Source organism: Lucilia sericata, unplaced genomic scaffold (assembly GCF_015586225.1).
Source record: "Lucilia sericata isolate MDLA Ls3-8-SP2 unplaced genomic scaffold, ASM1558622v1 Contig000062F_arrow, whole genome shotgun sequence".
Classification (NCBI taxonomy): Eukaryota; Metazoa; Arthropoda; class Insecta; order Diptera; family Calliphoridae; genus Lucilia; species Lucilia sericata.
The window spans coordinates 736095-880273 of NW_023994097.1; the positions used below are offsets into that span (position 1 = coordinate 736095).

A 144179-nucleotide genomic window follows, 5' to 3' on the forward strand; every position below is an offset into this window, starting at 1 on the left:
CATTTCATTTGTTTGTCCATATTTTACGACTTTTGGTTTTATTTTTGAAAACTTTGAATACGATTATGATAATTTTATGGATTGAAATGTGTGTCATTTGTATAATTCATTCAATAAATGCGGTAAAATTGATTAAGTTTTTGTTTTCTGTATTTTTTGCTCTATATGAAGTGAAACCGTGCAACTTGTTTATGAAACACATGCTTTTTATGGAGTTGTTTGGAAGAATTTTCAACATACACATATTAATTTTTTTAGGCAGGGTCTTTTTAATTGCTTTAAATTAAAGAAAATATCATTTCGTAATTATTTATTTATCAAATGAAATGATTAGATAAAAATATTAAATAAAAGATTTTTTAAAAAGGCCTTTGTTCATGAAAACCTTTAAACAAATTTTAACACCAAAAAATAAATTCAAATTTTCTTATGGATTCGGTGTTTATTGCGATAAGCAGTTATTGCTTCAAAATCTTTAATTTGGAAAATAAATTTAATAAACTTTAAGAAAGACAATCTGATCCAATTGTTTTAATATGAACAAAAATGAAGACAAACACTTGTCTTACTAGCTTTTTTAAACCGTTTCAATAATGCTTTCAACAGCATGTCAAATTATCAAAACCGATTTATAAAAACACACAATCCAAACATGCACACAACCGCATACATACACAGAAACATGCATACACATAGTTTTTAATTAAATCCCATATAAAACATAAAAAAACAGCCAATAAAAAAACAACCCCCTTTTTTGGGAGGAAGATGAGTTTGCAACCCTGCATTTTGTGCAGATACAGTGCAACATACGGATAACTGCATGAGTGTGTGTATGATTTAGAGTGAGAGTGTGTATGTGTGTGTGTATTAGTGTACAATATGGCGCATCAGATTAAGTTTTGTTGTTGTTGTTATTGTTTGCTACTTTAAAAAAGTCCTATTGTTGTTGTTTTTGTTAAGGTCATTCTTTAATCAGTATCATGAAAAAGTGCGTTGTCTGCAGATTTACAAAACATTTGTTTTACTCTCAGTTTTTTGGCCAGCAATGTTTTTATACCCTACACCACTTTAGTGGGGAGGGTATATTGGATTTGTGCTGATGTTTGTAACATACAAAAATATTCGTCCTAGACCCACCTTAAAGTATACCAATCGGCTTAGAATCGTTTTCTGAGTCGATTAAGCTATGTCCGTCCGTCCGTCCGTCTGGCAGGCTGGCTGGCTGTCCATGTAAACCTTGTGCGCAAGGTACAGGTTGCAATTTTCAAGATAATTGGATGAAATTTGGCACGCACGTTTTATTTGACCCAAGGACGAAGCCTATTGAAAATGGTTGAAATCGGTCCATTATTTCACCTAGCCCCCATAGAACAGAACCCCCCGAAAAGGGCTTTTGAGCTCATAATTTTGTTAAATTTACAGATATATCGATAAAATGCGGCACAACTAAGTTTTATAGAAGTCTGGATGACCCTGCCAAATTTCATAAAGATCGGGCCCCATTTGACCCTAGCTCCCATACAAAGTCCCCTTCAGAAAATTACTTGAATGTCCCAAATTAACTTATAAACACAAATATCGCGATGAAATTTAGCACAATAAAATATTATGTAAATATAAATATATTCACAAAATTTTATCGGGCTTGGTCCATATTTACCCCTAGCCCCCATATAAAGCCTCTTTCAGAAAATTAGATTTTCATCCATAAATTGCTTAAATGTATCGGAACAAGGGAATATTGAAGATAAATGCTTTATTATGAAAAATAAATCACATTTAATATTCATAACTGGTGTAGGGTATCATATGGTCGGCCACGCCCGACTATACTTTCTTACTTGTTTGAAGTTGTAGCAGTTGTTGTTGTTATTGTTGCACTATCAGCAGCATTGGTGGCTGTTGTTTTCGTTGCTGTTTAAATGAGTTGCCCGAGGCTGGGTGTTGTTTTAATAAAATCAATCACCAACTCTCTGTTAAAATCTAGATGCAATACGATAATGGCGATTTTTGTTGAATATTCGTGTATATGTGTGCTTGTATCTGTGTGTATGTTTGAATGTATTCAGTCCTGCAATGTACTATTTGGTTTTCTTTCTTTTATCACACTGATATTAAAATAATTCCGTTTGCTGTTTTTAAGCGCGCCCTAATATTCGTGGCAAAGGAAAGGACACACACACACACATACAGGACATTCAACTAGACAACTGTTACAATTTTTGACTTTTCATTATTCGGTTCAAAAACTAACGACGAACCGCACCCATTTCCAAAATAACAACTGAACTTTATTTCATATTTGTATTAAACTGCACATTAAATTGTATTAATACACATTAATACTCAAACTACTCGTTGTCGCTGATAAAAACCCATTAATTTGGATTTATTTCCTTTTTGAAAAAAAGAGAAACCCTTAAATTTCTTTTCGTATGTATTTCCCTTCAACAAAGAAAAATACTCAGCAGTTGCCTCGAAAAAAGATTTAATTTCTATACTAATGTTCTAATTTTAGGTAATAGATATTTCTGTTAATATTTAAAGTTAATTTTAGATAGACCTTTTAGTGTAACTAATTTATGGTTGAAACATTTATGTATGTTTTTTAATTTTGTAGGTAGAAATTGTTATGAAAACCTTAATAAAAATTTAACAATTTCCACGTAAATGTTTACGGCGACATAGACAGTCAACAAACGTACATATAATCAAGCATTCGAAGTCATAAATTTGATGTTTGTTATGATTACGTAGAAAATGTTTCGTTTGTCTGCTGTTTAACCCTAAATGGCTGGGCGGCATTTTAAAATGACATCGAAATTATTGGGAATGAAAATTATAACTGTTTTTTTATGAAAATTCTAGGAAAATTCAAATGTTGGTTTAACTGCAGTCATTAAAGGTGGAAAAAATAAAAGTAACATTTATGTTGAATTTTTCCTTAACTCTGATATACATATTTATGTAATTTATTGATAATTTTCAGAAAGAGGCTTTAAGTGGGACCTAGATTCAACTGTGGGCCGACCATTATACAATTTTATGTAGAGATTTCTGTCTATATGACTGTTATTTACGTGGAACTTCGTCGTGATTTTTGCGTGTGTAATCGAATTACTGACGTTCAAGTCATTTCCTGAAAGGGCATTTAAGACCTGAACTCCGAAGTGAAAGGAATACTTAGAACTATCTCATCAAGTTTATAAACATGTACACAGAGGCAAAAATAAATATACACGCCTGGTACCAAATTGACACCAACCTGTTTATAATTTTTCAATACCATCCGTTGTCAAAGTATATACATACATATACATACATACGTACGACAACACTATGTAATGTTGAGAACATCCGTTCAATCAATAGTCAAATAATCCGTTACCAATAGTGAGCTTACCGCGTTTGTTAACATTTAGACAACGGATGAGTATGAAATTTAGATTTCGACAACGAATTGTGCAACATTACATAGTGTTGTCGTACGTATGTATATACTTTGACAACGGATGTTATTGAAAAATTATTAACTCTTTGGTGTCAATTTGGTACCAGGCGTGTATATTTCCCTCTGTGTATATAAGTCAAAAATATATTTGAAATAACAACGCCAAATGATCCCTAAAATTGCTCCGAATAGAAAATGTGTTCATGCTTAAGAATTGTTTAAATAAAAGGTATTATTCCTATAATTAAATAATCCAAATTCCATCAAAAATACGCCGGAATAATTGCCGCCAAAATAGATACAAAATTCTATAAAATTTCAGACTCAACACCGAACCTTAACAGTGACTGGTATTACAAATTCAACCAAACTCTTACCAATAATGTAAATATTTATTAAAAATCAACAAAATGACGATGATTTACCAAAAGTTAATTTTTCGAGATTTATTTTACGAATACCGAATATTAATTAATAGTTCACTCAGATACTATAAACACAAAATAATGGGCCAGAATTACCGCATCGAGTAAATATTGTAGTTTTTCATTTTGAGGTTATGGTATTCGATATCGAAATCCAGTACATTTTAGCTTTTTGTACGAAATAAAAAACGATATATAAAAATGGCGCCATTACAGTAAATATAACAATTAACACATAACTAACTCTAGACTTTCGCTAGGATAAGTTTGTTACAGTGTAGGTTTTATTTGAAATGGACTGTATACTAGTAGTGGATGTACAAAGTACATAATACTTAAATTTGCAAGATTTGGGAAACTTATCATTTTTACACTTCGCTACATTTGGAATAAGGCAAACATATTTTCAAACATGTTCCATTGGCAATTTTTTAGTCACACAATCCCACAATATATCCTATTGTATATTAATTTTGACATTTATTTAATTAAAACATTCTTCATTTTTTTAAGTACAATTTGGTCCAAATAAAAAAAAAACAGTTAAAATGTTTGTTGGCATCCCTGATTACAACACTGTGTGTATGTTGCTGCTTCCGCAAAACGAGTACAGACGACAATGAGACGAGACAGCAATAATAATCAAGAAATAGCTAAATGTAACAACAACTACAGGAACAATACTTAAACCTCCAACGAAAATAAATATGGGGACACCATTATGAATTTCGAAAAAAGGATTTTCCAGATCATGCGCACAAAAACTTAACAGACACATTAAAACATAGACACACACATATGTATGCACAGCACAAAATGTACAAACAAAATTACATGAAAATTGTTTAAAATTAGAAAAATACTAAAAAATAAATTTTTCACAATGAAAACTCACCTTCAATCGGGAAACCAAAACTCGCCATTAAAATCCTTTAAAGATTTTTCCAATTTAAACACACAATTTTGTTTATAAATTTCTATTATACTTTGTGTTTCTTTTTTAAGTTTAAAAATATTATTTAAATCACTTTTTTTAATTGTATTTAATTAAAAATTTCGTTATTTGTTTTCTGTAGCAGCGCCCACTTTAATTATTTAAACTTATTTGTATGAAATAAGGATTTATTCCTTCTTAAAACTTTAACAAAGCTAATTAATTTTAAAAATATCAAGTACTTTTAGCGACGGCAGATAAATGAAAATTGTTCACTGCTTGTTACTGCATTGATTCAACTCCTACTTAAAAGTGGTGGTTTAAATTTGTTTGGGCTGCTACTTTGTAGTACGTGGCTGCTGGGACGGTTTGTTTGCTCTTTCCTGTTCTCCGTGTTCTTAATTTTATTACTTGTTCGCTCAACGACAAATACTAAACTGAATTATTGCAATATGACCAACGTGTGAAAAGACCTTAAATGCTCGCTCAACACTCTTGCGACCTTAAGTTGTCGCAGGCAAAAACACTGTCTAACAGGCAGGCAGACAGGCAAACAGACAGACATAATGGTAACCCTCAAAAGAACCAACTGAAATAGAGCCACTCAGCCAGCCATTTGCCAGCAGCAAACTAAATTTTTAATACAGCTACTAGACCAACAACAAGCGGTCTTTTGCAGACAAACTTTAGTAAAGAATATACAACAACGACAACAACATCAGCTTAAAGTTGCGCTCTCTCTAGGCCATTTCAGGGCGCTCTCTTTGCCTGCAAAAAAAAAAATTAGTTGGTGTGTGGAAACAGAGATGCTGCTATAGCTATTTTTATGAAGCATTATTAAACTGACTTGATTAAAAGTGTTTTTAATATAAATATGTATTCATATTTTGATCAAAAGTAGCAAATTTATAACCACTAGTATTGGTACCAGTCTTAAAAAAACTAAAAAGAAGTAATATTTTTTATATGGAGGTACTAGAAAAGACCTTGAATATCGTTCTTTTGATATACATATCGCTTATTTACTACAAGAGTGTTAAAATCCAAAATTCGGTTTTTTTAACTGAGGCTACAAACATTTCAAATACAGTTTTCGCTTATAGTCCACAATTACAGTTGCACAATTTTTGTGGACTATAAGCGAATTAGGACTATAACCAAATATCCTTTTAAGCCACTTTATGGACAATAACTGAATCCTTATATAATACACATTTTGGACTACATACAAAGTATGTACTTTCATGAATAAAACCACTTTTTTTAAAGCAAAATAAAAGTTTATTTAAAATATCCCAGAAAAAATAAAACGAAGTACTTCCAAAAGAATAACATTTATCACCACTTCAAAAGTAAAATTGTGTACATTTAAGTCATATTTCGAAGGGGGCTTTGAATAGGGGCGAAATGTCTATTATTACCCTGCAAAAATTGAGACTACTCCGCCCACGCGTTCACACTGGATCAAAACTATGGAAAAAAACATACTCCTTTTAACATTGTGATGTCCTATGTGGCGATCACATAATCCATCTATGCATTGCATCAGTGTAATCCCAAAACTACTACCTTTGCTAAAATTATAGAAATACATGATCCGCAACATCCGAAACATATCAACCTCAATATTCAAATCCCCGTATTTGTTAAAAAGTTGTTTACTGCCTGTTTCACAATATCGAAACAACATTTTCTTTCTTATAAATATATTGAAAACAAAAACAAAATTTTAAATTTATTTGTTGTTTTAAATATATATGTAAGAAAGAAAATGTTCTTTCGCATTTAGAGAAACCGGCAGTTAATAATTGGAATTCAAAATTGAAATAGTGTGTAAGATAATCTGGAAACCCTGTTAAACATACATACATACATACATACATACATACATACATACATACATACATACATACATACATACATACATACATACATACATACATACATACATACATACATACATACATACATACATACATACATACATACATACATACATACATACATACATACATACATACATACATACATACATACATACATACATACATACATACATACATACATACATACATACATACATACATACATACATACATACATACATACATACATACATACATACATACATACATACATACATACATACATACATACATACATACATACATACATACATACATACATACATACATACATACATACATACATACATACATACATACATACATACATACATACATACATACATACATACATACATACATACATACATACATACATACATACATACATACATACATACATACATCACTTGTTTTTTTTTGTATTCTGATTGTTTACCTCTATTCTTGACTACAACAAATTTCAGTGCCCTGTTTTCTCAATTTGGTTTCTTCAGTGTTTAGCCGGGTTTATGTTATGGAAATATTTCATTAGTGAGAGTGTAAGACTTGGAATGAGTTGAAAGTAGTAATATACAAGATATGTTCATATCAATCAAATATTTAACAAAATAAGCATGACTACTGAAAAATAAAACAACTTTCGTATACGTACTACACATAAATTAAACAATAATTGTAATTAAATTTTGACTTAATCAGTGTGGAAATTTGGTTTCATAAACATCTAATAAATTTAAAAATTTATTAGGATTTTTTTTATTAGTTTCTAAACAGTCATTTAAAGTGATATAATCATTGGCTTAAATTAGTCAAATACTTGCTTAATCTGAAAGTCGTCATTGTTTAGGAAATGTAAACAGTTGTGTTAAAAATACACATACTACTCTCATCCCTACGCAAGTGTTCTCTCTTTCTTTTGTTCCAGTTTTGTCTGCACAAAGTTTAATGAAATCCTACTTCGTCTCTTTGTTGTGCTACATGAAGCACAAAAAAGAGACGAGGACAATTCAGAACTTTTTTGTTTATATGTGTATTTTATCCTTGCTGTTAAACATTGTGTTTGTGTGTAGATTTTCGCAACGCAGTATTTGTTTGTTGGCTTAATGTGTTGTTGGTGTTTTTAGGTATTTATTTTGTTGTTGTCGAATGCCGTATTTTTTGCTCATTTTAATTCAGCCATTAAACTTTCATTATCATATTTATCTATTCTGTTTTATTATTTTCTATTCCATTTCAGGTTAAGTTTTTTTGTATACACAACGTGATGTCAATGAATCCTTTTCGCTGTTTCATATTGGTGTAAATTCTCTGTACTCATTCATACACTTATACATACAAACATACATCATATTCATTGTAGTTTGTTTTTGTTGTTGTTCATTTAGTTTTATTGTTAGTCCTTTGGCATATTTAAAGAATGAAAATCAAAGTGGCGTAATTTAAAGCCTCATTAATCAAGCCGGTTTAAAAAGTTGTTGACTACGATGTTGAAGTATTTGAATGTTTTTCTTGTTGTTTTTGTTCTGCTCCTATTGTTATTTATTGAGATTGAGAGAGCGAGTGCAAAAGATGGAAATGCATCAAAATATACATATACAGGATAATGCTATACTAAACTTTATATTAAATATTTTAATATGATGTTAACTATTGCTCTATTTGTGGAAGAAAAATTATACAAACTTGCATTTATTTAGTGTTTTTGTATTCATATGCAAATAACATTTTACAAATTAGCCACATTTAAGGGACTTTTAAGGGAGTTCCTGTTTATATAGTTACAGGTCATCAATTTGGTCATTAACTTGTTGTCAAGATGGTATCAAATTTAATGTACACAATGTTTTTATTGTCATAATTATATTAAACTTAATTTAATTCTTTTGCAGTGCTAATGAGCGTTTTTATAATATGTATGTATTATGACACACAAACTTATGCATATATGTTTATTTATAGAAACATGTTAATGCATTAAGAAAATATGCAACTCTATTATAGAAATTACAAGGGATAAATATGTAGAGTGTCATAATGTCCAGTGATATAATGGACATCTTATCCCGAAAAGAACTGCTCCGAAATTTGACGTATGTATGTTGAGACTCCTTTAAAAAAGTTTCCTGGATAGCCGGCCTTCGACCGGGAGCAGGTGTTTTCAACTCTGGCACATTTTGAAAAGCGGCTTCGCTAAATTAGGCTTTTTTTGATAAATGGACTCATTGAAACCTCCATGGACACTATGACTCAATTTAGTGTGTCATAACGTCCATGGACATTATGATACGCCACCGTTAAATACACTCATTTTTATTATTGTTGAGTGCAACATAATACACAAATGTAAACCTTGTATCAGTACAGAATGATAACACTGTAAAGGTGGAAGTACACAACACGCGTTGTACGCGGCAACGTGTTATAGGCTTCTGTCAAAAAAAAGTTGAAACAGTGTATTTTCATTTAACAAGTTACACACTGTAGTTTGTAACGCGGCTGTCGTGAAAACTTCAGGAGCTTTCAACTTTTGACGCATCGGCAGCTGATCATAGTTGTATTTTGTTTTGTGTAAAAATAAGAATGAACTTATTCCAACATTGGAATAAAAATATTAAAAACATATACAAAAACTTAAAAGTTTGAACTGTAATAGTCTTAAAAAACATTAAAAGAAAGATCGAAATGACACTGTGGGTAACTTGCAGATTATAAAGCGCGAAAAGTTTGAAAAGCGTGGAACGCGTTGCCGCCTCAACGCGTGTTGTGTACTTACACTTTAAGTTAACTATGAACTTTTGAAAATAAAATGAAATAAAATAAAATAAAATAGAAGGGAATAGAATAAAGAAATTAGGTCGATATCTCTCACATATTAGCGGTACTTGCGATTTTAATTTTGAGATTTTCGGAGAAACATTTTTGAAAAACAGGCTTCATGCTTTACTGTTATGCATTTTATATAAAAATGGTTAAGGTTACAGCATCACAGTGGTATAGGAAAAAAAAAGAGGGAAATAATTCGGTAACTTCTAAACGGTTAATCCAACCAACCAGGGGCCCGGCGGGGGGTCCTCAAATTAGGACACCTCGGCTATGTTAAATTTTTAAAACGATCCTATTTCTTCATATGAGTTCCGATTTAAGAAGAATCTCCTCATCGAGCACTATAAAAAATAGCAGTAAATTATCTCTTATAGTTTAGGAGATATTCGCATTTGAAAATTAAAATTTTTAAATTTTTACCGTCCTTACTTTAGTTTTTTTGATAATAGCGGGTCCAAAAATTCCATTTTTTTTTTATTCGCTTAACAACAAGTTTATATATCAAGCAGTGAAAGAATTATGTAAAAATCATGACTGAGTCCAAAGTTATAGGCATTTTAATTTAAAAAATAAAAAAAGGCGATTTTTTGTAATTTTTTTGGGAAAAAAGTATCTTTTTCTTTTTAAGTTATCTAAAAAGTTTCTAAGAAAATGTATATAGAATTTATACTTTTTGGAAAGCTGATTTTACATAAAGTACGATAAATGAAACAAAACCTAAAACTTTTTGATACCGAGGAGACCAGGTCCATACAAAAAAACCCTATTTTTTATGGAAAATTCAATTTTGAGCAAAAATTCTCAAATCGCATAGTCGATATCAAATTATAGTGACCTGTTTTATATGACCCAATATGTTCTTAATCATTTTGTAACGGGTTTCGATAACCCCGCCCCTGGTATGGATATAATAGGCAAAAAACCAAAAAATTCCATTTTTGGGATTTTTTAAAACTTTTTTGGGAATTCCGGGATTTCTAATAAGAAAATTCAAAATTTTTATTTAATTTTGGATTTTGAGTAAAAAAATCTACCTAACTGTAAAATTTCATCAAAAAATATTCATAAATAAAATTTTTATTGCAATTTGAAAAATTTGTTTCTTCGCAAAAACTGAATAAAAAACATTTTTTAATTTTTTTTAAAAAAAGTATTCCGCGAATTTTTTAATTTTAAAAAAAAGTTGAAACAGTGTATTTTCATTTAACAAGTTACACACTGTAGTTTGTAACGCGGCTGTCGTGAAAACTTCAGGAGCTTTCAACTTTTGACGCATCGGCAGCTGATCATAGTTGTATTTTGTTTTGTGTAAAAATAAGAATGAACTTATTCCAACATTGGAATAAAAATATTAAAAACATATACAAAAACTTAAAAGTTTGAACTGTAATAGTCTTAAAAAACATTAAAAGAAAGATCGAAATGACACTGTGGGTAACTTGCAGATTATAAAGCGCGAAAAGTTTGAAAAGCGTGGAACGCGTTGCCGCCTCAACGCGTGTTGTGTACTTACACTTTAAGTTAACTATGAACTTTTGAAAATAAAATGAAATAAAATAAAATAAAATAGAAGGGAATAGAATAAAGAAATTAGGTCGATATCTCTCACATATTAGCGGTACTTGCGATTTTAATTTTGAGATTTTCGGAGAAACATTTTTGAAAAACAGGCTTCATGCTTTACTGTTATGCATTTTATATAAAAATGGTTAAGGTTACAGCATCACAGTGGTATAGGAAAAAAAAAGAGGGAAATAATTCGGTAACTTCTAAACGGTTAATCCAACCAACCAGGGGCCCGGCGGGGGGTCCTCAAATTAGGACACCTCGGCTATGTTAAATTTTTAAAACGATCCTATTTCTTCATATGAGTTCCGATTTAAGAAGAATCTCCTCATCGAGCACTATAAAAAATAGCAGTAAATTATCTCTTATAGTTTAGGAGATATTCGCATTTGAAAATTAAAATTTTTAAATTTTTACCGTCCTTACTTTAGTTTTTTTGATAATAGCGGGTCCAAAAATTCCATTTTTTTTTATTCGCTTAACAACAAGTTTATATATCAAGCAGTGAAAGAATTATGTAAAAATCATGACTGAGTCCAAAGTTATAGGCATTTTAATTTAAAAAATAAAAAAAGGCGATTTTTTGTAATTTTTTTGGGAAAAAAGTATCTTTTTCTTTTTAAGTTATCTAAAAAGTTTCTAAGAAAATGTATATAGAATTTATACTTTTTGGAAAGCTGATTTTACATAAAGTACGATAAATGAAACAAAACCTAAAACTTTTTGATACCGAGGAGACCAGGTCCATACAAAAAAACCCTATTTTTTATGGAAAATTCAATTTTGAGCAAAAATTCTCAAATCGCATAGTCGATATCAAATTATAGTGACCTGTTTTATATGACCCAATATGTTCTTAATCATTTTGTAACGGGTTTCGATAACCCCGCCCCTGGTATGGATATAATAGGCAAAAAACCAAAAAATTCCATTTTTGGGATTTTTTAAAACTTTTTTGGGAATTCCGGGATTTCTAATAAGAAAATTCAAAATTTTTATTTAATTTTGGATTTTGAGTAAAAAAATCTACCTAACTGTAAAATTTCATCAAAAAATATTCATAAATAAAATTTTTATTGCAATTTGAAAAATTTGTTTCTTCGCAAAAACTGAATAAAAAACATTTTTTAATTTTTTTTAAAAAAAGTATTCCGCGAATTTTTTAATTTTAAAAAATTATACACAAATACACATACAAATATTATACACATACAAATATTACCTAGCACTATTATTTTCATCCATATATGTAACAAATTTAAGAGTTAACCTTATGGATGAAATTAATAGTGCTATGTAAATTTTCTAAAAGATGTTGAGTTTTCTCTAATTAATTTGTCACTTAAAAAACATTAGGTAGGCATGTTATATATCAATGGAAAGGTAATTTTGTCTATTTTTCAAAACTGTATATAATTTTTGAAAATTAAAAAATTCGCGGAATACTTGTTAAAAAAAAAATTAAAAAATGTTTTTTATTCAGTTTTTTGCGAAGATACAATTTTTTCAAATTGCAATAAAAATTTTATTTATGAATATTTTTTGATGAAATTTTACAGTTAGGTAGATTTTTTTACTCAAAATCCAAAATTAAATAAAAATTTCGAATTTTCTTATTAGCAATCCCGGAATTCTCAAAAAAGTTTTAAAAAATCCGAAAAATGGGATTTTTTGGTTTTTTGCCTATTATATCCATACCAGGGGCAGGGTTATCGAAACCCGTTACAAAATGATTAAGAACATATTGGGTCATATAAAACAGGTCACTATAATTTGATATCGACTATGCGATTTGAGAATTTTTGCTCAAAATTGAATTTTCCATAAAAAATAGGGTTTTTTTGTATGGACCTGGTCCCCTCGGTATCAAAAAGTTTTAGGTTTTGTTTCATTTATCGTACTTTATGTAAAGTCAGCTTTCCAAAAAGTATAAATTCTATATACATCTTCTTAGAAACTTTTTAGATAACTTAAAAAGAAAAAGATACTTTTTTCCCAAAAAAATTACAAAAAATCGCCTTTTTTTATTTTTTAAATTAAAATGCCTATAACTTTGGACTCAGTCATGATTTTTACATAATTCTTTCACTGCTTGATATATAAACTTGTTGTTAAGCGAATAAAAAAAATGGCGAAAATCGGGAATATTTGGACCCGCTATTATCAAAAAAACTAAAGTAAGGATGGTAAAAATTTTAAGATTTTAATTTTCAAATGCGAATATCTCCTAAACTATAAGAGATAATTTACGACGACATTTTTTATAGTGCTCGATGAGGAGATTCTATATACGAAATTTTTTTTAAATCGGAACTCAAATGAAGAAATAGGATCGTTTTAAAAATTTAACATAGCCGAGGTGTCCTAATTTGAGGACCCCCGCCGGGCCCCTGGTTGGCCTATAAGGTCCAAATTCAAAACCTAAACTCGACAACACCTCCTCTTTGTGCATACCAAATTTCATTAAAATCGGATTAACCGTTTAGAAGTTACCGAATTATTTCCCTCTTTTTTTTTCCTATACCACTGTGCAGCAATTAAAAATCAATTATATCAACCAATTTATACCTTTACCAAATTTTTTTTAACGAAGTCGGTAAATATAACAGAATTTATTTTGTAATTTTTACTTCCAAATTACAGAAGTGGTAGTTATAATCGAAAATTTTATTATATTGAATCATTTTAGATAAAAAAATATGTTTCAGTTAAAGCAACCATACCATGTTCCAATAAAGTTGTCCTAGCTCTGTTATAACTTCTCAAAAAGGTTAAAAAATTTCGACTTTTTTTAAACGAGATTTCGAATTCCAGATTCTGATACAAACTATGTATGTACTTATTTCGATGTCAAATTTAAACAAAATTTTTAATTCAGTCTTTTAGGCCATACTTTGGAGATACAGAAAATGTATTTTGTGTTCATCAACATTAAATTACTTTCTAATATAAGTAAAAAGTTTGTATAAAAAAATTAAAATGTAATTCCAAATATATTCCTTTCCTTTATACCTTTTATATTGATGCCGTTTGTTTGGTATTGAAAATGAGCAATATCGGTCCACGATTTCGCCTAGCCCCCATATAAGGTCCTCTTGTGGAAATGACTTTAACGCTCATAACTGCCTAAAAGAAGCATCTATAGCGATGAAATTCGACATGAACATATTTTATAAGAACCTTAATATCATTGTAAAATTTTATAAGGATCGGTCCATAATTGACCCTATCACCCATATAAGATCCCCTTCAGAAAATGACTTTAACCTTAACCTTAGCCTTAAAGAAACATCTATAGCAATGAAATTCGACATGAACATGTTTTATAGGAACCTTAATATTTTGCTTTAATATTGTAAGGATCGATCCATAATTGACCCCAAAATTTCTCTACCAAATTTTAGGAGGATCAGTACATAATTGATCATATCGATATATGTATGACGGTAAAATTTAACATAGATGTAATAAATGAGAAAATAGTTTTGATAATAAAAAAAGCATCGATTCTTAAATATCATATTTGATTTATAAGGAAGCATTCCTTTCCTGCAATGATTTGATGTTTTTAAATTGTTTTAAATTGTTTTTTCAACCTAAACGAAAAAACAAATTAAAAATATTGATTTTGGAAATGAAAGATAAAAGAAAGTACTTTAATAATTAATGTAAAAGACTTGAATGGTTGGTATAACGTCTTAAATATTTACGACCACACATATACGCCTTTAAAAGATGTCTGACCTCTTCCGAGTAAGAAACTTTAAGAAGCTATTAGTCGGAAATATTGTAATTTTATTCCAGTTGTCTATTTTTTGCGATTTTCGGGAAAATTACTTTCTTAAATATTCCAAAATTTTGCAAATATGGTTAAATATTGGAGAATAAAAATTGAATGTTGGATATCAATTTATAACTATAATATTGCTTTATGTAATTAATAACTCAAATGTATGTTTTCAATAAATTTAAATATATGTATTTAGAGGTTTAAAATAATTATTCAATATTTTAATTTCCGTAAAAAAGTTAAATTTCGTAAATATGTTAATTACCATATTTTTAGACACTATACTAAAATTTTTAACAAAATAGATCTCGAATAACAAAAAAAAACTATTTTTTGTCCAAAAAAGTGATCGTCCGAACCATAGTACAACGGTAAAAATCGATTCAGAAAATGATTCTGAGCCGATTGATGTACTTTAAGGTGGGATGAGAGCCAATATTTCTATGTGTTACATACATACTTCAATTCAAACCCAATATACCTTACCCACTAAAGTGATATGGGGTATAATATTTATAAGCTCCAAAGCCAAATTGCCATTGTATGTAGGCTGGGTGAACCCCACTATAGTGGTGTAGGGTTATGTTGTTTTAGATTATAGTTGTTAATAGTTTATAGGAGAATTTTTGGATGGAAAACGATTATAATAAACCCATTGTAAAGCCATTTAAAAGCATTTTTTAACTTTATAAATATTGGAATTAATGAAAAAAATTCCAATTATTTGTTCCAAGAGATTTTATTTTTCATTTTCTTACAGAAACTGATGAAGCTGAATATTAAAAAAAAAATAATTTTTAAGAAACATTTTAAGAATTTCTCAAGGACAAATACTTGTATGTATAAAACTATTTTGTACATATTACATAATATAAATAAAAGGTAAAAAATTTCACCTTGATTTAAGTTGGTACCTGAACTAAAATAGAATTTCCCATCATAATTTTAATGAATTGTTTTTGAACAAAAATTTTACTGTTACAAGACAATATACCAATAATGCTAAATATTTGCCTGAAATGAAAAAACAAACGTGTATCCTGCAGCTAAAATATGAATTATGAAAGCAAAATGGTGTGTTTTATTTCAATAGTACATGTTTTTATTTTATATATTTTTTGTAAATTTTAAATGATGTACAGTTTTCTTGATGGTCAGATTCTTAAAAGTCAGGTAAATTATAGACAAATAAATAGTAACAAAATAAAATGTGTATTTATTCGATATACAGACTATAACTAAAATATTTTATTATTTGGTTTAGTTGATTTTAAAAATTGACTTTTACTATTAACACATTTTTATTGTATGACGATATCGTCGATATTATTTTACAGATACATACAGGCGAACAGTGTATCTCTGTGTATGAATATGAGTGTATGTGCATATGTGTATCTAGTGTTAATATTATCTTTAGATATTCAGTCATTATACCCTACAGCACTTTAATGGGGAGGGTATATTGGGTTTATGCTGATGTTTGTAACGCACAATAATATTGGTCTATACCCACCTTAAAGTATACCAATCGGCTTAGAATCATTTTCTGAGTCGAATTAGCTATGTCCGTCTGTCTGTCTATGTAAACCTTGTAATCAAACTACAGGTGAAGATAATTCAATGAAATTGAAATGAATTGTCCCAGGGACGAAGCCTATTGAAAATGGTTAAGATCGGTCCATTATTTCACCTAGCCCCCGTACAACTGAACCCCTGAATAGGGCTTGTAAACCTTGTAATTAAACTACAGGCCGCAATTTTGATGATAATTCAATAAAATTTGGCACGTGATCTTCTATGGCACCGGAGACAAAGCCTATTGAAAATGGTTAACATCGGTCCATTATTTCACCTAGCCCCCATACAACTAAACCCTGAAGCCCTATTCAGGGCTTGCTAACCTTTTATCAAACTACAGGTCGCAATTTTGATGATAATTCAATAAAATTTGGCACATGATCTTCTATGGCACCGGAGACAAAGCCTATTGATAATTATTAACATTGGTTCATTATTTCACCTAGCCCCCTTACAACTGAACCCGACGAATAGGCTTTTAAGTTCATAATTCTGTTCAATCTACTCGTATCTCGACAAAAAGCTGCAAAACCAATTTCTATACTAGCCTTGATGACCCTCATGAATTTTATAATTATAGGGTCTCATTTGACCATAGCACCTATACAAAGCCCCCTTCAAAATTTAACTTAAATGTGCACAATTTTATTCAACAATAAATAGCTTAAGTATATCTGAGGCAAGGTACAATTCAACTACAATGCTTTATTATGAAAACAAAATCACATTTAATTTTTGTAACAGGTGTAGGGTATTATATGGTCGGCCTCGCCCGACTATAATTTCTTACTTGTTTTTAACTTTACTTTGCTGCTCTTGTTGTCGTTGTTGTTTTTCTTATATTTTGTTTTCATTTAAATTAAAGTAAACAAAAAACTCACACAGCTACACAAATAAAAATCGGTAGAAATTTCATGTACAAGTATAAAATAATTTTTGAACATTTCATAATTAATGCTAATTGATTGCACTGATTTTCCAGTTCAATTGTTGCTACAACTGGGTTTAAATATTTGTCGATATCTGCTACACACGCAACTCATTCGTTTCACATAAACATCTAAGTACATAGAGACAGGCAGACTGAGGGACAGACGAATAGACAAATTGGCGGTAGGACAGACAGACAGACATCCATAAAAGTGAACTCGATATTACTTGAGCTACAGATATTCTCTTCGCGATAGTGCTATAACAATATTGTTATTTTAACAATTTGTATAAACAGTTTATTTTCTTTATTTTTCGGCGTTTGTTGTTTTTCTTCACTTTTAAACTGTGTCAAAATCCTACAGCGTATCGGTATCTAAGAGATGAAATCTATTTAATGTTTTTTGTGATCAAGTTCCTAAAAAGAAACGTAAATACAATTACGAACACAGATAAACACACTAACATTATCACACATTAGTATATTTTAGCATTTCTAATGTACATACATAGCTCCAGACCAGATATATTGTAGTGAAAACATGTCTTCACTCACTCTTTCACCCGACTTGATATTCCATAGTTCGAGGTGTTAATTTCATGAGGGTTCAATTAGACTAATCAATATTTAATTTTTAAGTATTTTTACTATAACGTCAGCTTTTCGTTTACTTTATATTGATCGTATTTTATTATTTGTACATATTTATTTAAGCTAATTTATGTTTAATTAAACAAAATATTAAATGTAGGCTCTAATAAATGGTCTAATAAAAATATATCAAGTTTTTTTATATTTTCTCAAAATTTTCCTCTGGCAACGTAAGCGGAAATAATTTTAAATATAAGTAATATTATATATTTGTTATTATTTTTAGTAGACGTCCATCTAAAGCTTGATAATGAGTTTTAATTATTTGTGTAGTCCTTATAAAATAAATACATACTTTTTAATACATACTAGGCTTCATATTTTTGAAATTGTGATATCATAGCTTTTTCAAAGTTTTCATGTCCAAGTCACTTGTGGCGTACATTGTGTGGTACGAATCAATAGTCCACTTGAAGCACATGTTGTCGGACCTAATAAGCTAAGAATAATTTTAGAAAAATATTTTTTTTACTAATTTCATTAATCTATTTTTTTAAATTTTATGTTAATTAGCAGCTTTTTGCACACATACATACATATTTAAATAAATATTAACATACATACAAACAAATGTATTTTTGTATAAAGTATGTAATTATGAAAGTTAATAAATACAGTGTCTAAGTTGAAAATGATATTGAAATCCATAGCAACACGTTCTTCATTTTTAAATATTAATAATAAGCATACACATTACACGTTCGGTTTAGTTCCATATTATTATTAAGTATATACCAGGATTGGCAAATGGAAGTTTAAAATTTTACAAAACTGCATTAAAAATTGTATTTTTTAAATTCCGATTGTACTAAAATATTTTTAATTACAAATTTATATGAATACTAGCTATACCCAGTGTGATCCGCTACCCTCATCGTAATGGAATAAACTAAATATTATTATTGTAAATGTACCAGAAAGTAACCTTTTTAAATTTTCGTTCAATCAGGATACTGCGTGTTTAATTTTATGTTTATATATGCAATATATATTCAAAAAGTACCAGATGAAATACGAAAAATTACCAAAAGACCTCTTTTATTTAATTTCATGTTTCTAAGTCCAATATTACAGAAAATTCAAAAAGTACCAGTTAAAGAACGAAAAAGTACCAGAAAATACTCCTGTTTAAATTTTCATTCACTAAAGTCCCTGATTGCTTAGTTTTATGTTTTTAGGTTCATTATAATAGAAAATTCAAATAGTACAAGTTGAAGAACGAAAAAGTACCAAAAAGTCCCGTTTTATATGTTCTCACTTACTCCGGGCCCCACATGCTTAATTTCATGTCTATAGGTCCAATATTATAGAAAATTCAAAAAGTACCTTTTGAAGAACGAAAAAGTACCAAAAATATTCCTTTTATATTTTATCACTTACTCTGTTTCTAGGTGCAATAATATAGAAAATTCAATAAGTACCTTTTGAAGAACGCAAAAGTACCAAAAAGTTCCCTTTTATAGCATATTTAGTGTTTCTAAATCTAAATATTTTATATAAATTAAAGCGTTGCGTTTGAATGAAATCAAATTTCCCGTTTTTACCCCTTTTGGTACATCTTTCCTCCCCATTAACGATATAAAAATTATATTCCAAAAAGTTACAACATCGTATTGGGAGCCCGTTATTATGTATTCATATGTATTAGTTAATAAACCAAAAACAATGTTCTATGAAAAAAGTACCAAAAATATTTGTCCATCAAACTAATCAATATTTGAACAGTTAATATTTTAAAATTCATTATTTTTAATATTATATACTACTTTATGTAATAGTATAGTCTGTAGACTAAACCATATACTAGTCTATAGACTAGAGAATACAGTGATATATTAACCAGACAATATACTCCCAGCAAAAAATCTAAAATTTTTGGTAATAGCCAGTAGTTATTTCATACATTACTTAGTAATGAGTGTTCATTATCATCCCCATTATTTCATTTAGCTAAATAGGCTATTACTGGTAAAGAACAAAACAAATTTGGATTTGTTATGGATCAATTGTCTAGGGCGTTCAATTAACAAACATGGGTTTCGTGGTTCGAGCCCTGATACTGTTTATTTTTTCAAAATGACATTCATTTATATTTTTTTGTAAAAAGCCGTTCTCAAAATTACAAAAAGCAACATGTTAATGGAGCATCGAGTAAGCGCCCAGCAAAAATTTTCATTACCTAGTAATCTAGAAAGTAATATTGGAATCACGTGGAAACTAATTACTTTTGGGGTGAATAACTAATTATTTTTGTTCGACGAGGTTCAAATAATATGTACCTACCTTAAACAAATTAATAAATGGTTACTAATTTGATTACAAAAACTTTGAGAAATAACTAGTTACAAATAAACCTACAAATATGTTATGTGGTAGCTAGTTATTTTGGGCCGACTTTGTATGTAGAAAACAAAAAATAAAAAAATTCTCGGCCGGGATTTGAACCCAGGCATTCAGTTGTTCTCTGTGTTTCTCACTCCAGCCGCTTACTCGATGCTCTATTAACATGTTGCTTTTTGTAATTTTGAGAACGGCATTTTACAAAAATATATAAATGAATGTCATTTTGAAAAAAAATAAACTGTGTCCAGCAGGGCTCGAACCACGAACCCCCTGTTTGTTAAATAAATGACCTAGACAATTGAGCCATAACAAATCCAAATTGTCTTGTTCTTTACCAGTAATAACCTATTCAGCTAAATAAAATAATGTGGATGATAATGAACACTCATTACCAAGTAATGAATGAAATAACTACTGGCTATTACCAAAAATTTCAGATTTTTTGCTGGGCGGCTGGAGTGAGAAACATAGAAAACAACTGGGTTTAAATCTCGGCCGAGGATTTTTTTATTTTTTGCTTTCTACATACAAAGTCGGTCCAAAATAACTAGCTACCACATAACATATTTGTAGGTTTATTTGTAACTAGTTATTTCGCAAAGTTTTTGTAATCTAATTAGTAACCCTTTATTAATTTGTTTAAGGTAGGTACATATTATTTGAACCTCGTCGAACAAAAATAATTAGTTATTCACCCCAAAAGTAATAAGTTTCCACGTGATTCCAATATTACTTTCTAGATTACTAGGTAATGAAGATTTTTGCTAGGCTGGTCTATAAAATACACATTAGATTATTGTATTACATAGTATATCAATTAGTTAATAAACTAGATCATAGAAAAATCATTAGACTAGTCCAAAGTACTTTAAAAATTTATTCAAAATTGCACTTAAAAGGCAATGGGTATATATGGGTAAACATACCAGGACAAGACAGTTTATGTGTAAAGCATGTCTAAAGGTGTAATAGAAGAATGTAACAAATCCATTCATTAATAATATAAAATCTTAAATAAAAGTAAGAAATAATATTGATGACAATTTATTTGTTGTATTTTGTTTTTTGTTACAAAAGCAAATTAAAAGTAATATTTGATTCAACCCAGGAAAAATTGTATTAGTTCCACAATTAGTTCTAGAACGTATGATTATAGACTGTAATCGTTCTACTTCTACCTTCGGAACTGGTTCTGTGGAAGTGTTATGGAGTCGACACTCTTTCTACGTAATGTTGCTGTAACCAGTTCTTTCATCAATGATTTTTCTTCGAATTTGTCACCCTCGGAACTATACCATTTCCAATTGTATTTCAAAACTTTCCAATTGATTTTCAGAAATTTTTATGGAAATAGAAAACGCAATCATATGTATTTCTGCAACAGAGTTATAAGGATTTAAAAATATCCCTCATTGAATTGTACCAGGAAAATGGAAAGTTAGCTGCTGGTTTTGTATATCCTGTACAAAAAATAGTTTATATTATACGCGTGGCAGAATTATCATGAATTTTAAGATAATAAGACATTGGTATATTAAGTTTCTTAATAAAATTGGTACAATATTAATAATTCCTTAACAGTTTATCTAAATTGGTGCTTATTCGCTGAACAACGCCAAAGTAGAAACATTTCTGAAACACAAATGGAAATTTTGGAAATATAATTTTATGAATTTTATAGGTTTTTGACTTTTTTTCAACTGATTCTAAGAAGTTGTTTCGGAACTATATGCATTCCATTGAACTAGTCTAGTAGCAATCAGTGTTGCCACTTCATGTGTAATTACACATATTGTGTGTAATTTTTATTTCCATGTGTAGCCCATGTGTAATTGGTTTCAGGTGTAATTTATGTGTAATTTAAAATTTTTTAAATCCTTCTGTAGAAAAGAGTTGGGAGAGTATATTGGGTTTGCGCTGATGTTTGTATCGCACAATAATATTTATGCTACACCCATTCAGCAAAAATAAAACGAAGTACTTCAAAAAAAATAACATTTATCACCACTTCAAAAGTAGCACTGATTGAATTTTTTTTACATTCTGAGGAAATGATGTTAAAAGATTTCAGATGAAGCGAAAATAATTCTATTTTTTCAATGTTGAAGATATATTTTGTGTTTTTATATTTTTATGAGATAAAAAATGTTATATTTGGGCTTTTGTATTAAATGTGTCTATTATTCTAATTAATGTTAATATTATATAAGTCAAATTAGTTGTATTCTATAATACTACAATTTCACTTCCGGAAAACTTAAAAAAAAGAGCATTGAAGTAGTGAATTTGAAATCAAAAAAAGGACATCCCTCCGGTGACAAGCCTGTGTTAAAATCATCACTTCTTCAGGTCTTTGTCAGTACTTCCATGGAGTAAATTCTACTTTTTTCGCTTATTTGGAAGTTCTTTTTTGCTGGGTACCTTAAAGTATACTAATCATAATCATTTTCTGAGTAGATTTAGCTCTGTCCTTCCGTCTGTCCTTGTAATCAATTCTCGATATAAATTTATGAAATATTGCACAAACTTTTCTTTTGGAAATGGTTAAAATCGGTCCATTATTTTATTAAGCCACCCAATAAAGAAATAATAATTATGATAATTTAGTTTAAAGTAGAATTTTTTATGAACTGAAATGAATTATATACATCCGGAAGTTCACCGTTGTTACAGTTATTAGTTCTTAGTTTAATAACGAAAAAAGTGGATCACTCTTTAAGGACGTAATTATGAACCCTATATGAGTTGATATAATGGATTTTAATCATTCGGAATAGACTTCGATCGCACTTGTGCTAAAAGACTTTTATTTTTCAAAATATCTTAAAAATTGCTATCTGTACCGTGCGAACAAGGAGCAAGTGTAATTTTTCTTTAAATGTGTAATTTAGAAGCCGAACAAGTGTAGTTTCTAAATTTGTTGGTGGCAACCCTGGTAGCAATGTATAACTAATTTCAAAGAACTAGTTCATTTAAAACAATTTAGAAGTATTTAAGAATCACAACAATCCGAGGAACAGAGTCCAGAAGTAATGGCGTCACCACTAGTTCCAAGGTTGCTGTTTAAGAATCTGAAGTAGTTGTGTTTGCACTCGTTCTAGAACTACTTGTTTTTAGAACAAATTTTAAAATTTTTCCTAGGAAAAATAGCTGAAAAGAAAACATTAGTTTTTTTTTTTAATCGTAAACAGGAACATATAGGAAATTCTCTTTATACCAAACACCACTTTAGTGGGGAGGGTATATTGGGTCAGAATAATTTTTTGAATCGACTTAGCTATGTCCGTACGTCTGTCCGTCCATATAAACCTTGTAAGCAAACTACAGGTCGAAATACTCACATACGTTTTTTTTCGACCCAAGGACGAAGCCTATTGAAAATGTTTTAAATCGATCATTATTTCACCTAGCCCCCATACAACCGTACCCTCAAATAGCTTCTGAGCCCATAATTATATTAAAAGTTCTATTATCTCTACAAAAATCAGTAAGACGTTGTTTTATATAAGTCTAAATAATGCTGCCGATTTTCGTAATGATCAGACCCCATTTGACCCCAGCCCCCATACAAAGTCCCCTTCAGAAAATTACTTTAAGATCAATAATTCACTTGTAAACACTAGTATGTTAAGTTAGGTGGATAGGCTTGTTGTGCGCTCCTTTTCATAAAAAAAAATGTTCACTGAATGAATTATTTTTCAATGTTCAGAAACTCAGTTTTCTGGACGTGATTCCTAAGAATCTTCCAATCAGTGTTAGTCAGGAATGTTATTTCTGGAATAACATCACTTCCAATATACTTGGATCTAACTTCGACGAATGCTTGACAGTGGCAAATAAAGTGCTCCTGAGTTTCACTGTCCTCTCCACATGCTCTACATTCGTCTGAATCCGTACGTCCAATTTTACATAGATGTGCTCGTAATCCTGTGTGTCCACTAAGAATACGTACCATCATACTAACTTCAGACTTGCTCATTCTTTGAGGAGATTTTTCGTCTTGCTCTCATCAGGGTCACCCCATAGGATCTTCGTGGTTCTACCAACTATTTCATTATTCCAAGAGGCCTTATGGGATTCTCTCACCCATATTTTTAGTTCAGCTTTTGTTGCGTCGAATGATTTTGCGTTTGTCAGGTTAACTGCCTCGAGCACCCTTCCCTTTAATGCTATTACATTCGCCCTTTCGTTGCCGACTACTCCCGAGTGGGCTCGTACCCATATTGATATAAACCTTACCTCTGGGAGAGTATTCAGTTAAAGCTTTCTTACAATCCAATACGGTCTTAGAATTAATTCTATCTCCTGATATCGCCTAATTGCCTTCTGGCTGTCGGTAAATATATTAAGCGCTGTGGGCGCCATATTTATTCTTATCCAATTTACGCATTCCGTTATTGCTCGGACTTCTGCCCAGAAGCTTGTGTTATGATTTGGTACACTAGTATGTATTACGATGAAATGCTGCATAATTAACTGCAAATGAAAAACTGCTTAAATACTTTATTCCCAGCAAAAATAAAACGAAGTATTTTTAAGTAATAACATTTATCACCACTTCAAAAGTAGCATTAAGTGAATTTTTTTACCTTCTGAAGAAGTGATGTTTAAAGACTTCCGAAGAAGCGAAAATAATTCTATTTTTTTCAATGCTGAAGATATATTTGTTGTTCCTACACTTTTATGAGATAAAAAATGTTATTTTTGTGCTTTTGTATTAAATGTGTCAATTACCCTTATTAATGTTAATATTATTTAAGTCAAATTAGATGTATTCTATAATACTAGAATTTCACTTCCAAAAAAGTGCATAGAAACTACTTCTTGAGATAGACTTCAGAAGTAGTGAATTTGGAATCAAATAAAAAGGACATCCCTCCTATGACAAGCCTGTGTTGAAATCATCACTTCTTCAGGTCTTTTTCAGTACTTCCATGGAGTAAATTCTACTTCTTTTTCGCCTCTTTGGAAGTTCAAAATAATCCTAATAGTAAATCATACACACCGGTGTAGGGTATCATATGGTCATGACCGACTATACATTCTCACTTGCTTGTTATTGTTTTATACACTTATTCTCTTTTTTAAAAAAAGGATGGAATTTTATTTGATTTTCTATACGTAAAGTCGTACGAAAAATCTCATTGTGTAAACCCACTTTTAAAAAAATGAAAATATACGACAATAATTGTTCAGCCGTATTTTCTCTCTATGGTTTCATTACATATTGCGTTTAGACAATCGCATCCCTTCTACTTTACACAAAATTTTGACATATCACTTTTAGTATAGTCTAAACTGGCTTTTACTGGTATAGGTGCGAATTCTAATGAAAATCTGCGGGTTTTATAATTTATAGACAAATTAAAATATTTTGAATTAATTATGAGAGAAATAAGTGCTACCAATGTCTTGTTACGCATTGATATCGATGACATTTTCGTTATCCCCAGTTAGTTTTTTTTATTCTTTTTTATTAATTTTAATATGAACTGGTCAAGAAAGCTGTGTATTTCCATCCGTCCGTCCGTCTGTGTGTCCATTAGAGGTGTCCAAAATATATGAATTTTGCTCTGATGGGTGTCATTTTGTTCATTAGCGTCTAAAACTTACTGGTGTAAAATTTTTGCTGAATCGGATAATGGGAACCCGTGCCGAAAATCAATGGAAAAGAGTAAAATTGGTAAATAAAAGGAGTTTTTTGATTTCTTCAAAAATTATGCCATTTAAATTATATTTTCTTAATGATGATAATAACAACACCATTATAGCAAATTCCAAAAAGTAAGTATGAAGTAGAGCAAATGGTAAAAGAGGTGAGTGATAGCATAGCTATAGTTATATGCCTATAACTAAGAAAAGACTTTCTGGAGCACAGAGGAGGAAGTTGAAAAAGATGCTTCAGGAAATCAAAGTTAGGAAAAATCGGACTCTCAAGTCGCCAGAAGATGACACCGGGACAATCTCTGCTATGCAGTTTATGATGCCGGTAATCCGACAGCCTAAAATGGAGTGATGTTGGTGAGGTTGACATCACACCAATGTGTTAACACCCCAATGAACTTGGTGGAAGTATCCCTCCTCCCTTGGATGGTGCTTTTAAAGTCTACTGTCTACATAAAAGGATGGGACAGTAAACTGGCTAATGAACGTATACTGGAAATTCTTGGTGGTCAAAATGCTGAGCTGGCCGTGGAAAGAAGAACCTGAAAGAACTTTATTTGTAATAGGTATCTACCAGAAATCTATGGCTAGTCTTTATAAAATAAAAGTATGGTTTACTTCGCCTCTAAAGCTTTCATATTCAAAATTGGAAAGGTGCCGATCGGAAAGGTGACACTAAAAAACCTAAGACCACAACATCAGTAGCCACTACTGATAACGTTGAGGAGTCAGATCTTAAAAGCTAGAAAGTTACCACTACGTCACCAAAAGAAAGCAAAGCAGCCCTTTCCAAAATTGGAAAAGCGCCGATTGAAAGACTAACTGAGAAAGGATTTAGACCTGTTTGTGAAAGACAAAAATTTCTACGTATACTGAACCTTGCTTCCTGGGCAAGAAGATACCGGTGACAGACAAAGTTAAGTACTTAAGTGTAATCCTTGACCGGAAATTAAAATGGAGACACCACATGGAGAATAGGATCAACAAGGCACATCAGTGCTGGGCAATATGTAGGAGAACTATAGGCATGAAATGGGGTCTTAGTCCTACGATGACAAATTGGCTTTATAAAAGTGTAATTAGACCAATTCTAGCATATGCTTCAATAATCTGGTGGACTGCTTTGGACAAAAAGGGTAATTTTGTAATGGTACGGTGTGGTTGGCTGTGTTGTCTACCGCATTTGCCTTCAAAATGACCCTAACCTTTAGCATGGGTCTAGCTAGCAGGAGGGGGAGGGGGTCTTGTTAGGTCCCCTTGAAACCTCACTACAAAAAAATACAGATGTCCAAAATTGTGCTTTACATCAGATTTTGGGAAATTAGATGTTGTATTTCCTTATGCCTATCCTTATTTAATTTACATACTTATTTATGTAAGTTGCTTTTCATTCATAATCCTATTCTTTCATTTATGCTTTCATAATGTTTATGGAGTACCAAATAAAACAAAAGTTCTCTTTAAGTAAGAGCTGATGGATCAATAAATGAGACAAATAAAGGAATAAAAGTATGAATGAAAGCTAATTCACCACAATGTAATTTTTTTATATTACTCAAAGAAAAATGTTCGTTGTTCACAACGTATTTAATTAAATGAAAATTATTTTATATTTTGAGAACGTTTAATTAATTAAATTACTCATTTGCGACTTTTTATATTATTAATTAAAAATATAGGTTTTTTATATAATTATACTTCTTTTCTTAGTTATAGGTATATTTTTCTTTCTTAGATTATTATTTATTTTATAATTGAATTTTAAATCTTATATGATTAATTAATTAAACTAATTAGAAAATTATCTAACATTAGAGTTTAAATGAATTACATAGTTAAAACGTGGTATTAAATAATTTAGATTTTTCTTTTCAAATATTAAAAAACTGAATCTTCCGCGTGTTATAACGTATTGGGGTGAATATGATGTTATCGGTTATATTCAACTTACGGTTTTTCTTTCATACTCCCGTTCTAGAAAAGTTTCCACAAAGGCACGTTGTCTATTGTCCCAAAAGAAAGGTGAACCACGTTGTATTTTCTCCATAAGTAATATTGGAGTACCAGGAATTCTGAGCAATAGTAATATGGGACCACGAGGTCTTTTGTCCAAAAGATGGTTGTGGAAGGCTCCTCTTGTGTTTGTTATGGACTATACTGAGCTTTATTGACTACTAGCTATACCCAGTGTGCTTTGCTAATGTTAAAGTCCTTCGTCCAAATTTTGAAGATTCGAGCTCTACTATTAAATAAACGATTGTTGTGTTTAATTCATATGGGAGGTACCAAGTCCCCTATTGCTAGTCCGCCAATTTATTACCCAAATATTCACATGGATGCAAAAGATGTTCGTACAAAATTATAGGATTTTAGCTCAAATAGTTTCCCAGTTATACGAATTTTTGCAAATAATTCATATATGAGATGCTAACACTAATAAAAGTCCGTGCACATGTTCCCATGGATGTTAAAGTTCTTCTTGAAAATTTTGAAGATTCTAGCTCTAATTGCTTCTCAGAAAATCTATTTTTTTATTTAATTCATATGGGAGGTGCCCCGCCCCCTATTGCTGTTCCGCCCATTTTCTATCTATTTTCCTATGATTTCAATAAATAATATTTTAGGTTCGTTATAAAAAAAGGAAAATTGTATGAAATTGTACTTAAGGGACTGAAAAAGTAGTTCCTTATATCCGAGGATTCGTTTTAACAGCGTTCGTTATAAGAGATGTTTTTTTTATGAAAATAGTTACCAAAATGTTGGGACTTGCAAAATAGTGTTTATTAACCGAGAATTCGATATAACCGATTTCGTTATAAACGAGTTTGACTGTATTAGCGGTGGTAGTTCATAAATACAAATTTTGAGTTATTCAATAAAATTTTGACATTACCACCCAACAGAAAATTACTACATTGATATTGTGTTGCTTATTTTGTATTGGAAAGTGCTTACAAACTTACACACATTCTGGCTTACTTTACACAGGGTATGGCCGCTTGAAAATGACACACTAACTGATATACTTGGTTTGTGATATTGTGTGTAGATTACACTTTTTTTATAACATACTTGTGTGTGGAAAAGTAGCTATTCCTACATTCTTACCGATATACCTAGTAAGTAAAATTGTATCTACAGCACCTTTCTAGCTGGAACACAAGTGTATCAAAAAGTATCTACAACAACTTTCTAGGTTAAATACATGTGTATTAAGAAGTATCTAAATATGTATACATATTTTTAAAAAAATGCTACCCAAATACATGTATCTACAAATTCATTCATAAGTATAAGGCCATTCCAATTATCGCTAGATCATGATCCTAATTTTAAGCAATAAATTTTGCTTAAAATTCATCTAAACATTGAAAAAATGTTGATCCAAAAAATATTTTTCAATAAATGAAAAATTTTTTGTTGATTAAATTACAGCACACTTGATTTTTTTATATTTTAATTTTCTGTTCTCATATACAATGTCAATCACAAGTGTATTAAGATGTAAAGCAAAAAATTTTATTAAAAATTGAAACTTCATATCCAGATTTTATATACAAGTAAATCAAATTATAAGTAACACAAAGTAAGGCACACAACATTGGTTACAATTCCGAGTACTCTGAAAATTTTCTGTGGGGCAAATAATAAATTCTAAAAAAATATAATTTTACTAAATTAAGAAAAAATATAATAAAAAACGTGTTCGCCCGAGCAGGGACTTGAACCCTGGACCCTTGGATTAAAAGTCCAATGCTCTACCGACTGAGCTACCCGGGCACATGCTAGTTTGTTGACAAAGTATCTATATAACACAAACATCATAATATTGAAATTGGAACACCTAGCGGCGGCTAGTTGAACATACTATTATCTTAAGTTATCTAAGACAACAACCTCAAAAATTAGTGTAAGTCTGTACTTTCATATCATTCGCACAGTTGAAATGAAGCGACAGTACCACCGTATTTTATTCGGCGGTACCGCCCATCCAATTACACATGCTAAAAAATTACCGTGTTCAAATATTACAATGCAAAAAAATTTAAAAAAATAACAATTCATTCAAATTTGAATTATAAAATTTGCATTATCGTTCGCTTTCGCATTTGCATTCGCAAAAAATAAAATGTATTATTCGCTTTCGAATTCGCTAAACTGGTATTCGCAAGAACCCTAGCTATTTTGCCGAAAAGTGTCAATCTAATTTTATGACCAGTATTTTAAGTTCCCGAACCAATAAGAATTTAATTTATCCTCACTTAAATTGACTGTGTATCTGACCGTCAGAACCCACTTATATTTAACAATCAGCAGAACAAAGTATGTATTTCCCTTTGTAATCCCATTTTGATTTGTTTTATTTTTATATTTCAATATCAAATTTTTCAGATAAACTATTTTTCCTCACTATTCAGATTTTAGCCAGAATTCTTGAGGAACATACGAAATATTCTGTAGAAAAAGTTTTATTTATATAGATTTTCTAATAACACAGGCATTTGAATTTTTCTATCAGCTTTTCGTGTCATGTTTGTCTTACCTTTTCTTATATTATTATTCAAAACTTTTTGCGGTTTAGCATTTTAATACATGTTTGCTCATAAATTGAAAAATATACATATTTTTAATAAGGGTTATGTCCGGTGCACAGTGGGGCAGAATGGAAATTTTTTGGAAATAAATCTGGCATTTCTTAACGGCTGATCCGATCGGGATAAAATTTGGCGTGAGCGAAGCCAAGGAGTATTCGAGTTTAAGTTTTGAAGATGAACCCTGCAGATGCCCCAGGGACGGCGCTGTGGCGGCTCAAAGTAGGGTACCTACGACATGTAAAATTTTTAAACTCGTGCCATTTTTTGTTTTTCACCCAAATACAAAGATTTTTATATTTTGTGAAAGCGCTCGACGAGATCTTGAAAAAACATGCTTGGACATACTACTTATCTCTTATAATATCCGAGTTATAGGCATTTAAAAATTTAGTGATACAAAATTTACCATACCTTGATCCGCCTTTTTTTGAATACCGGGCGTAATTTTGGACCAAATGGACTCAATTTTTTCTTGTTAGTTAGACAACAAAATTTCCAATAATATACAAAAAATTTCAGATCAATATCGTTTACAGATCCATAAATATACGTTTTTTAATTTAAAAATTCAAAAAATTTTAGATTTTTGGCGTTTTTTTGCCAAAAATGTGTCTTAACTCTTTTATTAATAAAATAAAATTTTTATTAAGAACATATAACAATTTTATAGTTTTCTAAAAGGTATCTTTACGCAGAACGCTTTGGCGTAAAAAACTTGTCCTATTTTTTGAAAATGTTGCCACTGCGTCCTTCCGAATATGACCTATTTTTTATCAAAACTTCAACTTTGGGCGACATGTTCTAAAATCCCAAAGCTGGGATCAGAAAACTGAAAGCAGTTTTGGAAACCTCAATATGTTTTCTATTTACTCCAAAAGTATTTTCCCAGCCCTGAAAGAAATGTGGACCCTATGGGCAAAAAAGTAAAAAATCCCATTTTTGGGATTTTCATTCCTATTTTTGGGAATTGCGGGATGCCCTTTGACCTTTTCAATTTTTTTTTGCATATTCTTATTTGAAATGACAAATTTAACAAGCGTTGAAAATTTCATTGAGTTTTGTTCATAAATAAAGATTTTGTCATATATTACATATTTGTTTAATTTCTAAAACTATGATTTATATCAAAATTTTAATAGGATCGCAGATAGCTACAACAATTTAGTCCATATTTATCCCTTAATATAATTTTTTAGTTAGATATGGAAATTCTCGACCCTTTACAAAAAATTTCAAGCCAATATCTCAATTACATTCAAAAATATGTTCATTTAAACCTGTGTCCTTTAATTTCATCTTTTTCATATTTTAGTATTAAGTATGACAGCACATATTTAAATCTTATATTTACCTATTTTCTATTTGTTTACTTATCCTTATAATTGAAAGGTCCTATTATGCTTGAATTTTCAAAAATTTATAACCATTTTTTACCTAAATTTTTTCGACAGATCATTTCGTTCTGTTTCGTTTATGATCGTGTAGGTAAAAATATACAGGTAATGATGATTTCGATTCATTCACTAATAAGAAATATCAATGACTGAATTACAGGTTATAGTAATATAGTCCTAAATGTTAATAGGTAGACAATTCGTAATTTTTTACTTTGGAATAGCTGTATCGGAAATGACAAGAATTGGTATATAAGTAAACTTCTCAGATTTTAAGTACCATATTTAATAAATCTACAATGAAGATTACATTAAAGTACGAAGAGTTGTGTTCCGTTTTATGGAGTATATCTTCAAAAGGGCCAGAAAGAATTGAAGACATTTCAAACTTTTTGATGTAAAAAGTAAGTCTGTGGATGGAAATCAAAAGAAATTTCGATTAAAATTTTGTAGTTGGATGGAAACTACTACGGAAATCTCAACTTACAACACATCAACAGGAGCGCCTTGCAAGTCATGCGAAGACTTATGTTCAAGGTAAAAAAAAGAGGGTCACACAAAAACTTTTTTCAATCTCAAATGAGGAAATTGCTGATACATTTAACGAAATGCTGAAAAAGGAAAACCAACATATGGATGTCGTACATATTGCAACTATTCTTCTTAATGCATCACCAAAACGACTTAAGCGAATTGTGGAAAGTATACCAACTCCAACATCATAATCAAATTTTACTGAAGAGGAAGCAATAGCGCTTATGTTGGAACTGGGTCTCAGTCGAAATAAGTACCAAATATTAAGGAAAGCTCTGCATGAAAAAGGACACAATATATTACCATCATACAAGGCGATCCAGGAAAAAAAAACAAACTATCCTACTAAATCAACAAAAAATAATGAAGAATTGAAAGAACTGAGAACGGAAAAAAGCATAATCCAAGAAGAATTTAAAGTTCAGATGGGATTAAACATCGACAAACCACTTTCAAGTTGCGGTGGTACAAATGACGGTAATACGTCGAGAAGGTTTTTTCGTGATTTTGAAATTACTTCAAAAATAACTGGAATCGACAAGGAGTTGCTTCGAAGAGTTAAAACTATTTTAATGGCACTGAATAGTAAACATAAAATTAATGAAAATCGATTTGGGGAATACACATCTGAAATTTCTAAATTACTTGTATCTCTGTATCCATGGAGGGAACTAACACCAACAGTACACAAATATTGTGTCATGGTCAAATAATAATTGAATCGAATATTCTTCCACTTGGAGAGTTAACAGAAGAAGCCCAGGAAGCGAGGAATCGAGATTTTAAGCATGTTCAACTATTCAGCTCAAGAAAATGCTCCAGGCAATCACAGAATGAAGATATTTTTAATAGTTTACTTCTATCTTCTGATCCTGTTCTTTCAACTATGCGAAAAAGATGGATTTGTTATGAAACTCTATCATCTCAAAACAAGGAAGATTTAAAGGACTTATATTACCTTCTGGATATGTATACCGATATGACAGATTATTTTATAGAAAATAAGTAGTGTTAGGAATTAACTATATAAGTAGGTTGTAAGAATTAATTGTATTATGTTTAAGATAAACAGTTCAAATAAAAAAAGCTATTATACTAACTGATGATATTGTATTAAATTGTGTTTTATATTTCGGTGGGCGGGAAAGGTAATTTGTGTGGGGTGATTTAGGTGTTGTTGTGCGTGGCGCATAATAAAATTATAATTTTTTTATTTTATATACAATATTATAATAAAATAATTAACTAAATAATTTTTAAAAATTGTCCAAATATTTTATTCAACACCAAATGTATGTTCTGTCATACTTAATACTAAAATATGAAAAAGATGAAATTAAAGGACACAGGTTTAAATGAACATATTTTTGAATGTAATTGAGATATTGGCTTGAAATTTTTTGTAAAGGGTCGAGAATTTCCATATCTAACTAAAAAATGATATTAAGGGATAAATATGGACTAAATTGATATTTGATTTGATATAAATCATAGTTTTAGAAATTAAACAAATATGTAATATATGACAAAATCTTTATTTATGAACAAAACTCAATGAAATTTTCAACGCTTGTTAAATTTGTCATTTCAAATAAGAATATGCAAAAAAAAAATTGAAAAGGTCAAAGGGCATCCCGCAATTCCCAAAAATAGGAATGAAAATCCCAAAAATGGGATTTTTTACTTTTTTGTCCATAGGGTCCACATTTCTTTCAGGGCTGGGAAAATACTTTTGGAGTAAATAGAAAACATATTGAGGTTTCCAAAACTGCTTTCAGTTTTCTGATCCCAGCTTTGGGATTTTAGAACATGTCGCCCAAAGTTGAAGTTTTGATAAAAAATAGGTCATATTCGGAAGGACGCAGTGGCAACATTTTCAAAAAATAGGACAAGTTTTTTACGCCAAAGCGTTCTGCGTAAAGATACCTTTTAGAAAACTATAAAATTGTTATATGTTCTTAATAAAAATTTTATTTTATTAATAAAAGAGTTAAGACACATTTTTGGCAAAAAAACGCCAAAAATCTAAAATTTTTTGAATTTTTAAATTAAAAAACGTATATTTATGGATCTGTAAACGATATTGATCTGAAATTTTTTGTATATTATTGGAAATTTTGTTGTCTAACTAACAAGAAAAAATTGAGTCCATTTGGTCCAAAATTACGCCCGGTATTCAAAAAAAGGCGGATCAAGGTATGGTAAATTTTGTATCACTAAATTTTTAAATGCCTATAACTCGGATATTATAAGAGATAAGTAGTATGTCCAAGCATGTTTTTTCAAGATCTCGTCGAGCGCTTTCACAAAATATAAAAATCTTTGTATTTGGGTGAAAAATAAAAAAATGGCACGAGTTTAAAAATTTTACATGTCGTAGGTACCCTACTTTGAGCCGCCACAGCGCCGTCCCTGGGGCATCTGCAGGGTTCATCTTCAAAACTTAAACTCGAATACTCCTTGGCTACGCTCACACCAAATTTTATCCCGATCGGATCAGCCGTTTAGAAATGCCAGATTTATTTCCAAAAAATTTCCATTCTGCCCCACTGTGCGGTGGTTCATTACCAAATTTTATTTTTACCAATACGTCAAAATTTTGAGATAAAGAGGTTTTAATTCCGCATTATTCTTCAGTATTGTTGGTAAAATATTAGAAAATGAGTATTGATTTTGAAGTGCTTACACTTTTTTTGGCAACCTAACAAACAATTCAGAAAAAAATAATAATACCAGTTCTTTTTGTTTTTACCAGGTTTTTAGGAATTTTTATATAACCATTTTTAAAAAAATGAAATAAATAAATTTCAAAATAATTATTGACATTTTATTCCAGAATTAAAAATTTATGGATCAAAGTATATCATTCTCATTAATATTTTTCCGACATCATTATATTAAGTTTTATTAAATCCCGATTTAATGAATGGCAATTTTCAAAATCCTGCTCAGTTAATTTGATGAGTGATCCTTTCATGGCGTACGATCTAAATTGTTTTTATCACTCCGATCCCGCTATTATTCAAAAACCATGCCAAACTATGTACACATCATCAAAAAAGATGGGGGTATATTGATTTTATCATTCCATTTGTAACACATCGAAATATTGGTCATAGACCCACAAATGTCCGTCCGTCTGTCTGTTGAAAACACGATAGAGTCCGAACGGAATGAACTAGAAGGTTGACATTTTCCACAAATATTCTCTATAGATAAGGTTTGTTTCGTATTGAAAATGGGCAATATCGGTCCACGTTTTCGAAAGTCCCCATACAAGTGGAAGCCCGAAAACAGCTTTATATGTTTTAAAAGTGTTAGTGTAGTGATGAAATTCTACATAAATAAGTTTCATATGAGTCAAAATCTCCCTACCAAATTTTATAATAGCCATAATTGACCGTACTCCCTATAGAAGATCCCCTTCACAAAATGACTCTAACGCTCATTACTGGTCTTAAAATACGAGTATAGCAATGGAATTTGACATAAGTAAGTCACTTTCAAGCCAAAACCTTTCTATCAATTTTAATGTGGATCGGTCCATAATTGACCCCACCACTCTCAAGCCAACTTGTTGATTTTTTTTGCAATATTAAACCTAGAAATCAAGCAAATGAGCATTTTCGTGTCAAGTGATTTTATGTCTTGTGTGTCTTCTGAACCAAGGTAGTACTATTGGATTGTAGGCCAGACACAAATTTTCTGCTCGATCGGTCAAGAACTGCCGGAGTTAGAGGCGGCCAAAGTTGGACATTTTGGTCATGAGTGTAACTTTCCACCTATTGGTCCTAGCAAAAATTGTCCAAAGGAGTTCAGATAGCTATTTATTCATTGTTTTTTAATTTGTGTCTGGCCTACTATCCAATAGTACTAACCGTGGTGCAAATTTCGAAAGACATCGATTTTAAAAATTGGCTCACCTGACACGAAATTGCCCATGTATGTATATAATAACAACAAGTGTCATTGATTTTCAAATATACCAAGTTATATATGATCTTGTATTGTCTCAGGGACGAAGTCTATGGAAAATGGTTATGATCACCTAACCCACATACAACTGAACAACCGAAAATGGCTTGTAAACCTTGTAATCAAACTAGAGGTCACAATTTTAAAGATAATTCAATGAAATTTTGCCTATAAACTTCTTTTGTACTAGAGACGAATCCTATTGAAAATCGGTAACATCGGTCTAATATATGATCTAGCCCCCGTACAACTGAACACCCCGAATAGGGCTTTTAAGTTTATAATAATGTTTAATGTACTCGTATCTCGACAAAAAACTGCAAAACCAAGTTATGTAATAGCATTGATGACCGTGATGAATTTTTTGATGATAGCCCCTATACAAAGCCCCCTTCGAAATATGACTTAAATGTACACAATTTTATTCAACAAAAAATGGATAAATTATATCTCAGGCAAGTTACAATTCACTTAAATGCTTTATTATGAATACTAAATCACATTCTATTTTTGGAACAGGTGTAGGGTATTATATGCTCGGCCTCGCCCGACTATAATTTCTTACTTGTTTTTAATTACGATAAGGGTAACGAGCACACCGGGTAATGATAGTTTTTGTTTAACATTGAATTTGATAAAAGCTGCGCAATAATTTTCTGTCCCTTTTGCGTTTAAATCTGTTAAACTTGGGTCAAGACATTTTTATAATTTATGTACACATTTTGTTATTTTTTTTTTGTATTTTAAATATATTAAAATATATACATATTTTTATTAAAAAAAGTTGAACTCGCCCGAGCAGGGACTTGAACCCTGGACCCTTGGATTAAAAGTCCAATGCTCTACCGACTGAGCTACCCGGGCATATGTTCTAATTGTTGAAAATATAGATTTTGCCTAATTATGCTATAAATAGAACAACTGGAATGAATGAGAATCAAATATGAAAACTATTAATGATCTGTTGTGGTTTAAGTAAGAAAGGAGGGAAGAGGGACAGCGAAATAAAAACACATGTTCCGTTTTTTATTACATTTTAAAATAATAATTTTTATTGATCTTTTTGTTGTTTTTGTTTGCATTTTAATTTATTTTTTGTATCAACATATTATTTAATTAATTTACTTTGTTTTATTTTATATTATTAAGTATTATAATAAATTGTTGTTGTTTTAACATATTGCGAAACTAAAGTACATTTGTTTTTGTTTTTTTTAATATTATTTACTAATAATTAAATTATTTTTATAGTTTTTTATTTTTAATACATTTACAGTTGATGATAAAAATGTTTTTTGTTGTTGTTGTTTATACTTATTTAACATTTTTTTCTTTTTGTGGTTTTTAAAATTTTACATGGAATGCAGCTTAATTTTGCTATAAAAATTCTGCAATTTTGATAAAGAATTTTATTTATTTTTTTATAAAACATGTGATTGATGTCTTAAAATTTAAGAGCGCGAGTGGGATATGCCCATTTTGTTTAATGAAAAAAAAAACTAAATAATATTAATTTGTATAAATAAAAAAGAAAACAATAAATTTGTGCTAAAATATTTACTAGTTTATGTTGAGTTTTTATTAAAGTAAGAAAGTTATTTTCTTTTGCAATTTTTATTGATAAACTTAAAAATTTAATAAAAATAATTAAAATTTAGTTCCTTTAAAATGATGCACTAACCTTATACAATTATAAATATTTTTTTATTATTAAATTTTATTATTTTTAAATTATAGATTATTAATTTTAATGATAGTGATCATTTTTTGTATTAATTACTAAAGAGGATCGTTCTTATTAAAATTATTTTTGTTTAATTCGTTTATATGTTTGTAGTGTTTTTTTAATATATTAAACTAATGTTAGTTAAATATTTATAATAATTTTTATAATTTTATATTAAAACAACAATTAAACCTGATGTTTTTCTTATTTACTCAATAAAACCCTACTTACTGGCTAATATTTTTTTTTTTTTTAGTTTTTATTTATAAATTATTAACATTTTTACATAGATGATTTTTTACAACTATTAATTCATTTTTGTAATAGTAGACATTTAATTTAAACAAAAACTATTGCAAATTATTTTATAAAATGAATTTAGGTATAATTTAAACAAAATTAATGTATCACTATTAAAACTATAAAAAATAATTAAACAAAGTACTAAATTTTTATCGGCCCTGTGTTCCCGAATTTGTTTTTTTAAATATTTTTATTTATATTATTTATTTTTATAAAAGTTAGTTTAAAATTAAAACATTTTTAAAAACGTAAAGCATTTGTAAGAAATATATAACAAAAACATGAGAGAAATACATTGAAATTTCAATTTGTAAAATTAAATTGTAGAAATTTGGACATTTTTTACAAATTGAACTCATATGATTTAAAAACAAAAAAATTCTTTAAAAGAATTTGTAATTGTATTCAAATTTTTAATAATGTGTCAAAGGAAAATTTTTAAGATTTTAATAATATTAAGTACTAGTAGCATTAAAATTTATAAAAAAATAAAACATTTAACACAATGGTAATAAAATATTAAATAAAATTACTATTGATGTGATAAACGAATACATACATAGCTATTGATTTAATTTATTTAGTTTATTATTCGAAAAAAAAAAATTAAGATAAGTCATTTTGGTAAAGGACACATGCCTGGTACCAAATTGACACTAATTTTTTCAATAACATCCGTTGTCAAATAGATACATACATACAACATTGCAACAATTCATTGTCGCAATCTAAACTTTATTCACATCCGTTGTCTAAAAGTTCACAAACATGGTAAGCTCAAAATGCGTTGTAAATAGTGAGCTTAACACGTTTGTTAACATTTAGACAACGGATGTGCATAAAGTTTAGATTGCGACAACGAATTGTTGCAATGCTGACAAAGTTGCATGGTCTACATTACATGTTGTTGTTGTATGTTTGTATATACTTGACTTGATGTTATTGAAAAATTTTTTGTCAATTTGGTACCAGGCGTGTATATTTTTTTTCATCTGTGTATAAAACCATAACTTTTAATAAACATTTTGAAGTTTTTTTCATTTCGAATTCAAAAATGAATTATTTATAATTAAAATTATCATTTGAAATTCGAAAAAAGAATTATTTAATTAAATATTTTCCATTTCGTAAAGATAATTTTGAAACAATTGAGGTGAATAATGAAATTTAAAACGAACATAACATTTAATAAAATTAACAAAGTTTAAAACAAATTAATTCCGAAATAGTTTAAAAAAGTATTTATGAGTTGTGGGGGGTACAAATATTTAACAAAAGAGCACACATTCAGATTGGAGAAAAATCATCTTAAGCTAAAGAAAAAGAATCAAAAGCGAATTACAATTTTAGAATAATAAAACTATGGTTTGGAAAAATTTCACATTTAAGTTAAGATATTTAATAAGAAATTAGTTATTAGGTAAACTGAATGATTTTAGAAAATCAAGAAATTAATTTACTTTTTAATGATGTATCGAAAAATTTAAATATTGGAGAATGTTGAAAATTGGAACCAATTTTATAGCATTTCATGTATATTTATTTTAAAATTAACATAAATCTTTTTAGAATACAGAATATGAACAATTTATTTACCAAAATTCTAATTCGCTTTCAATTTATATAAATATACTTTATAGACCTAAAACTAACTTATTAAATACATTTTTTCTAAAACTAACTTACAGAACTAAAGGCTCTTTTCGAATACTGCTTAGAGAATTAAAGTAGTTGGTTTATCATACTGGACGGCTTAAGAAATTTTTTTCTTTTTTATAATAAATGAATTTTGTTTTTCTAAATTATAATTTAAACAAATAATAATATAATATAAACCAAAAAAAAATATACAAAAAAATAATAAGTCAAAATAAATTTTTGAACCAGTATTATAAACCAAAAAAACAAACGAACTTTTTGAAGAATAATTGCAGTTAATGTTTCTCAGCAATGGAATACATTCCTTTACACACACTGCTAATCTTTTGCTGTTAAATTTGTACACTTGTAAAAAAAAGTTCGTTTCTTTTTCTTGTAGCTTAGCTCAAATCAGTTGTATTCGGAACTTCAAATAATTTTCTATATATTTTGATATCATTTTGATCACATCTTTGTTTTTTGAGTGTTTTTTATGTTCTTCTTCAACAAACAACAGCGGCTGATGTCATAGTTTTGCGTTATTTTTAGCAGCAGTACAAGTCGTTATCATTACTGATCTCAGTATCATTACGTGTATCGCAGGCAGTGTCATTTAAAAGTGAATTTGTATCAAACTCCTGCTTACAGAGCTGATGATTCTGAGGTAGTAGATGATGATGATGATTATGGGGAGGATGTGGATGATTACTTTGAGAATGATAATTTTCATCATCTTCTACAGCCAGATTATCGGATAATGACAATGCAGATGCCGACGATGATGACATTAGTCTCTGTTGCGGTCCAATGATAACTTGAGATCAGAATTCTTGCGGATATTTAACACAATCGGCATTTGACGTCGTCGACGACGCCACAGCTGCAGCAGAGGCGAACAGTGCATTTGTGCCACCAACGACACCACTCGTTGCACTGTTAACACCTCCACCGCCGCCACCACTGCCGCCTACCAAGTCTTGGGAGTTTTGTGTTTGATAACCGCCGGCTACACTTGCTGCTGCCGCCGCCTGATATGGTTCCTGATACAACTGATTGAGCCTCTAACCAGTACCCGAAAAGTGCCACGCGTCCTATGCGCTCAAATGAGCAAACTGTGACGGATGAATATCGAATTGATGATAGGGGTGACCATAGGGACCCATATGATAGGGCACTATATTCATTGAAGCCATTTTGTGTTCCTTTTTCCATTTCATGCGTCTATTCTGGAACCAAATCTTAATTTGGCGTTCGGTTAAGCACAGAGCATGAGCGATTTCGATGCGTCTTCGGCGGGTCAGGTAACGATTGAAATGGAATTCTTTTTCAAGTTCTAATGTTTGATAGCGGGTATATGAGGTCCGTTGTCGTTTTGTTTCACCATTGGCATTAACAGTACCTAAAAGGGAGAGAGGGATTGAGGTTAAAATTAGTTAGATAAAACTACAAATAGTAAATAATTTTAAATATTAATATTAGATTTTTAGTTTACATATAATTGAATTCTCAATTTGACGCAAGTTGGCATTTGATTCATTAAGACCCCAATGAATTGTGACAAAATGATTCTAATTTAAATTAACTTCCGTTTCCTTAACATGCCATTTGACTTAAAATAAACTCTTTGTGCAACTACTAATGCCTCCTAAATGCAATTTCAAAATAAAACATCATCCAACCTGTCCATTACAACAATTATTGTTTTGTAGGAACATTTCTTCCTTTCCTATCGTTGGCTGACAGGCCGACTGAAATTTTGTACTCCATATAAAAAAGAAAATAAAACATTTCAGGAACCTTAAACACAAACTTGAGTGATGGATGATGGTTGCTTGGTTTGAAGTATGTTTTGTGGCCCAGCATGTATGTTGTTGTTTTAGTTGTTGCTGTTGCAAGATTGTTGGCATTTATTGTTATTTTTGTTGTAGGTTGTAGTCTGGTTACTGTCTACTGTATTATGAGGTGGTCATTAGTTTTAGTTTCTCGTCTTTCATGTCTCTTCTCACTACTTCTTCGACATTTGCTTTGATACTAAAAAAACTCTTTGGATTTCTTCATTCTACTTTCAGATACAATTTTTTTTCATTCGGTTAATTTTATTTTCAAGGATAGAAAACACTAGTACAAACTGATAAATTTGTCTGTAGGTTTGTGTAGTCAGTAGTTGTCGTACATATTGTGGCACATGGTAAAACTAAACAACATCTAAAATAAATTGGCGCGTTTTTTAAATTCAAAAAAAAAAAAAAAGAAAAAACAGAATGCCTTCTTGTTAACTTAAGCGTATAGAGTTTAGTATCTATGAGAGTGTGTAGATATTTTGCTGAGTCTGTAAGTGTGCGTGGTTTGTAGTTTTTATGCTTAAATACACTTTAATTAAATGAGAGATAATTAATTTTAAGTTTAATCGGAAATTCCATTTAGATAGATATTTTCCTTAGTGATTGATGTACTTTTGACAACATTTTTAGTTTAAAGTCTTTTTTGTTTGCGTTTGTATTAGTTTTAGTTTCTATTTTTGGGAAAAAATTAAAATAGCACAGTTTTTTATAGTCAAAATAACGTATCCGTCTAATGAATGAATGTAAAAGTTTTAAATGTAGACATTTGAAAGAATGCATACTTTATGTTGGATATGTATGAATTTAAGTCTTGTATTAGCTAATAAAAATCTTGCAATATCACCGTTACATTGCTGATTAACTATATTTAAAGAATGCATTCCTATAAACTCTGTAATTTTCTCTACTCACATGCAAACTTTCCACACATGAAAACTTTTTTAACATTCGACAATTTCTGTGATGTAGGTCGTGTTTGTTTATATTCGAGTTTGTTTTTTCTTTTTTTAATTTTAAACTATTTTTAAATACATACATATTTTTTAGGCAAAAATTAAATTAAAATTTAAACTTTAATATTACCTAGTAAAAATTACTAAACTGAGACAATAATTTACCCTCCTCAGTAATAGACACAACAAACACCAGGCGTTACTAGGCGTAAACAAGTTTTATTGCAAACAATCAAATAAAAATCTCTCAGTTCTCGGCTAATAAAAGACCAAATTTATGAAAACTGAAAAATTTAATAACGACAACAAGCACTTGAATAAAATACCAAGAAAAAAGTTTTGAAAAATATATAAATTTGCGTTTTAATGGGATTTCTCGCTACGGAGATGTTCACTTTTATAAAAACGAGAAACAACAGATAGACAGACGAATATAACGTGTCAAACCATAATTTAGCCACTTTTCAACTTATTTAGAAAATATATATTTCAAACATTAATGTCTAATAAAATAAGGCAACAGTTGACATTTGAATAACGGTTGATTTGGATCTGTTTTCGATAAATATGTATTTGGAAAAATTAATATAAATTAATAAATCCAATTTAGTACCATTTGGACCTGTAAGAAAGTATAAACACAGACATAAGATACACTACACAAGTTGTAAGTATATTTAAAATTCGATATATTCATCATTTATGTAGCATTGGTTCTGATATATTTAAGCTATTTATCAATAAGTTGTTTTTCTTTAAAGAGCATTTATATGGGGACTAAGGTCAAATGTGGTATCCTCATAAAATGTGGTGGAGGGTTTTATGTTATATATAAGTTATTTATGCTTTTCTTTGTGATACAGTTGTTTTTAAGTGAATTAATTTTCTAAAGGACAATAAAATAGGGGCTGAGGTAATGAGTCTCTTTTTATGAAAATGGGCAGAAAGTGACTGTGAGTCGAAGGTATGTATAATAATTTTTTTAAATGTTTTCAATTATGATTATTAAAAAAGTTAATTCCTAGAACTAAAAAAAAAAATCCCAAATATTTAAATTTTTATACCCAACATCAAAAGAGATGGGGGTATATTGATTTTGACATTCCGTTTGTAACACATCGAAATATAGTCATAAACCTACAAAAATATATATATCTAATTAGGTCGGAGAGTCCGTCCGTCCGTCTGATTGTTGAAAGCACGATAGAGTCCGTACGGAACGAAATAGAGGATTGAATTTTTCACCGTATGGGCAAGGTTTGTTTGGTATTGAAATGGGCAATATCGGTCCACGTTTTCGGATAGCCCCCATACAAGTGAACCCCCGAAAAACAGCTTTAAAAGTACAAGCATAGCGATGAAATTCGACATAAATAAGTTTCATATGATCCAAAATCTCCCTACCAAATTTTATGAGGATCCGCCAATAATTGATCCTACCCCCATATAAGGTCCCCTTCAGAAAATGAATAAAATACGAGTAAAGCGATGAAATTCGACCCAAGTAAGTTCCTTGCGAGCCAAAATCTCTTAACCAAATTTTGTGTGGATTGGTCCATAATTACCCTCCTATAAGATCCCCTTCAGATAATTAAAAATACGAGTAAATCGATGAAATTCGACCCAAGTAAATTCCTTGCGAGCCAAAATCTCTTAACCAAATTTTATGTGGTTTGATCCATAAGTAAGTTTCTTACGAGCCAGAACCTCTCTATTGACTTTTATGAGAATCTGCATATGATTGACCCCCATATAAGTTCCCCTTCAGAAAATGACTTTAAAGCTTATTACTGGCTTAAAAATACCAGAAAAGCGATGAAATTCGACACACATATGTTTTATACGAGTTAAAATCTCTCTACCAAATCCATTGAGGATCGGTCCAAGGGAAAATTACTGTAACGATCATTGCTGACTTAAAAATACGTGTACAGCTATGAAATTTGATATAAGAAACATTTATAGGAACGTAAATCTTCCTACCGAATTTCATGCGGAAAGTGTCGGGAAGTGATATTCGAAGTAAAGATGTTTTATATGAACCAAAATTGGTCTAAAAAATTTATGAAAAACGATCCATAATTAACCATATCTCTCATATAAGGTCCTCTTCAGTCAATTTGATGATATTCGCCCTGATTATTATAGGGGAGCATTCTTTTAAGGCATACAGCTTGATGGTGGTTAACCTTTTACTCTGATTTAATAGAAATATTCAGTAAAATAAATATCGACTATTAAAATATTGATCAATTCTTTTGATAAATGTTAATTTTTAAAGAGAATGTCAAAAAGTATCGATACTTATGCCGAAATCAGGCCGTAAAAATAGTTAGCAATGTATAATCTAAATTGTACGCTTTTTCTTCCTAAAGCTAAATTTTCTTAGTTTTTCCCCTGTATTTCCATTGTCTATCATTATTTTATATACAACCAATATTTATGTTTTTAACCAAAACCAGAAAAAAAAGAAGTTTCAAAAGGAGGACTGGTAGAATAACAAAAACAAATGCCACGAGCCCATTTTATTGTTTAATAATGTGGCAAGCAATAAAAAGAAGTATCTCTATGCTGTAAAAGTATTTGGCAGTAAACAATTTACCGTTAAATTGTGTGTGTGTGTTTTGACTATATGTATGCAAAAAAACGATTTTCAGTTTTCAAATGTCTCTGCAAAGGTTTTAAACTAAATTTAGCCGATATTTTTCACCAGGTTGTGTACGAGTAAATGTTTGCTTGTGTTTAATACAAGGGGCGTCCAAAACGCGTTGACTATAATGAGGGGGCGTTTTATAAGCAAAGTAGCGATATTTAAACATTATTTAAACATTAGTACGAGTACAAGAGTACGAAAAGGAAATTGTAAAATAAAGATGTATTTTGGTTTAAAGCTAATAAACTCTTCCTTTAGTGAAGAGTGTTTCGTTTTTTTTTGGCATTTAAGTCAATAAATTCATACATATTTTTAATAATGCCATAATCAAATATGACAGTTGTTGGGCAAAGCAGCAATAATATTAAGGTAAAAGGATTTTTTTTGGTTAGTTTTTTTCCCTTACATGTATGTTCGATTTTAGTGGCTTTGTTTTGAATTTTTTTTTTATTTAGTTTGTCTGTTCTTGTTGAAGCAGTTTTTCTATGTATGATTTTTATATTTGTTGGGAATTTTGACAAATGTTTTATTCAATCAAAATTTAGTACTTGTTTGAGGGCTTTTATTTGTTAGGGTGCTTGTTTGTTTGTTTCTAATGACTTTTGATAGTTTTAGGTCATGGGGTCGTTTATTTTGTTTATATTTTAAATTCCATACATTTGGCACAATTTCCTGTATTCAGCAACATATTTATTAGATTTTAAAATTTTATAAATTTGAAGCAAATGCAGGCAAACATGATAGAGATCATATATTTTCCTATAAATCGAGAAAGATTTGGCTGAAAAAAGTCTAATAAAAACTTCAATTATTTAGACCGATTTTTTTAGATGACAATGTTATTTGAGATACTCAGAAATTTGTTTTATAAACCTTTGATAATTTATCAACAATAATGCCTTAAGCAATTTCTTGTAAAGATCCATTCCATCACTAATTGCTGCCGATCCGAATACTCTACCAGAGGTAAGCTTCACATCATATGGGTACCAGGCCACTCGGGAGTAGTCGGCAATGAAAGAGCGAATGTAATAGCTTTAAAAGGACGCAACCCATAAGGCCTCTTGGAATAATGAAACCGTGGGTAGAACCGCAAAGATCATATGGGGTGAACCTAACGAGAGCAGGACGAGAAGCCTCCTTAAAATGAACAAGTCTAAGGTTAGTATGATGGTACGTATTCTGAGTGGACACACAGGATAACGGGCACACCTATAGAAAATTGGACATGCGGATTCAGACGAATGTAGAGCATGTAGAGAGGACAGTGAAACTCTAGAGCACTTTCTTTGCCATTGTCAGGCTTTCGCCGAAATTAGATCCAAATATATTGGAAGTGATATTATTCCGGATATAATATCTCTCACGAACACTAATTGGAAAATACTTAGGAATTACGTAAAGGAAACTGAGTTTCTGAACATCGAACGATAATACATTTAGTGAATACTATATAAGGTTTTTGTTTTTACCAACAAACATTTTCCATGAAAAGGAGCGCACAACAGGCCCAATAGTGGCCTAGGTGTATTTCTTCGGATTTGATGTAGATACATCCTCCTATCAAACTAACCCTAACCTAACCTAATTGCTGTCGATATTCTATAATAGATGACTAGATTTTGCTGATGACATTAAATCAATTATCACACCTTCAATATTTAATAAAAAAATTTCCATTTTTTTACGTTATTATTAATAATTTGTTAATAAAAAACAAGCAGAAAAAAATACTATAATTTATAAACATCTCTTTCTTTGTGTCATTTTAATTTGTAATTTTTTTCAGCCATGTTATTCAATTCATTTAAGTTTGCAACTCTACATTTATTATTTAAATGACAGTTTAAAAAACCGCTTCGTTGAGTGAGTGTTATAAATAGGGTTTCTATAACAGAAGTTAGCGGGAAATAATTTTTATTTATAATTTCTGGAGTTTTTAAGCGGAGAGCTCGGGAATACAAAACTACCAAAATTACTACTTTTTATATTTATAAATTTTTTACTAAGATTATTTTATACAAAATTTCTGAAAAGTTCTCTAGTTATAAACTTCTTTGTAATTAATTCTATATTTATAACCAAATAGATAAATTGGCCTATTATTTAGAAGATTTTCGACAAATTATATATGGAACAAATTAAAAGTACTAATGTTTTGCAAAAGTGAAACTAGATTCAGAATTTCAAAAATATCTCGGCAAAACATATAAAAGTCATGATATTGAAAACCCTAGTTATAAGTAAACTATGGGTATTGTAAGTAGTTTTTCCACAGTATTTGTATAATTTTAAGTTATATGATTGTACGTCCGTCCAACTGTCTGTATTTTTTTATACATATGTACATATTCCTTTTTATATATCTTTATAGTTAAATGTTGTATGTTAAAATGTTTGTATAGTTTTTAAGTTTTATTTTATTTTTTTATGTATAATAAATACAAGATATTGTATCACCTTGTTTGACAAATGACAAATACAACATATTGTGACAAGTTACTTGCGTTTCTTTATATAGTTTTTTTTTTTCAAACAAAAAATATTTATATTTTTTGTATTTCATTTACAAAGTAGTTGTTGCTGTTTATTTTTTACACAATTCACACATATTTTTGTGTATTTCGTTTTGTATATAAATTTTATAAATGTTTTTTTTACATTTGCCTTTTATAATGTTTTATTAATAAATTTTCATGTTACTGTAAATTTGTCAAATGTTTAAATAAAAGTAATTTGTTACAAAATTCAGTTGTTGTTTCTGTACAGAAAAATACTGCATGTCCGATAACTTGGCGATGAATCATTTTGAAAAAAAAATACAGATTCATATACATCATCGTCATCATTATTAAGTGTCAAAAAAAGTTTATGATAAAAATCATTTGTTTATTAATATTTTTGTTTCAATGTATCCTCCTTACCTTAAAAAACATATACACACACCCGCCCATAATTGATTAATGTTATATGAAATTTTCAAATCATAATAATTTATATTCTACAAGTAAATTGTTATCACATGTATGCAATGTTGATTTTCAGGCAATGGAAGTGCTGAATTATAAAGTTAATATGTTCACTATATTTTGCTAATATCTTTTTGTATCTAATTTGAATTATTGTTCATTTAACCCTGACCTGTGTTACTTTATTTTGGTTTATGTCTAGAGTCAAACAAATCAAACCGAAAACTGAAATCAGTTTTAAATATTATTCACAAAATATGCAAAGTTAGTTGGTAGGAAAAAAGTTATAAAATAAAGTTTGTGTTCTTTTCTGTTTTACTTTTCTTCTTAACTTTTGTCATGATTGTCTACAAGGTGTATGCTAATATTGTGTCAATCACTGCCCCTGCTATAGTCAATGTCAATATTGAGATCTGTCATGTCAAACAACAGTCCAGCAGCAGTCAGTTTTTGCATATCACAAGAATAAAAACAAATACGTTGAATTTTTTAAAGTACTTTTGTATGTAAAATATGTACATGTAGTCATACTTTACATATTTAACATTTTTTTCGTTTAGTACCAAAAACTACTTGAATTTCATAAGTGAAATATTATGGAGCAGATCAGAACTAACTTCAAAATTTCAACATGTTTTACGACTAAAGATTTTATAAAGAAAACTATGAAGCTAAAGATTTTCGAATGAAAATTTTAATAGATTGAAGTTTTTCTAAAGAATAATTACATAAAGTAATTCTTACATGATCAATTACAATTACTTGTAATGTGTAATTGAGCAATAACCAATTAAAATTAGTTGTAAAAGTAATTTAGGTATTACTAATTCAAATTACATGTATAATTACAAGTAATTGTAATTGGAAATCCTTCAACTACAATTTTAAGTAGTTGTAATTGGCAAAATTTCAATTACAAATAACTGTAATTGGCAAAATTTCAATTACAAATAACTGTAATTGGCAAAATTTCAATTACAATTACAAGTGCATCATATTTATAATTGGTAAAGCTTCAATTACAATTACTTCAAATGCAATTGTAATTGAAAATGTAATAGTTATCCCCTAAACCTGCTAAAATCTTTGTGAATAATACTTTATGTGACTAAAGATTTTCTAATGAACATTTTATTCGACTAAAAATTTTCTGTCGAAAACTTTGTTTTTTAAAGATAACTTTTTTCAGCTAAAGACTTTCTAATGAAAAATGTATTGCCTAAATACTTTCTAAAGAACCAGCTTAAGCTTTTACTATCAATCAATTCGTGAGCAATACGTAACCATTTAAACAAATCAAAATTGTTTACAATCTATGAAATATATGTATTTCAATTGCTTGGGCCTTAGATAGCCCACTGTTAATCTCTTGCATAATCGCAAAAAAGTAAATAAATTTTTTTGAAAGTGTTGTTTTGTTTTTCATTTCAATTTCCATTCATGCCACAAAAAAAAAGACCTGTAACTTTCATTGCACAACTACAAGTTACTTTGATTCAAAACTTTATACGCACACCACAAATATAAAGATTTTTCTGTTGTGTCACTTTATAAATTCTCAGATCTTTTAAGCACATTGATCATCATCCAGTTGGGATGAGGCTAAGATGCTGCTATAACACAAATAGTAATGGACTTAACAACAAATACAAGTAAACAAATAAAAAGTATCTAAAAAAAGAAAGATCTGTGTAATATTTTGCATATGTTGCAAAGAACAAACAACGGACAGCAGACATCAAAAATATACAATTGAAACTGATATGTTAATCTGTTGTCAGTACTTTTTATGTTTGTTTTTCTTTTCGACTCTTTTCTTTTCCATAAAATCTCTTTGAAATGACAGATCATCACAACAATGTCAAACAACATGATCAAAACAATGCATTTTTTTTCTCCACCAACTTTACATACAATTCGTACATGAATATTTTCAATATTTTGTTCTTTGATATGAATTATAATAAAAACAAACTAAGATGTCTTAAGGTCATTTATAGCGTAATAAATATAACTTAATATTTTATTTTGAAAAGATCTTAATTTCTTGTTTTTTATATTTTCCAAAATTTGGGTTAAAGTTGTTGCGGGTGTTGTCTTAAGTTGGCCATTGACACTGTCACTTGGCTGAACAACAAAAGTGTGTGTATGTTTTTTTGAAATATTTGAATGATGGGTTGAGTCAGGTGGCTGGCACATTAGCTCTGTGTCGTAGTGTTCTTTTTTTTAATATTTACGAAATTTTGACTGACAGTTTTATAAACTAAGGAATTTAAGAAAAATAAATAAAAAATTGGACTAAATATAAATAAATTGTAAAACGAATACAACTGCTGGAATAATAAATTATTTGAGATTAAATATTAAGATGTTCTATTTAACAAAAAAAATCTATAAGAAAATGTCAAACGTTGTTGAACTTTTAACTCGTTTTATGACAGATTTACGACTTGCTCCCATAAAATTGCATTTGTTTGCTTTTATAGTTTATAGATTTAGTTTATAGATTTACCAACTTCACAGACTTTATATTAATACAAGGTCGTACTTTACTTATACATTTTTTAGTAAAAGTAAGTTGTTTAAGTTTTTTTTTTAGATTTCTTTAATAATCTTAAAAAAATGTTTATTTCTTGTCTTCTTCGTTTTTTCCTTAAAATTGTTTTCGCTTATTCTATTTGGCCATTGTTGCTGTTGTTTTCTTTTAATAGCCAAAAGTGAAATATTAGTTTTTCAATAATATTTGATAACCTGACTGACACTTTTGTCTAATGCTTTTGTCGTGTTTTGTTCAAACGATAATAAAATAAATGTTTGGAAACATTTTGTGGCCACTTTTGACGTAGTCTTTATTTTGTTTTTTTATTTTTTTGAAAATAAATAAAAATTGTCAAGACAAGATATATATATATATATATATATATATATATATATATATATATATATATATATATATATATATATATATATAAAATAAATTGGAAGATTTGGAAATCAGATGATGCTTTATATCCAAAAGATTATAAAGAGCTCAAAATCGGTTCATATATTGCTTAGATTATCAACTACAAGTATACTTTTTATATATACTATATATGTAGATCGTAAAAGAAAGAAGACCGAAAATGTCCAAATCATTGTTATGGTCCTAATTTGAATGTTTCATCTTTATTCGGAAACATCCCAGATCCAGAGTCCATTAAAAAGAAAAATATTAGCTTAAAACTTTATTATGAAATACTATACACACATATGTGGGCAATTTCGTGACAGGTGACCCAACTCAAAAAATCGCTTTGGATGAACTATTGGATAGTAGGCCAGACACAAATTTTCAGCCCTATCGGTCACGAACTGCCGCACTTAGATGGCGTCAAAGTTGGACATTTTGGTCATACAGGGTTTTTTTGAAATGAGTGCAACTTTTCACCTATTTGTCCTAGCAAAAGTTGTCCAAAGGAGTTCATATAGATATTTCTTGATTGTTGTTTAATTTGTGCCTGGCCTACTTTCCAATAGTAGAAACCGTGGTGCAAATTTCGGAAGACATCGATTTTGAAACTTGGGTCATTTGACACGAAATTGCCCATGTATGTAAATAACAGCTGCCCAGTGTCATTGATTCTCAAATATTTTTTAAACTTATAAAAAGTCTATAACTAAATCACTGTTAATGATTTTAACCTATTTAAACACCTCAATTGATTCAACCATTTATTAATTCATAATAAAATGTCTATATTGGTGGCATCATAAATCATCACACTTTGTTTTATTTCTTGATATTTTTTATTGTTTCTACCCAGATTATATCCACGCGACAAATTGTCCATATAGAAATGTTAAATGTTTAAACATTAAACACACTCTTCTTGATGTTGTTGTTATTGTTGCTGTTCAAGTATTATAATCTCTCATTGTTAAAGAGTAGTGATCATTAGATCTGTCAATATTACACCAACAGATCATCAGTCATATTTTCTTATTGTTTGTTGCTGCTGTTTGCTGTTGGGTGCTGCTGTCAAAGTTATTTGCTTGAGTTTACATTGGACGGACGGACGGACGCACTAACTCTCATCGTACTGATCGGTTGTATTTAGCTGCTCGTTGCAATGCGTGTGGTTTATTATCGATCCTGTAGTGTTTTATGCGAGTCATTTCAATTTGTTGTGTAAACAAACATTTAGTTTTATTTTAATTGTTTAAAAAATGTTTAACAAAAATTTTATTAACACAATCAGATGCAAAACGAAAAAAAAAATTATGAAAAAAGTTTACATTATTAAAACCATTAATAAATCAACAACAATAAATTTATGCGCATAAGTTGTGTTGGAGAAAATAAATCTTGATTCAAGCTGTGCCAGGGAGGGAGTATGGAAATATTAAATAAAATCAAGGGGCTGCTTTACTGAATTTACAACCGAATTCTTGGAGTATATCGTAAGCTCATGAAAAAGATGAATAAAAGCCGCCAGTGTCAGGGAAAGAGTTTAGTCGGAAACTCTGGAATTTTGTACAAATTTTTTTTCTTACTAAAGATCAACAAATTGTGTTGGTATCATTCAGTTTATATACATTAATACTTTGTGGGTTAATTTCTTTCGGAAAAAGTATATTAATCTTGTAGATGTTTGTTGTTGCTCAGTTGTTGTTTGTTTTTGATTGTAAAAGAATTCTTTTGATGATAAATGATGCATAAGAAGTTGTGATGCGTTCATTCATGCCACAAATACATATACGTAAACCCTAGGAACACCACAACCAAACCACTGACTGTCTCACTGAGCGGCCAAACGAATGAGTAACTCTAGAGATGTTGTACTTGTGTCATTGAATAGTGTTTGGATAAATATTGTATTGCTGTCTGTCTGTTGGTGTGTCTATAGTAAAAGATGTGTCATTTGATATGAAAAACATACTGGACTGGACAGTAAACATGTCATACACTAAATGCACTTTTTCCTTTAAAGCGACAAATGATACAAGGTATTTTTTTTGGTTAAAGAAGAAACTGATAATATAACTCAGAAATTGAAGAATATAAATGACTATGGGATTAAAAACAATTTAAGCAAGTAGTGAATGGTCCATTGTAGAGATCTTTTAAGGTAAATTCAGTCTACACTTAACAGGTGGTTTGTGTATGTTTTCTTTTCCTTTGCTTCCTATAAAAAATCCATTAAAATCTTATTAACTGTTAAAACAAATAAACAAACAATTGTAACCAACAATAATATCAAAATTGATTTTTTTTATTTCATTCAACATTGTTACACTGTTTCATTTAACACTTGAACTGTCATTTTTGGTAAAATATCATTTATCACTTTTTCCATGTAACACAAGGTTGTTGTTGTAGTTGCTGCTGAGCAGGAAAGAGGCATGAGGCACGAGTGTTGAAATAAAAATAAATACTTCCGAAGGAGTGACAACTATTGAAAACTTAATAAAAACAAACCCCCTTTTACAAAAACCTAAAAGTAGAAAATGTGTAATTTTTGGATGTAGGTTTTGTTCTATTTTTGAAACGTATCCATACTGACATGTGGAAGTGTTTGGATTTTTGTTTAACATATCCCTTAACCCATTAATAGCTTAATTTTGGGTGGCATTATTTTTATCAACTTTCAAATATTTTTGAAATTATTTCAAGAATTCAATAATGATACTTTAATAAGCTTATTTAAGACATAATTTTATATAACAAAATCTGAAGAAATTGCAGAAAATACTTTCTAGCTGTTTCGACTTGGGTCGTCCCAACAGTCCAAGAGAAAATTGCAATCTGTAATCCTTTCTCACTTCTTTATGCTCAAGTATTTTAAAAAAAAGCTTCGTCCGCACCTACATGGGTTAATGCTTGTATGTTTTTCTTTAGTTATTCTTTTTAAGCCTACAAATAAAAATTTGCATTGTTTTTGCCTTTTTCTGACTTTTGTTGTTTTTTCGTTCTTCAGAGTGAGAGTTTGTGATGAAAAATGGAAATTATGTCAAAAAAAATTTAAATTTTATTGTTGTTTGTAGCTCTACAAAATTGATTATTTCGCTTTAAAGCATTTTTCAATTTATTATTTTATGTTAAAGAAAAATTTCTCAACGATGTTGGTTGGCATGTCAACTGAAGAGAAAAAAAAAAACAGCAAAAACGAATTGTTCTTATTTCTATTCAACAAAAAGTCAAAAAATGTATTTCGCACTTTTGAAATGTTGTGTTTTTTTTTGTTTATGAGAAATTTTCGTTTTATTTTAAATTTTAATACCATTAAATGAGAGATGCAGTCAAGTGAAATGACATCATGTGTGTTTGAGATGAAATTGTTGTTAAAAACATACAGGCAACAGCTGATGTTGTACATTAAACATTTTATTTTTTTTTAGATTTGTATTTATTTAGAAATGTAAGTGAGAGTGTAAACATTATGATGAATTGAGAAAGAATAAAATTAAATAACATTTATTCAACTTTCATTAATATTCTCAGTATTTAAATATACATTTCATATCAAGTGACCCAACTCAAAAAATTTGCCACAAATTTTCCGCGCTATCGGTCCAGAACTGCCGGACTTAGAGGGGGTCAAAGTTGGACATTTTGGTCATACAGGTTTTATTCAAATAAGTGTAACTTTTCACCTATTGATCCTAGCAAAAATTGTCCAAAGCAGTTCAGTTCATCATTTGATTTGAAATTTATATACTATAAAGCAGTGGTTGGCACGGAGGCGTCGGAGGATGAGAATAAGAACCTGTTTCAAATAATCTAAATTATTTCTAAATTGTATCATCTAGAAATTAGAGATTTTAAGTTCTTTATGCAGTGTCCTTCTAATTTAATGCCCTAAATTAATAATATTTTTATTCAGTGTTTGCCTTAAATTTCAAGGCTCTTAATAATAATAAAACGTTATCATTCCTCAATTTAATGACTTTTAAAGTTTTCATTTAATAGACCAGGAGCAAAAAAAAGGAGGCAAAAAATTATAATTAATGAGAAATCAATGAATGCAGTCAATAGCAAAAGATGTGCATTTAAAATTGAAAATAAAAGAAAATTTCCAATGATTGATGACATTTTGATACAGACCACCACAAAACTGACAATGGGTACAATTTTTTTTTCAATCTTCTTCTACTTCTTGTGCACTGGCACGTCCCATTAACTGTAAAAATAATTTTCAATCAAAAAGACCTTTAATTTAAGATTAAAAAAAAAAATAAATACTTGCAACAATTTAATGCATGCTACAACGGAAATTTCACGTTACAAAAGGAGCATAATAAAAGAAAACATGATATGATTTTTGCAAATTCCAATAAATATGGCTGTAGACACTTTTTTCTGTTATGATGGGCTTTTAAGCTGTTTTCTCTCTTTTTTTTTTTTGTTGTGGTCGGAAACGGGTTTGTTTTAAGAAGAAATACAATTAAAATCCTGTAAAACGGAAAAAAACACATAGCTACTATTTTAAATTTGCACTTCATTTTTATATGATTCTTATCACACATGCTCTTTGAAAACAGGTTGTTCCTAAAGCTTTCCATTCCATGCACGAAATGGAGGGAAGTGAATTTCAAATTATTGTTTATTAAACACTCGAAGAATTCGTTAAGTAATATGCAACAACATATAGCTTTTTACAGCTTATTTTGATATTCAGATGTTAGTCTTTTTTATTTGTTACTGAACTTATTAAAGTACGTATATGTATAGTACGTATGTGTATAAATACATGTATTTTAACCAAAATAGTTTATAACAGATCATTGTTTAGTTTATAACAGTTTATAACAGATCATTATTATACAGATTTATCTAAAATACCGAGGTTAGCGACATTATTCTGAATAGTAGGCCACTTTAATCTGGTATACGAAATTTCGTTATCAATTTTTATGTTTAAAAATTTATTGATTACATTGCACTAACCCAAGTTTTTGAGTGTTACTTTTTATACACACATATACACTTGAGGCTGTATGTGAGCAAGTTATATAAAAGTATACAATGTTAGTAACAAAATTTTATTAAAAGAATTATTTATAAAAACAAAAACATATATCCCCCTACTAACTCTTATAGAATGTAATTATCCTTTGTTACAGAATTATAAAAAACTCTTGCAGCAGCAATTTTTAAAATTTTTTCTTCAACAGCTTCCTGGTAAAACCAGGGACTTGTGTAAATGTAAAATAAGTAAATGCTTACATACATCAAGCTCCCTAACCAGAAGCCCCATAATTAACTAAGGTGGTCATTTAACAGAATAAAAAAAATAACAACGTATAAAATTGTAACTTGGAAAAAAGGAATAAAAATTCTACAACTGGATCTGCTGCACGAGGAATATGATCAACATACATATAAAGTCAACGCCTGGACAAGTTCAACCGCAACCATACAAAATGTATACGAAAGTTAACATTTTGACGTGCTCTTTAAATCAAAGATAAACGATAATTATCTGGCGAAAATGCGCGCATAAATAAATTTAATTTAAGTTTTTTTTTTTCATTTAAAATAAGAGGTTGTTAAATGCAATACGTATATAAAAAGCAAGAAAAAAAAGATGAGAATATTTAAAAAAAGTATTAAGAAGACATTACGTACTTTGTAATTAAAACATTTGAGGTGGTTGAGTGGAACATGAAAAGAAAAGAATTTATTTTTTGCATAAATTTTAAAGTTTCATTTTAAATATTGTTTTATGTGTATAAATAGGGGAATTCGTTTTGTAGATATGAATTCCAATTAACATTTTATATAAATAAGCAAGTAGTTATTTGTTTGTTTTCTAATAAGTTTGCAATTTAATTAAAATATTAAGGCGTTTAATTATAGTTTATACTTTCAAACGAAGTTTAAGTCAACAAAAAATAACTGCATACTTGTTAAAAACAGTATTATCATATATAATGTTGCCTACATTTAGGATGAGATATAAACTTCTCACTAAAAATCACTAAAAAATCACTTTTATAACTAAGGAAGATAATCCGTCTTTTTAACAGGACAATATCCTTGAAGGGGGCGCATGAACTAATTTTAATCTGCTTGTTTCGATTTTGTATATTAAAATCCTCGTGACAAATTTAAACAGGTTAAAATAGAATTCATTTAAAACAACTGGTAAAAATATTCCGCCGGGCAATAATACACAAAAACTTCTTATTTATATTACATAAACGGAATTAAATTTCCAAAAGTTAGTCGCTTTAATTGCATTTCTTCTTATTCGTTTTGCAAAAATTCAACTGTTTGTACTGCTGACTGACTGCCTTTAAATTATAAAACTCTCCACAGAAGAATCATTAAGAATTAAAAGCTCATTAATTACACAGATAATTCATTTGTTATATTTTCAACAAACTGAAATTCTCGTTATTTCAACCAAAAACACAGAACCAGAACACAACAACAACTACAACAAAAAGAAAAGAAACACCAGACTCATGTCCGTGTTTTGAACTGTTATTGTTGTATTTTAATGTCATGTGAACCAAAAAGGAAGCTGCTGCTGTTATTGTTCAACAAAATAATTTGTAACTTTGAAATTATTGTTGTTATAGTAGGATTTTACACATCCCCCCTCAGAAAAAAAAGAAAAGAAAAAAGCTAAAAAAGTAGGGTGGGTTTAGAGTTTAAATTTGATGTTAATCAGGTTGGCATTTCAATAAGTTGGCAAAGAATTGTCAAAAACTTGAACTTTCTTTTAAAATAACAATTTGGGGTTGAATTTTTCCCTTTGGCTACACCATACAAATATTCCCTGAAGGACCATTATCATTTTAAAACCACTTCGTTATGTAGCAGTTTGTTAAAAATAGAGTATTAATAATTTTATCACATAAAAGGTGTTAATTAATTGCCAGATATTTAAAATAAAAAAATTTAAATAAAAATAGAAATCTAATTTAATATTCCATATGAAATTTTAGTGTTAATAACAGGAAATTGTGATTTTTTATTTTTCTATTCCTTTTATAAACAAATATGCAAATTTTTAAATTATAATTCATTAACTACTGTTTCGTTTTATTTAATATAAATTTTATTATTAAATTGCCATGACACCACATGAAGATTGACTTGACTGACTGCCTGCCAGCCTACAACTTAAACTTTAAGTGGTTCATTAAACTTTTTTTCTTGTTGGTTTTAAATTTATTTATTCATTTGTATATTTGTTTATGTTAAATGTAGTTGTAGATGGTGGAGCACAAAGCCTGAGTAAAAGAAGAAAAAAAAACAAAGAATACAGCCCAGAAATCACAACTTAAGATGGTAGTTATATTCACATAAAAATGATGATGACGATGATGTTTTGATTGCCTGTTAAAGATAAATTAGTTTAACACAAAACCGAACTGAAAATAAACTTTAAAATACACCACACTCCATATCCATACTACACATATTCATAAACGTCTGACTTAGTAAGTCAGTCAACAACCAGCCTCAGACAAACAATCAGTTAGTTGTTTTCAGAGTGTATCTGAAAAATACTCAAAAAAAAACTTTCAAAAACATTCAATATGGCGGCCAACATGTCAAAAAATTAAGAGAGAGCAAACAATAATAAAAACCTACCAAAAGATCTTTTTAAAAAATATATTATTGACTTTTAAGCTTAAAGAAAACCAGTTTAAAAAGAACTTGATTTGTTTTTTTATAAACAATCTTTTTTCCGTTTTATAGTATTTTAACAATAAAAACAAGATACAAAAAAATAAACGAAGAATCTTTTAATTTTTGTTACTTGTTTATTAGGTGAACTCTCCTCATTCACATGCTCCTCCAAGCAAAAAGTTAAAAAAAAACAAACTCACATATGAACAATAGAGAAAGAAATAATAGCACTACAATTTTACAAAAAACTGCAAACTTAAAGATTTTATGTAAAAGCTTAGCTTATGTAATCTAGGTTTAACTATAAGCTATACAGAACAGCGAAGTAAATGTGTTTCATTTTGTACTTTGAAAAATTATTAATCTTCTACTATTATGCTCTCAACTGTTAGGTGCATGTGTAAATTTGTTGTTGTCATATGAGATGATTTTGCACAAAAGCTTTAAGATCGCAAAAGGATCTTGAAACCAAAAAAGACCAACCGCGCATCCGCCCGTCTTTTTAATGAAGCGCAAAGTGAAACGAAATCATTAAAAAATAATTCAAAATAAAAAAAATATACACATGTATGTATGTGTATATGAATTTATATTACAAAAGCATGGTGCTCATCACAGATAAAATGTATAATTTTTGTGGATTTTAAATTAAAAAAATTATATGAAAGTAAATGAAAATCATATTTCTATACCATTTGGAATCAAAACTTCATCTCGAATACAAATCTAAAGTTTTTAAAAGTAATTTTTTAAATCATGTGGAAAATCAAGTTTAAAATAGAGATAGCTTTTACAAGAGCTTTTCATTTGAAATTCAAGGGTTTTTGCTAAATTTTAAACTAGACTTAATTCATATAACATAAATCTTTCTGATAGATCTGAAAGCTGGAAAAGGTCATGTTTCCAGGTTTTATTGCAGGAAACTACAGGCAGTTCGGGAGACAGAACAGAACTAGCTACTAAAGTGACGATTGACTCAAGCTTCTCATTACTTGGGGTCATTAAAGTGACAATTGTCTTCTCTCTGCATTACAAAGACTACATTAGTTCCATGGACCCAATATACATACATATGTATACAAATAATAGGCGACTGAATGGGGTTATACATTTCTGGAAATTGCTGCCATTTTCTCTTTGTCAAAATGCTGGGAAACTTTTAATACCAGCAGTAATATTGCTGATAAAAAATTTAAATATAACAAACGAAAAAATTTGGTTACTTCATATTTAACTTTTCTATTCTACCGACTTTTGTCCCACTGTTATCTGTGTTTAGTTTTTTTTAGGATTTTTCTTTCAAAAGTCTATATTATTTATTTACCACCATCTTACGCCGGCGGGAGTGTGCAAACAAATTGCAATTGTTGCTTGTCATTGTACCAGACCTCTAAAGTAATTTGCCGTACGTGTGTGGAGTACAATAGTTTTTTTTTTCTTTCTATATTTTGTGTTTTTTTTACCCATTTTCCTATTCGATTGTTATTATTTTTACTTGAGGTTGTACGAAAGTATTAAGTTGGATGAAGATGAAGCAAAAAAGCGTTGGACGTTTTGTAGATCTTATGATTTTTTAATGGTTTATATTTTTAGAGGTGTCTTGTTTTATTACGTTTTTAGTTATGTTCGTTTTGTTATAATTTAGTAATGAAAATTGTAGTTAAGAAAAAATAATCTATGATTAAAATAGAAGTTACAAAAGTTATAAAAGAGGAAAAACTAGTTTATGTATAAAGTTAAAAATTTCAGTTTTGTCACGCCTACTTTAGGAATACTATAGTTTAAGTCTTTTGATTTAGGAAATTCACTATTACTAGAAAATATTGGCAAAAAGGTAGGCCCATCTATATTGTAAATAAAGATTTTTTTAATCTTTTAGATAATTTTTAAACATATTTGAAAATTCTAAGATTTTTTTAAAGAAATAAATTTATTTATTATTTTCACTTCTCTAATGCAAAGTTTTTAGTGTTTCAGACACTTGATGCATTAGAATAAAGATAAACAAAACTTTTTCTTATAGATTTCCAATGTAAATTTCAACAACCTGTTTAAATAATAACAAAAACTGTTTACTTCTGCGTTTTTATTCGTATTTAAAAATTATTGAAAATTATTCAAGTGTTTTTAACACAAAGTGTTGATTGTTGAATTGAAATTGCAGCCGAGAGGAGAATATGAAAATCCAAACAATAAAAATTCGAAAATAAATTAATATGAATGAAATAACTCAAACATTTTTTAAATATCACTCAAAAAATATCACACACAAGTTAATAAAGTGGAAAAAAGCGACTGCAAGAAAAAAAAAAACTTTTAATCGTAAAAGTTTATAGAGAAATTAACAATAACAAATAACAAACAATGGCGCCACTTGTGACTGATGATGAATAAACGCTGATTGAGATGAAACTGAATGATACGGAGTGCAACAAAAAGAACGCTTGTCATGGGCAGTATCTGCGATCAGATAAAGTTAATGTGCATGTTATATTATGTTTATACTTGCACTTATAAATTTATTAGAAAACTTACTTGTTTGTGTTTTTTTCTTTATTTTTTAATAAAATGTTAATTAAAGATTTCTTTCTTTTTTTTAGTTGAAAAAAAAACAAGATTTATCTTTTAAACACTCATTTTGTTAAGACTTTTGCCAGGCGTTTTATCTACCGTCCAGTAAATGAGAAATTAAAGTTTTTGCAAACCGTTGAAACATGCTGTGCGTAGTAAACTTAATTCCTTAAACAATTCGTGATCGTATTTATTTTTATTTATCAAAAAATATCTTTAAAATTTTTTTTCTGCAATTCTATAAAGTAATTGCATTTCGCTTGTTTTTTTGTTGTGTTGGGTATTGTCAAGATACATAAGTACACTGAGAGAAAGATGTTTATGTGAGAAAAACAAAAAAAAAATTAACTGAAAGAAATATATTGTGGTCATAAATTTATCTAAATGTCAAGTTAACCACTGTATGGGAATTTATCAAAATGTTGTGCTGAAAATGTGTTGCGTTGTTCAGCGTGTGCAACACTTCCCCTCGTGCTTTATATATGTGTAAATGAAAATAAGGATAAAATATACACCAAATAATAATAATAAAAAGTAAAATAAGTAAATTTTTGACTTTAAGCGTGTTTCTTGCAATTCCTTCTTTTTTTGCCTTTATCTCCAAAGAGTTAGAGAGATACGCATGCACACGGTGACTGATACGCATGGGGAGAATATTAATCTCTTTTAAGCATTAACGAAAATTAAATGACGAAACTATGTACACATGTGAACATAAAAATAGGTGTTTGATTTTACTTTTTCTTTATAACACTGTACGTAAAATTTCAACTTTCAAAAAGACACAGAAAAAACGCCGAAACATGTGAACTTAACGCAATATCTCTCGATTTTGACCCAACTTTTCAAAACGGAGTATGCCACTAGATTCTATGACCCAAAATTAAGTTGAGGTGTCTCGGCGTTTCTATGTGTCTTTTTGGCATACTTACTGTGTAATTAATAGAAATAGTAAATATTTACTTTATGGAACATTGCACATTGTTTTTAATTTAGAAAACTTCTTTGTTATAAATAAAAAAAAATGAAATAAAAATACACAATTGCACTATGTGTCAGACAAATTTAGAATTTTTTCTGTGAACTTAGTAGATCGAACATTTTATAGAAATAAAAACTAAGAAAATATCTTTAAAATTTTTATTTACCCATAGTGTTACGAAACAATTTTTTAGTGCAAACTACTCTTTTAAAGCTTTGACAAAGTAAAGCACTACAAATACGAATAAAAGAAGCTATGAAAACCATTACAAATTGTATACAATCCAAGATGAAATTGTAAATAATTAATGCCAACTAAACTTTGTATAGATACAAATACAACTATGTATGTATAATGTATATAGAAGTATGCGGTAAAAAGGAAACTACCAACACGTTGCTAGTGGAAAACGTGCATGGAAACACACTCACATGCAAACAGACCTTTTCTTCTTTGGTACACATGCATAAAAAAATGTAGAGCAAGATACATTTACTAGATTAAAAACCTTAAACAATTTCTATCAAAGAGTATAAATAAATCAAAATACACATGTATAGAAAATGTGTACGAGAGTACATCCTACTAAATACAATTCCACTATGATTACACTCACATGTTTAAAATGCATTAGTTCCTCTTTCACCTTTAAGCCAATTCAATTTAAATATCTGGTAATAGGATACACTTCGCAAACACTTACACATATTAAGTATTAGCCACTTGTTTGTTTTTTATGTGTTAGTGGCTTCTCGTATCTATTTATGTATGGATGTATGTATGTGAGGAGTGTGATAACTTTCCCAACCATTTGAATTAATAATTCGTTTGCATATTAAATTAGATAAAATATTTCATAGTTTCCACTTGGACATTTATATAATTTTTCATGCGTAAGTTTATTCGTTTGTATCTATATGAGTGTGTGTGTATTTTTTTTTTTTCAAAAATTGTTATTTTTTATTGGGTGCTAAGCACTTTGAAAATTAACACCTTTAAACTTAAATTTTTGGTATTTGATTTGTATCCGTACGTGCAATTATAGACATACATTTATGTATCTTTTATGTAGGAAGTATTTTACTTGCAACTACACCAAATTAATACGGCTTAATGGAATTGGTTAATAATTTAAACGGCTTAAGAATAACTGATAAAAGAAACACAAACTTATAAAGTAAAAGTTAAGAAGGAAAACTTGTTAGATAACACTGGCCAACAACATTTAATAAAAGTCTAAAACCAATGCACCAAAATTATACTTTTTTTAACTGTTTCAGTTAAGGTCGATACGAATTTCTCCATCTCTTTAGGTTATCGACGCAACAAGGAACAAGTTATGACAAAGGTTATGTTGAAATCAATAGGAAGGTCATGCGATTTAACAAATTTTATAAATAAGTGTTACAATGTTGGCTGAGATATCTCGATAACCGTATGTGCTAGTTTGAGATCAGATTCGGATTAAGCGCAGATAATACTTATAGATTAAAATACTCCGATTAAAAACTTGTTCTACTGTGTAATTTAAGATTTTAAGAAAATGAACATCATACAATGATAGATGTTTAAACATTGTTAGCCTCTAAGTCCATACAGCTTTATCGGTACACTAACAACAATTAGGAAAACTTTAATATCAGATTAAAAAATGTCTACTTTGATGTAGTTTTCAATAAGAGTTTATGCTCGAACAACTCGACAAGCATCTTTCGATGTTTGTTAAAAGTCTTCTGTGTGGATTCACCGACACTTCCGACGTTTTAGAGAAACATGAAACATTCAGCAGAAATCTGCATCAGTGCAAAAGCTATTTTGGATTCGGTTTAGGCAATATTGCAAATAAACAACTAAAGTTCGCTGTTATGTTTAACACGGTCATGTAGTACGTAGGATGCAATAAACATGAACTTTAATAATAAAAGATTAAATTATTTATATTTACTCTGTTATTACCATTCTAATATCCAATGTAACCTATTACATAAAAAAACTATTCACAAACTTCAGCAGAAAAAAATATTGTTGCAAATATAATAATAACAATAATAAAAAACTAAACAAATATTGAATGTCATTTTAAAGTTTTACTCGTTTATTTGAATTTACATTAAAAACATACAACCTATTTTTTGTTCGAATTTAAATAAATCTTAAAAGTGACTAAGAGGGGGAGTAGAAACATGCAAACAAATGAACGAACGAAAAATACACACAAATAACCGGGGAAGAGGGGAAAACCTTAGTTCAAATGTTTGTCTTAGTATTTTAAAAAAGTCAATTTCTTAAAAAATGAATAGTAAAAAATAATAACAATACGAATACAACCAGAAAAAACAACTCTACCTACTACCTTAACGTCAAATTGTGATGTTGATTAATGTACAATTCGCATTTTTTTAGTACAACAAAAAAATAAAATTTTAAAAAATAAACCAAGACTAAAACCAAACACATACACACATAAACCACTTACTCATACACATACACTCACACCAGAAAAATAAATAAATTTCGAAAAAATATATAATAATTTAACTTTGCGGGGGTTTAGACGAAATAAAAATAAAAAATATGCAAAACCATAACAAAATACATGAATTAATTAAGTAAAAAATTAATGTTTTTTAAACAATTTGAAAAACAAGTATAAAAAAAAATTAAATATAACCAGAAATACCAATATTTAATAAATTACTAACTGAAAAATTAAAAAAAAAAACAACAAAATCATGATTCTAGTGTTAAATTGATAATTTCGAAACCAAATTATTCAAATTAATTCTCAAAGTAAATAAAACAACTTAATTTTCCAGCCAGCAACTAAAACAAGAACAAAAATAATAATAATGATTTGTTGATTTATGTAAACAAATTAGAGCACCTAAAGGTTAATAAAAAACAATAATAACAAATAGCAACAACAACAATAATTGTAGTAAAAACAATAAGAACAACTACAACAATAAATTTCATTGTGATCATATATCACCAGTATAATTGTTCAATTAAGATCTGTTAAACAAATTGCGGAAAAAATGAAATATTAAGGTCATATATTTGTTTTTTTTTTTGTGTCTGTTTCATAGAAATGTACCTGATACAAGTCTTTATAATTAACAGTTTTATTATTGAAATTTATTTTAACATTTACAAAAATTATAGTAATAGATTTTTAATGAGAAAACTTTGAATCGTTTATCTTATTTGTTGCTAAAGGGGTTAATTTACTCTTTAACGCTGAGAATTTTATTCTCAGAGATTATAATTTTGCATCTATTAAATGAGTTGTTAAATGAATGATTTAGTAACATTAATAAATATTTTATGGTTGTGTTAAATGAATTAAAAGAAAGAAGTTTAGTTTTCACCGAATATTCGTGGCGCTGTTATCCTCAGTATTTGGTGGGAATGAAAGGGTCAGTCATATTTATTATGAGTCGCTTTAAACGAAGCCATTTCCAGTAAAGTGAAAGGAATATACTACCAGACATAAAGCAGTGGTATTTAATCATAACTACAACAGTTAAAAACTATTTATTTTGCATTATAGTCCAGACCTCTACTTGTTTCAATCGATGCAGATCTTCGTCTTATTAGAATATTCATCACTTTTATTCTCTTAACTATGTTTCTCAATGTAAACTAAAATTTTTTCAAAAATTTAGTTTTTTGACTTGCACTTACTCAACAACTTACTTTTAAATGACTACTACATACCGTCTGTATTACGTAGAAGGATTATAGTAGTGACTTACAAATAATATATTATGTAAGTACTTACTTTTTAGTCTTGACATATAGTTTTTGAATTTTTATACTCTACACCACTTTAGTGGGGAGGGTATATTGGGTTCGTGCTGATGTTTGTAACGCACAATAATATTGGTCCTATACCACCTTAAAGTATACCAATCGTCTTAGAATCATTTTGTGTGTCGATTTAGCTACGTCAGTCCGTCCGTCCATGTAAACCTTGTAATCAAACTACAGGTCGCAATTTTGAAGATAATTCAATGAAATATGGTATGGTGATCTTCTACTGTCCCAGGGGCGAAACCTATTGAAAATGGTTAAGATCGGTCCATTATTTCACTAGACCAATATTATTGTGCGTTACAAATGTCAGCACAAGCCCAATATAAAAATATATTTTTTTTGTGGAAAACTAATAATAAACGCAGTTTACGTATCCACGTAGGCAATTTTTTTCTCAGAAACAAAACTACTTACTGAACTCCCTTTTGCAGACGATCATAGTAAGTACATACCTAACTCTCTGTTTGTAAACGAGCGTGGTAAGTACTAGACTCCAATGTCATTCCCGTGTTGAATAATGACATAAAATGCTGTTGTGTAAGTAAATTTTAGCATTTTAACTCCTTATTTTATGCTGGTACACCCTAATTGAAGATATCAATAACAAAAGATTTCAGACCATAATTGACTTCAACATAAGAATCATAGGAGACCTTTTTTGGAAAATTCCTCTAACTACTTTCATTAATGTTTTAGAGAAGGTCCTATTTCTTAATAATCGGACAATTAGCTATAATATTAGACCGCATTTATATAGGGAAGCCTCTGATGACGAAATATGCTTCTATTGCTTTTTTGCCTTTATTTATTCTTTCTTCGCAATATTTATAAAATTATTAAAGAAAATTATGAAAATATTAAAATTTATACAATGTGCCACAAAAAGATATTTCATTGGTAGTGCCAAGATATTTGTGTGCATTATTTAACGCAAGTCAACTTTCACTAATAGTTTCTATAGATCATGCGTTCTAAATAAAAAAGACAAATTATGAATTTCATTTCATTAAGCTCCATTACTGTGAAATGAAAAACATACAAAAATATTACACATAACAAATGTAGCGTCTTTAATTATAAAACTTTTAGTCGTTTTCTATTAAGAAAAAAGCTTCAAAATCTGTGCAATGGACAAACAAGTATTTATTTATTTCGTATGTGTGTGTTTGATTCGTTGCATTTATAATTTATTGAAAATTGATCAAATAACACTTTCCGCCCCAACACTCTTATGCTTCATTATGGGGACTAACTGACTACTCTGTGTGTTTGCTAAATTATTGACCCTTGACTTTGAATTTATTAGAAATGCTTGATCGGTTGCTTTGGAGTAGTTACACGAGTAGTTAAAAGTTGCATGATGGTGGAGAAAAATGGTTGGCTGTTTAAATTAAACAGCCACTGCTGGTTTTTCTATTTTCCCTCTATCCACCATGATATGGTTAAAGAAAAATAACAAATTTCTATCAGCACTTGAAGGTTTTTTGATTTTTTATTATTATTTTATAAATTGTAAGACAATCTTGTTTATTTATTTTTGTTTTCTTTTCTTTATTGGCCCCAAAAACAAATTACAATCCTACAAGTGTAAAACAACAGCAAAATGTTGTAGGGAGTACAAATGCAGTTTGACCATTGAAGAAAACAGGAAAAAAACAACTAAACTGCAACGTAATCATAATCATTATGATTAAATGTTGGCTGTACGCGAAATCGTGTACCAAGTTAATGAAAATGTAATTGAGTAACGAATGCTCACCATACCTTGGCCAGACAGTTTTGGGGGAAATGTAATAAAAAAAAAACTCCATACATACACCGAAATGAAATGCAATCCAGTGTATTGTAATGAAATGGAATACTTGAATGGTTTTTTAAGGATGCTGATTGAGGGTTTTTTACATACATATACCTATATACATATTTCTCTCAAGAAATCTAAAAATGGGAGTTAAAAGAATTCAGTTTTAAGTTTTTGACCACAACATTAAAAACGAAAAAACCTTAAAGGTGCTGGCTGTATGTATGTTTGGCGTTTTTGTTATATTTCTTGGTTTGTTATTATTACTTGCAACAAAAAAATCAAAAACTTAAAAAACTGTATTTTTTGGTTTATCTTCTTTTGCTTGCAGGTTCAAATCAAGTCCGCCACACAAAAAAATATTTTACTTTAAACTTGTTTGAAAGTCATATTTAGTGTTGTTTTCTTTTATAAAAATAATTTGAGCAAAAACTACAACAAGGCTATTAAAATTTTTTTTCCTAGATACTTTTTTAATTTTTATTATTTGAGCACCATTATCCGATATTGCTGTTATCTCTAAAACTGAGCAGTAACGCTAAAGCTCCTTCAACAAAGTGTAAAAAATGTTTAAATTATTATAAAACAAGTAAAAATTTATAGTAGGGCATGGCCGACCATATGATACCCTACACCAGTGATTATGCTACAAGTTTTGATTATTTTTTTAATAATAAAGTACTTAATTATATGTTTACTTAAATTCAGAAATATTTTAACAATTTGTTGACAAAAAAGAGATTTTCTCAAAAGTGGGGTTATATGGAGGCAGCGGGGTAATATGATCCTATCCTTATAAATTTTGGTAGAAGGATTTACGTCTACATCGGATAGGTATGCAGAATATTATGGTGATGTTAGTGTTTATAAGTGAATTTTGACCATCAAGTCATTTTCTGAAGGAGATTTTGTGTGGAAAAAAGGGTCACATGAGGCCCGATCATTACGAAAATCAGCAGTATCATTAAGACTTATATAAAACTAAGTTTTGCCAATTTTTGAAGTGATACAAGAATATTTAACATATTTATGAGCTAAAAAGCCCCATTCGGGGGTACGGTTGTATGGAGGCTATACGAAATAATGGACCGATTTTTCCTTGGGTCAAAAGCATACTCTTCTTTGCCAAATTTCATCAAATTATCTTGAAAATTGCGACCTGTAGGAAAAGTAAAATTTTGATCGTCCTTTGGTAAGTGACTTTAGGTCCATTTCTATTATCAGCTTCAATTACTACATAACCAAGAGCTTTTGATTATTAACAGTAACTACTTTTAATAAATTAAGTTTTAAATAAGTTTTATTTAAGTAATTTATAATTCATGTTTTGTTAATTACTTTTAAAACTAATTGCTTACTTAATTTATTCTCTAGAAAAGTGGAGGCATTAATGAACAAAAAAATATAGACTAAAAGGAACAAAATTATTTAAAAAACACTTTGTACTTCAACTATAAGAGAGAGAAAATGTATAAAACATGCAATTAATTGCACAAGTTACATTATGTTTTTAATCACAACTACACCATTGTCAGACATTATTTTAAAAGAATTAATAAGTTTTATCAAATATTAATGTATGTATTCCAAAACCAAAAATTTAAATTTTTCATAATTCAGAAAAAATCATCTTTGTATCAATATTTTAAGTGTCTTCATCTTTTACAACAGATTCTTAGAATTTATAAATTTATTTTAATGTTGCAAATGGTGTAATCATACGTATGTAGCATTTTATTTGTATTCATATTCAAGTGAATGTATATGATGACGTCTGCAAGTATGTGTTCCCTAGTATATGTATGTAGCTGGGGATCAAAGTAATTTCTGTCTTAGAATATATATTTTGTTCTTAAGCATTTTTTGTTTTGTATATTTTTGCAATTATTAAACTGATTATTATTATTATTATTTCATTTTCCACTTGATGCAATTCTCAGGGATGGGAGTGCATGTCAAAATGTGTAAGTAGAATAAGATTCTTGAGATAATAAATGTTTATACAAGATCATGTAAGCCAATATATAGACCATTATGGGGATGTAAAGGGAAGTGGAGTATATTAATCCATTTTTAGGAAGAGTTTTGAAAAAAACGTGTTTTTTATTTTTGGGTTAGAGGGTTCAATTTTTAGCTAAAGCTTTGTTTTGTTTTAATAGACTTGGCAGCTGTGCTGAGAAAATAATGTTAAAATTATTATAAACCTTTCTGCTTTCTCCTTTATTAACCTAATTGTCCAAAAAGCTGATATCTTTCGAAAATGATAATAAGTAACTCAAATTTAATGATTGGGCTCCACAAGGGTTAATAATGATCACCATTTTAGACAAATGTGTGTGTTGAAAATACGAATGCGTGTTTGTGTATTTTTATGAATTTTAATATTGATAGACATTTTGCAACATTTTTTTTTTTTTGTAACAAAAAATCTTGTGTGTGAGGAAGAAAAATATAAAAAAAACTAAAACATTGAAGCGTTGTTGTTATTCGTATTTTGCAATATGTCGTCGAGTACTTAAAAAATATAGCAACAACAACGACAACCCATATAAATGTCTCAAACATAAAGAATGTTTCTTTTAATTTTTCTTTAAATGCTGTTGATTGTTTTTCAGTCATTTTTCTGTTGTTGCTGCCACATCTATACTACCACCCTGCCTGCCTGCCACTCTACTTGCTACTTGTGCTGTCTCATGTCTGTGTCGTTATTTTCAAAGTTCTATCAACAGCTGCTATAATATTGTATGTTGTTCACATTTTTGTACTAGTATTATGAAATCAAATCACAAAAAAATATTGTATGCAAATGAAATGTAAAAAACAAATCAACTTACAGCAACATCAAGAACAGACTACATAAAGTTTATTGAATTTTGTTTAGAATTAGAATTTAAAATTTTAAGTTTTAGTTTATTTTCCTTAATAGTTTATTTTATTCATATTTTTTATTAAAAATATATTATTTGCATACTCCATCCATGTTTTTGCTGGATGGCTGGCTGACTGACTGGCTGCCATAACAATCTAATGTTTTTATAATTATGGGGGTTGCAACTTCTAGTTGTTGCTGCAGTTGCTGGCGTGATTGTTGCTGTTCTTGTTGTTATTAGGTGCAGCAATTAAAAATGTCTACACCTTTTGTTATGTTAGATTATTTTAAGATTTTTCTACTTTCTTTTGTTTTAACATTTATGTTGCTGATAATGTTTTAATTGTTGCCACATACATGCAACAGCAGCCACAACATTAAAAATTGCTTATTAAAGTTTTGTTTGTTAGAAATGAAAATGACTTTATTTTCTTAAAGTTTTTCATAAAATTTCTTAGTTAATTGTGGTGGCAATTCATGATTATTCTAATATCCGTTACAAGTTAATCAACATTTTGTAGATACATATGTACGTACTTATATGGGTTTAAGACCTTTTGGAAGCCAATAAAGTTAAAACTAATGAAGAAATTAAAAACTTTAGATTCAGTTATTTTTATTGTATTTACAATTAAATAAATTTCTTAAATTTGGTATAACTAAGAATAATTATACTTTTAAAAACTTTTGAATTTAATTGGGAAATAACTTTCATTTTGTTTCTCCAACTGCCTCCTAAAATGGTTAAAAGTAAACATCGATAAATTGGAGAAAAATTAACTAATACCGTTTTCACCTTTCTTGAATTAAACAATATAGTTGCTATAACTGATTTGAAAAATGCGAATTTATAATATAATCATTTCGTAGATTTAAATTCAAAAGTAAGCAACAAAACTTGAGAAAATTTATAAAGTTTTTATAAAAATTAATCCTTTTAGTCTTTAAACAATGTACCGATAAATCATTTGAACTTTCCCAGTAATCCCTATAATTAAACAAAGTATTTATTTTTCTTATGCAATTTTTATTAAATCAACAACAGAAATTAAAATTAATTAAATCTTAATGATTGTTGGTTATAAAAAAAAAAACTTTAACAAAATGAAGGCAGCATTCTAAACTTTTAAACAATTTTGTACGCTTACATACAAGTACAAGAAATGTTTATTTTTTAATAAATATTTTAATTTAAAAAACACCTTGTCGTGTTTTTACCCAAAAAAAGAATAACTTTTTTTCTTCAGTCGATCACACTACCATGGGCCACATCTAATGTGTTGTATTTAACGATCCTTTGCAGTATAGATAATGGCAAAATAAAGTTCATAATAAATTGTTTAATAAAAGCAACTTGTTGATTCAGTAATTATCATAATAATGATGATGATGGTTGGTCAATGGTGAAGATGATGATAAAAAAAAACGAAAATGTTGGTTTTTCGCATTAAAATACTATAAACTGCCACTTGTCTTTCGAGAAGGGAAACATAATTATTTCAAAACTTCATTAAATGGTTTCATATTTATAAGGTTTAACACTTAACTTTGTTTTTTCTGTTTTATAAACTTGTTCCGATAATTATATCTAACAGGCAGTTGTATCCAAGAAAATAACTTGCTTTTTCTCGTTGTTCATATATTAAATTGAAAATTGTTATTTTAATTTTGTATACTGAACGTAATATGCTTTTGATTAACAATTAATATAATTACTTTATGTTGTTGAATACTAAAGGTTCATCAAGTTTGTTTTATTTAACTTTTAGAAAGAGTTATATCAACTTCATCATTTTCTCCAACAGATCAAAGAGAAAGCAATCTACAAATATTTAGAATTTTATGAAATTGACACATTTGACAGTTCTCAAAAACAATGAAACATATCTAAACATATAAATCTAGAACAGATATTTATAAAATTAAGAATGAGTAAATTTTTTGATGTTATAAAGTGTTTGGTTTGCTGATCACTACATTTTAATAAAGAAAGAACTTTATAACTTGTCATAAACTAGCGAAAACTATTCAATAAATTTCAATAATTTGATTTTGAAAAAATTATTACATTTAGATTATAAATCTATTTTGAATGAAAAAATTTTCAATTTAAATTTTAAGAAAATTATTTCGACCTCTTACAAGGGTTAAATTAGTATTGCTTGTTCTTTTTTTCATATATTAAACATGGCCAACATGTTTGGGGCACAAGTTCGACGACAAAAAGGTTTTGTCAGAATGTCTGTAGCAAAAAAAAAAAAGGGAGAAGAGCAACAAGCAACATGATGTTAAACAATTATGCTAATTGCAATTGGTAGCAGTTTCAAAAAAGCTCATGTTAGCTTCATGTTCTAACTTGTGTCAGAAAAAGGTACAAAAACACAGCCAAGACAAGGTATTTGTTGCAGCCATTTATGTTGAAGTTAAAAGAAGCAAGTAAACAGTCTGGCCTTAAAACAAAAACAACGAGAAAAACACGAAGAAAACATGCATAAAATGCTCTATTTATTGCATATAATCACGTCAAGTTTACAAAACCATTTTCATCTCATAATCATAATTTAAAAGACGAAGCCCAAGATGATGGGTAAAGTACTCTTCTGGTACTTTATAAAAAATTTTGGTGTCTTATATGTATGTATAACTTCTTTAGCTTTTTGTTAAACAAAAACGCCATTGTTGTATGAAGAAAAAAGAGTTAAAATTGATGATAATGGTGGTGGTTGCTTTCCGAAAGTGTTTGTTCAGTATGATCACCTTAAATAATTATGGTTTAAACTTTAGTTTTATTGTAGTTACTTGGGTTGTTTTAGTCATGTTGTCTAAAATATCAGAACTTGTTCAACCTGTGTATGGCTGGCACAAAAAAAAATATCACAAATTTGTGTTTATAAAATTCTTAGTAAATAATTTGCATTTCATTTAATTTCTTAAACATAAAACAACCAAATATATTTTGAATTTTCATTCTGTTAATAAATGAATATTTAATTAAAATAAATTTCAATTTAATGAATTCTTTGTGTTGATTTTATTTATAATTTATGTAATTATATTTGGCTTCTCTCCAAAATTATATGAATTTTTTTATTTTTATATATCACCCACTAGTTGTGGTTGTATATGCAAATTTTTTTATTTTCTTAATTATTTTTTTTTTCTAATATCTAAGTAAAAATGTCAAACGCTTATTAAACTTGTCCACTGGCCACAAAAACACATCATTTTAATGAATGAAGTAACATTTCTTTTGCTCTCTAGATCAGGTGAATTTTTGAAAATTACACTGAAAATAATCTTTGGTTAAATTTATATCCACTGAATTTTTGCATTTTTTAAATGACATATTATTTGCTTTTTTATTAAAATATAGTTAAAATATTTTAAATTTTTAATAAAAACGAAATATTGTATTTATAAATTATAAACCTTTCTTTATATTGCAAAATTTCTCAGTTTAAAATTTAATTCAAAACTTGTTTCGCTTTAGTAATTTGTTTAAAAAAAATGTTGGAATCCATGAAATATTCATACATATTACACTAGCCTAAGGGCATCACAATTAACTAAAGTTCGATAACTTTAAAAATAAATTTTAAATTATAATTTATACATATGAATAATAAATAAAACGTCTTTGGGGCAACTTTATTTTTAATTGATTGTACTTTGTTTGAGCTTGAGCAAGTGGTGATAAATTGGCGATAACTGCTTATCGATTATTTGTCACTTAGTAGCTAGTGTTTGCACTGAAACAGGTTTCATTTTGTTTGTACAAAAATGTATTATTGTAAAGTTCTTTTTTACGTTGCAAAATAATTATAATAATTAAAATCATATTAAAGTCAAATAGTTGTACGAAATTAATTAGATTTTAACAATTTTTATATGTAGTATACGTATGATTAATGTCTGTTTTGCTAGTAAAATACTAGCAAAATAGTGAGAGAGACACCAAAAAAAAAATCAAGTTAATGCATCAACAAGATTTAATTACATTCTATCATAATTCGTTGAGCACAATAAAACATGTTTGTTTGTTTGATTTTTTCTAGCAGAGGTTGAAAAGTAAGAATTCGTATGGGAAAACAAAGGCTATAAAGGGCTATGAAGAAGTACTCAAACTATTCAACTTTTAAGGAGCAATGTCTCCTCAAAAAATCACCAAAAATAAACATATTTTTTAAATAACTACACTCTTTTAAAGCTCTCTCCCTCGACAGCGTTAATGATAATGATGATGATCATCGTCTGCCAACGTCAAACAAAATAAATGAAAATAAAATGCAACAATGAAATTTTATGTAGTGAGAGCAAATTACCACAACAAGAAACTACTGTCTATTACTTAGTAGAAGACAGAGAAATGACGACAATAACAACAAAATCAAAATAAAATTCCCAAACAAAAAAAGTCTAAAAAGCCATTTAGTTTTAAACACAACAGCTGTATGGATCTAGTCAAAAGTTTTCGTACATGTTGCATGATGAGGTTTAGTTGATTTGGCTGCTGCGGGCCTGCCACAAGTTGGTAATAAAATATTTTCTTTTTTTCGACTTCTGCTGCTGCTGTTGTTGTTGTTATTTTATTATACGTAACGTTTTGCACGTAAATTTGCAGTTTATTTAGTTGAGGTGACTGTAAAACAACAACAACAAATAATATTAATATTATTGTTGTTGTTGTTTATAATAATTATTTTCCCATTAGTGCAACAGCAGCAGCAACAATAACAAATAAACAATCAAATGTACATACAATAATAATAAAAACAAGCAGCAGCAACATGTAATGAATGCAGTTTTTTGTTGTTGTTGTTTTAATATTTCAGATCTATTAATATCTGATTTAAAAAATCACGTAAATCATTTTTAGTACAACTGCTTTGTTTTGTAAAAGTACAAAATTGTTTACATGTTTTGTTTTACTTTTTTTTAGCAAAAAAAAGAAATAAAACTTGAAATAATTTTTCAGGTTAATTTTATTTTAATTTGTTGAGATTGTTAGAGAAACCAGAAGTGCTCAAAAAAATTAAAAAAAAATAAATAAAATTAAACATAAATCGTGAGTTTGTCTGTCAATAGGTCATAAGTTCTCGCCTTTATCAATTTTCAGTTTTTGGCGTTTAATTTAAAGACCCAAAGCAGAGAACAATTTTATTTTCTGCCTTCTTTTTCACGTTCTTGAATTTGTTGTTATTCTTGTGCACCCCAAAACTTTGACACCCAAGAAAAATTGTTAGTCATTATTTATATTTTACGATTCATGCAGGTTTTTCCCATACATTACTTTTTTCCCAATTTCTCTAAAACGTAGACTCACAGCTACAAAATATATTCAAAGCAAAGAAAGATCATTTTTTTATTATTTATATTAAAAATATTCTATATTTGGAATCCCTATAGGTATGTGCGTGTGAGAGAAAGTGTATGATCATCATCGTCAGACTAGTTGGTGGGAGTTCGTACAGCAAGTGAGTAAATACGTACCAGAAGAGTAATTTTGTTATTCGCACCGATCATTTTCACGCAGCATGAACTCTTTGAAGAAAATTCATTCATTGTGGTATAGATATCATCGGATGGAATAGATGGAACATTTTTGGAATTGTTTATTTGTTTTGACAAGTTACTGTGTTGAAATAAGTACTCCTTTAATATATAAGTAAATAAACTCCCATACACTCACCCTTTAATCATAAACCATTTTTTTATTATTTGTTTAAAAAGGTGTAAAAATTTGGGCAATTTGAATCGCAGACAATCTGGTATCAGTAGTGATATGAACATTTTTAGTTATGGTAATGAAAAATGGGTTGTTTTGTTTATTTTCTAAATGTAAACTCATTTGAAATGTTGTCAATGCAAACAATATTTAGTAGTTAGGAAAATCTTCGCTAAACCCTTTTGCCAAGATTGTGTTCTAGTGTTTTACTCCTACATAATCTTAAACTTAATAATAATCTTATTATTAATTTAGTTTACTTACTTTGACCAAGATGTACTCTCTTCATCCAGGGATATATTTGTGGAGGATTTTTCTTGCCACCACTGTTTTGACTACTGCCCGCCTCATTGCCACTATCACTTTCCGAATCGGAATCACCCTCACCGGGACTGTGCATCGGTACATTCACACTATTCGCATGATTATTATTGAGATTCACACCCAACACGCCCTTGTTCAGTGATCGGGCCACACTTTCCACCACCGATGAAGGCGATAGTTTGGGGGAAATATCACGTGTCGATAGATCTTGGGGACTGGCCAATGATTGATTGTTATTGTTATTGCTGGTGGTATTGTTGTTGCCGGTGGGTGTTGAGGGATCATTGGCGTATTTACAACTAATATTTGATTGCTGCTGTTGCGGGTGTTGTTGTCCTAACTGCTGTTGTTGTTGCTGCTGTTGACTAACTGCATGCTGGGCCGCCGCTGACGCATGGGCATTGTGTTGCTGCTGCTGTTGTTGTTGCATGAGGAGACGTTGTGGCTGTAGCTGAGTGTAGTCCACCATTTCTGGAGGATTTGTTTGGGCACCAGTACCACCGCCACCTCCCGCGCCTAAACTGTAAGCAGCCTGATTAGCGTAATGAGCCTGAGGTGTGTTTGGATACAAGTTGGGAGCATAAGCAGCGGCAGCAGGAAAATAATCATTGCCGGGAGTGGCAGCACCAGAATTGGCACTACCCGTACTACCCGCTCCTGGTCCACCATTACTGTTGGGTGTATTAGCGGCACCACTGGGATTGCCCGGATGATTTTGTTGTGCATTCATTTGTTGGGGATAGCATGATGCCAGCGAGTTGACAAATTGATATGAGGACATGGCGAAACAATCAGGATCCATGATGGCCGGTATTTTGATAAGGATTAATTGGGCTAAAAGTTTAGCCTCAAGGTTTCTACACAAAAGCTGGTTTTAAAAACACCAGCCCTTATAAAATCTAAAAAAAAGAAAGCAAAAAAATTAAAAATATCATGTTATATGCTGGTTACTGTGCTATAAACGTTTTAAGTTTTAAAAATAAAAAGAACATAAAATATCTGATAAACTTAAAAAAAAAATACCTTAAGTAAAGTGGTTGAATATGATTATAACGTTTTTGCAATTTGAGCAATTTCAATAATGTTCATGTTTACACAATAATTTTCATGCCGAATTATTTTTGGTTTTGATCAAATCATATGGAAATTCCATTTTATATAAAAAGAAAATAAATTCTCTTAGTAATAAGAAAACAATGGTCAATTGTGCAAAGTGGAAAAGAAAAAAATCAGCGTTTCTTTTTTTTTCCTCTAAAGAGCCCTCAAGTGTTTTAAATTGAACTGATAATATGGTCGACAAAAAAGGAGTACAAGTCAAACATAATTTTTATGTTAATAGCAGGGTAAATTGTAAACTTCCCTTTGTACATTTTAAGCTTTTAGTGAAAGCAGCTAATTAAAGGTATGCAGTCTACAAAAATAAAACTTTCGAGAGACTGAATTTCAAGTAATAAAAACAAAATAACCTCTGGATTTTAAGATTTGATTCTTTATAACTTCTGTTTATATCTGACTATTTGTGTTACAAAAGAGAACCGGTAAAGGACATAATTATATTTAGTCTTCAGAAAAAGTTTAGCATGTAATATAGAAAAGTGGGTAGTACTTGCACTAAAATTATATAAAAAAAAAACATTTCTTTACATTGATGGTTGAACATGCTCATGCTACGTTTATATTCATATCTACGTATGTATATGTACACACATACATAATATGTACAATGTATATTAGGGAGATGAATATTAGAGAGAATTTAGATGTTTGATATATTTTCTAAGGAATATTTTAAATTCCATCACCTTATGTTTATGATACATTTTAAAATTTGTAGGGAAATGATTATTTTACTTTAATTTTTTTTTTGAGATCCCCTCTTACTCTGAATATTAGGTTTTTTTTAATTGAAATCTCATAATTATGGGTATTAAGTAATTCTTAAGTATAGACCATGAAAGTTTAAGTTTCAGAAAATTTGTTGTTGGTATTGAATATGGACAAAATCGATCCACATTTGAACATAGCCCCATGTATGGTGAGCTTTAGAAAATGACGTGTTTTAAAAATACAAGTAGAGTTATGAAATTATACATAAATATTTTTTTATGAACCAAAATTTCAGAAGAATCGGCCCTTAATAGACCTTGCCCACTTACCCTATTACAGAAAATAAAAAATCAATATATTAAGAAAAATTTAACAAAATGGTTTGTTATAGGAAATTTATCACCCTCTTGATTTCAGAAGAGTTTAGTATAGAATTGACCCAATTCTACATTAAAGACACTCTTCCAAAAATCAACATGATGTTCATATTCGGGACATAAATGCATGTTTTATAACAAAAAGTTCAGGTTCACCGAACTCTGAAAACCGAAAAAAGTTTTGATAACAAAATGTAATAAACGGAACCATTGTGCAAAGTTTGAATAGAATAAAAAACCATTTGTATTTCACAAATAAGTATGTAATAATTAAAGAATAAAATATTCTATAAATTGAAAATGTTTAGTATAAAAATATACATTAGGTTGTTAATTTCTAAACTGTTATAATAAATCTTATAATAAAATTGTTTTAAATCTATTATTTCCTATACAAAACTTTATAAATATCTACAACATTGTTTAGTCAGTATATATTTAAATGTAAATGTGTAGATACATACATAAATATAAATGTTTGTTGGCCAACTCGTGCTACCAACAGCAGACACCCAACTCTTGCAATTTAGACGATCTACGATGAAACCTTGCAGTAACGTTTCTTTGAAGCAGTCAGCACAAGTACAACATGAAAACTTATTAACTTGAAGGCATGTAAAAAATGTTCGACATTGTAAAAGTTAAAATAAAGCAAAAGCAAAAAAATATGTAACAAAAAAATATACGAGTAAATAAAGAAAACAACAGTAACAGCAACAAAAAAAAACAAATTGTTTCGTATTTCTTTAACTGAAATGCCTTCAAGTTCATTTAGATCGACTACTCTACTTGAAGCACAAATTCGAGCATACTAAAGGTTGGGGTTCTTTTATGGATACAATATCAACAATTTTAGCTTGTTATTTGCGCACGTGAAATCCATAATTTTGAACCAGTGAGACAGTTGGACCCTTAAGCATAAATCTTACGTAGTTTTATAGTTTGCTAACTGAAAAAATTTCTTCACATTATAACATCCCATCTTTTTGACAAAATCTTTAATTTCCGCTTTTTATATGTACGTTTTTTGTTCCTTATTATTTGAAATATCTCTTCTCAATCTCTTAATAATAACTAATAAAAAGCCCCCAAATATGAAAATTTACTTCTGTTATGATCGAAAGGATTACGTATATTTGTAGTTTGTTATTAAACCGCGTAAAGCTCAGTTTACACTATCACACAAGTAACATGAACTGTCAAAATTTTTTGTTTTAGAGTATGGATGGAATAGTCTTAAACTAATAATAGTAATGAAACTACCAGACATTAAGTAAAAAAAAAACAGGTCTCATTAGAGCAAGGAAAGGGAGCTCTCTTCATTTTGCTTTGTTATTGTTTTGTACCAATAGTGTAAACGCAAAAATATAATAATCATATTCATAATTTTATTCTCATTTTTGACATACTAATAGATTTTTTTTATTTTTCATACGAAAAATCTTACGTAAAATCCTACAGTGTAAAGCCAGCTTAAGCAAACTTGCTGCAAATATTGTTCAAAGGAGTAACTCTTTTTGTTAAGAAGTAAAATTGGCTCATAAAAAATCAATAACAAACACGCTATAGAAAACATGGCAAAGAAAATAACACAACATATTGCTGCTTTTCTACACGATTGGTCGAGTATAAAAGACGTTTAAAGAGAAGAACACGTTAGTTTTGTTATTGTACTGATATTATGGAAAGGGTTTCTTGACCTGGCCATATTTGCACTATACACTACAATTACATAACAGCAATGGGCATGAAAATGTGTGTGAATTTAAAAATATTCTTAAATTTTTGTTAGCCACATTTTTTTCAGTTCATTGTTTTAAGGTCATAAACGCTGGAATTGGCTGTTATGTATAACTACATAATACATACTATTTAAAGGTTGTTTTAAAGTTGAAAATTATCTTTTAAATTTGATTTTTAAATTAAATTATATACAATGATTTCTTGCCTTATAAGTTAAATTAAAAGCGTTTTAATTTTAAAAGAAAACAGGGTAATTTTTGGAGAATTTCTCCATAGTCACGTGCTAGTAATTTTTAGTTTTAAGGAATTTTTTGTTTTAAAGAATTATTACGAAAAATTGAAGAACAATTTCAAAAAGTCAAAGATCTAAAAGTAAAGGATTTTAAATAATCTCCTATTTTAACCAATAATATTTTGATCTTAAACTTATCGGTCTTAAAATTTGAATTTTCATATAATTTTTCACAGATTCCTTTGAGATTTTGAGTTCGCTAACCTTTGATTTATAAAGAAAATCTTTAATTTATAAAGAAAATCTTCATCTTTTTTATTTGCTAGTTCATCCACTTAAAAGGTTCTATTAAATTTCTTTTCAAACATGCATTTCCTTCATCTTTAATATACATATATTTAGTTCTTCCTTTAATTTATCCTATTAACTTAACCCATTTCAAATGTCGATTTTATTTGATTTATATCTTTAAGATGACACACAACTCAATTGTATGGAATATTATTTTAAAACAATTAAATTCCCATAAACTCAAAATAAACAAAAGTTATGATCAAATATACCTGACCTTACTTTACATTCAATTAAAGGCCTAAAATTATTTATACAAACTATTTAAAAATTTTAAAAGAAATTAAAGGGGAGAAAAAAAAACTAAAAAATTCGCTTTGCGGTTTAATTATCAACGGAGTCAAAGTCAACATTTTGAAGAAAAAAATAACAAAAACAAAAACTGAGCATACAATTGAAATTTTAACAAATAAACCCTCTACAAAAAATTGACAACAACAATAGGTTTCTTATTTAATAGAAATAAAATTTTTTGAATTTTTGTTTTTATTGTTGTTGGCAAACAATTTAAAGAAACAAACAAATACGCCAGCCCAACAAACTCTCTCTTCTTTACAGTCAAACAGACACACACTTGGCGCGTTAGTTGTGCCTAAATGTCACATTGTCGAGCACAGAAAAATGTCTATAATTTATGGCCTTTCTTTAGAAGACACCACATCTTAGCATTCAGCATCATCGCCAGCGACGTCATCATCTTCACCATCAACAGCATATTCTTTAACATTTAAACGCCAGACAGTGAAAATTTTCTAACACACGATCATGACAACTGCCAAACTAGTCAAAATTTTAAAGCAAAAAATAAAATAAGCGATCGAGCATAGAATTTCTTCTAGTTACTGCTGCTGCTGCTGCCGCCGAGATGTTGCTTCTCAAATAATGAAATGCTTCAATGATTTTTCTACTCTTTTGCTTTTATTCTTGTTTATTTACTTTGTTACGAATAGTATTTTTTGGGGGGTTTGTTTCAAATTTTTGTGGATTTAATTAACACCAATTGAACTGCATGTCATTTGTATATTGTGTATTTAAAATAATTTAGCAGTTTTTTTGATATTTTAAAACTTTTCTCTTGTTATTGTATTTTTATAATTTATGGCAGTTTATTGAAAATTTAAATGCTAAGAAAAATTTATGATTTTAGTTTGTCGATCATTCGTGAGTATTTTGTGTGTGGTTCACCACCAATAACGAATGATAATTTGAAAAGCTTTACATTATTGTTTAGATTTTCTGATAATTTGACTAAATATAATTTATAGATAGGTTTTCAGAGACACATTAATTGATTGCGGTCTAAATCGTTGGCATTGAAATTCGAAAGTAATGGGACAAAGAAAAAATATTGATCATGGTCCGATTTATACCCTGCAAAAAATAACATTGAAATGTAATGAATCAAAAAGCTATAAAACAATATTTTTGAACTCATTATTTCAACACGGTGATGACATTAATGACAATTACTTACCACATAAGTCATTATTAGAGTACTTAAAAGTAATGCGGACGGTATGTAGTTATAGAAATGTAAGTTGCTGTATAAGTTCAAGACATTAGTAAGTTTTTGATGGGTAATTAAGTTTCAAACATTAACCCATTAGAAATCTTCACTTTGCACATATTTATAGAAATATTTTTGATAAGAATATATTTATAGAGATATTCCTTCAGTAAATAGGGAATTTAATTAAATCAATTTTTGTGCTCTACACCACTTTAGATGGAAGGTTAAAAAAATATATTGGTTCTACACCAACCTTAAAGTATACCAATCGGATCAGAATCACTTTCTGAGTCGATTTAGCTATGTCCGTCTGTCTGTCCATCCTTGTGTCCATGTAAAACTTGTGCACACTCTACATGTCGCAATTTTCAAGTTAATTGAATGAAATTTGATGCATACTCTTCTTTTAGTATAGCCCCCATACAAGCGTAGCCCCCGAATAGGGCTTTTGAGCTCATAAACATGTTAAATGTTCTTATATCGCTTCAAAAATCGGCAAAACTTAGTATTATATAAGTCTTAATGATACTGCCGATTTTCGCCTCATTTGACCCTATCCCCTATATAAAGTCCCATCGGCCATGCCCGATTTTTATTTGTTTCATTTAAAAATTTCCAATTTAAGGGTTTTCAAAAATACCTCAACTTCATTTTGAAAATATTCGGCCATTAATATATATTTTTCATATTTCTATTTCTAGCCTGTCATAATCTCATAATCCACCCTTAAAAAAATTTCAAAACAACAAAATATTAAACCTACATAAATCATAATTTTTCCAATATTTATTGTCAACAAGGGCGTTTACAAACCAAGAAACGAAACCTAAATCATACGCAGTCAAAAAAAAAATATGAAAACCTCATGGAAAACAATAAACACATTAAGAAACTAGTATGACAAAATTATGAATTTTTAAGATATTTGCGCACGCGCAACTGCAATCAACTAAAATTATACAAATCACTTCTATTTTTGTCTCTCTCCCTACACCAAAGCAAACGGCGTATATGTAAGAGAGTGTGTGAATTGTAAACCCCATTAAAAACTCATAAAAATGATGTTGTTGTTATTGTAAGCACCTCATAAAAATAGTCATAAATATAAAAGACAACAAAAAAGATTGTATTTAATTGTTTGATGTTATTGTATGTATTTGTAGTTGTTAGTCTTCATTCTTTTGTAGCTCTTCAATATGTCATCATAATTTTGTAAAACGAAATGGTTCTCATAATTTTCGTTTTTTTTCTGTCCTGTTATTATTGTTGTTGTACGGTTTTCATTGTTTTTGGCCCATTTTTCTCCTTTTGCATGATATTTATGACTGTTTTGTACATGTTCTGTCCTTTTTTCATATTTTTTGTTTGTTTTTTCTAAGTGGGCTTGTTATGTAATAATTAGTTATGAAAATAATAATTACTATTGGTAGTTTTAGTTGTATTGCTTTTGTTTGTTTGTTTTGTTCAATTTCTTGTGTAATTTTGCGGTTTTACTTTATACTTTTTTTCCGTTTTGTTTATTTATTTTGAAGACGAGGTCACTCATGCTGCTTTTAGGAGAGTTTCTTCCATTCATATACATGATGATTTATGACATTTAATATTTTTGTATTTGTTTTCCCTGTTTTTTACCCAAAAACTATTGGAAATATCAACTTTGGATTTAAAGAGAGTGTTAATTGTGTAAGTAGAACTGTGATGATTTTCGGAAGAGCTACTGTTATTTTGATTTAAAGAAAGATTGAAGTGATTTATGAGTGTATTAACGTTAGCATTATTAAAAAAGGAACTTTAGCTGCTTCGGAAAATGCATTCCATTCTGCTCTATGTCTTAAAATAATTTCCTCTGTATTTCAAATTGTAAAAAGGTTTACTAAGTATTCCTATATTAAACCATCAATATCATTATTAAGTCTTTGTGAATACGGGGGTCAATTGGTAAACATTGCCTTAATTGTAAGTTTGTAAATCTTTATTCCCATTAACATATATGTAACTACTCAGCTCAAGTTTTTGGCCCACCTAAAACGTGCCACTACTTACTTAAACTTATATTTAAGCACGTATTTATCAACATTTTAATCAACTGAAAATAAAAGAAACATTTAAATAAACATAAATTAGTGAAATGAAAGAAACCACCTCCCAATTTAATAAAACAATCGAAATAATATAATAATAAAATATAAAAAAAAATTGCGTGTCTCTTATCAAATGGAAAGAATTTTCACTTCATTAAAATAAATGCAACCATGTTTTTTATTTTGTTTCGTTAAACCCCCTTTCATTTGTTGGCATTTTTTGTGTGTATTGTTAATTCTTTGCATTGTTTATAATTAAAGATCCATAGAATTTATATTCAGAAATCAAATTAATAATAAAGAACAAAACGTCAGAGAAAGAGAAACAGAACAAAAAAAAAAACAGAATATTTTTATTAAACAAAGAAAATATTGAAAATAATATGAGACAAAAGCCAAGAAACTAGAATAACTTGATTTTAATTTAGTAAAAAAAACCAAATCAATTCCTAAACAGAAATGTTAAAAAATAAAAAAAAAAAATCTAAAAGAAAACGTGGTATGGCGTTGATTTGTATTCGTATTGCCAGACTAAAACTAGTGGGACGTACTATAATTTATTTGTTTTTTTTTTTCGTTTTTTATGGTTGTAACAATTGACCAACAATAACAGAATTAAGAAAACAGTGTTGTCAACTTATGTATATGCTGTAAAAAACGCAAAATTGTTTAATTACTAAAAGATAATAAAAATTTCCAAGTTTATTTAAATATATTTTTTCTATAAACATAAAAATGTAATAGGGTATTGACTTTAAAAGTTGACCAACCCAAAAACACCAACTTTTTCTCATAAAAAGCTAAGTAGACATTACTTCTCCTCAAACCAATTATTATAACTATTGGCGTGTTTAACACTTTACATTCTTTGGTTCTTAAAAGCTATACAAAGATTACGTTTTCTTTCCCTTTTCGTACTATGTATACGCTGTTGTAAATAAATACAAAATTTATTTAGTCGATTCTTTTCAGGAACTCATGCTGTTTTTAGCCTCTGGTAAAAATAAAATTCAACAAATTTTTTTAAATGAATTAAAAACGTAATTTAGGTTTCAATAAAACAACAATAAAAACAATCTACTGTTTTTCTTTTAATATGTAGATTTCAAGCGATCTACTAAAACTAATTTTAAATACGCCAGTTCTACGTCACTGCAAGAGCTCAAAGAATTGGTTCATGAAATGTTTAGGTAGCCAATATGAACTCAGACGACCAGTTGGAATCTTCCAAAGGGAGTTGTTCAACAATGAAAATTTGAATAAAATTTGTTGAAAACTCCCTAAAACGGTAAAAACAAAAACACATGTGTGCGTAACTAACTGACGAACTGACTAACTAAACTAAGTAAATTAACTAAATATGGTTGGTTTAACTCGCTGCGTACATGATGTGTGTTTGGGTAAATAGCTTATACATATTACGTCAAGACCTTTAAGGGATTTTAAAATGGGTTTTTAGTTGCTGCTTTTTCTTTAGTTTTTGTTCAAAACTAAAAAAAGGGATTAAAAAACACTTGATAAAGGTTGAGTTAGGCCTGCGAACTTTAAGTGGATTGTCAGTTTTCACTTTCTTTATAAAAATAAAATATAGAACTAAAAACAACAAAAGGAAGAAGGACTAAATATCTGTGAGTATGTATGTGTAAGACTGTCAAAACTATTGCATAATGTAGGTACAACAAATGTTAAACTGGGTCTGCATGAAAGCGGTATCCTTTTCATAAAAGTCAATATGGTCGGTTATTTTAGTTTTGTATTTTTGTTTCCTAATTTAATGCCTGGGGTGATAATTGTCCCACAATTGTTAAAGAAGGATATTTTTCAGGAATATGTAAATATTCCTTAACAATATAAGTGAAATAATGTTATATTTACTTCTAAGGCAATAAGGATTTTCTTTATAAAGGCTTAAATTAAAAAATAATAATACTAATGATAATAAACAACTAAATTTAGTTTATTTTAGTTTGAAAAGAATTTTTTCATTTCAAATTCTGAGTTCGATATTCTTTCTTTATCATTTTCACATATGCCTAAAAGTATGCAACACTTACATGTTTAGTATCAAATTACAATAAAATTCTCAGAATATTCTCGAAAATTGCCGAATGTTACTACAAAATTGTGATTTTATTATCTTTTTTAAATTATTGTTGGCTAGAATAATAATTAATTTTGTCGAATACCTGATTACAAATAAATTATTTATTAGACATACATATGTATGTATCTTTGTAAAATTATAAGTACCTTTCTGTCATAAAAGCATCAAATATTTCATGTTCTTAGTATAGGCTTTCAACTAAATTGTTAAAATTTATAATTTTAATATTTGTTACAAAAATGAAACACTTACGAATAGTATTTAATGAAATGTTTGAAAATGGTTTCATGATTTCAAATTTATAAACTTTATAAATCAAATGAAACAAAAAAAAAAAAACTTCTATTTACTGCAGGGTCTCATTCTTTTCACATTTTTGTTGAAGTGGAACAGCGAAATCAAGGGAAAATGACACGCAAACATTTCATTTACTAGCATTTTTTGGCTTTTTGAACCTTGTTGTTTTTTTTTCGTTTAAAATGGCGTTTTAATACATTCATTTCATTTATTCATTCATATTTCATATTTTGTAACTAGAGAGTGTGTGTAAATGTGTCTTTTAAGTCAGTTTTCTTAACGACACAACAAAATACAAGAAAAAAACTCATTCATTCATGTTGTACAATAAGTGCCGGCCTACATTTATTTTAACTGTCAAAAATATATATTTTGTCTGTTTACAACTAAAAATATTTATGAAAAAAAGCCCTCAAAACGTATAAAAGAAACAAAACTTGTGCTTTGTAGACATGTCATCATTATTTCTATTTCATTCTTTTTGTTTTTTTTTTTTTTTTTGTTAAATTTGTTAAATTAGTTTTAGTAACAAATGCATAAGTTTCCTTTTCAAACAAAAATAACCGAAATTATTGTTATTATTTTTTTTTTTGCATTTCAATATCAGTATTTAAAATTGTTGTCTTTGGACGATCATTCCTTTTAATTTAAATGAAAAACTCATCAAGAGAACTAACTCTTTGTGAAAATAAGAATGTTGCAAATTTATTAAGTTACATATTTATTATTTATTAAAAAATTTTAATAATAAATATTTTTCTACTTATGAAACAATTTTAATTTCTTTTAGAACGGGTTCAGACAGGGCCATTTAAGATTATTAAACATAAACCATTTACTACTACCAAAAGGTTTATGTTCAATTACTTCTGGAATTCGTTCTGTGGATTATTGTAGCGATTTTAAATACTTCCAAAAAATTTTAAAGAATCGTTCTTTGGCACTACCCAGGAAAAACTTACATTGAAAAGTAATTAGGTAAAAAGCTAATAAAACCTATCTTCACTACTTCTTCGTTAGCATTTTTGGAGGCAAATACTTCCACGCTCGCTTACAAATAGGGAATTAAAGAAGTAGTTGCAATTTCTCTTACAAAGAAGTTGTTTTGTTTTTTAATAATAAAAAGAGCCAGCGAGAATACGAACCAGGGACTTCGGTTTGTTAGTCAAATGTTCTACTCACTGCGGCACTGCTTAGCTATTTTATTGCGCGTCAAATAATGGTTTTCACATTCAAATTTAATTTTGTTTTCTTTTTTGTAAAATACAATTCTTAACACGCAATTAAATTAAATGTAAAAACAAAATGACAAAGGCGAAAATAAATCATATTAAAAGAAAGTCATTACTAGAGTACTTCTAAGTAATGCAGTTGGTAAGTAAGTGGTTATGTAAATCTTCTTTAGAACTATTTCAGAGGGCAATAAAATTCTAACCAAAATCATTCATATAACTGGTTATAAAACCGTTTCATAGAACGAGTGTCGATTCCGTAACGCTTACAGAGAACGTCTTTGTAGAAGGAAGAAGGAGTACATGGTAGTGGAACTAGTAAGCATTTTCTAGGTATTTGTCGTAAATTTTAGCTTATACAGAAAAATATTTAAAAATTAGTATGACATTTGGTTTGATCCATTTCAGCATTTTTTAGATTATTATGAACCTTATAATGCACTAAAAGTGGTTTTGCGGACCAGAAATACTCTATAAAAAAATTAATTATTTTTCTCGCTGTAAGCTCAAAATTACGGAATTTTTGAGACCTATTTCGAAAAGATTGGAGAAATTTTATTTAACATATTGTACTAAGATCAAGATTTTTAATGAAACAAAAATGTTTCATGTTTTTCTCGTATTTAGTACATTAATAGTCATGGTTGGAGAGGTATTCGTAAAAGAAGTTCCTAGAAATTAGGAAACTGAATCAAATTTGTCTGCTTTGTTGTAATTTTAATATTTACAACAACACATTTCTTCGTAACGCAAATCTTAAAATTGCCAGGGACTTTAATGTATATAATTAGATTAAAATTAATTTATAAGTTTATTCAAACTTTAAACTGAATGCTAAAATTTAACTTACCAAAATTTATTAATTCCGTTGTTTAAAATAATCCAAAGGAAACTTTCTCAAAAGTCAAATTTGTCAATAGTTTTTTTTTATTAAAGTAATGTTAACTTATTTATTTTTTTTCACTTTATGTTTTTTTTAATTTTTTTACAATATTAAACTGTATATTTTAAACACTGTATTTTTAAAATTGTATATTTTTAAACGCTCTTTTATTTAGTCTTTTTAATAACAAGTCTGAGAGTCATAAATCAAATTGTGAAAATACCACAAGAGAAACATAATAATAATTCAACCAACACATAATGTTTTAACGACGGCAGCAGGTTGTAATTTTTCCGATAAACATTTTGATATCAAATTTTCTATTTTTCGTTTAACTGCTACCAATTTAAATGTGAGTTTTTAAAAGCCGGTGTTGTGGAGGGAAAACAACGTACGAATGAAATGATGAAATAAATTCGTTTGGAAAAACCGATGATCAGTAGATAAAAATTGCCGTCGTTGTGTGTAAGAGAAAGAATGTTGTGTTGTGATGATCATGCAGACACACCAACTAGAACAAGAACAGATGATGTTTGCTGCAATTCAATTCAATGCTTTTTCAACGATCATGCAGGATGTTTTTCCTCTGCTAGAGATCTTGTTCTTGGTCTCTTTGTATTTGTATTTGAAATAATTGTTGTATTTAACACTGTGTATCATAGAGTTAAAAAGAGTTTTTAATTTAAGGTTTTATTTGATCATTCGTTGTGTGTGTTTGTTGAAGGTTTAGTAGATTTCATTTATGTTAACAATTGTTGTTGTTTAGTTGTACGGTAGAGAGAATGAGAGTATGTTTAAAAGTGTTGTAGCGAAAAAGTCAAAAAAGGCCATAAATTTTGTCAAATAATAACAATGTTGACAAGTTTTACACTTTTTGTTATAATTACTATGGTTGTTGTTGTTGCTGGTAAAGGTGTTTTGTTGTAGAGATTTAAATTCAAACTCTCACACACACTCTAACTAACTAACATGTGTTATTGTTAATAACAATTTGAAATAATAATGATAATAATTTTTAAAAATGATCCCTTTTTGTGTACAACTTATTTTGCACTTGATTTGCTGTGTTAATCCTTGACTTTTAGGGCATCTATATATTGTTCTTCCGGTTCATGTATTTTGGCAAATTTTAATCCGTTTTACCTGTTTGTGTTAAAGATAAATTATTCTGTTAAACGCCAAATTTTCATTTATATTGCACTTGTTTCTTTTTGTTGTATTTATGTTAAAATTTATTTATGATTATTTTTTCATTTTGTTTATTTGACACACAATTAAAAGGAATACAATTTATTAACACTTTCAGTTGTTATTATAATTGTTGTTGTTTGAAATTTTTAATTTTCTGTTAAACTTTTTTATTTTGTTTTTTTTTTTTTCTTTTATTTTAATAATAAATCATCGACATAAATTTCATGCTAAATTTGCGATCATTCATCAGCGAGAAAATTCATTTTAATCGCCATCAATAAACCACTAAAACACTTTGCAAACCATACATCAACATGATTTTATTTTTATAAAAAGACTGACTGACTGAATGGCTGGCTGGTGAATTCATATATTCAGTATAAATAATACAAATATTGCACTCACTTTTTGTTTAATTATATATTTTTTTAGTTTGTCAACAAACTAAATTTAAATAAATGTTTTGTTATTGTTGACGCTTTTTTATCAAAATCCAAATTTTATTTAATAATTAATAACTTTAGTTTGTTGTACTTGTTGTTTTTTCTCTTTTAAATATAATAAATTATTGTTTTTGTTAAATTAATGTATTTTCTTTATTTTTGTAACTTTCTTTTACCCGCGTATACGTGCTCAAAGCGCCAATGTTTCACTTTGACTACTTGGTTATAATTCAAATCAAAAATATCAGAGCATCAATAATAAAAAAACTAAACAAACAACAACAACACCAACCAAGTAAACACACACACACAATCATATTGTGAGAAAAAAGAGCTCCCTATTAAATGTACATTAAGCTTTTTTTATAATTTTCCCCTTGTTGTTGTTTTTGTAAGACTTCTTTATTGGCAAGAGAGAATAAACATTAGTCTTCTTTTTAGCCAGCAAGCGTAAAAAACAATACATTGAATATGAAACAAACAAAGACAGCTAAAAACCAATAAGACCATCACTCACCCTATTGCTGTCTCATTCGCTCTAACAGCAATAAAGGGGTGGCCATTTATATTGTTTACTTTTGTTTTTCTTTTTGTTTCTTCCGTTTCTTGAATTTCGAATATGGGAGCTATTTCCCGTTTAAGTGAGTGAACGTATGTGTGTATATGCGTACATGTGAGTTTGTTTTTAAAATGAGAAAAACTTGTTTGTGATATTCGAATTTGTTAGGTGTTCTCTTGTAAATGAAGAGTTTATTCGAAAAAAGAGAGACAATTTTCGAATATTGTCACACGTACACTGTCTGTGTGTTTTCTATTTTGTGATCTTATTATCAATGAACATTGTTTTTCGCATTTTCGAAATTAATTTACTCTCTTGTTTTCAATGTTAGATATTTCGATTTCTAATAAATTTGTCAAACATGTTTAAAGTAAAAATAACATCTTATTTTCGACTGTAGGCTGCTGCTCTATTAGAAAAACCAAAAATTATGCCAAGTCCTTGTTTATTAGAGAAATATTTACTTTGTTTACCGTTTAAGTGCTTCAAAGAAGTTGTGAAAATGATCTATGACATTTTATTATACAAACGATAAAATATTTCAAACTATTTTTCACTTACAAGAAAATGTACTTAAGTTAAAAATATTTTTCAATAAGTGGTATTTGTATGTCAAAATTTTTAAAAGTTTAATATAGTACATGGGGATTTTTTATATCTCAATTTTCTTTATGCACAGAATTTGAAATGATGCAATATTGGCGTTTTTAAGCGCTATAACTATTTTAATAGTTTTGATCATAGATTGGTCACTTGCCAAGCAAGCGTTCATAAATATAGTTGCAAAACTGAGTGTTTAGTCATTATTATTTTGTAAATTTAGCTGTTTAATAAAACAAATTTCACAAAACTTTATTATGACTCGTATCCATTTCAAAACAACTTATGTGTATTTCCTATAGCTATAAAAACATATTTGCGGCACAGGGAACAGATATAAAATTCTCCAACAAATAAAATGACATTAAAATAGGACTTGTGCTCTTTTGCGAAATGACTGGTTTAATTCTGTTAGAACATTTTAACATTTATTATGCTAATAAGACGCAATAGACGGAAACATACACACATATGTATGTATAATTTAACTAATCTGTACACAGTGGATTCAAGTCTGGACTCTAGAGTGTTAAAAAATATTAATATTTTGCGACTTTGCAATATAATTTCTTTAAAAATATCAAAAAATCCTGGATATAAAATCTTAATTTTTATAGGTTTTTTTTTTAATTAAAAAATCAAGAATAAAAATATATTCACTTATTTTAAAATTTTAACTTTGAGTGGTTTGTTTTTAAATCATTTTGGTAAAAAAAAAAACTAGCTAAGTCTGGCAACATTAACTTTATATTTGTTTTCTAAATTATTCGATTTTGAATTCATTTAAACTATCCAAAAATCATTATTTTTAAAGCTTAATAATGTAGCAAATTTTCATTGTACACATAAATTAATGGAACTAGTTTTTATAACTTTTCATAAAATATACATATTTTATAAAAGGTTTATAAATCAAATTTTGTAAAGAAATTTTGTGTTATAAAACTTTTACTGAATATGGGGGTAAATATAAAATATTTCAGTTTTAATAATTTTATGATTGCGACGATAAACACCGAATATAATGGAATTGGCAAAATTTAATTTGTCACACTTTTGCCACAAATGAGCGTTATGTTTTATGTAGAAATATATTCGAATACAGCGTGTTAACATCTACACAAATATTATTATTTTTAAAATAACACAAGTCAACAAAATCGAACTTTTTGCGTACCTTTTAAATAAAAATAGCTAATTCCTAAGTATTTCCACCCGCTCAGTTCAAAAATCGACATTAAAATTTTAGGTTAGCACTATTTTTTGAGATACAGTGCGGGCTCGATTTGCACAACTACCTATTATTGCAACTGACCGATTTGAGCAACAGCCTATTTTTAAACATTACTGTCTTTATAATAGCAACTTTTTACAAAAAATGCTCGCGATAAGTGCAACTTCAACTTTTTTATTGCAAAAGAAACATTTAGAAGTATGTTTTTGATTTATTCTATTTTCATTAACTTTGTTTTTCAGTCAGTGTAATTTAAAATGATTTGATCAGTCATAGGCACCTAAAAAACAGAATTGTATATCATGGCCAAATTTATGATAGAAAATAGAAAATTATTTTAATAAGAAATATATTACTTTACAGTTATTTTTTCTTTTATTGATTAATAAATGAATTGATTACTTAAACATCAATTAATTGCTTGTTTTTGTTAAAGAATTATATGAAATTGTATGGGATTTTAGTGGTCGATCATTGCAACATTTCGCAAATTGCAACAACTCCGATTTCTTTTCGGTTGAGCAAATCGAGTTCGTACTGTATTACGATTTTTGTACAAACATTATTTACGACACTCTTAGGAACTGAATCTAAACAGACTTATCTTTCTAAAGAGTATAATCATGATGGCAGTTATTGCAATATAATTAGAGTGTCCTGCAAGGAAGTTGAAAAATGAGCTAGTTTTGTTTTATCCTTATGACAATAATTTGGGCTGAATTCTACCAACACAAACTAATAATAGCATTTTTCAATTCAAATTGGAGAGACGTTTAAAACGCAGTGAAATATTTCGGATTCAATTTAACTTTTCTTTGTTATTTTTACATACTCATGAATCCGAAATATTAAACAATTCACGATCGGCGCGTAACGTTGTATAGTTGTATGTCGTAAGTTTTCATTATTCTTTTAATTTTTTGGGACAAAATTGTTGTCTAAAATTATAAGGATGAAAAATTTTACAATTTTCAACTTCGATGCAGGACATCAAGGTATCCTAAAATAACTGTCATCTTGATTATATTCTAATGTATATAATTTTGTGTCGATTACCATCTTGTTAAACAACTTAATAAATATTGGTACGGTTCTGAGAAATTAAGTAAAAATACTAAATAATGTCTTAAATAACTTTTCTACAAAAACCACAATATATCGGAAACTAGAGCTAACATAACAATTTTTAAACTAAGCGGGTGGAAACACATAGGAATCAGATATTTTTATTTAAAGGGCACTTTCAGTGTTGTTTAGTGTAATTTTTAAACAAATCGAGGGATCTGTTAAATTAAACCAGATTCAGATTGTAGAGATTAATATGTTTCTCGGTGGGTAGAACCACAAAGATTCTATGGGGGACTCTAACGAAAGCAGAAGGAGAAACCTCCTCAAAATGAGCAACTCTAAGGTTAGTATGATGGTACGTGCGGATTCAGTTGGATGTAGAGCATGAACAGTGAAACTGTGGAGCACTTTGTTTGCCATTGCCAGATTTTTGCCGAACTTAAATCCAAATATCTTAGGAGAATTATATCCAGAGAACTGAGTTTCTGACCATCGGAAGATAATACATTCAGTGAATACTTTGTACGGTTTTTGTTTTACCATCAAACATTTGCCATGAAAAGGAGCGCAGAACGGGCCCGATATTCGATATTAAACATAATATATTTATGTATTACCGACATAAAATGTATTTAAGACTTATACCCCATTTACACTACAGCGAAATCTAGGACTTATGAGATTTTGAGCAAATCCAGTGGATTTTTACTAGATTTCCCATACAAAACAAACTCTATTTCATTAGTAGATTTCGGCAAAATCTACTCAAAATCTATTAAAAATAGAAATGCAACTCTGTTGTTTGCCAAATAGTACTAAAAAATACGACGCTTCAATGACAATTGAAGCAAAAAATGGAAATAAACTAATTTTACAAGAAAATTTCCTACAAATCGAAAAACATGAATGTTTTGCAGGTAAAATATAACGTGATATTTAAATGCCGAATTATGTACAATAAGTAAAATACTAATAAATATTTTATATTTTTCACTATTTTTAAAATTAAATCTAGCCAATATCAAAAAAGTGAAGTGTAAACGATCTAAATTTTGAGCAAAATTTTTAATCTAATCTACAAGATTTCGCTGTAGTGTAAATGCGATATTAGCAAAAATATTCCTTATGTTCCGCAAAATGAAATGTGACCAAAATAAATCTATTTTTTGTAGAACACATTTTGAAACTTGATAAAAGTGGAATGCATTTTTAAGAATTCCAAAAAAAACAAAAAAAAAAATGTTTTAAGATATTTGAAACTGTTTGCAATACGTTATTAAAAAATAAATTTCATTTCTAGAAAATTTAAAGATATCTTATTTTCCTTTACTGCATGACGGCGCAGGAAAAATTAGAATTACATTACGGAATATAAAACACGAACTTTTAAGTATATTTGCTCTTAGTAATCCATAGTTCGTTTGGAAAAATTTGTAATGACAAGATTACAATTCGAAAACCTCCATAAATTATATTTAGTACCATAAAGATAAAGAAATCCTTCGAAATTTTTGTCAATTATTAAAAAATGGCATTTGGCTTAAATTGTTTAGTAGAAAAGCTACAGGAACACAAACTTAAAATATGCGATTACCTCAACAAAATTTATTTAATTTTTTATATTTTTTATTTCAAAGTCTGTAGATTTAAAATTTTTTCACAGGTTTTTAGTTATTTCTGATAATATTTATAATTATTTAATTTATTAATAGAAACATATTTTCACTTTAATATTCTTTTAATTTATGTATTTTATTTCCTTCTTATTTTAAGTACTAATTTTTACGGTACATTTAATTGATTATCCGTTTTATTAATAGTATTAAAAGTGACCGTATAATAAAAATCGCTACATTTGCACACGCTAAAATGTTTACCGTCGTTAAGCGTATTCGCACACGTTTATTCCAAAGATTTACTTTCGAAAAAAATTTCAACGCTTATTTTTACTAAACGAACAAAAGCCGGTTTAACTTAAAGCAATGAAAAAAGTTGAGCATTAAACTTAGCGGCACTTGTTTTGTCCCCCCCAAAAATAATAAAAGAGAGTGCAAATAATGAGAATCTCAAATTCGAAAACTGTAAATCATTTTGCCGGTTATGTTGACGAGTAAATGAAATGAAACTATTCGAATATAATGCTGGCTCTTTTGCTCCTTCTACTCTGCTTCATGCAGAAAGACTCCGCCTCCAGTGGTAGTATGAATGAAAGATTGATGTTTTGGGGTGTTAAAGTGTAATGTATCTCTACTCTATTGTTGGCAAAAAAGGAGCAAATGAATCGCAACGATATACCGTTTATTTTACTCGCTGTAGTTGTAAATAAAAAATATATATGATTTTTTTTATTTTCCATGATTTACATTCAGAAGAAATGAGGAAAAAAGGAATCTACGTAAACAGGTAGTTGTTGTTTCAGCCAGTGTCACTGCAAATGTGTGCTTTTATATGTTTTGATGTCTGTTTGTGGCTGTGATATGTTGTCCCTTTAAATCTTGCAATGCTGCTGCTGATGTTGGGTTCCGTTTTGTAGGGAAACCAATTTCGTGATTTTCATTTTCTCTTGTCGTTCTATACAACACATCCGTTTTATTAAAATGCTGTTTTCTAATGCCACCATATTCTGTTTACAGCATCCTTAAGTTTTTTCTTTAAGGAGAGCAGGAAAAAACTTTGCCATTTTTTGGTCCAAATGGCAGATTAGTGGCCTGACATTGTAACAATTTCTGATTGTGATTTGTATTCAATAGTGATGTTGTTGCGTTAAATCATCATTGTTACAGTCTTCCTACCATCACCCATCAGCCGTTCATATCATCAACATCATCATTATTATTTTATAAACGTATCCATTTTAATTTTTATTGGCTTTTTGTATTTTTTGAGCTTTTTCAATGTTTTTTTAGTTTGTTTTTCTCAGCGAGATTGGAAATGCGTTGTTGTGGTTTAACTTTGGTATTACAGTACAAAAGAAAAAATGAAATTTTATACGTGTTTTCATTTTTATGATGATTTTGTACATGTTTGGAAAATAGATTTTCGAAAAATTGCACTAAAATACCAAATGTGGTTTTAAATCTTCGCAGGATGCTTTAAATGAATTTAAAGATGTTATTGTAAAATTAAATTGTTAGCATATAAATATGATTTGCTAATGATCGGAAGGTTCCAAATATTCTTTATGCCACTATGTTGCTGGGAAACTTAGCTCTATAAGATTCTAGCCTGGAATCTAGTGCAACTCTCAAAATCTAAGAAGCCTCGAAATATCTTTAACTAGAAAGTATTGATGATAATTAACAACACAATTCATCAAGCTTTAATAAAAAACGCTTTAAGTTCAGCTTTGATTTTTCCCGGCCATTAGTACCGGGTCCAATCTCACCATTTGTGTATTTTCCCTTCGGTCAGACTATTAATTAACATTTGCAAGTTCTATAATTTAGCTAAATTAAGAGCTTTCGACTTACGGCTGCGATATTGACAAGGAAGGAAAATTTTGAAAAAAGTTAGATTACGAAATCTATCAGCTTTGATTTTTTCCGGCCATTAGTACCGGTTCCAATCTCACCATTTGTGTATTTTCCTCTCGGTCGGACTATTAATTAACATTTGCAAGTTCTATAATTTAGCTAAATTAAGAGCTTTCGACTCACAGCTGCGATATTGATAAGGAATGAAGATTTTGAAAAAAGTTAGATTACGAAATCTATCCTCCCCAATCTAGATCCAAAATTTCGTTTATTACAACAAACTACGTTTATGTAATTCTTTGTGTTTATTCGAATTTTTGATGAACTACATCGAAAGTAGTAGATCTGAGGTCATCACAAAAAATTTTAACAAATTAATTTAAAAGTACATCATTGCCACGTTCGATGATCGTCATTAGATATGTATGTATGTATATTCCAACAAAAACAATCCAAACTTGTTATTGGCATTAACAGAGGCTCCAAGCATGTCGCGCATGCGCAACATGAAATCCAAGAGAAAAAAATCTTTAACCGAACTATGGCACTAAAAACATCTACTCTATGCCTTCAAGTACGAAAGAATTTAAAATAAATAAGAAAATAAAAAAAAGATGTTGAAGGGGGAAAATACATTTTTTCAATTAAACAAATAAATTAAGAACATGCGGCAATCAAAAGGGAACGTATGTCGGCCGATTCTCGAAACAAAAAAACATGCAATCCGAACATCATCCAACCAATTTCAACTGTTTATTTTTTTTTCTATATAAATGAGCAGAAATTGAGCCGACATTCGTAGACGTCAGCATCAACAACATTACAGCCGCAACAGCAGCAGTTGCTTATAAAAATAAAATGAACTACTCCTTACTTAACAACACACCAACTAAACGAACAACCAGCCATATTAACTTTAAAGAAAGGATAGTCATCATCTTATTTTTCAGTAATTTCTGAATTGTTGTTGCTGTATTTTCCTCTTTAAGTTAATTCTGCATCATTTTCATCTTGTTTTATTTCGAGCATGGGATGATGATGCTGTTACAATCAACCGCCATGCTCAAGAGATACAAGAGAACATATGGAGTTGTATCCATGGAGGCCTCAGCGGTAGTTCAAATTTTAAAATGTATGAAAACATCATTGGGATTAACATACACAACCGACAATAATACTGCAGATTTAAATCAGAGTTTTTGTTATTTTTTTTCTGTAATGCAGATAAACCTTCATCCATACGTAATAGATACATACAACGAAATAAACATATTGACATATGTAATTGATATTCTTCTTCAAAAGAGATACATTCATAGAGATACATTACACAATATATGGAAATTTTATATATGTATGTACTTTTAATTTAGTATACGTACACTTACTGTTACACATTTGACACTTTGTTTATGGCTCAAGAAGTCTTTCTATCCTTAAGCTTCTCTGTTGGAATTGCAACATCACATGTTGCATAAGAGATTTTCCTTTTCAGTTTTCATTCAATTAAAAAAATAGTTATTTTATCATCCATATATATAAAGTAGAAAAATAGTCGATCCTTAAAAGAAGAGTGTCAATAGAATAGATTTAATACGTACAATTTCCAAACACTTAGATTTATGGTTCATTGACACTTGGAAGTAAATAGAAAGAAATTTCAATTAAACTGAAATGGCAGAAGGCACTCAGCGGAAAAGTTAAAATTTTTATCGGCAATGTCGAAACTGGTAGCATGAAAATAGCCATATAAAATTATGTTAATAGGATCGATATTATCAACCAAAATCACAACATAATTGTAATAAAATATTAAACTGCCACGAAAACTCTTAGTGACGGTAATATTAGATTTTTATTTATTTATTTTATTTATGTTAGTTGACGTTGTCGTAGAAACCTATAACTATGTTTCCAAAACATTGAAATTGTGCTGTATTCCGACAAAAATGTTGAAGGTAATGTATTTCGAAATCTAAAATTGTACTTTGTTTCAGTGGTGAACCAGATTTATCTACCTTGATATCATAGAATTCGAATACTTTGGCGAAATCTTACGCTCTAAGCCCTCATGGAAACGTAATTCTCATATTAAGTATGTAATGGGTAAGAAAGAAATTGGTCTTACATTGTGCACAAATATAGAGGATATAAGACCTTTTATGCCCCATAGCCTACCATGGACACTAAATCATATTTATTCATTTTCATTTAAGAAATCTGCAGGAAATGTAACCGTTCTTTATCAAATTTCTAATCATATCTACTCTTTTGTCGATGACATCAATATCTGCCATTCATATTCGTTCAATTACTGATCAAGCGCTTTGAAGATTGGGGTAATGAGGCATAACTTGAATGTATCGCTCAACCATGACTTAGCAACAATCTTTGAATAGGGTCGAGCTAATAGAGTCGATTTCAACGCCTGTAAGACTCAATGTTGTTTCTTGACTCACAAACGCATGGTAGATGATGTTGTTCCATCCATATCTATGAGTAGTGTAAATATGTATTAGGAAATCAGAAACACTTTTCTGGGCATGAGAATACAGTGCAATGTCCGCTGGACTAAATATACTTTTTACTCATCTCCTCATTACTTATATCACTTATGTCCATCAGAAAATGGAATACAACTCTCATATATGGACCGGAGCAATAAAATATATTTTGGAGCTACTCGACCGCGTACAGCAGACACCGAAGGTACTCATTGGTGACTGTAGGATATTCAACTCTATTGATTCATTAGAGGTGTACTTTACTATTATATTGATATTATAATGGAATGTGTTCCTCTGATATTAGGGAACTTATTTCCGATACCCGTATATTTTTTTTGCGCAACATACGTCTTTTATCACCCATTTGTGGTCGATTGGCCCGTGAATCGCACAACACATTAAAGGCAAAATTCATTCTTCACCCGAACCATCCGTATGTGGAATAGACTTCCCGCAGAGGTATTCCCCGCCACTTTCGATGTTAAAAGATTTAAATCAAATGTCCACAAACAATACTTCCTCAATTCTCCCTCCCAAAATCAATTTTACTAGTTCAAACACAATATTCAGAATACCAACAATTGAAGACTGAGCCACAAACACTGTTCTTTAAAATGATGCTGTCTCAGACTATGGTGACGTTTCCAAAACTGTTACGAGTACCAACTCGATCTTAATTATATTAATCAATGACTGCACTGTTAAGAGGAATCGATTCACATTAGAGTGTCCCGAGAAACAGTCAATATGTTTATTATGGAAAAATATTGGCCAATTCTTATGTTATTTTTTGGAAGGATAACATTTATATTGAAGTTACTTATGCCGAATTTCTTTAAATACTTTCAAGCCATTTTGTAAAGGGGGACTGTGTCAAATGCCCTAGTTGTGTACATTTTTTGTAAATTTACTAGTATAGTTAACATAATTAAATTATTCAAATTATAATTATAATTCGGAAAGTAATTCTGAGCTAATTGGTATACTTTAGGGAGGACACAAACCCATTATACCCTCCTCAATATGGAGGGGTAGGATATAAAAATCTGAAAAATTGTGCAAAAAGCTCTTAATTGACAGCAGTGACTAAATTCTTCAAAAGTTAAATTAAAGAATATCAATGTCAAACAGAAAGCATCATTTGCAATTCAGCTCAGGGTGGATAATTACTGTCCCGTGTCATTGCGATTTAAGTAATCAGGACGCCCTTCTTTCTCTGACTTCGAGTTTTGCGTTTCACTACCGCATTTGTTTAAAGCATAGCGCCTTCTACTCGACAGTTCCTTGATCACAAGTAGATAATTATGTGTAGGTAGTTAGGATACGTGGATTGTTCGCTAGCAAGCGAGTTCACTCGGAGGCCTTGTGGCCCATTGTGATACCCTTAGAATTACCATTCCCTAATATTGAGAGAATGGTTTCCTTCCCTAATTTCGTTGACTACTTGGTTCGTTCGGTCTCCGTGTAAACCAGGTGGTGCTTTTAATAAAACCGATCATGTTTATTGGTGACGCATCTCTGAGACAGTCTAGATCATGGAAAAGAGCAGTCTCGATATTCTACAAGTGGTGATATTTGACTACCTGAGTTCCGTCTCACTCAAAGCCCATTCATCAATCAATTTTGATAGGGTCGTTAGGGGAGTGTGAATATCCTTTTGCGCAAGGGTTAAGTCTAGGGACGACCCTTTGGTTACACATTCATCAGATATTTCCCCGGATGCCCTCATGTCCTGGAACCCATATGTATAGTCGAATTTTCGAGATTTAGTTTCCGGATTCTTCTCGCGGTTGTATAGATGGCATATATCTGAAGGACCGTGCAGGTGTGAAGTACTCGAAGAGACAGTAGAAGATTTAGTTTTTCGGAAAAGATTCCCGATCCCGTGCCCCTTTCTGTCTTTGAGCCATCAGTATGGATTGTGATCACGGTATTGTGGTCTTGAATGACCTATTAAAATGCAGTGTAGATAGAATGTAGTCTGCCTATCTTTTGTAGGATGGTGTCATGACCATTGCGGTCGTGATTCAATCCGTTCGACTGTTTAAGTCGTAGAGCAGATTTGGCAGAAATGCATTTGATGTATATATCAAGGGGAGTTATGTTTAGCATCGTCTCTAGTCTAGCCTGAGGGGTGGAGCTCAAACACCCAGTGATTGCAAGACATGCTAATCTTTATACCTTGTTTAGAATAGAGAGATAAGTCTTGGTATCCACTGCTCTCCACCAAACAAGAGCTCCGTAGGTCAGAATAGGTATTATAACCGCGGTGTACATCCAGTGCACAATGTATGGTTTAAGACCCCATCTTTTCCCAAAGGTTTTCTTACATATATAGAAGGCACATAATGCCTTCTTCATTCGACTCTCAGCATTACGTTTCCATGTCAGCGTAGAGTCTAAAATTACGCCAAGATATTTGGCTTCGCTTGAGGTATTCAGAATGGTACCATCCAAACACGGAGGTCTGAATTCTGGAATTTTGTGTCTCCTGGTGAATAGAACCAGTTCAGTTTTGGCCGGGTTGACATCCAGACCGTTTTCCTTGGCCCATGATAGTAGAACTGAGGACTGATTCCATGAGTTCACTTATTGTGGCAAGAAATTTCCCTTGAATAAGAAGCACAACGTCGTCAGCATATGCGACTACTTTGAAGCCCATCCTACTGAGTCTGAAAAGGATTTTATTTACGACAAGATTCCACAGGAGTGGAGATATGACACCACCTAGTGGTGTGCCCCTTGTCATTCTCAATGTCTAAGAAAGATGCTATAACATATTCTTTTATGTCAAGTGCCTTCTCTATATTTTCGACAACGTCATGTAAGGCTGTCTCCGCCGACCTCCTTTTCAGGTATGCGTATTGTACCCTACAAAAATGATCAGTAGTGATGATATTCCTGACATGGATGTCGACCAATCTTTTCCCACATACTGAATAGATTATTTCAATCACTTTAGTTAGATTAATACGAATTCATTTTCGATTGCGTGACAACGTTTAAAATTTGTCCATTAAATAAAGTGTGTAGATATTGCGTACCACAACCTCAGTAGAGATCTCACATGGTACATATACATATAAGTGAATATCATTTTTAGATTAATTTTCATGAAACTAAAATAATTTAAAGGGAATAAGGAAGCATTTTATAAAATAACAGCTCCTCCCGTGTTCACTTAAGAAAAGCGAGTTAGTTGGACTTCTGTACACGAAAACTTTATTTCATTGATGAATACACACAACGAACTGTAGACATTTTAAAATAAATTATCCTCAGGATGGACCACGAAAAAAAAACTAAAAATGAGCTGAGATAGGATGTTGTATGTAGACGCTGAACATGTGTGCCGCTATACATATATTGATGCACATATCTTCTTCCAAAGTTTGTCTGTATGAACCTTAAATGTGATACTTTTTTGTAAAACGATTTCTGAGGACTATGGACGCCGTGGCAATTTTGTTAATATTTTTCAATTTGAAATGTTCACGCAGTCATTTCGAATGCAGTGTTGAGTTTAAAAGCAAGCAAATTCTAAATGTATCTTAAGAGAAAAAAACTAAAAAATCAAATAAAAACAAAATCAGCGAAATTGAAAAATTTCTTTTAATTTAGTATGAAACCATAAAAGGAGTTGTTCAAAAAATAAATTGTTGAGATCTCTAATGTTTCTTTTTTGTTGTTCCTTAATGGAAAATAACAACATTTTGGAGGCTGCAGATTGGAAAATTAAGAACTTCCAGTATACCCACTCAAATGTATATTTAAATGCACGTATGTAGTAAGATTGTTGCATGAAAGGTTAATATTAAATTGTGAGTAGCGCTATGTAAAAAGGGCCCTTAGGTTCTGGTGCATTTTTTTTGTGATAAAATCATGATAACAAAATATACTATGTGTGAAATATTGAACTGCATACTGGAAGGCTAACCATCAGATGAAATAAAATTTGAAAAAAATTAACCATGTTTGTGTTGATTTCGATTTATTGGATGAGGTCCTGCTGAAATGAAAGGTCTCACAACTTTCTCAAATCTTCGGATGTGGCCATCACAGAAGTAGGATGGTCAACCCTTTGTACTTTTGAAAAAGTTCCTACACTTGTCGAGACATCTCGGCGTTTAATGCGAAAATGAATTGTTTCTTTAGAAAATAAGTTTATATTATTTAAATATTTCCAAGGGGCCCTTAAATATGTATACAGTAGGCTATGTATTTAAATGTCGTACTTTGACAACAACTCTGGACATTTTTAAGACAAACGTCGTATGCAGACATTTAACATGTTTTCAACTTTAAAGGAAAAGTAACGAACATGCAGTGGCGGTTGTATTAAAACAAACATCAACCAACATCAATGGCATCAACAGCAGCAGCAACTACAAAAACTAAGGCAACAGCAACATAAAAATAAATCTACAAAGGCAGCAGCTTTAACAATAATAAGAACAACAACAAAATCTTAAGTCATATGAAAAATTAATTTACATTAAAAGACAATTTAAAATAATTTACTGAAATCGAGTTGTTAGCTACTAGTATTTCTTTTTATTCTTGTATTTTTTCAATTCTTTTTTTTAATACTCGACTCTTGTATTTGGTTTCGTATTTTGTATTTAAATGCATTTTAAAGATTTTGTTAATTTATTCTTTTCGAGAGTGTGTTAAGTAATTTTTCTTAACTTTTTGTTGGGTTTAAAGTTTTTTTGTTATAATTTGAAAACATGCAACAAAAATGCAGTTTTTAATTAATTATTTTTTATTTGTAAATATAAATAACAAAAAAAAAAATAAAGAAACAAAATTAAAACATTGTTGTTAAAAATCTTATCGACACAATTTTTATTTATTTCTGTTGTTTTTCGTTAACGAATAACATTTGTATGGGTATAAAATGTTTTAATAATGATGGTACTATGAAATATACAGATACAACCAACATGGTTGTATCTAGGTACTACTACATACAATATAGAAACACGCAATTTCTATAATAAGTATATTCAACTGTCTTTTTTTTGTTGACTTGGGTTGTTGTTGTTGTTTTGCATTTTTATTTCTTAATCTTCATCTCGATTTGATGATGATAAACGCTTGTCAGCTGTCATGCAGCAAAAAGATCCATTCACATCCATATATACACACAACTACAAGTACATACATATGCCCAGCAAAAACTTACAATGAAAAGTAATGATTTAAAAAGCTGATAAAACTACTTTTCCCTATTTAGTCATTGACATTTTAGCTAATTATTTTAAAAAGCTAATGACAATGGAGGCAAGTACTTACCAAGCTCGTCCTCAAAAAGGTAGTTAAGTAAGTAGTTTTGTTTTTAAACATGAAAAAGTTCCAGTGAGAATACTAACCTGGGACTTCGTGATGGTTAGTCAAACGTTGGGTAGAACTACAAAGATCTTATGGCGTGACCATAATGAGAGCAAGAGTATAAATGAGCAAGTCTGAGGTTAGTATGATGGTACGTATTCTGAGTGGACACACAGCATTACGGGCACAGCTATACAAAATTTGACGAGCTTTCGCCAAAATTAGATCCAAATGCCTTGGGAGTGATACTATTCCGGATATAAAATTTCTCACGAACACTGATTGGAAAATTTTAAGGAATTACGTAGAGAAAACTGAGTTTCTGAACATTAAAATATAAGCCCTAGTGGTCTAGGTGTATTTCTTTAGATTTGATGTAATATACGTCCTCCTATCAACATAACCTAAGTTTTTGCTGGGTAGATTATACATACATATATACATTTTCAAGTATATACACAGATACTACTTAAATACATAGACACAAATAAATGTATATAGAAGACTCTACACGAGACGAACATTAAATTATTTTAAAGTACATTATAACAAATATCTACATTTCGTTTTTTTTTGTATCGAAATATGTTTGCAACTGTTTACCGCAGTAGACTACTATCTACTTGTATTTGTATAAAGTTAAATGCCTGTCCGTCCTTCAGTCTACATAGCAGCTTTATTCATACTATGAGGTTTTGTATCTATTTTCATATTCGCATTTTTTAAATTACAATAAAAAAATATGAAATAAAATTTGTAAAACTAAACCGAACTAATGACATTAAACATTTACAACACTTGCTACAACGTACTACTACGAGTACTTCCTTGACTTTAGTTGTGTTTGCATGACAAACAACAGCTGAGTTAGATTTAGCCAAAAATAAATATGAATTCTAAAGACTTATAGGTTTTAATATTTACATTTTGTGTTTGAAATATTTAAATAAGCCAGCGATTTAGTTTTAATAAAAGTTAGAACACCATTTTACGTTCGAAATATGTGTTTAACAGCCGTTACTGCATAATTACAAAAATCTACTTTAATCATTAGAAAATTGAATTAAAGTCTTATATTTGCATATTTAAGTATTCGAGGTAAAAGTACTATGTGCTGTGGAAAATGTGTATTTCGAAGCAATATACAGCAAGTACACTGTGAAAAAAATGTATTAGTTTTAATGCTTAATTACTTTGGAATGAAGATTATTTATTTAATTTTGTTTTGTTATGAAAACTTTAAAATGCTTATATAGTTTTTCCATAACTACTAGAATATTCAAATGATTAACCGTCGATCGGTTATACACAAATTCATTGGATTGCATGAATTTTGGAACTAGTTGAAAAAATCTCAAAAACATAAAATTAATTAACTTAATTTCTTTGTATAGAAAAGGATTTTACACGAGAACAAATAATTTAATATTTAAAAAATTAAAAAATTTACTTAGAATTGAATTCAAAGAAGTTAAAAATAATAATTTTGTTTGTTATAGGAAGAAAAGTTTCGGGTTTCCCATTGTAACCAGTTTTTTTAACCTCGCCGAACAAAAATAATTAGTTATTCACCCCAAAAGTAAGTACTTCTACTTTCCTGGTTACAAGGTAAGCAAAGTTTTTCCTGGGTAAGAACTAGATTTGTCATTCGAATACAAATTTTTGGATTAATCGAAGAAAAAAAAAAATAGTTTTTTTTTCAAACGAAGAAAAAATTTCCAATTTAGAATAAAGAATAATTCGAACAATTTTTGTCGATTATATTCGAATAATATTTGAATGTTACTTTTTACGAATATATTATTAAACATAGCATTGAAAATATGTTAATATTTTGTATAACAAATCTAAACATAAATATATGTTACAATTGATACAAAACTTTTACTCCTATTTGCAGTTTATAAAAATTGTAGTTTTTAAATGTTAAAAATAAAATGGTTCTAGTTTTAAAAGTGATTTTTTTATTTTTTAAAACGTTTGCAATAAGTGAAACAGATAAATATTAATTAATTTGGTTCTTTAAGTATCTGTCAAGAAACCCTGAACCCTGTTTCCTGGGCAAGAATATACCGTGATATACAGAGTGTAACGATTCACCGAAAGTGGTGCCATAAGCACAACGTCAAGCAAGGCACTAGGAACGTTGCTAGATATTCCACCCATTGCTACATATTTAAGATATGAGGTGGCACTTACAACCGAACGGCTCATAACTTCCGATGGACTGGCCAAAATTGCTTATAGGACACATAATCAATGTATACTGGATACATAAGAAGGCTATAAACAATCATCGAACGTGCCTGATCTCATAGCAGACACGGAATATGTCGGAAACTTTGAAACACTGACCCCAGATAGAATGTGTTGGACAAGCGGAACATTTCTCATGAACTCTGATTGGGAAATTCTTAGGAATTACGGCCAGAAAACTGAGTTTCAGAACATTGAAAGATAATATATTCAGTGGACACTTTCTTGTTTTTTTTAACCTTTTTCTTCCATGAAAAGTAGCGCACAACAGGCCCGATAGTGGCCAGTTTCCAATACATTAATAAACAGTACGATTTTCTTTTATGAAACAGTTCGTAAAAACGCCTCAGCTTTCATTCAGAAATTTAAAATAGGTTGAGACTCAGCTATGTAAGTTAATGTTTTACAAGTGTATTAAAGTACAAAAACCGTTTTTTACCCGTATCTTAAGATTTTGAAGGCGTTTGGCAAATTTTTATTTCGTTATTCGTTTGAATAATCGAATAATTTTTAAATTTTATTCGACTACTTAATTCCACAATGGGAGATATGGGAACAATATTGTAGTACATTTCACAAAGCAGAAATCATGAATATTTCTAAATATTTAATACTTATACTGTTAGAAATGGTGCATTGAACGTAACAGTTTTTTTAACTGTTATTCTAATAATGATTCGATTTCCAAAACTGTCTATTCGAGGATTCAGATGCCATGACAATTGAAAAAGAGTATGATTTTGGCACCAAAGACTTTTGCTGAGAATCTTGTCGGTTAATACTAAACGTAATAAATTTTGCCTATGTCGGTTTTTACTTACTAAATAGAGATAAACGTTATAATCTTCTCCCGAGAAACAGAGTTCTTTTACGAAACTTTAACTTTTTTAATAGTTATATACCTGGTTTAGATCTGTCGATCTGTTCAAAAGTTGTAAAGAAAAATGTACATAAAATTTGAGAGCTTAAAGCTCAAAACTAAATTTTTCGACTTCGAATTTTTTTCTTGGAGGTATTGAAATGTAGGGAAAATCATATATTTAATAAATATAGATTTTTGAATAATTTAATTATTATTTCTTATTTTAGTAAATCCATAGCAAAGTTTGCAATCTTCTCTAGGTGTATAAGTTTCATTTAAAGCTTTTCACACTAAATGCTTTTAATAAAAGCTCAAGTAAATACATACAATATTTATGTAGCATATGCAGTATTTTCGGTTCGAAAAGCACTTCAAACCCCTATATAGTCTTCTCATTTTAACAAATGGTCCATTATCCAAAAACAACGACATCCTGTCTTTTCGAAGTGATGCGCATGTCACACGTGTATAGTATTTTATATAATGATTGATGTACTTAAGGGTGGGTGGCGGTGGAGTGGATGCTCCTAACTGTGGGTTGATAAAACAACTCACCCCCAAGATTTCTGGAATACAAATAGTAGTTTGTATATGATGAACAGCAGCAGTAACAATAACCAACAATGATAATACTGAATCCCTTTTATATACATATGTATGTTTTTTCAGTTTTATTTTTTGTTTTAAATATAGTAGTACAAATTTTAGTGAATATACATATGTATGTGTAAGTATTTGTGTTAAAATATATGAGTTTTATAAGTATAACAGAGGTACCCTAACTCCATCCTATGGGGAATTTCCCTCTGTTCGTTTTTTTTATTCTACATAATGGAAAACATTAAAGACAAAGAACTTAACAAGATATAGTAAAACTAAAAATTTTAAATGTTGTTTAACAAAAATCCTTTAGCTAATTTTGTTGACTATGAGTTTTCTTCATTTCTAAAAAAATAGTTTAAAACAAATTGTTGCTTTTTACATTGCATGTGTTTAAGTTTGTTTTTATGTATTAAAGTATTTATACATTTTAATTTTTCCCACAAAAAGTACTGTTTCCCTTATTTTAAAAGACTAAATAAAAAATACACAAAGAAGATTTTTTCGGTTTTGGCTTACATTTGATACATTTTTTGTTGTTACTTGGGTTGTTTTTTTAGAGAATTTGATAAATTTTCACCTTGACATTTGTTGACTTGACTGACAGATCTGTCTAAAAACTTGGTGTATGTACTATGTATGTGATGAATAGAGAGTGTGCCTCCTTGAATGCATTCGTGTGGATATACATACATATACATATTTATGTACCTATGAATGTACATACATTATTTGTATATACATATGTATGTTTATATTTTTTAGGTTTTTGTTCTGTGTTAAATTTTAAATAATTTTCAGCATCTGTGTAACAGTTTTCCAGTAATTAATTAAATTTTTGCAGTAAAAACAGGCAGCTGTTTAAACATCACATTGAAAAAAAAAAAACTAAATAAATAAATTTAATTTCTACAAGGTCCTTCTTTCATAGTTTTTTAGATGAATTTCATTTCTAACAAACATTCCGAACAAGTAAACAAATAACTCTTTGTTTGCTTTAAGCTTTCAAGGTTAAATTCTTTATATGTAAAACAATTTATTACTTTAAATTTAAATATTTGCAAAAAATGTCTTCGTTTCTTGATTTTTGTTCTAAACATTTGCAAAATCCTTTAATTTAATCTCCTGCTTTAACGCCTATAATTACACATCCTTTCTTGGGTGACTATCAAATGTCACTTTGCCTACCTGCTGCTTAAGATTTTTCATTATCATTATGTACTCGTATGCTGATCTACTTGTCTTTTATAAAATTTTTGCAAATTTCCATGAAACTCCCTCTGAAGCAACATGCAAAACTAAATAAGAAATTTAAAAGACAGAGTCCATTTTAATTTCATGTCATTATTGATCTTGCTGTGTGTCCATGGCGAATCCTTTCCCAACTTTATGCGTGTAAACAATGTGGAAATCACTTGTACGCCTTTTGTTTGGTCACATTGAATACTAATGACTTTAACTTGTTTTATTCCCTTTAACTGGAACATTGACTGGCATGGTAACTGGGTTAATTTTCCATTGTCATATTGTCACTTGCACATCGATATATGATGGTTGACTTACTTTAATTGGTTGTAGATAATGACTTTTTACATGAGTTTTTTCTTATCTTTTGTGTGGTGTCTTGTCTTTTAATTTTTTTCTTTTTTGGGAAAATTGCCACAGCAAGTCGTTTTAGTTAATTTTTACATAATCAAGGTCACTTCGTTTTGAACAATAGTAAAAGTTGTCGCAGACATTCGATTTTTTTGTGTATTTAAGTAAATGGTTAATTTACAAAAATAAGTAAATATAAATTCGCAAAATATCTTATTATGGGATATTATATGGAAGATTTAGTTTTAAAGAAAATAATCGATATGACTAACCCACAAAAACTTAAATTGAAAAGTAAGGAGCTAAAATTTACTTACATTATTATTAAGAGCTTTGTGGGATGCGAGTAGGATATTTATCAAAAAAAATATTTTTGAGTTAAAAAACTTTTTTTCATTCTACTAAGCGACTATGTAGCCCTTAAAGGAAATTGTATTTTATTTTGAAAAAAATTAATTTTTTTGGAAACAGTGAAGAAATAGATATATATACTACTTTGGACAATTTTTCCTAGGACCAATAGGTGAAAAGTTACACACATTTGAGAAAACCCTGTATGACCAAAATAACCAACTTTGACCCCCTCTAACTCCGGCAGTTCTTGACAGATAGTGCTGAAAATTTGTGTCTGACCTACTATCTAATCTTGGTTCAAATTTCATCGATTTTTTGAATTGGGACACTTGCCACGAAATTGCATTTTTTAAAAAATTGACAAAAATATATGTAATGCACATCACAACAAAATATTTTTATATTTTGCATAAAAAGCTTCAAATAATCGACTTATGCACTTTTAAAACTTTTTTAACTGGGAGAACGATTTCAAAAATGCTTAACAAATGCACTATCTTAAAGTTTTTAATATAAAAATTATATAAGAATGAAAGAACTCATCCATAGTAATAGATTGGGTTCTAAATCATAAAGAACATATGTACATATGTTGATAATATTAATGAAATTGGAAGACATGAGGTCTATAATTGTCACTTTTACTGTGTTCTTTCCAGGAATTCATGATATTGTTCTTATATTTCAATTTTCAATAATAATATTATTAAATAATTGAAGTATCAACAGTGTCTGTCCAAAAGAAATATAAGGACGGACACGGGAAGTGAATTGCGGGAGTGGTTTTGTATGGAGCTAGAGCCAAATATGGTCGACCCTTATAAAAATTTCCAATATGGATTTGTGTTCATGTATAACTTATTTATGTGGAATTTCATAGCTATACTAATATTCATTAGTGAATTATGTTCATAAGTAAAAGTCACCTGCAGAAAGGAACATTGTTAAGGAGCTTATAGACCGATTTAATTAATTTTTGTAAAGTTTGTTTTCTTTTCATCAATAATAATTAGACTTTGAGATAGCATATTAAAATAATTGACGTGTAACGCGCATTTTTTGGTATCGAATTTATACCACACATACGATTTACTTCAATTTGACCCAAATTTGAGTTGACACTTTTTGAATAACTCTTGTCGGACAAAACGAGAAAAAATCGTAAGACACGAACCGGATGATATACGTCTGAAACTATATATTTAATGGAGAAAAACTGCTTTTTGGGTTTTTAATTTCGTGATCCTGTGCCCTTTTTAAAGGACTTCAAACTTTTAAAGGGTACATTTTTAAAAAAGATAAACAAATTTTAACACGTTTTCCATATGAAATGAAAATTAATTACAATAACGTGTTGTTCTGCTCTGTAAAACAGTGATATTTATAAATTTATTAGCAGTAATTTTCTAGAAGTTTTTTTTCAAATTTTTGGTCGTTTGTTAAATAATCCGAGCAACTGGCTTTCAATTGTAATTACTTACCTAACAACATACTTTTCAATGACTGCTACATATATTACATAGAAGTAGTCTAATAAGGTCTTACTAATAATGTGTTATATAAATACCTTCTAATTCATTAGTCATCTTGCCAGTGAAGATATAGAATGCGATTTACAATGACTACTTTTTCTAATTACTTGTAATCGTTTGTGGTAAGTACTTGCCTCCAATGACATCACTGTGCTAAAATAATGACTTAAAATGCTATTGTGTAAGTATATTTTGACATTTTAACCCCTTAGATGGTAATTAAAGTTTTTACTGGGATGTTAATCGCATGATCGACGCAAACAATAAGCAGATATATTTTGCAAAATTTGGTTTACCAATCAAATTCATTCTATCGTTTTCATCGTCCGATATTCTTGTCATCACTGTTAACAAGTATAAAGAAATTTGTTCAGTTGTTAACGTTTATATGGAAGAAAAATAAAGTGTCAATGTTCCCAACTAAAATTAAAGTTTAATTGATTCTAAGATAACATTTCTAATGATACCAATATTTCATACCTTTCCTTTGGAAGAAATATGATAAAAATCATAAAAACCTTTAAAAAGACCTTTTTATCGCTTGATGCAGCTCACCTAATTTGATATCGGGACAAAATTTTTGAGAAATGGTATCTTTGAATGAACTAAATTTACATTTTCGGTGGGAACATCAGTAACTTCCATTTCGGGGCCACCCCAATTTACATAATATGTATATCGATAAACAGATCCATTCACCGTATCCTGCATTTCTAGCCGAAATGTAATTCTAAGCAAGACAAATTTATTTATATTGATACATAACAGTTACGATGGAAAAAAATAATATTGACTTAAGTCTTTTAAATTCGTTAAATCAATATAATGAAATATGTTATGTTCCTTAAAGTATTCCTTTAATTCCCACGCTTAATTCCTCTTTTTTCCTTACAATTGTATGTTATATACATACATACATACGCATTTACGTATGTAACAAATCGACTTATTTATATGCAACATGTTGCACTTCAAGATTTAATTCATCTTATCAACATTTAGGAAATTACGTACTCACACACACAAGTCCTGCAACAATGCAGTTCTGTAAAACTGAACGAAGCACTGCATTATCGACCCACCCTCTTCAGATTCATAGGGGTGGATTTTGTCCGCGTTAAAATATTTGCCTAAAACACTTTCACAAAACATCCGCTTACACATCTGAACTAGAAACAAATGCATTAGTTTTGCACGCATTTTTATTGCACTGATTTAGTCTGATTAGATTTTTCCAACTGGAAAATTTCAACTGTAATGGTTGTGCAGTTGACATAAAGATGGCGCATTATGCAATGTTAAATAAATTGCAAATTTAATTCTTTTCTGTTAGTATAGTCTCTTAAATTTAATGTTAAAATATACTTTAATTTTATCTTACATTTTCGTTGTTGAATTCATGTAAATTTTACGCCAACAAATCAATATTTTACATTGTGTTTAAACGTAATTGAACTTGTAAACGTCAATTTTGACAACGACCTTGATCATTAATTTAACGGAAATATTCCATTCATGCTACACTTGACTCGAAAATTCTATAATACAAAGCATGTGCTTTGTTTGTTACAAAAATCGATACTTTTACATACATATAATACTCTATTTACGCAAAAGACAAAAAATGAATCTAAATATTTTGCACAAATATGAACATGTTTACACACTAGACCGGTCCCAGACCCAGCTTATCGATTTAGACCTATCCGTGTGAATGTTCATGTGAAGAATATATGCAATTTTCGAGATAATTTAATGAAATTTGACACATACGTCTTTTTTGGCTCAAGTACAAAGCCAATTGGATATTGTTGAAATTGTTCCATTATTTCATAATTATGTAAGATACTAGTATCGCTATAAAGACCGGCAGAACTTAGTTGTATAAAAGCCTATAAATCATTGCCGTTTTTCGTAACACAAAGTCCGCTTCAGAAAATAACTTGGAATTGACAAAAATAACTTAATTATATAAACATAAATACTTCTTATGGGTCCATATTTGACCCTAGCCAATAAAGCCTATTTCTTCTTAAAGATGAAAAATCTAGTTTTCATCAAAAATTTACTTAAAGATTTCGTCATTAAATATTAAAATTCAACATAAATACTTGTTTACTATTAAAAGCAATTAGTAATTAAAATTATTTTAAATTAAAGTCGAGTAGAACGAATTAAACCAAAACTACATAATTAGTAGGAGTGAAATTTTCTAGTTGTCGTATATTATATATTATATAATAATATATTATATATATTATTTTATATATTTTCTTAAATTATTCGTAACACAAGTATAAGGTGTATATGTTCTACGATTGTTACAAAAAAGTAAAATAAAAACAATAATAAATTACAAATGTAAATTCCTTTACGCCGAGTATAATAAGGTTAGAAAAGAAAATTTTGTTTGTCGCCTCGTCTGGGTGGGGAAATGGCTGCATGTAAAGCACAACTAATTTGAATATTTTTGACGAAAACATGCCACAACTTTAAACAAACAAATATACAATAACAAAACACGAATTTCCTTGTGTCTGTCTGTTTTTCAACTCTGACACATATTTTTGTAGAAACTTTGAAAATTAATGACTTCAAACACATGCGTCCTAGTCCTACGAAAGGCACACTCATTTTTGAATATTATCAGAATAATATTCATTCTATACGTTCCAAAAATATTACGTGAAAGTTGAGTTTATTTGAAAAATGTGCACAAAGCGAATAGAAAAAGAATTCATTATTTGTATTCTGTTAATAAATACTACTACATGCTTAAAAGAATGTGTAATACTAAAAAGGATAACATTAATTTCCATACATGTGTTTTGAACATTTTGTTAGTATATGGCACAATTGTTGTTACCATGTGCAACCCTTTTTAACTGTAATTCGTAATTGATTTTTTCTCCTATTCAGATTTTTTAAACAAACTCAATTAAGTGTTATATTTTAAAGGTCAATTGCGGAACAATAATTTCGAATGAGTTAAAAATCGATGATTTAATGGTTTCACAAAAATGTAAAGGAAAACATTGTAGAAACATGGGTGGGCGTTTATCTTAACCAGTTTCTCCATGCAAACATTTAAAGATTTCAATCATTGATAATAAACAAAGGATTCTTAGAAAATTTGTTTGAGATTTATGTAAAGAAAATTATTTTTATGCTGTCTTGAATTACTTTATGAAAGGATTGTAACATTAGCAAATATATTCATTGCTCAAAAATATTTTGCTGATGACTTTAAGAATATTTGGCTGGAAATATCAAACCTTTGCTATACAAAACTCAGAAAAAGTACAACTACATGCTTTTAGAGAATTTAAAATTATTGTTTTTATTAATAACTAGTTATACCCAGTATGCTTTGCTACCCTAAAAGCAATATAAATAAAAAATCCACAAAACTATTTTGAAGATTCTAACTACAATAGTTTTCCAGATATACAATTTGTTACATATGGGAGATGCCACGCAGATGAAAGTCCGCCCTTTTTTCTCCAAAATGTTCAGATTCATCCGACACACTCATTGAGGAAAACATCCGGCAAAAACACTCATCCATCCGTAACATATACACTTAACACCAACTCATTTCCAACTTTTAGTCCCACAGTTACTCCTCTGCGGATCATCTGTTGTCTCGGCAATAGCACTGAACTTATCCAGAATTATTGACTTCACCATGTATCAGTCTATTAACCAACATTCTCTTCCCGCGAGCTTGCGTTTAAACCACAGCCACCACGTGCACCCTGAACGTGGTGCACAGCCTCTAATAACGGGAATAAGACAAAGTCCGAAACTCTACCATGTGGGCTACCTGTTCCCGTGGTGTCAGATAATAAGGCTCCATAGATCGATCCCTGGTCAAATCATTCCAAGGAGAAGTCGAGGCTACATTTGACTCCACTAGTTTATAGTCCCGGACGATTAGAAGTATTGGTAACACCTCTTTTCCTCATCTTTAATTCTAATCATAATTACGACCTGTTAGGGTTGTTTTAAAAAATCGATGTCGGATTTTTTCGGGGGCATCCAACTAAAATGTTTTTTTTTAGTTTGGGTCGTTGGAGCACTCCCATTTTCTTCTACTTGGTTTGTTGTTGTGGGTCTAAAATATTTACATGGAATAAGAGTCCAAATTACAAAATCAATAATACAAATAACGTATCTTCGCTCTCAGGGGTACCTAGTCACGTTTTTAGGGCCATTAGCTCTATTTTTTCGGTTTTAGTACTAGTTGCGGATTTATTGCGTAGAATATAAAATATTATACTCAGTATGGCATTAAAATTTTATGTATGACACGGTCATATAGCTTTAGCAGTTCCAGAGATATGGGTCGCCGAAGTCGCCAAACTGCCAAAAAATCGAGATTTTCAAAACTTTGAGGCCCCAGTGATACGGGTTAACATCTTCCAATTGTGCTCAAACTTTGAAAATCCTAAAATCTTGGAGGGCGTCCCCAAAAAAATTCTGACATTCTGATCTATATTAAGATTTGAAAATATTAATGCAATGGAAAAAATAATGCACTATAGCTCGAAAACAATTAATGATATGCACACAAATATTCCTCAACCAAAATGTAGGAAATTCAATTCTCAAATTATAATAACATTAAAATGCGTACGACGCATATTAAGCAAAATATTATCCAAAAACAGACTTTTATAACCTTTGACCACCAATATCCCACTTAGCCTACACGATGTTTTCTGTGACTTTTATCTGACTACCAAATAAATATTTATTTCTTAAAAAATTGGGAAGGTGTCGATTAAAAAGACTGCTATTCCTATGCCTGATAAGGGCACCGTAGTACCATCAATAGTACCCACTGCATCGATAGCCACTTCAGGCTAACAGGAGGAGTCAAATCCAAAGATCGAGGAGGTGATCACCATCTCGCTGGAAGACAGATTATCCAAATAAACTTCCATCGGAGCGCGGCAGCTACCAATGCTCTGATGGCTAAAATTAACACAGGTAAGATACATATAGTTTTAATCCAGGAACCTTCGAGGATTCGCAACAAGGTTTCTGGATTAAATCACTTAAATTTCAGACTGTTCTACGCTGATACAGGGTCTCGACCGAGAACATGTATCTTATGTCACAAGAACTTATGTTTTCTCCTCTCAATAGGATTATCCACATCGGATGCAACGGTGCTGAAGCAAGGTCGTGGCAACATATACCATGCATCTGTTTACCTGCCTTTAGATTCTCCGACACTACCACCAACGTCGGATCTGATGAAATTGGTTGAAGAGGCACAAAGGAAAAATAAGAAAATTGTAGTAGGTTGTGATGCCAACTCCCACCAAACTTGGGGTAGTACAAACATCAATTGCAGAGGACAAGCACTCATGGTTTTTCTTAATCACATTGAACTTCGGTAATAAAGCTACCTTCGTCAATAGAATCAGAAAAAAGTATTAGAAAGTGGGACTTGTTTTCGTACATTTGTCACAGATATTCACTGCATGCTTGAAATTGACATATACCCCCATTAAATGGCAGGATGCAAAGGTAATATTTATACCCAAACCAGGGAAACCTAGTTATGCGACACATAAGTCCTATCGACCTTCCTACTTAAATCCATTGTCTGGTATTAAAATTTATTAAACTTAAGCAGCTTGCTTATGTAAAGGGACAATCGGTGGAAACCGCTTTAAACGAAGTTGTCCACTACATAGGTGAATCCTTTGATAGCAAACTGTATACACTGGCGGTAAGCATTAACGTGCACACCGGGTGCTCCGTAACTGGATCAACTACATGCTAAGGAACTGATGGATAAGCTGCGAGATGTACGATATAACTATCAGGAAAGAAGTATTTCGGGGATTTTTGTCAATTTCACTCTGGTTTACCACGGTTAATAGCCTCCTAAGGACCCTAACTGAGAAAGGACTTAGACCTGTCTGCTATGCAGACGATGTCATAATACTTTTAAAGGGAAAGGATCCAAATTACTTGTGTAGAAGAGCTGAGGAGGCTCTGAATACGGCCTTGAACTGGGCTCAACCGAGAGGTCTCAATGTTAACCCGGCGAAGACGGAAATCTGTCTTTTCACAAGAAAGACAAAAATTTCTACGTATACTGAACCTTGCTTCCTGGGCAAGAAGATACCGGTGACAAACAAAGTTAAGTACTTAGGTGTAATCCTCGACCGGAAATTAAAATAGAGACACCACATAGAGGATTGGATCAACAAGGCGCATCGGTGCTCGGCGATATGGAAGAGAACTATAGGCGTGAAATAGGGTCTTATTCCTACTATGACAAATTGGCTTTATAAAGGTGTAATTAGACCAATTCTACCTTATGCGTCAATAATCTGGTGGACTGCTTTGGACAAAAAGTGTAATGTCAAACTAGTACAGGGAGTTCAGTGTACACGCTGCTTGGGTATAAGTGTTGCCATGTGTACTACTTCAACCAGAGCTCGGGAAACTTTATGAGGCGGCGCTTATAGCCGAACGGCTCTTTACTTTAGGCCAACTGACCAAAAGCAGTTATAGGACACGTCATCAATAAATACTGGTTTTACTGGAAGGTTATACACAATCATCGGACGTGGCTGATCGCATACTGATCCCAGATAGAATGTCTTGGTCAAGCGGAAAACTAGAGCAAATACCAGCAGGAATCCGTTATTACACGGATGGCTCTAAATTGGGGGATAAAGAAGGCCTGGGATTTTAAGTATATTGAAGACCCAGAAACAGAAATATACCATCGTTTACCTAATCATAACACATGTTTCCAGTCAGAAGTCGGAGCAATAAAGGAATGTGTTAATATATTTACCGATAGCCAGAAGGCAATTAGAGCTATATCAGGAGAGAATTAAATCTAAGACCGTATTGGATTGTATGAAAGCTTTAACTGATTATTTTCCCAGAGGTAAGGTTTACATCATATGCGTACCAGACCACTCGGGAGTAGTCGGCAACGAACGACGTAGTTAACCTGACGAACGCAAAAGCTTTCGACGCAACAAATGCTGAATTAAAACAAGTAAAAGTGCTATATTCGGCTGTGCCGAATCTTATATATTTCAATTTCAAGTGAATTTCGGAAAATGGATCTACCTATACTGTATAAATCGTTGTTTTTGCTTATTTTATCATATTTAATAATTTTTTTAATGATTTGATTTCCTGTAAATTTACTTATGGTTAATTTTGGACCGATCCTCCGAAGATTTTACAAAGATTTTGGTTTCGTTAAACTTGTTTTGGCGAATATTAATGATTTCTAATAATGCTCATAATATTTTACAGAAAGATTTTAGATCCTATAAATCTAGTTCATGACGAATTTTATCGATATACTGGTATTTTTTAAGCTAGTTATGGTCGTTAATGTCATGCTATGAGAAAGGCCGTTTATAGATGATAAGGTCAATCATGGACCGATCCTTAAAAAACAGTTAGAACAATGTTCCTATAAAATTTGTTTATGTCGAATTTCGTTGATATACTGGAATTTTAAAGCAAATTATGAACTTTACAGTAATTTTCTGAAAGGAACCTTATATGGGGGGGTAAGGTTAATTATGGGCCGATCTCCATAAAATTAGGCAGAGAGGTTTTAATTCTCCGAAAGCTTGTTTAAGTCGAATTTCGTTGCTTTAATATAATTTTGAAGCAAGTTATAAGAGTTAAAGTCATTTTCTGAAGGGGAGTTTATATAGGGGGTAAGGTCAATTAGGACCGATTTCCAAAAAATTTAGCAGACATATTTAGGTTTCCATAAAACTTGTATACGTCGAAATTCGTTGCATTGCTATCATTTTGAAGCAAGCTATGACCGTTATAGTCGCTTTCTGATTGATTCAATTATGGACCGATTCTCGTAAAATTTGGTAGGAAGATTTTGGATCATATAAAACTTGTTTATGTAGAATTTTATTGACATACTAATGTTTTTAAACAATCTATGACTGTTTACACCGTTTTACGGCGCGTCACTTGTATGGGGGTTATGCGAAAACATGGACCGATATTTCAGCTCCTTAGCTTAGACAGAAGGACGGACATAAGGCCCCTTGGAATAATGAAACGGAAAAATGGAAACACAAAGATCCTATGGGGTGACCCTGATGAAAGCAAGACGAGAAATCTCCTCAAAATGACCAAGTCTCAGGTTAGTATGATGCTACATATTTTGAGTGGATTCAGACGAGTAAAGCATGTAGAGAGGACAGATAAACTCTGCACAGTGGTATAGGAAAAAAAAAGAGGGAAATAATTCGGTAACTTCTAAACGGTTAATCCGATTTTAATAAAATTTGGTATGCACAAAGAGGAGGTGTTGTCGAGTTTAGGTTTTGAATTTGGACCTTATAGGCCAACCAGGGGCCCGGCGGGGGGTCCTCAAATTAGGACACCTCGGCTATGTTAAATTTTTAAAACGATCCTATTTCTTCATTTGAGTTCCGATTTAAAAAAAATTTCGTATATAGAATCTCCTCATCGAGCAGTAAATTATCTCTTATAGTTTAGGAGATATTCGCATTTGAATATTAAAATTTTAAAATTTTTACCGTCCTTACTTTAGTTTTTTTGATAATAGCAGGTCCAAATATTTCCGATTTTCGCCATTTTTTTTTATTTGCTTAACAACAAGTTTATATACCAAGCAGTGAAAGAATTATGTAAAAATCATGACTGAGTCCAAAGTTATAGGCATTTAAATTTAAAAAATTAAAAAAAGGCGATTTTTTGTCATTTTTTTGGGAAAAAAGTATCTTTTTCTTTTTAAGTTATCTAAAAAGTTTCTAAGAAGATGTATATAGAATTTATACTTTTTGGAAAGCTGACTTTACATAAAATACGATAAATGAAACAAAACCTAAAAATTTTTGATACCGAGGGGACCAGGTCCATCCAAAAAAACCCTATTTTTTATGGAAAATTAAATTTTGAGCAAAAATTCTCAAATTGCATAGTCGATATCAAATTATAGTGACCTGTTTTATATGACCCAATAAGTTCTTAATCATTTTGTAACGGGTTTCGATAACCCCGCCCCTGGTATGGATATAATAGGCAAAAAACCAAAAAATCCCATTTTTGGGATTTTTTAAAACTTTTTTGGGAATTCCGGGATTTCTAATAAGAAAATTCGAAATTTTTATTTAATTTTGGATTTTGAGTAAAAAAATCTACCTAACTGTAAAATTTCATCAAAAAATATTCATAAATAAAATTTTTATTGCAATTTGAAAAATTTGTATCTTCGCAAAAACTGAATAAAAAACATTTTTTAATTTTTTTTAAAAAAAGTATTCCGCGAATTTTTTAATTTTCAAAAATTATATACAGTTTTGAAAAATAGACAAAATTACCTTTCCATTGATATATAACATGCCTACCTAATGTTTTTTAAGTGACAAATTAATTAGGGAAAACTCAACATCTTTTAGAAAATTTACCTAGCACTATTATTTTCATCCATATATGTAACAAATTTAAGAGTTAACCTTATGGATGAAAATAATAGTGCTAGGCAAATTTTCTAAAAGATGTTGAGTTTTCCCTAATTAATTTGTCACTTAAAAAACATTAGGTAGGCATGTTATATATCAATGGAAAGGTAATTTTGTCTATTTTTCAAAACTGTATATAATTTTTGAAAATTAAAAAATTCGCGGAATACTTTTTTTAAAAAAAATTAAAAAATGTTTTTTATTCAGTTTTTGCGAAGATACAAATTTTTCAAATTGCAATAAAAATTTTATTTATGAATATTTTTTGATGAAATTTTACAGTTAGGTAGATTTTTTTACTCAAAATCCAAAATTAAATAAAAATTTCGAATTTTCTTATTAGAAATCCCGGAATTCCCAAAAAAGTTTTAAAAAATCCCAAAAATGGGATTTTTTGGTTTTTTGCCTATTATATCCATACCAGGGGCGGGGTTATCGAAACCCGTTACAAAATGATTAAGAACTTATTGGGTCATATAAAACAGGTCACTATAATTTGATATCGACTATGCAATTTGAGAATTTTTGCTCAAAATTTAATTTTCCATAAAAAATAGGGTTTTTTTGGATGGACCTGGTCCCCTCGGTATCAAAAATTTTTAGGTTTTGTTTCATTTATCGTATTTTATGTAAAGTCAGCTTTCCAAAAAGTATAAATTCTATATACATCTTCTTAGAAACTTTTTAGATAACTTAAAAAGAAAAAGATACTTTTTTCCCAAAAAAATGACAAAAAATCGCCTTTTTTTAATTTTTTAAATTTAAATGCCTATAACTTTGGACTCAGTCATGATTTTTACATAATTCTTTCACTGCTTGGTATATAAACTTGTTGTTAAGCAAATAAAAAAAAATGGCGAAAATCGGAAATATTTGGACCTGCTATTATCAAAAAAACTAAAGTAAGGACGGTAAAAATTTTAAAATTTTAATATTCAAATGCGAATATCTCCTAAACTATAAGAGATAATTTACTGCTACGACGACATTTTTTATAGTGCTCGATGAGGAGATTCTAAATACGAAATTTTTTTAAAATCGGAACTCAAATGAAGAAATAGGATCGTTTTAAAAATTTAACATAGCCGAGGTGTCCTAATTTGAGGACCCCCCGCCGGGCCCCTGGTTGGCCTATAAGGTCCAAATTCAAAACCTAAACTCGACAACACCTCCTCTTTGTGCATACCAAATTTCATTAAAATCGGATTAACCGTTTAGAAGTTACCGAATTATTTCCCTCTTTTTTTTTTCCTATACCACTGTGCTTTGGAGCATTTTCTTTGCCACTGTCAGCCATTCACAGTAACAGTGACAGTAATATGAACATGGGGTAGTTTAATGTGTTAAAACAAATCCATTTTTTCCGAATTGTATCATAATACTAAAGTTTGTGAATGATTTATTGAGAATGAACTAATTTTCTGTAAATTTGACGAAGAGGTTTAAGTTACTATTTTTATGTCGCATTCCAGTATTTTAGGCTAGTAATAGCTTTAAATTAAACTAAATTAAGAAGAAGAGGAAGCTATGAAGCTATAAAGTCATTTTTGAAAGGGGATCTTATATAAATGGCATAGGTAGCGTTTATCTCCCTAGAATATATAGGTATGTCGGGTTATTTGCATATATTAAAAATATTTTGAAGCTTTAAACTCAAAACTTAATTTTTCGACTTGAGTGTTTTAGTTTGAAGACTTCGAAATATTCAGAATTTGAACTTATTTTTCCAAAAAGAATAAAATCAAAACAAATATAAACACATAAATCTATTTTTGTAGTTAAAATCTTAAATATCATCATCAGCATCATTTTAACCAGAATTAAATTGAATTCCCATATAAATTTATTTAAAATAAATTATTTTTCTTATTTATAACTATACACATGCCTATACATACATATGTATCCATATGAATATAATCATACAAACATATAAAATTATACATAAATTAGTCAAAGGGACACATCATAAAGCATTTTGTGATATCATAAATCTTCGAGCGCTGGCGGTTGGCATGCGCATTACCATATTAATGTGTCTCTTTAGTGATTACCACCACCGCCAAGCGATGCGGCGCGTTTAACAGACAATCATGTGTTTTTGTATGTGTGTTATTCTTTCATGTATGATTATTTGGAGCATGATCTGTTACCAACAAAATACGATTATTGTCTAGAAATGGGTAACGATGTCATGATTTTGGCTTCTTAGGTTGTTTAATAATTTGTATAAAGGTGTATATGCCCACAAATACATATATACTACACCTTTGGACTACTACCACCACTCCATTTCAAATTAACGGGGATGGAAAATTCAGTAAAACTATTAACATATCTTTAGATTACATCAATATACCAAAATATAATTTCTGTGTCCAATTTTACTATGAACAGCAATGTATATATATTAGTGTGGATCGAAAATAAGTTTTTCTCTCGGATCAACATCTAATACTGAGATTATGTTGTATTTTAACGTCAAATGGAAGACTGTAAAATATTATTCAATTATTTTGAGGGTAAGAACTCGCCCATTGTATACATTACGATTTTTGACAACCATTCCAATTTTGTCCCGTAATTATTTCAAAATATGGGACATGATCTATGACTGACTAAAGTCATTACATTTATGTTTTTCATTTAAACACCTTGCCAAATTTAAACAAAGAAATACAAATCGATACAATTGATCGATAATTCCATTCATTTCCAAATTTTGCATTTTAAAATCTCAATTTTCCACCTCTGTATAAGCAAGGTTTTCCCTTGATTTGATATGAGTAAAATTCAGGTGATGGTATGTATTTATTTTTTTATTTTTGGCGGCACTGATATCATCAAAATCGTAGAAATTCCAGTGAAACAGTAAGCTGAGTAACCAGCTTGTAAGTTTGAAAATTTATGCGCAAAAGTAACATTTGTAGCAATATTTAAGTTTAGCAGTCCCATAATTCATTCCACTTCTGTTTGTTTTTATTTTCGATGTTCTTCTTTTTTCCACTTATTTTATTTTAGTGGTTTGTTGTTGTTGTTTGATATAATTATCATCAGCGTTGTTAAAAGTGGTCGGGACAGACGAAAGAACGAATAAATGCATACATACATACTTAGATGAATGGTTGGTGGTTTAATTTAGTCTGGTACGTTGTTGGCTTTGGAACATTATCTGGCCCATTACACCGACTATGCCGCTTACAATCAAACGCACAAACAGACAGACTAACAAACAAACGATTTGTTGTAGTTTTTTTTTGGTTAAAATAAATAAAAATTAATTGCTTTTTTCAAATGTAATAAATAATCCCAGTAAAAGTGATAATCAAAACAAAAGTTTCAAATTGAAAATACGAAAATAGCAGCAGCAACAACTAAAAATTAATATTAAATATTAATTTTGTAAAAGTTTTTAATTTCGAAGGGTTAAATATACGATAACTATCAACTACATGGTTGGTGAATAGATTTAAATCATTATTTATTCGTGTCTTACTCAAATATGCACTAACAGCTTGGAAACTTTTTTTAAATCACAAAACAATAAGTATTTTTTAACATTTCTACATCCTACAGGTGTAACGACTGATTAAGCACGGTTTTATGGCAAGACTATGTCTGATTAACGTGACCTTATAAAAGTTTATATGTCTAAGAGACCAACATTTTTGCAATTTAAAATTACTCTCATAAATACACATATTACAGATTTAAACAAGTTTGATTTTTAAAATAAAAAAGGATACGTATTGTACAATATCCATCTGGTTACATTATATAAACTGCAACGATATATTAGCAATTTATGCAGAGTAATTTCAACTTTGTTCTAGATTTATTAATTTTTGTTTATTTAATTTTGACGTGTTGGTTGGTGTTGATGATGTTTGTGTTTTTGTTTAACTAAAGAATTTTTAATTGAATTTCGTGTTGTGGTTTGAAACATGCAAACCTTTTTCGTCACTCGTAATGACGACAAGTAAAATAATTCATTTAAAGCATGAAAAAAGTAATTAAAACTGAAATAATGAATTCATTCAATTTGTTTGTCTTATACGTCTTTGGCTTTGTTTAATTACCAAATCAAAATCACTTGATGCCTGTTTGTCTGTCTTGCTGTCCGTCCATCTTTATCTCATGGCAGAAATCTGCCACTGATTGTTCTTTCTCAGTTTTATTATTATATTTAAAATTGGCGGTTAAATGTACATACAACTTTTAAATAGTTATTCATTATATTCGTACATATATTAAATAAACCAATTCTCTTTTTTACTTGTTTGCCTCCTTTTAAAATTCAACTGAGGAGATGTGGTTGTTTGATAAGTGTGAAGGAAAGAAATTTTAATTATGACAACATTTGTCGGCAATCAAAAAAAAAAAAAAATGTTGAGTAAAAAACCATTTAGATTTAATGAACTTTCTTATTTCTTTTAGCTTTTTTGTTTGTAGTTTTTTTTGTGCTGTTTCTGCGATTAAAAACTTTAGTTGCATTAATTAAAGGCGAAATTGGACAATAAGCTTTGTAAAACAGTTAAATTGTTTACATTTTCGAAGTTTTTCCAACAGTTAGACAAAGATTCAATGCATACTAAAGGACAGTCATTCCCGCTAAGGTCTCACTACAAAATTGATCCTATTTTGTATGTTTTTAGTCACTCATAATCAAAAGTGAAGACTGTTGTAACTTTAGTGACTTTATTGTAAGCGAGAGCGGAGACCGTTGTCACTTTGCTGTTCTTAAAGCCCCCTTCACACGAGCACATAACTAATATGATCTGTCAAAATTTTGTAAGAAGAGAACGGATGGCGAAATCATCACACATTGAGAGAAAATATGGATGGAACATTTGTTTCCACCTTACTTTGTTACTGTTTTATACCAATCGTGTAAATACAAAGAATATAAATCATACGACTTTTATTCTCTTTTTTGTCATACGTATGGAATTTAATTTTACTTTTCCATTAGACTTGTCGTACGTAAAGTGTGATCGTCTGAAGGGCCCTTAAGTAATATAAAGAATAGACGATAGATAAAAATCTTTAGCGAAGAAGCTGAGTTTTGTCTGAGTGCAAAAATAATTGACAAAGACAGAGTTACTTTTGAAAAAAATCGTTAATTGATTTTTATGTTAGTTGAATTTAAGAAATTGTTCAAGTAATTTCTTCTACACCCATATAAGGTCCCGTTTCAGAAAATGATGGGTTCAGATTTGACCTAACATAAGTATATTGATGAAATTCGCTACAAAAGAGTTTTATAGAATTCAAAAATTAACTACTAGAAAAAGCACAGAGCAAAATTTATTTAAAAATTTTATCTTTTAAAGCTTTGTATAGTTTTTTAAGATTTCTATTTTGTGGTTTACCGAATTTTTGCAACAAGACTTTCAAATATTTATGTACTTGTTGGAAGATTATTACAACCCAGCAGTTCGAAGCGACAGATTTTCAAAATCGTTTAAGCCGTATCCGTCCGTCTGGTTGGCTGTCCATGTAAAATTTGTTCGCAAAGTACAGGTGGCAATTTAAAAAATAATTTGATCCGCCTTTTCTGGTCCAAAGACGAAGCCTATTGATAAGGGTCAAAATCGATACATTATTTTATGTAGACCCAAACAACAAAACATACAACTAGGGCTTTTGAACTCATAATTGTAATAAATATAATAGTATCCTTATAAAAATTTGAACAACTAAGTTTTATACAATCCTTGATAGTCCTTGAATTTCTTAATGATCGGGTCTTATTTTACTCAAGCCTTCATACCAAGCCTTGATAAGGTTCATATTTGTCCCTAGTCCCCACATAAACGTCCATTTAAAAAAAGAGGAAAATTAATTGTCAAACATTGAAAAAATCTGATTCTTAAGTTAAAAAATATTTTGTTTTTAATAGATATCCTACTTGCATCTCATTAAGCGACTATAAAGCACTTAAAGGAAATTGTATAAGCTTTCTTCTGAGCAAAAAAAAAGGCCCATTTAAAAAAAAATATTTTAAAAAAATTAAAATCGAAATATGGAAACAGTGATTAAATAGCTATCTGAGCTCCTTTGGACAATTTTTGCTAGAAGCAATAGATGAAAAGTTACACTCATTTGAATAAAACCCTCTGTGACCAATATGTCCAACTTTGAGCCCCTCTAAGTCCGGCAGTTCTTGACATATAGAGCTGAAAATTTATCACGAAAATTGACACGAAATTTTATGTATATGTATAGGAACCAAGAAAAAATTTAACATAAATTATTATGAAAAATAAATTTCATGTTATACTCATAGCTGGTGAAAGGAACCACATGGTCGATCATGCCCGACTGCCTTACTTATTTTCCATATACATTTACGAATGAAAATTGTTTAACGTGGAAATAATTTAAAATGAAATAATTTATCGAATACTAATCTCTAATTAAGTGTTAAAGCTACGTTAAGGCAATTTAGGCAAGGAACTTTAACTAACGATTTCAATTTTTCTGATCATGTTGAACGATTTCAATTTAATTTAAATTTCAATAATCCTATGAAAAAGTATAGTGTTTACAAAACTTAAATACACCCATCTTCATAATTATTTTTTTTAATCTCACAAATACCTACAAATTTGTTTATACTAATTTGTCCGACTTAGTAACTCCCACATTTTATACAAACTTTCTAAGTAAGTACACATACTCGTAATTTAAAAGTCAATTTCGAAATTCACCTAAAGGAGATGAAATTGACTTTTGACTGTTTACTTTTAATATAAGGCTTATATCAAATAATCCTTTCCAGTTAAAAGGATTAAATCGATAGACCGGAAAATGAAAGTCTTCAAATATTTTGACAATTGTTAAATGTCAACAAATCTCATCGAAATTTCGTTTTCGTCACAGTATTTGTGTATGTTTTTGTGAATAATTTAAGAAATTCTCAATGTAGGCGGTTAGTATTAGTAAACACTGCTCGGATCAGAGTGCAAATCCGAGCTCAAAGGATATTTAATCATACACACAAATTGTAAGTGAATATGAGTGAGTGTATGTGTGAGTGTGGATTGGTGAATTTTCTTTGCGAAAGGGATTTGCAAATTCAAAACAAAGAGGTGTTTTATTGTTATGACTTTGTAACTCCTTCACTCTAGACAGTGTTTAAGACTAAGATGTGTTGTTTCTGTGAATGTTAGTTGTTCAGTTCAGTGCCAGACTTTGGTAGTTGATCCTTGCGAAAACCTTTTGTCAGGTAATTTAAGCAGTTCTTCATTATTATTCCATGCCTTCCTCGTTCGTCCTTTACTCTTTGCTAGTGTTCTCGAGACAAAACGAAGGAGTTGCAATGCTTTAACAATTGTTTTGACAAAGGCGTGTTTAATTTTGGGTATTTAAAAGGATTACGGTAAAGGATTGACTTTTTGTCCTTGACGTTTACAACGATTCGCTAAGTGTGTGCATAGAAATAGTATTTGCAATCTGGGTATGTGTGTGTGTTTTCGTACTTCCTTCTACTACTAATATATGTATATGTATGTGAATTTGGTAGTGCGAATTAGCGTTATGTTTGCAAGAATTTCCGCGAAACAACCAACACTTACTATGTATGTGTATTTATCTGCACACAAGGTCTTCTTTTTTGCATAAATGAGTTCGCGAAAAGCAACGAAAAAGGATTTATGAACTCAACCCTTAGGTCGTTTTGCTCATTAACCGGAAAAGAGTTTCGAAACAGAATACTTGCAGAACACACTTTAAAAGAGTTTATGATGCAGTTGTTGTAGTTTTTTTTCGTTTTTTGTTTTTTTTTTTACCAAGAATCGATTGTTGTTTATTGCAAAAGAGTTACATGAATATTTTTTAAAGACATACATAATTTCGATTCCCTGAATTCGCTATTGTAACTTAACGTAACTCTTTCGTCATTTGTACGTAAATGTTGTATTTTTTAATTTTTATTTTTATTGCTTTATGATTTTGCCTTTGGAAGAGTTATTTGAAATGAAAAGTATTATTTTGGTGTTTTCGTTTTACCTTGAAGGGTTATTTAATGTTAAATGTATTATTTTTTACAGTATTTTGAATTTTTTAGAATATCGTTAAAAAATATTTTTTTAATTCTTAGAAATAATGTTTTTAGCAGTATAAAAAATTGTGTCGTTTTATTATGGGTAAATTCTTAAGTTGTACATTTAGTAGAAGGGTTTTTGTAAATCTTGGATATTTTGATGTCATAGAAAATAAAATATCCTATATGTGCAATTCCATATGACATCTTCCACGTGACATTTATACAACTACAGAGTGGTATAGATTTTGCAAAAATTGTTTCGATTTTGTCATTCCATTTGTAACCCATCGAAATGATGGAACGATTTCAATTAACCTCCATACAAGTGTCCACCCAGAATACAGTTTTACAATCAAAGTAGCTTAAAAATACTAGTATAGTTGTAAACAACAAATTTTGTAGGAACCAAAATTGCTCTACCAAATTTTATGATAATCGTTCTATAATTGATCCAATCGCAATATAAAGTTTTCTTCTTAACGATGCGTCCATAATTGACCCAATATTGGGTGCGTTTATTGTTAAAAGTATTACCTCTTAGTAAATATAACCATCTCTACCAATGTAATTGTGTGAGCAAACAACATTAAAAATCGAAAACAGAAATTTGAATTAATGATTTGATATTTGATTTTTTGAACTTACATTGTATATACAGTGAATCAACTAAGTTTTTTGCCTACCTTTTTTTAAGAGAATTTTGTTTTTTGTAAAACTTTTGGTGCATTTGTTGTTGCATTTTATTATTTTTCATCAGAATTTGCACGTCAATAAAGTATTTTGCATATTGAAATTTCCAGTTAATTTCATTGGGTTTTTCAAATTATTTTTTAATTGCTTTTTGGAATTTATTGTTTTATTGTTAAAAGGACACGTGTATTTTTCAATTGTAATTTTCAAAAATCATATTCTTATTGTGTGAAACTGTGTAGTTATTTGCGTCAAAAATGTTTAAAGGGAAATAATGAGGCAATTCCAATATAAAAAATTAGTTTAGATTTTTAGAACAAGTATAAATCAATGAAATTCAATTATGAGATGTTTAATCAATCATTAAAAAATATCAAATATAGAAATTGATGAAATAACACAAAGAATTATTAAAAAACGCACTGAGTTGTCTTTCAAAATCTTTAACTGCCAAAGGAGAGCGACTTGTATCCAAGCAAAAACCATTGAAGTCCTCATTTTTCTTCTCCAAAGTCCATATACGAACTTAAAAGAACACTATGTTTAAATTTAGACCTCTAAACAGACCTTAGGTTGCTTGGAAACAATATAAAGTGAACTATCGTGTGGTACGGGAAAAATACTTAATTTAGTTATTTACAAATAGAGGCGGTTCTCACCTAAGATCCACAAAAGCAATATTTTTCAGCTAATACATACACTTATATATAGTTAGAACCCAAATCAAGAATAACTATGCAAATCCAACTACACCTACTGTATTTTATTCATAAAATAATGCATTCAAAATATGAGGTAGAATATCAAGATTCTAACACGTAATAGTTCTATAGTGGTATACGGTGATATCCCCATACTTAGAGTGGCTTTATTGAATAAGAATCAATATTATACAATTCTAAATGAAATTCACACAGTACTCCCCAAATAGATGGGGTTTCCGTAATGTAGTTTTTGTTTATCAATACAAAATAACCAAAACCCCAGATTATTTTTGTTATAATCTATAGATTTAAACCCCACTAAAATTTTTTTCTAGGTCCAAATCCATTGATTTCCTGATATATCATGTATCCAATTCAAAATTACTTATTATTTTCGAAATTAAATAAAAGAAACGATAGATTTCATGTTAAGTCAAATATTGAAAAATTCTTATAGGTATATAGGATAATAAATCGGTTAAGAAATGTCCAAACTTAGTCGTTCCACTACTAAAATATCTAAAAAATGTTATTCTAATACATAGGAGTAATAAAAATATTAAATTTTATAAAATAATGCAGCAATATTAAAAAAGTGAACAAAAAACCTAAAAAAGCAAAATACTTTATTGACCTTAAAAATTAACAATACGTTCACATTTTATCAAAAATCTCGTTATTTAATATCACGATTTCACTTTTTATGGTAGAAAATTAAAATATAATATATTCTTTAAAAAGGTACAACAAACAAATTGCTTTATTTTGCTAAAAATAATTGTTCAGATAAAGTTTTTTCTTAAAATTTATAAAATTATACATAGGCAAATTACTTAATTGATTCACTGTATGTATATTGTATATTTCTTAAAAAAAGAACAAAGTTTTCTTATTTTTACACAAATCTAAAATTTTAATAGGGGAAGTTAAATACGTTCTCAAAACTGAGCTTTTTGATAAAAGTGCCATCTGTGGCGTAATTTTCCGTGTGGTGTTTAAAAACGTTAGGGTAATTTTAAAAAATTTCGAACAAAAAATAGGATTTTATGAACATGACCCTCTCCGATTTCGATGAAATTTGGTACACATTCTTCGTGTAAATACGAAATTTAAAGTTCTCCAAAATTTATAAATTCGTTACGGTTTACATTGATTTCATCGAAGTTCTAAGTTCATTTTTTTAGATTTTTTTTTTCAACAAGCACTAAATTTGACATCGTATATTTTCGAAATTATCTATCCGATTTTAATCGTTTTATTACCTAATTAAAGCCTATGTCTTGTAGTCTAACAATACTTTTGTTAAAATATTATAGTTTAAAAATAAGGATAATGATATTAAAAAATGTCCTTGAGTCAAAGATATGTTAAAAAAGGTACCTTTTTCTTTATTCCATCACATAATCTCAAGGATCTCAAGTAAATCAACTTTTAGTGAAATAATTTACATCATTTCCATACAAATTTTAATAATCTTAAATTTTTATTAATGAACAATAGCCCAATTCACAATCTACTGTAAATGGTCTTGTATCATTGCATTTGGAAATGGTTTAATATATTTTTACAATACAATAACAAAATATACATACATACTCATGCTACGGTTTATAAAATATAGACTTAAATACGTAGTTTTTATTTACTCAACATTTTGCAATACAAACTGACAGCTCAAAAGATAAAAAAAATATATAAAAACAATTTAAACAAGTAAGAGTGCTATATTCGGCTATGCCGAATCTAATATACCCACCATCAAACCGTATGCCGTAAAAGTATCAAATTTACTGATAGAGAACCTTATATAAAATGTTTCATAATTTTTTTAGATCGATTTTGGTTCATATAAAACATGTTTTCATCAAATATCAGTTCCCGACACTTTCTTAGCTTTAAGCTCGCAAAAAATTTCATCTCTACTCTCGTATTTGTAAGCCAGTAATGAGCGTTAAAGTATTTATCTGGAGGAGACCTAATATGGGGGTAGGGTCAATTATGGACCGATCCACATAAAATTTGCTAGAGATAATTTTGCTCTTAAGAGACTTACTTATGTCAAATGTCATTGCTTCACTCGTATTTTTAAGAAATTAAAGAGCGTTAAGGTCGTTTTTTGAAGGGAACCTTATATGGGGGGTAGGTTCAATTATGGATATATCCACATAAAATTTGATAGAGAGATTTTGGCTCGCATGGAACTTATGTGTGTAGACTTTCATTGCTATACTCGTATTTTTAAGAAAGTAATTAGCGTTAAAGTAATTTTCTGAAGGGTATCTTATATGGGGGGTAGGGTCACACATAGAATTTGGTAGAGTGATTTTGACTCGCATGAAATTTATGTGTGTCCAATTTAATCGCTATATTCGTATTTTTAAGCCAGTAATAAGCGTTAAAGCCATTTTCTGAAGGAGACCTTTTATGGGGGATAGGGTCAATTATAGACCGGTCCACATAAAATGTAGTAGAAAGGTTTTGGCTCGTCAGGGATTTAATTATGTCAAATTTCATTGCTATACTCGTATTTATAAGACAGTAATGAGCGTTAAAGTCATTTTTTGTAGGGGACCTTATATGGGGGGTAGGGTCAATTATGGACCGATCCGTATAAAATTTTATAGACAGATTTTGACTTGCATGAAACTGAATTGTGTCGAATTTCATCGCTATATTATTATTTTTAAGCCAGTAATGAGCGTTATAGTGATTTTCCGAAGGGGACCTTATATAGGGGGTAGAGTCAATTATGGACCGATCCTCATAAAATTTGGTAGGAAGATTTTGGATCATATGAAACTTATTTATGTCGAATTTCATCGATATACTCGAACTTTTAAAACAGGTATGCCCGTTAAAGCAATATTGCCCATTTTCAATACCAAACAAACCTTATCTATAGAGAACATTTGTGGAAAATTTCAACCCTCTAGCTCATTCCGTTCGGACTCTATCGTGCTTTCAACAGACAGACGGAGAATACGTACCATCATACTAACTTCAGACTTGCTCATTTTGAGGAGATTTTTCGTCTTGCTCTCATCAGGATCACGCCATAGGATCATCATGGTTATACCCACTGTTTCATTATTCCAAGATGCCTTATGGGATTCTCTCACCCATATTTTTAGTTCAGCTTTTGTTGCGTCGAATGGTTTTGCGTTTGTCAGGTTAACTGCCTCGAGCTCCCTTCCGTTTAAGACAATATTCATTTAAAGCTTTCTTACAATCCAATACGGTCTTAGATTTAGTTCTATCGCCTGATATCGCCCTAATTGCCTTCTGGCTGTCGGTAAATATATTAAGCGCCATATTTATTCTAATCCAGTTTACGCATTCCGTTATTGCTCGTACTTCTGCCTGGAAGCTTGTGTTATGATTTGGTAAACGGTGGTATATTTCTGTTTCTGGGTCTTTAATATAGAAACCCAGCCTAGCATTGTCCCCCAATTTAGAGCCATCCGTGTAACAACGGATTCCTAATGGTATTTGCTCTAATGTTCCGCTTGACCAAGACATTCTATCTGGGATCAGCGTTTCAAAGTTTCCGACATATTCTGTGTCTGGTATACGATCATGCACGTCCGATGATTGTGTATAACCTTCCAATGTGTCCAGTATACATTGATGACGTGACCTATAACCGCTTTTGGCCAGTTCGCCTAAAGTAAAGAGCATTTCGGCTGTAAGCGCCGCCTCATATCTTAAATATGTTTCAATAGGTGGAATATCTAGCAACGTTTCCAGAGCCTTGGTTGAAGTAGTACACATGGCACCACTTATACCCAAGCAGCATGTACGCTGAACTCCCTGTAGCAGTTTGATATTGCACTTTTTGTCTAAAGCAGTCCACCAGATTATTGAAGTATAAGCTAGAATTGGTCTAATTACACTTTTATAAAGCCAATTTGTCATAGTAGGACCGGCACCGATGTGCCTTGTTGATCCTATCCTCTATGTGGTGTCTCCATTTTAATTTCCGGTCGAGGATTACACCTAAATACTTAACTTTGTCTGTCACCGGTATCTTCTTGCCCAGGAAGCAAGGTTCAGTGTACGTATAAATTTTTGTCTTTCTTGTGAAAAGATAGATTTCCGTTTTTGCCGGGTTAATATTGAGGCCTCTCAGTTGTGCCCAGCTCAAGGCCGTATTCAGAGCCTCCTCAGCTCTTTTACACAAGTAATTTGGATCCTTTCCCTTTAAAAGTATTACGACATCGTCTGCATAGCAGACAGGTATAAGTCCTTTCTCAGTTAGGGTCCTTAGGAGGCCATTAATAGTGGTAACCCAGAGTAAAGGTGACAAAATGCCACCCTGTGATATACCGCGAAATACCTTTTTCCTGGTAGTTATATCGTACATCTCGCAGCTTATCCATCTGTTCCTTAGCATGTGGTTGATCCAGTTACGGAGCACCCGGTCAACATAAAACTGGTCTAGGGATTGGATAAGAGTATCAGTGTGCACGTTATTGAAGGCGCCTTCCGGATCTCCCAGGGTTTCTCATGGGCAGATCTCCGCTCTCGCAGATGGCAGCTATTCTCGAACGATTCAACCAAGGCACTTGTGAGCATTTCTACTTTAGCATCTATATCCTCTTTATTTTGACATTGAAAAGTGTTCTGACATAAACGGTTCTTTAGTAAGGAACCGAACATTGTCCAATTAGTTTTAGACTTATTCCGAAACTTTATCGGCTTTGGTGGTGGCCGTAGTATTTTGAATCTTATGTACCGATGGTCAGAAAAGGAGTGCTCGTCCGAAACTCTCCAATCCTGAATTTCGTTTATAAGCTCTTCTGAACATATAGTTATATCTAATACTTCTTCCCTGATTATATTGACGAAGGTAGCTTTATTACCTAAGTTCGATGTGATCAAGTCTTTAGTATTAAGGAAATCCATAAGGGCTTGTCCCCTGCGATTGGTGTTTGTACTACCCCAAGCTACATTGTGGGAGTTGGCATCACAACCTATTACAATTTTCTTATTTTGCCTTTGTGCCTCTTCGACCAGTTTCATCTGCTCCGACGTTGGTGGTAGTGTCGGAGAATCGAAAGGCAGGTAAACAGATGCAAGGTATATGTTGCCACGACCTTGTTTCAGTACCGTTGCATCCGATGTGGATAATCCTGTTGAGAGGAGAAAACATAAATTCTTGTGACATAAGATACATGTTCCTGGTCGAGACCCTGTATCAGCGTAGAAAAGTTGGAAATATACGTGATTTAATCCAGAAACCTGTTGCGAATCGTCCAAGGTTCCTGGATTAAAGCTATATGTATCTTACCTGTGTTAATTTTAGCCATCAGAGCGTTGATAGCCATCTCGCTCCGATGGAGGTCTATTTGGATAACCTCAATCATTGTCATCCATTTAAACTATCTTCCAGCGAGCTAGTGATCACATCCCCGCTCGTTGGATTTGACTCCTCCGGGTAACCTGAAGTGGCTATTGATACAGTGGGTACCATTGATGGCACTGCGGTGTCCTTATCAGGCATAGGAAGAGCAGTCTTTTTAATCGACACTTTCCCAATTTTGGACAGCACTGCTGTTCTGTCTTCTGGCGATTTGACTCCTCAAAATTACCAGTACTTGCTAATAATGCTTTGGGCACCGTCTTAGGTGTTTTAGTGTCCTTATCGGGGCCGGTTTTGACAACCCTTTCAATCGGCACCTCTCCAATTTTGGAAAGGGCAGCTGCACCTTCTTTTGGCTTAACTCCTTAACGTTATCAGTAGTTGCTACTGATGCTGTGGTCTTAGGTATTTTAGTGTCCTTTTCGAGGCTTGTTGTAACAGCCCTTCCAATCGGCACCTTCCCAATTTTGAATATGACAGCTTTAGAGGCGAAGTAAGCCCTACCTTTATTCTTGGCAAGACTAGCCATAGATTTCTGGTCGATACCTATTACAAATAAAGTTCCTTCAGGTTCTTCTTTCCTGTAAAAGACGTCCCATTTTTCCACGGCCAGCTCAGCATTTTGACCACCAAGAATTTCCAGTATACGTTCATTAGCCAGTTTACTGTCCCATCCTTTTATGTAGACAGTGGACTTTAAGAGCACCGGAAGCTCGCTCTTCTTTGCCAGTCCCAGCTTAGCGCCGTCCCAGGGAGGAGGGATACTTTCCACCAAGTTCTTTAGGGTGCTCACACAATGGTGAGATGCCAACCTCAACCACATCACGCCCATTCGGAACTCGCAGCTCACGCTCTCTATTGGTTGTTCGCCCTTTGATGCGATTGCGTGATCCACTATCTTATTGTTCACCAGATCATCTACTTTACTCTGTTGGTCTATTGGAATTTTGCCTGTCGGATTACCGGCATCGTAAACTGCATAACAGAGATCGTCCCGGTGTCTTCTTTTGGCAACTTTGGCGTAAGATGGCGGCTCTTTTCCTTTTCCACTGGCTAGCCTATCTTTCCTTACTTTTCGGCGCTTCTTTTGAGATACCCTTACCTTCGAGGTTGATTTCGCCGACGTGGTCGTCTTCGGGATATCTATCTTGGCGTTGTCACCCTTACTCTCAGGATTCTGTCTTGAGGTTCCTTTGAGTGAATTATAGCTTGGCTTTGACTGTGTATTAGAAGACGGGGAGCTCTTTTTCTTCTTAGGTTTATTCTCAGTTGTCAACTCTTCGGGAGACCTGATCCTCTTTGCCTCAGATCTTGTGAGAGAGTCCGATTTTTCCTTTGGAGTGTCGTTGGATTGACTAACTATGATTTCCTGAAGCATCTTTTTCAACTTCCTCCTCTGTGCTCCAGATAGTCTTTTCTTAGTAATGGGTAGTTTAGCTATGCTATCACTCACCTGCTTCACCATTTGCCCTACTTCATCCTTTTTTGGATTTGTTATAATGGTGTTTTTATTATCTTCTGAGGATTCAGAGTCGGAACCCTCACCTATATTTAAAGGCTGAGGTAGCTTAGAGCTTTCTCCGAGTACATCCTTCTCTTTCACCCCTATGTTTTTGCTAATGCATGCTGTACACTTGACGCATTGTCCGCCACGGAAGCCAAGGTACCCACCTCCGTAGTAGTAATTTGCTCACGATTGCAGGATGACGACGACACGTGACTCGCGAGTGGATCAACACTTGCCGCCGGTACTGGGTTATTTAGGCCCTGCACCGTAACTTTCATCTTTTTATTTTTAATGTTGTTTTTTTCCAGTATTTGGTTCGCGGGAAATATAATATTCCCAGGTGGTGGATAATCTGCCTTCCCTCAGCTTGATTCAAACTAAAACTGGGGGAGGACAGATGGTCCATCACCACCCCCTATCCGCCACCCGGGGATGCGCTCGGTAGGAAAAACGGGAAAACTCCCCCGAGTAGAATTTAATAAGGACCCAGAATATATATATATATATATATATATATATATATATATATATATATATATATATATATATATATATATATATATATATATATATATATATATATTAGGGTGATCGATTATTCGACATTTTCCAAAAACCGGTTTTCGAATAGTTCGAATAGTTGACATTTGAAAAAAACCGGTTGACATTTTTCAAATCCAGAAAAAAACGGTTAACCGGTTTTTCATTATAAATAACAAAATCTATTTTAATTTGAAAAAAAATAGACGTTTATGTTTAAATTCAATTAATAAAACAGGACTTAACTGTTTTTTAACAGTTTAAAAGATTATAACTTTAGATCTAGTTGTCTGATTTATTTTATTTCTTTAATGTAAAAAATGGAAAAAAGTGGAACACTTCTGTTGAACATAAGGAACTATGTAATTCTAGCTTATTCTAAAATCCCTATTTAGACAATTTTCATAGTCATTCCAACACTTCCATAATATTTTAGCCGCAAATTTATTATTGTAATTGAAATATAATCTTAAGATTGATAAAATTTTATCAAACTGTTATTCCAATAAACTTTACAAATAAAAATTGTTAATTAATTAGGAAAATCAAAAAAGTTTAACCAAAGGTGCATTAGAAAAATATACTCTAGTTCCTGGACTCCAATATTTTTATTATATAGACGGGCTGTATTTTTATTTACTTCAAAATTTAACTTAAGTAATCTTTGAATACAAAGCAAATTAAAAGTATTCGAAACCGGTTTTTAAAAAGTAGAAAAACCGTGTTGTTCGATATTCGAAAAATCAACATTTAGAAAAAACCGACACTGGTATAACAGAAAAAACCGGTTTTAAAACCGGTTGAAAATCCGAGTCGATCACCCTAATATATATATATATATATATATATATATATATATATATATATATATATATATATATATATATATATTTATGGGTCTATGACCAATATTTCGATCTGTTACAAACGGAATGACAAAATCAATATACCATCTTTTTTAATGGTGGGTATAAAAACAAACGAAAAAAGTAAAAAAGCAATAAAAAAATAAGAAATTTAACAAAAATGTATTTTTTGTTTCAAATTTTTCAATTTATTTTTGTGTTTATCAAAAAATAAAACTATAAATTTTGAAATTTGCGTTGAAATGATACGGTTTATTTTATTAAAAGTTGATTTACTTGAGATCCCCTCATTGTCCCATTCTGAAATTTGTATATTATGTTGAGAACATAAGATACCTTTATTGAGATATCTTTGACTAAAGGTCGTTTTTTGATATCATTATCCTTATGTTAAAACTATAACATTTTAAATAAAAGGTGATCAAACTAAAACACATACACTTTAATTACGGACTAAAACGATTGAAATCGAATAAATTGTTTAGAAAATGTGCGATGTCAAATTTAATGCTTGTTAAAAATATGTGAAATTTTAACCTCGATAAAATCTAAAAAATTTGAAAATTTTTGAGAGCTTTAAATTTTGAATATATACAAAGAATGTGTGTTCCAAGTTTCATCAAAATCTGAAAGCGTAATGTACAAAACCTGTTCGTAAATTTTTGAAATTCCCTTTCAAAAACCATAAAGGGCTTTAAATTGTAAAGTTTGTTGGAGTTCTTAGAATTTGTTAATGAAAACAATTTCTTTCTCAAAGTATACTCTTAAATGAGTCTGTTTTATTTTACAGATCTAAGAGGTGTAGTTTGATATATACGATTTTTTAAACACGTACGACTATTTTGCAATTTATCTGTTATCCTTCTACTATAAAAATTTGTTGTAACTAATACAAACTCTAATGGAATAAGCAGTTCTTGAATTGTTTGTTTATAGTTTTAAGCTTTTTGATTCCCAAAATTAAAGTCCGTCAGATTAAAGTCCGCTCCCCAGCTCTACAGATTAAAGTGCGTCCTTTTTCTTTCAAAATGATCAGATGAATATTAAAGTAATTTGTGCAAAATTTCAAGAATCTAGTTCTATTAGTTTCTCAGTTACACGAAATTTTGTATTTAATTCATATGGGAGGTACCAAGTCCACCATTGAACGTCCGCCCGTTATACTCTAAATGTTCAGATGAATGTCAAAGTTCTTCAAGTAAAATTTAAAGACTTTAGTCTAATAGTTTCTCAGATAAACGAATTTTTCTATTTTATTCATCCTTAAAAATGTTCAGATGAATAATAAAGTTCTTCGTGCAAATTTTTAAGAATTTAGTTCTATTAGTTTCCCAGATTAACGAATTTTTGTATTTTATTAATATCGGAGGTGCATGGGTAGTCCACCAATTTATTACTTAAAATTTTTGCATGGATTTTAAAGGTATTCGTGCAAAATTTTAAGATTCTAACTGACATATTCTCCAAGATAAACGAATTTTTGTATTTAATTTATATGGGAGATGCCATATATATATATAGTTTTATTCTATTTATTGTTTAAAATTTACGATTAGACAACAAATTTTGGCTTAAAACTAAACATAGTTTTATTCTATATATATGTTTATTTCTATATATATAGTTTTATTCTATATATATATATATATATATAGAATAAAACTATATATATAGAAATAAACATATATATATAGAATAAAACTATGTTTAGTTTTAAGCCAAAATTTGTTGTCTAATCGTAAATTTTAAACAAAATTATCTATACATTCACACCTGTCAAATATTTGAAAAAGACTTTTTTATTTTTATTGTTAATATTACATTATTTTTGTAATGACAAATAATGTCGAAACAAATAATAAGTGATAACTTCAAAGATAGACCTCTTTTTCATAAACAACATTTTATTTTATAAAAAGTTTATAAAACACAATTTCCATAAACCATTTATAAAATAAAAATGAGTTTATGAATAAATACTTTATTCTGTTTGTATGAATAAATATATATTTCATAAATTACATAAATATTTTATAAGTGTGGATGAACCTTAACTGATATTGAATTCGGTTTTAGTATTCCGATTCTGTATCCTTCGCATAATACATATTATAACAAAAGTATTTGTTCCCTCTGAAAAAATAAAGAAAGAATAACAATAAATGTCAGACAATCGAATGAAAAATGACCAATCAATGAATTAAGGTATAGATAGATGGATACAGCTACTTGTGTACAGATGTTGGCGTTACCAGCAGATTCAAAGCCAATTTTGTGACAATTTTTACCCTAAAATTGTGTGTTTGCATGTGCGAAATTCTTAGGAAAAATTCGGTAAATAATATTTTAGGGGAGGTTTTGCAAAATAGTGCAGCTGTTCATATTCAATCTGATTGCAAAAGTTCGATTAAATAAAAGATGAAAAATTTTAGTTTTGATTTCCTTATAAATTATATAAAATTATTTTATTAACATAAATTAAAATTTGTTATAAAGTAATAATTTAATAATGATAAGCTTAAATACTAAAATTAAATACAAATTTAATAAAAAAAAATTATAAAATGACAAAAAATAATAAGACAAAAATGCTGATGCTACGCTTGATTGTGTTCTTGAAATTGTTGCAAGAGGATGCCCAACAAAGTGGTAAAAGTCAAAGTGAGTGTGATGAGGGTGTCCTTTATAGTAGTAGTTGTTACATGTGATTATTAACCACCCCAGGCTGCAACCCAGGTCCTGCCGTGGGTGAACTAACGTTTAGTTTTCTATTGTGTGAACTCTTCTACTTTACTCCCCGTAAACAGTGCCGCTTGCAAAACTCATAATTTATTGGTTTTTTGCTGTGTGCACAGCGAGTGCTGGGTGTACGTGGTAGAGAGTGTGGCTCACATTTTCCTTTTATTTCCTTCTTTGGTTATTTCCTTCCTGCTTTTCTCAATACTGTTGTTTTTGTGATTGTATGCCTGTCTGCATAGTATTCCTTGTTTCTACTTTCGTTCGCTTGTTTGTGTGTAAATATTGCACATTTGCGCCTGCGCTCATAATTTTAGCTCTGTTAGTGGCAATTTTGTGTGTGTGTTCGTATCGGTTCGGTCAAGCCAAAACCGAAGACACCATAGGGAGTGATGTGTGTGTCACTCATACTTGCTTTGCCATGGAGAATTCGAATTTGAAACCATACGAAAGTTGAGTCGTCTTCGTTGACCATTTGTTTTGTACACATTCAAATGGTTGAAAATCATACGGCTTTCGTGGTCTAAGCCAGCTGATACATTGGGTTGGATCCTGCTGGCATGGTCATTTGTTGTTGGTAGTTGGTTTGAGC

The 144179-nt window shown here is 29.9% G+C and overlaps 2 protein-coding genes and 2 non-coding genes across 5 annotated transcripts in view; all 4 read right to left on the reverse strand.

Annotated features, from left to right (window-relative positions):
* Positions 1 to 29776: 29776 nt before the first annotated feature.
* Trnak-uuu lies at positions 29777 to 29849 on the reverse strand. Its single transcript has one exon. It is a non-coding gene; the product is annotated as a tRNA-Lys (tRNA).
* A 7509-nt stretch (positions 29850 to 37358) lies between these two features.
* Positions 37359 to 37431, reverse strand: Trnak-uuu. The gene has a single exon. It is a non-coding gene; the product is annotated as a tRNA-Lys (tRNA).
* A 3846-nt stretch (positions 37432 to 41277) lies between these two features.
* Positions 41278 to 91846, reverse strand: LOC119616231 (homeotic protein Sex combs reduced). 2 transcript variants are annotated; one of them, XM_037972558.1, is made up of 4 exons: positions 89976 to 91846; positions 77312 to 78270; positions 71856 to 71858; positions 41278 to 41633 (listed from the first exon to the last, which is right to left on the reverse strand). In XM_037972558.1, exons 2-4 carry the CDS (start codon positions 78171 to 78173, stop codon positions 41326 to 41328), a joined length of 1173 nt encoding a protein of 390 aa, XP_037828486.1. In that variant the 5' UTR covers positions 78174 to 78270; positions 89976 to 91846; the 3' UTR covers positions 41278 to 41325. The 2 variants fall into 2 exon arrangements, with proteins under 2 accessions (XP_037828486.1, XP_037828487.1); XM_037972559.1 differs by lacking the exon at positions 71856 to 71858.
* A 52264-nt stretch (positions 91847 to 144110) lies between these two features.
* LOC119616229 (segmentation protein fushi tarazu) overlaps positions 144111 to 144179 on the reverse strand; it is a 1634-nt gene continuing 1565 nt past the window's right edge. The window contains exon 2 of the mRNA XM_037972557.1: positions 144111 to 144179. This exon is cut by the window's right edge and continues 509 nt beyond it. Coding sequence (XP_037828485.1) covers positions 144111 to 144179 — 69 coding nt within the window.

Coding starts and splice junctions, on each gene's coding strand:
- LOC119616231 (XM_037972558.1), bottom strand. CDS start 78,173: ATGGATCCTGATTGTTTCGCCATGTCCTCATATCAATTTGTCAACTCG.